General features: G+C 37.8%; 5 protein-coding genes and 1 pseudogene across 10 annotated transcripts; 4 read left to right on the plus strand and 2 right to left on the minus strand.

Annotated features, from left to right (window-relative positions):
- Positions 1-17235: 17235 nt before the first annotated feature.
- Positions 17236-29374, minus strand: LOC306877655 (guanine nucleotide-exchange factor SEC12-like). 3 transcript variants are annotated; one of them, XM_079429553.1, is made up of 11 exons: positions 29217-29364; positions 28619-28757; positions 27909-28065; positions 20639-20834; positions 20317-20549; positions 20162-20242; positions 19910-20037; positions 18877-19050; positions 18732-18804; positions 18136-18295; positions 17236-17789 (listed from the first exon to the last, which is right to left on the minus strand). In XM_079429553.1, exons 3-11 carry the CDS (start codon positions 28041-28043, stop codon positions 17695-17697), a joined length of 1275 nt encoding a protein of 424 aa, XP_079285679.1. In that variant the 5' UTR covers positions 28044-28065; positions 28619-28757; positions 29217-29364; the 3' UTR covers positions 17236-17694. The 3 variants fall into 3 exon arrangements, with proteins under 3 accessions (XP_079285679.1, XP_079285678.1, XP_079285677.1); XM_079429552.1 differs by lacking the exon at positions 28619-28757 and having other exon boundaries at positions 29065-29374; XM_079429551.1 differs by lacking the exon at positions 28619-28757 and having other exon boundaries at positions 29217-29367.
- A 4564-nt stretch (positions 29375-33938) lies between these two features.
- On the plus strand, positions 33939-62993 carry LOC306878602 (adenylate cyclase type 3-like; the record flags this gene model as incomplete). 2 transcript variants are annotated; one of them, XM_079431027.1, is made up of 20 exons in its annotated part: positions 33939-34613; positions 37417-37566; positions 39844-39974; positions 40074-40185; positions 41086-41213; positions 41347-41505; positions 41978-42143; positions 42225-42344; positions 47534-47676; positions 49848-50009; positions 50691-50778; positions 51563-51679; positions 52635-52903; positions 53330-53411; positions 54501-54659; positions 54747-54893; positions 54991-55104; positions 57400-57526; positions 57601-57725; positions 60674-62993. In XM_079431027.1, the coding sequence occupies 20 exons, from the start codon at positions 33939-33941 to the stop codon at positions 60854-60856; spliced, it is 3357 nt and encodes a 1118-aa protein (XP_079287153.1). In that variant the 3' UTR covers positions 60857-62993. The 2 variants fall into 2 exon arrangements, with proteins under 2 accessions (XP_079287153.1, XP_079287154.1); XM_079431028.1 differs by having other exon boundaries at positions 41978-42140.
- Positions 62994-69179: 6186 nt separating this feature from the next.
- Positions 69180-89256, plus strand: LOC306878108 (WD repeat-containing protein 26-like). Its single transcript, XM_079430229.1, has 14 exons — positions 69180-69824; positions 73599-73698; positions 75183-75239; positions 75319-75455; positions 76180-76277; positions 77933-78089; positions 82333-82471; positions 83417-83557; positions 83635-83754; positions 84756-84901; positions 84987-85065; positions 85400-85529; positions 85615-85809; positions 87316-89256. The coding sequence occupies exons 1-14, from the start codon at positions 69580-69582 to the stop codon at positions 87336-87338; spliced, it is 1767 nt and encodes a 588-aa protein (XP_079286355.1). The 5' UTR covers positions 69180-69579; the 3' UTR covers positions 87339-89256.
- Positions 89257-93181: 3925 nt separating this feature from the next.
- Positions 93182-99855, minus strand: LOC306878328 (protein cornichon homolog 4). 2 transcript variants are annotated; one of them, XM_079430605.1, is made up of 6 exons: positions 99543-99855; positions 99039-99182; positions 98751-98819; positions 96836-96948; positions 96620-96760; positions 93182-95332 (listed from the first exon to the last, which is right to left on the minus strand). In XM_079430605.1, exons 2-6 carry the CDS (start codon positions 99105-99107, stop codon positions 95305-95307), a joined length of 420 nt encoding a protein of 139 aa, XP_079286731.1. In that variant the 5' UTR covers positions 99108-99182; positions 99543-99855; the 3' UTR covers positions 93182-95304. The 2 variants fall into 2 exon arrangements, with proteins under 2 accessions (XP_079286731.1, XP_079286732.1); XM_079430606.1 differs by having other exon boundaries at positions 99039-99228; positions 99543-99736.
- Positions 99856-100339: 484 nt separating this feature from the next.
- On the plus strand, positions 100340-102221 carry LOC306878040 (fasciculation and elongation protein zeta-2-like; the record flags this gene model as incomplete). Its single annotated transcript, XM_079430134.1, has 3 exons — positions 100340-100348; positions 100435-100593; positions 101766-102221. 3 exons carry the CDS (start codon positions 100340-100342, stop codon positions 102219-102221), a joined length of 624 nt encoding a protein of 207 aa, XP_079286260.1.
- Positions 102222-105062: 2841 nt separating this feature from the next.
- LOC306877755 (tetranectin-like) lies at positions 105063-106896 on the plus strand (annotated as a pseudogene). The gene is made up of 3 exons: positions 105063-105157; positions 105397-105486; positions 106496-106896. The product of its transcript is annotated as a tetranectin-like (transcript).
- Positions 106897-110934: the final 4038 nt, after the last annotated feature.

Genomic DNA, 110934 nt, shown 5'->3' on the forward strand with positions numbered 1-110934 from the left:
CATTTTTTTTTTTTTTCTAATAAGAGGTTTAAATGTTGTTTGGTTTTGTCCTGTTAAGTGGCTGAAGAACTGGTCGGTTTTGATCCATTAGGAGATGTAAAAGTTGGTTGGATTTGTTCAAGAGAAAGCAAGCAATTCTCAAAAAGTATTCATTAAAAATGTGATTGGATGTAACAAGTGAAAAAGTAAAAAGAAATTTTCACTTAGGGGTGTACTCACTTTTGTGGCCAGCGGTTTAGACATTAATGGCTGTGTGTTGAGTTATTTTGAGGGGACAGCAAATTTACACTGTTATACAAGCTGTACACTCACTACTTTACATTGTAGCAAAGTGTCATTTCTTCAGTGTTGTCACATGAAAATATATAATAAAATATTTACAAAAATGTGAGGGGTGTACTCACTTCTGTGAGATACTGTATGTGTATGTGTGTATATATATATATATATTAGGCACAGGTGAGTTTCTCTTTACTATACGTTAGGTTTTTCTATAGACGTGAGCCACTCAACCGGAGGTAATCCTGTCAGATCGTCCATCCTTTGAGTGCAGGTCAGCCAATCTGGTTTCGTCCGTTAAAGTTAACTTGTATAACAATCACAGTCCTGCACAATGAGTGATCTTACATATGCAGGTAAAATCGGATTTTCTCCACTAATTGATAAAAAAAACAAGCTAACAATCTTCGTATCTAGCGTTAGTGAAGCTGTCAGTGGAATTGTGTGAAAATAGTGTTTACTAACAGAAAAAGGGTCTATTAGCAGCAACAATGTTGAGAAATATAGGGTATGGCTTTAATTTCAGTTAGTATCGTCACTGAGTTCAGGCAGAATTACTGTAATGTTATTGCATTCTTTAGAGTGGTTGAAAATGACTTATACTGTTGTAAAGATTTTGGTTGAAAATGATTTATATTGTGTTAAATATTTTGGTTAAAAAATGCTTATTTCATGCTAATGATTCTGGTCATATCACCTACCTCTAAATAATTTAAACAGAGCTGCTAGAAAGTCATCAGATAATGATTTAATCACTTACACCTTTTATGCTTGAATGAAATAATTGAAACTGTCCAATCCATCTGATCCCTGATAGAAGGGGTCACACACACGTATCCCACTACCCTTGAAATAAAAGGTCTGTCAAGAAAAACTCTTGTGCATAACTCAAAAACATTGTCCAGTTTTTTTTTGTTGTTGTTGTTTTTTCACTTCCAAAAAACTATTTCCAGACAAAATACTTGCTTTATAAAAGAACAACTCAAAATGTATGACCCCTTTACAGACATGGATTATATTTTTACCACTGCTCAGTCTTGAGCATAAAGTCTTGTGTACAAAAATGCACCGAAAAAGATGTAAAATGACTAGCAAAGTATTAGGTATTAATATATGTGAATGTTAACTTGATGGAAGTTAATCAACCTGATCTCATAGGAAAACAACTAATGGCGAGGTGGCAGTTTTGTATAAATTTGCACATTGATATGGAATTGTAAATAGGAAGATCCCCCCTCAGCATAACCGCCAATGGGACATAAGCAAATTATACAAAAAGCAGTTAGGAATTTTTTTGAGATTATTTTAGCATAACTGTGGATCTTGTTTATGCAGCAAAACTTCAAATCACCAATATCACAACTTATCACATAATGAAATAAAACTCCCGCCTGACAGATATGTATGTACTGTATTAGATGCATACAATATCTGCAACAAATTAAAAGTGATACAAATAGTGTAAAGTCCCAATGTTGCTCAGCATATAGCAGCATCTGTCAATGCAAATTATTAATGACACTGGCCTTGATAGGGTTTATATTTTTCATATGGTTGAGAAAAATACATTTTAAAACTTTGTTATGCTTCTACTTAACATAGGACTACAAACAAAAGAAAATCTGAAAATTAGCATTTTTGGTTTTACACAGCATTTTCTTGTAAAACTTACTCCAGTAATCTATTTAAGTCTTTCTACTCAAAAAAAAATCATGTTAATTCAGTGTGTTACTTGCCTTTTCTTTGCAAATATTTCTAAAATTTACTAACTTTCTGAGTGGAAATTGTTTTTATACCAATTATTTATTTATTTTGTATTGGAGTGTATTTTGTATTGTCTTGGATTTGGGGGTTTGATTGCCATTGGACTTCTTGTCTTCATGTCAAACTCCTGTCTGTTGAGAGCTTTCAATATAGTGTCAAGAAATTGACAGTATTTAGATTTTTTTTTTTTTTAAGCCTTGTGTTTTACAAAATGCCTCAAACTGATACTTAATATAATTAGCGGTTTTCTACTGAGTATAGATCCCTGTAAACTATGACTGAAATATTCTAATATGTGGAGTTGTAAACGCTGAAGTTCAGCAAGGGGTCAAAGGAATCTGTATATTTTTGGTAATCTTGCATTAATCATGTTTACACTGCCTTGTCTACTTTCAGCTTCATGCTGCAGCTTTTTCTTTTTGGCTGCGTGGTGACTGGTGGATTGACGTCAGATCTCCACAAACCCTTGCAATGTACTGTAAATAGGATTGGGTTGTCTCCCTGCAACACCCAGCTTACTCACTGCCTCCCTTCCTCGTCTATGTGTGGAGCCACAGGACCCAAAAACACAAAACCTTTTACAATTTACCAAAAAAAAATCATTATGCATTGCAATCATTACAGGGCAAGACAACTTTTTAAAAACATTCTGAAAACAAAAAGGTTATGTATAGCTACTGTAATAATTCTGTTTGTGGACTCCTATGTTGTGTTTTGTTTGTTTCCAGTGTTTTATTTCTATGTTTAGTTCCTGTTCCCTTTGTTCTGCTTGCTAACTTGTTTTGTCTGTGGTTACTCATTGGTTAACTGATTACATTCACATGTGTCTTGTTGTGTTCCTCATAAACCCTCAGTTTGGTTCTTCTCTTTTTCCTATATTGTCTTTACATGTGTGAAGCTGTTATGTAGAATCTTTCCTTCTGGATTGCCTTTGTTTTAGTAAATAAAGTAAATCTGCTGCATTTGAGATCCTGTGCTCCTCGTCCTTTGCCCACACAATGACAGAATACAGTTTGTATTAATGATACCAAGTTCAGTTCCAAAATGCAACACTGAGAAAAGGTACATTTTAATCTTAAAGGCACAATATGTAAGTCTAGCGCAAGTTTAAGCACTCTCAAAAACGTTTCTTATAATCAGTAAAGCTGTCTATACACTGTTTGATGAATGAATCTCTTACATCATACATACATCTGCACTTTGTTGTTTACGATGAATTCACGTGAGAGCAAAATTCAGTCAGCGAGCAGGTGCACTGAACAAAAACTCATCTGAACGCCTCTGATTGGCCATTGCATTTATAAGCTCAAGCTCAACAGACTGGTGTGTGTGTGTGTGATTGGTTATGATACGCAACACTACAAAAACGTGTTAAAAAATCATGGCGCAACACTGAGGAGATCTAAATTTAATGCTGCTGTCAACACTTCATTTAATTTTAATTTTATTGGCGACAGCCGTAATGGATTTAGTTTAACTGTACAGCAGCATTTGTGTCCTCGTGTTGCCATATTTTCTATAAGCGGAAACTGAGAATGGTGCGGATATAGAGGCGTTCAGATGAGTTTTTGTTCAGTGCACACGCTCGCTGACTGAATTTAGCTCTCACGTGAATTCATCGTAAACAACAAAGTGCAGATGTATGTGTGATGTAAGAGCTTCTCGTTTGGCTCTCAGCGAAGGCGGTCGCATTTTCTTCCCTCCCTACCCTTACCTGCATGCTCTCTCGTCTTGTCCTTGTCTAACACTGAAGAGACTCTCTCTGCACTATTCTACAAAACCGAAGTTATGGATCTGATCAAATGGTCTCTTAACGCAATTGACACCATCTTCTCGACTAGAAGTTTGGGATCGGGAGAACCCAAGTGTCCTGCTGGTACTTTCGCAGCTGGCTACACGATGGACGCATGGGAGAGGTGGCGGGTCGTGTGTATGGTGGCTCTTTCCGTGGAGGACATTGAAGACATCTACCTATTCGGAACCATGATAACTGGGTTTCTGCTGTTTGGATTAGGAGTTGCCCTGAATTATCGGAGAATTCAGGAGACGGGAACAGCTGTCCAAAACCTCACAAGGCTGCCCGTCATGATTGAAGCAGTTGGCAGAGCGGTCGCCTCTGAGACAGAGACTATTAACCGCAATATGGATTCGATCACGGATATCAAAATTGATGGACAAGGAGATCAGAAATGACAATGAGAATAGCTGTGAAATTAGGCAGCTGTTCGCCCAAAGACACAACAATCTTATCTCTTTTCGGCTTCCCAAAACAACAGAACAGCTTGGCAAGGTTGCTCTGGAATCTAACTCCCCGGATGAATGCTGCAGGGAGACGCTCTTTCTTCCCTCCCCCCATCAACAGACACCTTGTGATTGTCGAGCGTTTGGGTTCCGGCCAAGGTCGTTTCCATGGCAATTGCTGTGTCGCACCACAATCTGCGGACTGAGACAACTTGTTTGGAGTGCCAGCGCGGCGGATCTCTAGGCACACGAACTTACACATACACAAACTCATACGCTCATACATACAGATATTCATTCACCTCCCATTACCCCCATCCAACGCCTTTGCCGCTTCTTCCCGTCAGACTGATAACGGGTCTGTGTTAGCGCTGTAATGGCTGCAGACCGGATGGCTGTTCGTCTGAACTGGATTACTCTCTGCAAGTTGTGTGTTCCTGTATTGACTGTGCTCTATTCTGAGGTTTTTTTGTCTGTTCTCACACTGTACTCCCGTTCAGGAGCATAGTGTGAGGATTATTTTTTCTCCTTCCTTTCCTCATGTTGTGCTGTATTTTTCTTCTCTATTGCATTTCGTTGCCTTGTACCTACATGTGCAATGACAATAAATTGAATCCAATCTAATTCAATCCAATATTATGTCATTGATAGGCGACAACGACCAGGGACGAGCCATTATTTAAAACTGGAATTTCTCTGGATTTATAAATCTTTGGGAACGTTTGGGATAACGTAAGTACACAACTACATGAAATATATCACACTGTGCAAATAGCTTTTGGACATTACGAAAATTGTAAATTTTGTGCCGTAAATTTTCTTAATTTTATACAAACAAATTTTGGATACATTGTGAATTACCAGGTTGACTTTCTTTAGCCTCAAAACCTCAACATAAACATCATTCTGAGGGATAACAAGTCCAAAGCCACTGGAAGGCAAGCCTGTAACCTTTAGCCAAAAAAGCATAAGCTAACACTAACGCTGCTGCTTCGGCTGTATGCAGGGAAGGAGACAAGAGAATTCCTTACACTGGGTTTTGTGAAGAAATAGCATATGATTTAATGAATCAACAGCCTGTTCGCTAATCTTCAACATGTTTTACACTAAAAAATACTTTAGTTGGGAACTATTTTTTACCTTGATTAAAATTTTATTTTTAGCAGTGAATAAAGAGATATCATATCAGTCACAAATACAGTATGGAGTACCACAAGGCTCTTTACTGTAACGAGGGAGGTGTGACAACAGGGTAGGGATCCAAAAGCTAGGCTTTAATAAGAGCATAATCAAACCGGCATGGTCAACAACAGCAAACAATGATGGCAGAGGCAAGGCAAAAGAGTAATCCAGGTAATCAGGCTATGGTCAGGGCAGGCAGCAAAACAATCATTAACAAGAAAACAGTCCAAGGATCAAAACATGTGGGCAAGGAAACTTAGAAACCACGGAAGAGTTATATAACATTCAGTCACCAGCAAAGTGGTGGTGTGTGTGTGCTATTCTTATAGTGGGAGACTGATGAGGTCATGAGAGACAGGTGATTGCAATTGATGATGTGTCCAGGCAAAGGGTTATGGGAAATGGAGTCCAGGGTGAGTGGTAAAGGGTACAGGATGGGGTGCCCTCTAGTGGAGCTGGTGGGCACTCCAGCTAGAGATTGTGACAGGTACTAAGACCGCTGTTTTTCATGCTTTTTCTACCATTGTGAGAAATCATCAGGAAACATGGTGTTGGCTTTCACCGTTATGCTGATGATCTAGATGGTGGCGCGGTCAGACGCAGCGGCTGCTCCAGGTCCCAAAGACGGTGCTTTTATGTCGTTTAATGTCGTCTGTTCGTCTCCAAATAGTGTAAAGTTACCGCTAACTCGCAAGGAAATCAATCCAAAACACATATATGATCGCCAAAGCCTTTTGGATATCTGCAACACGTACAAACAACAACTCTCGCCGGCGGCTACTGAGAAGCTACGAGGCCTTTGTTTACTGCTGGAGCCGGACCTCGAGACCGCGGCCTCACCTACTGACACTACCTGCAAAAGGCAGCGTCGCAAGCGGTGTGAGAGAGGACGGAAGCGCGGTACGCGCGGAGGTATACAAGCTAGGCTAAGGGCTAACCCCACAAGACCGGCTCTCCCAACACTCATGCTCTCAAACGTTCGCTCTCTGGAAAACAAACTGGACTTAATTCAACTCAGTCGGTCTACACAGCATGAGGCAAGGGATTGTTGTGTGTTTGTTTTCACCGAAACATGGCTAAACGACAACATCCATTCAGCAGCACGGGCTAACCAGCTACCGAGCAGATAGTGATTCATCACTATCTAGTAAGACCCGCGGAGGTGGCTTGTGTGTGTATATCAACAAAGACTGGTGTAACAATGCTGCGGTATTATCAAAACACTGTTCATCGCTGGTGGAGTTTATGTTTGTGAAATGTCGACCATTCTATCTGCCAAATCTAACAATTCATAGTGGATATAAAAAGTTACTTAAAGATGACTAGTAATTTCATCTGTCAATTCTTCGTCATCTGTTAGGAACCTAGGTGTGCTATTGTGTGGTTCTTGCAGGTGTATATATATATATATATATATATATATATACATATACATACAGTCATGGCCAGAAATATTGGCACCCTTGGTAAATATGATCAAAGAAGTCTGTGAAAAATTAATCTGCGTTGTTAATCCTTTTTATCTTTTATTGAAAAAATTCACAAAAATCTAACCTTTCATTGGATAATAATTTAAAATGGGGGGGAATACACATTGGCCACAATTAACAGCTCCCTTTTATTTAATACTTTTTGAAACCTCCATTTGCCAGTTCAACAGCTCTAAATTTTCTCCTATAATGCCTGATGAGGTTACAGAACACCTGACAAGAGATCAGAGACCATTCCTTCATCCAGAATCCCTCCAGACCCTTTAGATTCACAGCTCCATGATGGTGCTTCTTCTCTTCAGTTCACCCACGCATTTCCTACAGGGTTCAGGTCAGAGGACTGGAATGGCCAGCAGAAGCTTGGTTTTGTGCTCAGTGACCCATTTTTGTGATGTTTTTGAGGTTTGTGTTTGGATTATTGTACGGTTGTAAGATCCAAACATGACCCATTATAAGATTTCTAACAGAGTCAGTCACTTGTGATTTTTTTATCTGTTGGTATTTGATAGAATCCATGATGCCATGTGTCTAAACAAGATGTCCAGGACCTCCAGCAGAAATATAGGCCCACAACATCAAAAATACAGCAGTATATTTCATTGTACACATGGGGTACTTTTTATCCATGTGTTCACCAAACTCATCTTGAGTGTTTGCTGCTAAAAAGCTAATTTTTTAGAAGTTTGAAGCTCAATTATCTTTTGCTGCACATCAGAAATATATTATTTGGTTTTTCTCATTGTGATGGACGATTAAGGGAATTTGGGCTTTGTTTTCCCTCCTATTTATATTTCTGTGAAACAGGAAGCCATGGCTGGATAATTTCATGTTCATAATCACCCTAGAGTGCTCAAAATTGTGAATATGAATGGGAATATACTTCAGAGATATTTTACTCAAGAATTTCTAGGGGTGCCAATAATTGTGTATAACATGTATTTGAGAACAACATTTATTTCATAATGATATTTCCCCCCATTTTAAATTCGTATTATCCAATGAAAGATTAGATTTTTATGCATTGTTTTATAAGAAATCAAAAGGATTAACAATGCAGATTAACTTTCACAGCGTTCTTTGATCATATTTACCAAGGGTGCCGATATTTTTGGCCATGACTGCATAATATGGCTTCCAGATTTCAGCAAAATAATTTATTGACTAGTATCACTGTTATGTATGCCCAATGAACAGAATAAAACCTAATCTTAAATTGTGGATTTAATTTATATGCACTGAAATGACCAGTAAGTGACCAGAAATTTGTAATTTGTGCTCTCATTTGCAATTCGCTCTCAGCGCAAACCAAAACTTTGATCAATTTATGCTTAATGGAATATAGTGGCATGTCAATATCATCAGGTCTCATTGGTTCTTGCAGGTCATGTGCCTTAATGTCATGTCATCATGACACAAGTATATATTGCCCTGTCCATTTAGTGGTGCTGTATAGAGAAAAATAAATACATTTTATTATGAGGGCTATGTTAAATGTTTTGACAGTATCGAACCAAGATTATTGTAGTTAACTGAAACTTACTTACTTTACTTACTTTACTTTTAGTCAGTTAGCAGACGCTTTTATCCAAAGCGACTTACAAATAAGAAAAAGTAACTAAAACTAAAAGTTAACACTCTGTAAATACTCTATATACACACATTTAAGAAAATAAAGAAATTAAATAAATGAATTAAATTAAATTAAATAAATAAAAAAAATTGACAAATGCATACAACAACATTTCAATAGTAAATATAAAAAGGGGAAAACATTAATAAAATAAAATAAAATAAAAATAAAAAGCGATACTTGTATCCTTTGCCGTTGGAAACTAAAACCATTAAATAATTTTTTTTAGTTGAAATAATAAAATAAAATACACAAAATATATAGCCAATTGCCAAATAAACATTTCTCATTTTCACTTTTAATTTGATGATCTGAAATAACAAAACCCAAAGCTGAAATAAAAATGAATGAAAAACATATTAAAAATAATGAAAATACACAACTAAATAAAATAAACTAATATTAAAATGAAAATACAAAATAGGAGCTAATTCAAAATAGTAATAAATAAATAAATAAATAAAACCCTCAGTGACACTAATATAAGTCTAATCGATCTAAAAATATACAGTAGGACACAGACAAAAAAATATTAATCAAAATTAGTAAAACTGAATAATAAACTTCCCCAGAAATGCTTGGCCAATCCAGAACAAACAGGGTTTACGGTGTGCGACAGAGATGAGCCTCTCGTTCACATTTAAAGACTGAGTCACTGTCTGCCACCCAGACGCGGCTGAATCACGCCAGATTAGGGGCCCCGCAATTAAAGTTCTTGACACACATTTTTGCTATTTTCTTCCATGCCATGCCCTGCAGCCCTCAGTCAAAAACAAACTGGTTTTGGAAGCTCTTCAGGGTTTTGCCCACCACAAAATGAAACATCACATTTTACTGTACACACGACCACCAACAACCTCGTTAGCGGTCGTTCTCTGTTTATCTTGAGTTTCCATGCGCACAGCAGGGCCACACTCGCAACAGATTCAACAAAAATAAATCTACAGTTTTATCTGTGAAATTTAAAGCTAGCCTCTAACCCATCCGGTGTATGCTGCGTATGATAGGAGTCAGTGAAACAGAAATAATGTGTGGCTTCAAACATGCTAAAGCAATAATGCTCTAATGTGTTCCATCTCTCATAAAGCACTGTACCTGGTGCCACTCTGACTATATACGCCTCCATCTCATACCAACACACACACACACACACATGCTTCACAGCACACCTACAGACATATATTCCTAAAACTGTCCAGCTGTGATCTACTGTTAATGTCTTATACAGTGAAGTTTCTCCCACAGTTCACATATGGATATTTTTCCAAAGGAGGACATACACTACTCTTCAAGAGCTTGGGGTCGGTAAACTTTTTAAATATTTTTGAAAGAAGTATCTTATGCTCATCAAAGCTACATTTCTTTTATCAAAAATACAGTAAAAACAGAAATATTGTGAAATATTCTTACAATTTAAAATGCAACCCGAATTCCGGAAATGTTGGGACGTTTCCAAAATGAGCTAATTTTTCATTTGATGCCTGCTACAGGTCTCAAAATAGTTGGGACGGGGGCATGTTTACAATGGTGTAGCATCTCCTCTTTCAGCACCTGGACTCTTCTACTACAAAGCTGTGCTGTTGTAATAGCTGCAGTATGTGGTTTTGCATTGTCCTGCTGAAATACACAAGGTCTTCCCTGAAATAGACGTTGTCTGGAGGGGAGCATATGTTGCTCTAAAACCTTTATATACCTTTCAGCATTCATAGTGCCTTCCAAAACATGCAACCTGCCCATACCGTATGCACTTATGCACCCCCATACCATCAGAGATGCTGGCTTTTGAACTGAACGCTGATAACACGCTGGAAGGTCTCCCTCCTCTTTAGCCCGGAGGACACGGCGTCCATGATTTCCAACAAGAATGTCAAATTTGGACTCGTCTGACCATAGAACATTTTCTACTTTGAAACAGTCCATTTTAAATGAGCCTTGGCCCACAGGACAAGACAGAGCTTCTCGTCCATGTTCACATATGGCTTCCTTTTTGCATGATAGAGCTTTAATTGGCATCTGCAGATGGCACGGCGGATTGTGTTTACCGACAGTGGTTTCTGGAAGTATTCCTGGGCCCATTTAGTAATGTCAATGACCGAATCATGCCGATGAGTGATGCAGTGTCTGAGGCCCCAAAGACCACGGGCATCCAACAAAGGTCTTGTCCCTTACGCACAGAGATTTCTCCAGTTTCTCTGAATATTTTGATGATGGTATGCACTGTAGATGATGAGATTTGCAAAGCCTTTGCAATTTGACGTTGAGGAACTTTGTTTTTAAAGTATTCCACAATCTTTTTATGCACTCTTTCACAGATTGGAGAGCCTCTGCCCATCTTTACTTCTGAGAGACTCTGTCTCTCTAAGACATCCCTTTTATAGCTAATCATGTTATAGACCTGATGTCAATTAACTTAATTAGTTCCCAGCTGAATCTGGGATGTCTTGCTTCCTCAGCCCTTTGTTGCACCTGTTTCAACTTTTTTTGAGACCTGTAGCAGGCATCAAATTTGAAATGAGCTCATTTAGTGGATAAAAGTGGGTTGTAGCTATGTGAGTATATATTAAATTGTAATTTATTTCTGTGATCAAAGCTGAATTTTCAGCATCATTACTCCAGTCTTCAGTGTCACATGACCCTTCATAAATCATTCTAATATGCTGATTTGCTGCTCAAGAAACATTTCTGATAATTATCAATGCTGAAAATAGTTGTGCTGCTGAATATTTTTGTGGAAACTTTGATCATTTATTTTTTGCTTCCCTACATAAACATTTTTTCAGCTGATTAGACATTTCTCTCAACTGAGTTCAATGCAGTTTATTTTTATTAATGTTTTTTAATTAACATGTACTGTTTGTATTTTAATTTAGTTTTTATTTTATTGGTAGTATTAATTTAAATGTAAATTTAAATTTAAATGTAAAATTGACAATATATTGTTTTTTATACAAGCTGTGTGTTAATAAATCACAAAAATCAAAAGAAAGAAAGAAAGAAAGAAAGAAAGAAACTGCAAAAATATACACATCTAAGCACTTGACATTTGGAGCAGAATTGTCAGATATTTCAGTGCAGCAGCTGTAATAACTGAACTTCAGATGTGCATTACGTGATCTGTGTGACTGAATGTTGATATCAGACATGCCGAAGATGTTCACGGTGTGTGTGTGTGTGTGTGTTTGTGTGTGTGTGTGTGTTGTTTGTGTTGCTGACACCAGCAGAAGCGAGTTAAGTTGGTCTGCTCTGTCTGTTTTATATTAGCTTTCATGGTTACTTGACTGTTCTACATTTAAGAGGATTTTTTTATGTGAAATTGACCCCAGGAAACCTTTTTCATCTAGCAGAATGCATTTTTCTCTCCTTAATTTGAAATGCTTGATCTTCCTGTGCGTGTTACGGGCGGCATCAGAGAGGCCAGTATTTATGGGGCAAATGTGCATGTTTCCCATATTTTAAATCACACCTTTGAAATCCCATCATAAGGGCCGCTCACTTAACCCATAACTCTCTCCAACTCTGATTTATGATTTTACAGTACTGAGGGCCAGCCACGAACCAATCATTCTTTTAGAAAAGCAAGATGGTACATGTAACTCATTATATATATATGGGTCATTGCCATTTGAACCCAAAAATGTTAATTTGAAAAAGTTACTGCTTCCACCTCAGGCCAAACTACCACCACACATCCAGTCCAGTATTCAGATTAGTTATATATTTCAATGGTTGTTTTGCTCACTTTTGATTTGATGATTTGATATTGGAAACAATGACAAAATGTGTGTGTGTGTGTGTGTGTGTGTGTGTGTGTGTGTGTGTGTGTGTGTGTGAATATATATATATAAATATATATATACACACACTTTTCAAAAAAATCTTTAAAATAAATATACATTTTATATTTGAATTACATTTATTACATTTTAAATATTTCATTATTAAAATATTATACCGCATACCATGAATGAGCCAAAATTAATAATAATAAAAAAAAAGCTGGCAGCTGTCTTTGCCTCAGCAAGGTAAACAGTGTGAGTGAATCATTCAGGTTAATTCAGTCTGTAGAAAAACTAATAATAAATTATATCATATGTAAATAAATACATAAATGAAAGAAAAAGTCAATTATTTAAATCATTTTAAAATAAAAACAATCAAAATAAATACTTTCTAAATAGTAAGTGTTATACATTTTTAACATTTTTCTAAAAAAAATATGATTTTTACATTTTAATTTTATTTTATTACATTGAAAATATTTCAAGGTTGAAAGCTACAGAGTTGAAGATCATTTTAAAAATTGCTTGTAAAAGTCTTTAATGAAATCTTTAACTTAAACTAAACTAAATATTATACCACAATACACCATAATATAATCACATAACATTTCATATTTTGTTAGCATTTAATTGTACAGTCCTGTTCTGCATGCACGTAATTACTATGTACTTACTATAGTAATAACTGTGTAATAACTATGTACTAATCCTGAACCTTTATGTTAGTACACTTTGGGGTAAGTACACTATAAGTGCACATACTGTAAAACAAACTACAAACATTATTTTTGTATTGCTATAAAATCAAAATAAATTAATAACAGATTTGAAATATAGAGCTTGATGAAATACTGATAAAAGATGTAAGAGGATCAAAGCTAACACTTTAAAGTATCCTTGTTACATATGCTACATGTACTTCCTATGATAATAATAAATTATGCATAATTACATACAAGTAACACTAATCCAAACCCTAATCCTATAGTAAGTGCATGTAGTTAATGAATATTACACAGTACTTAAATATATAATTACACTGTAACAAGGACACCTTAAAATGAAGTGTAACTAATCAAAATTCTATTTGAATCGCATGGTCCAAAAGACTTTAATGATGTCAGTCCCTCAATATGTTAGAGAGATCAAGGCATTATTTAACGGGTGAATGTCAGCAGGCTTGGACAGCACTACAGCTGTTCATCTCGTGGCATAAACTGACATTAAGCAAAGAGATAAAAATAGTGGATGAATTAGACACTCCAATCTTTGGGATTTCATGATGTTGGAAATAAACCCAGACTCCCTGAACAGGCTGAGAGAGGGAAAGAGGAATGCTGTTTGTTCCTGCAGCGTCTGTCTGGCCCTTCATTTCCTGCCGGCTCGGGCGTAGGTGCGAGGCGGGTGTTGTGTTTCCTGCCCACCACTGAGGGCGTGTTTATAGAGCGTCTCAATCCCTCAGTGTGGCCTGCAGGATGACATTTCCAAAAGCCTAAACAAACATGAGTCACCAACCTTCTACCACATCGTGTTGTCCGTTTGACGGATGCCTCGGCGCTTCTGCACACACTGGCTTCTGGTTTTGCTCCTTCCCGTGGGATCGGACAACAGTGTTTTCACATCCCGCTGAGGTGAGTGACTGGTGATGAGCTTCAGCGCTGCTCTAGTGTGTGGGAAGATTGTTGTGCTGCTCTTGGGAAATATAGGTTAGGTCAACAATACAGCACCATCTGGCGGACGGATCTGGAGGTTCTACTCTATATACCCAAGCAGGTTTATCATTAACTACAACTATTCAAAATAGTTTTTGTTAATGAAACATTAAGCAGAAATAAAATCAGATATAAATATTAGATGAAAAAGCTTAAACTTAAAAAAAAAAAAAATTCTAAATGTTGTCTTGGTGGAACTGAAATAAATTAAAAATAAATGTAATAAAAATATATTTTTTATATAAAATTACAAAAGCACATAAAATTGCAAAAAAGAAAAATTAAGATAAAAACTAAAAATATGAAAATAAAAGATACCTCAAAAAATGTTAATAATAGTACATAAAATAATAGTATATATGCTCAAAGTAAATATTTGAGAGGTATGACTAACAAAAAAAAACGTTTCTGAATCCCTGCTGTACCTAAAATGCTGCCTGTGTTGGCAGGACACTCGGTTTTGGAACACAGTTAGTGTCAGGTTGAGAAATATTGTTGTGGATCAGCTAGTGGTTAAATGGAGCACAGTCAAGTTTTACGTGACGGTAAAAAGGGAAAACTAATGTAAGCCGCTCACTTAAATGTTAAGCTACAACTATAAATTTAGACAAAGAGCTTAAAATAATTAGATGTATTTACCCCAAGATTTTTAAGGCACTGCTGTAAAACATATCAACAGCGTTCAAAGGGTCCGAGGCTCTCAGTGTCATGGTGTCCAGGTTTAAACGGTGGCGTATTCAGTTTTAAAGGATTCTGGATTAACTCCAGCTTTCTTCTGATGGCCGCTACTCAACCAGCTACTGAAATCTCCCTCTCCCTTTTTTCCCTCGTTGGCACTAAACAGGGAATGTGGACAACTGTTTGAGTCCTCACGAATACCTAAAGGACTGAGAATGACAAACACTGACCGTTATCATGCGTCAATCTCAACACAATGACTCTCTGAACGACCCGGACTAGTCTGGAAATCATAAGCATGCAAACATTTAAAATAGTCTTCATTCCACAATGATGAGAGAGAAAAAGAGCTGGGTTTGTTGTTTTACTTGAACAGAAGAGTTATTGGATAAAAACTCTGTAGTTGCTGATTTATAATTACCGTTGTTCAAAAGAATAGTTCAACAAAAATTCTAATTTGCTGAAAATGTACTCACCCTCAGGCCATCCAATAAGTATCAGATGTGAAGAAATGTAGCATTCCATCTCTTGCTCAGCAATGGATCCAGTGAATGGGTGCCGTCGGAATAAGAGTCCAAACTGCTGATATAAACACAATAATCCAGAAGTAATCCACACCTCTCCAGTCCATCAGTTAACATCTTGTGAAGTGAAAAGCTGTGTTTGTAAAAAACAAATCCATCAAGACGTTGTTATGCTTCCTCCAGTGAAAAAGTGCATCAAAATCAAGCCACATATTTGTTTGGAGCTGATTTGGACTGTTTTGACTTGAAAACAATGCTTGATCTGTGTAGATTCAGACTCCTTTTTCACTGGAGGAAGCGTTATGATGGATTATTTTGCTTAAAAGCATCTTAATGATGGATTTATTTCTATTTTCCTTCTCCAGATGTTAGCTGATGGACTGGAGTGGTGTGGATTATTGTGATGTTTTTATCAGCTGTTTGGACTCTCATTCTGACGGCACCCATTCACTGCAGAGCATCCATTGCTGAGACACTGATGCAATGCTACATTTCTACAAACCTGATGAAGAAACAAACTCATCTACATCTTGGGAGACCCGAGGGTGAGTACACTTTCAGCAAATTTTCATTTTTGGGTGAACTATTCCTTTAAGATGCAGAAGACCTGCCAGTGCAAATAGGTAACATTATCCATTTTATGATTAATTGTTGAACTTGTTCTTGTGTCTATTTACTGTAACACTTCTGCCCTGCTCACCAAATTGCTTTGAAAGTTGCAACAGATCCAGAACTCTGCGGCCTGGGTCAAAACATCACAAACACATCATTCTCATACTCCACTGACACAAGGTTGATTATCACAAATACAAAGCTGTAATGAGTTTTTGAAGCCCTGATGTTTATTTGCTGTGATTCATTTTGACTCCTCCAGCACATTTCTCACTGCTTCTCAAGCTCATCCTGGAATCCAGTCTCTCAACATCACTGAAATTTCATCTCTTCCCAACTTCAAAACTCCAAGACGCATCTGTTTACTCCGTGTTATTGAAATGTTTATGTGGGCTGACTCGCTTTCTTGTGATTGCAATCAATTTGTCCCTTATTTTGTTGTCCTTGTTTCTCCCGTCTCTTTTACCTAGCTTTTGTTTTCTTTCTTTTTATTTCAGTTCCAGATGTTTTACATTCGATATTAAGTATCTGTGTTTGTGAAAGGCTGGTGCTACAGGATCAAAATTTCTGTCAAAGAAACAAAGTCTTAACCCTATCAAATCCCCCGAACAGCAGCCTGGTCTTGTTCTGGACCACACGGATGCAGATCCAGGAACACCTCATACTAGCAAAACCCTATACTATTAAACCTAAACTACGTTTTTCAAGTCCTAAAGCTATAAGCATTACCCTTGTGAAAATGTACTTAAGATTACGTGTGTGTGTGTGTGTGTGTGTGTGTGTGTGTGTGTGTCTGTGTCTGTGTCTGTGTCTGTGTGTCTCTGTGTTTTTGTACAATAATCAATTATGATGTTGGCTCACTGCTCAATGTCGAATGTGGATCTGAAAACAGCTGCTCAAATAAATGCAATGGCGTCCCCTAGTGTGGTGCATGAAAACACCACTCACTTCAAATTTGACTCTTTACCCAATACATCTTCCTCGTCTTCTTGGGTGATTCATTATTGCATGTTCTTCCAAAAAGATAAATGTTTGGCTCTGTAGTCTTTTGCACTGTTTCTGTAAGTACTTTCCATTTTGCATGACGGCACAAATCCACTAAGCATGACATAACACCCATGTTTCACAATCCAAACAATTTCCAATGGATTAAATTCAATCCCATCCTACTGCATTTCCCCCTAAATATCAGATTTTACTCTGAAATATCTTGGATTATGCAAGTAAAATGGGATGTGCCTTACATATGAGGACTGTTAGTTTGTAGAAAACTCAATGAATGAGGTGTTCATTGGGATATTGATGGTCATAACATAAATAACTGGACAGACGTGGCAACAGCATATGTTGTTCAGATGTATATTTATATTTTTACATGGTTTTAAATATTTAAAATAATTCAATGTTCAAATTCGCTGCATATATATTTCTCCATTAAAAGGCATTTCATGCAGCTGGTGGAGCAGTTGACGTCCATACGAGGAAATCCGGTCCTGTTTCCAACCAGCTTTTCAATCATCCTGAAACATTTCGTTCACCGATGAGGAGAAAGAGCGGTTCAGGATCTTCAGGTCATGCCCAAATTCTTCATCTGATCTGATTCATAAGAATTCAGAGCTCAAAGTCACACTCCAGAGATGATACTTCAGTTAAAAACATGATGCTAAACACAGTCATTCCCATTTCCATTATTATTTCCAATTGATTCAAACAATTTCATCGATCCAGGTTTGTTTTCAAGTCATTTTTTTAAGTATATAAAATGTTACGCCTAGGTGAGGGTGAGAATGGATACGCTATACACTAAATGAATCCTGGGAAGAGAGACTGCAGGAGCAGAATCACTCCAACCACCATCAGACCACAGAAGAACAGCACCAGCCACAGCGGGAAGGACCCTGAAATAGAAAATATAACAGCACTACTGACGCATCAGCATTGATTTACTTTATGTAGACACACGTACATATATCCAACTTTATATATGATAATATAATAAACAATCAGGCAGCTGAGATTTGATATATAGTATATATTGCTTTACGTGACAATACTGTGGTTTGTTGGTTATGTGATGTTTTAGTTGATATAAATAACCTTTGTGAGAGTTTGAAATTATTTCAATGATCTGATCCCAGTGATTAGTGAAAATACAGATGTGAATTTTATCCACGTTAGGGTTCATTTTATACAGTTTGAAGTTGGACATGTATGAATACATATACCTGATCACATCATACTTACTCCGGTTGGACACAGCATGCATCTGACAGCGGCTGTCGACGGCTACGCTCAACATGACCACTTCATTATTGCCCTGCACGGCTTTACTTTTAGGAGCGTCAGGTAGGAACGTCAGGTCTGTGACGACAATGCCGTGAGATTCCTGGATGTAGTACAATTTCTGGAGGGTTGATCAGAAGAGACGGTCAGTAGGTTTCAACACCTAGTGAGCTGCCTTTTCTTACTGACTACATAAGCAGCTACCTTTTAAGTCAGCATCCTAACAGATGTGGAACATTGATAATGTTTCTTGAGCAGCAAATCAGTATATTAGAATGATTTCTGAAAGATCATGTGACACTGAAGACTGCAGTAATGATGCTGAAAATTCAGCTTTGATCACAGAAATAAATTACATTTCACAGTGTCTTCACATAGAAAACTGTTATTTTGAATTGTAACATTTCACGATACTACTGTATTTTTCATCAGTCAATGCTGTCTTGGACACAAAAGAAAGCACCTTATTATTTTGCAGCCTTGAAATGCTAAGCCTACAAAAGCAGCTGAATAGGTTTTGGCTGTAATTAACTGATTAGTAATTATGCTGTTTGTACCTGCAGGGAAAACGCTATATAGATGGCCACGGATCCAGTCACCGTTCCAAGACCAAGAAATGTCCCAGAGTCACTGAGGAATAACACACAACCATCAAACACATGATAATTCACCAGAACAATGAATAAGACATATTCCCTCTACCTCACTGCAAGACAAGATATAACTTCATTCCCACAAGGCTTCGTGAGCAGCGGCAGGAAAGCCTGTCCGTCCCATTTGGTGATGTAGCACGGAGGGGGTCTGCGGTCCCGTTTGTGGGGGATTTGGACTGTATAGAGTCTTAAAGCATCTTTCTGGTCCTCTACCTTTGCAAACCTGGTATTGAGCAAGAAAATAATGACAAAACATTAGCGAATCTGACAGCTCCTGATGCGTTACAGCTGGCTCCTTCCACGAACAGTAGATTTTGGTGCCTCATTATTTTTGTACAGCTATAGTGATGCAAATCACATGTTTTTTAACTATTAGATATGTTAGATAATAACGTCAGAATGAGAGTCCAAACAGCTGATAAAAACATCACAATGATCCACACCACTCCAGTCCATCAGTTAACATCCTGAGAAGCCAAAAGCTGCATGTTTGTAAGAAACAAATCCACCATTAAGACATTTTAACTTTATCCCTTCCGTCAAATCCAAAATCCATAACACTTCCTCCAGTGAAAAGTCCATCTCCTGTTGTCCTCAAACATCGAAAACTATTATTTGTTTAGAGCCGTTTTAAACAGTGCTTGATACGTGCAGATTTCTCTCCTGATTCAGACAAGATGACTCTTTCACTGGAATAAGCATTATTATGGATTATGGACTTGTATTTAGCCAGAAGCGACAGTTTGAAGTTACAACGCTGTAATGACAAATTTGCTACTTGAAAACACACAGCATTTTTCTCACGAGGCATTAATAGATGGACTGAAATCAAAATATTACTATTTCAAATAAAATGCTGTTCTTTTGTACGTTCTATTCATCAAAGAATGCTGAAAAATTAAATATATCATGGTTTCCACAAAAATACCAAGCAGCACAACTGTTTTCAACACTGATAACATTAAGACATGTTTCTTGAGCAGCTATTCCTATTAGAATGATTTCTGAAGGAAATGTGACTTATAACCTATCTTTTAGCCTATTTATGAAAAGTGGCAGCTGTCAGGAAGTTCACAACTTGCCTGCATGACTTGTAGCGGTACATCTTCTCTGTGATCTGAGGCATGTTTTCATGCCAACACAAACCCACGGCCAGCTGATCGCCGCTCCACACGCTGCACTCGAAATCACGGCCAACTGTTACAATGTGCTACATCAAGAAAGAGAACACTACTTGGATGAACCAGCATAAAATGCACAATAGAGAAGCAGTTCTTAATTGCTTGGTTGCTTTTTGTCAGTTCTTAACTATAACAAATCTTCACAGAACACACCTTGTTATCAGGACTGATGTCTATATCCTCCAGCTCATCCTTGTGAGCTTTGAAGCTGAACTTCTCTTTCAAAGAGGGGAACTGGAGAGAGACGAAACGAGTTGAGACAAGGACAGTACTGATAAAAACTACACAGACTCATGGGAGACGCTCACCTCCCACACTCTGACGAAACCATCGGTCCCGCCGCTCAGCAGAAGCGTGAGGTCGGTGCTGAAGCGCACACACTTCACGCAGGGGTCCTGCTGGCTGAAGTCGGCCTGCACCGCTCCAACATCCTCTACCACGATCTGAGGAGAATCCTCCTTCATCTGGGCCACGTCTCCTCCTCCATCTCCTTTCTGGCCTTTCCCGCCTCTCTTCCTGGCTGCACCTTTATCTCCAGCCCCTATTAACAGGTGTCACAGGAAAAGATGACATGAAAATGAGTATGCATGACCATTAATTCATCAATGTCTTCATTTAGCCTCTACTGACCATCTTTGGCTGCAGGTTTCTTCGCCTGTTTGGCCGCACGGTGACTGAACCTCATCAGACTGCAGTTGGCGTCCTGTCCTGCGGCGATCACATCCCCCCCCAGAGACATGCACATGGTGGCTTGTGTGTCCGTTTCATGAGTGTGCAGCAAGGTGGAGCTGTGCACACCGCCAACCAGATCCAGACTCAGGAAATGCTGCAACAAAAATGTAACAATAAACACGCCCTCACCAGTGTAGGGGAAAGTTACTTTTAAAAGTAATGCATTACAATATTGCGTTACTCCCTAAAAAATAACTAATTAAGTTACTTTATTAAGTTATATCTGGGCAGGGCTTGCTTGTTTGTTTGTTTTTAATATAAAAAAAGTTCTTCTTTTACAAATGTAAAAGCCCTTTCACACCAAAAGTTAAAATAAATACGCCTCAGACTGAAGGAAATGTAAATTCACGTCTGAACAGTAGAGGGTGCAGCTCAAACCAATTGCATAAAGAATATTAAAGCTGCAAGAAGCGTTGAAAGGGCCCTCGCACCCAGGCTCACTGCCACCCGGTGGCTTTAGGAAAACAGTGAATGGTCAGCAATATGCATTTAAAGTGGTAAATATAGGAGGAATGTGTCAAAGTAATTTATATGTGCCAAACTTCCTGCTGCCAGCTGGTGGCGCTATGATTATAAATTAATATTGGCATAGAGATATCTTCAAACCAGGACATATGAAGTTTGGTGCAGATTGAACATGGCATGTTTGAGTTAGTGTAAAACATTATATATCCTGATGCCAACAGGTGGCGCTATGATTACAACTGTATAGTGGCCTTTAGATGTCTTCAGGCCAGGACTCTTACCAAACATGTGAAGTCTAGTGCAGATCAGACATTGCATGTTTAAGTTAGTGTAAAACAAGTCACTACCTGTTGCCAGCAGGTGGCGCTATGATTATAACAGAATATGGGCATGTGTTCAGGACAGGACTCTTATAAAACATGTGAAGTTTGGGGCAGATCGGACATTGTCTGCCTGAATTATAATAACTTCCTTTTCCATGGTGAAACATGGAAGTTTGTCAGCCCGCCACGGACACTCCCTTCAACGAAAACTCAAGATCTTTACAATTTAACATTTCAAAGGGCTTTAGATTAGACTGACCAAATTTGATGTTGATCTAAATAAATCTCTAGGAGGAGTTTAAATACAACGCCTGAAAATGGAAAAAACGGCACAAAACTTACAGAGAAAATTCAAAATAGCAGACTTCCTGTTGGGTTTTGGACTTCGTACCACAGGACTTTTTGTAGGTATTGGTGTACAGTGTTGGGGATAACTCATTACAAGTAAATACAATTTTGAATTTGATACGCATGCGCTGATTTGTGACTGCGTGTTTTGAGTTTGAGCTCCATCAAGTTGATTCTTTATCGTCTATTTTCTATCTTACAAACAATTTTATACACTATAATTTTCGTTTCTATAACGTGTGAATATATCCCCTATAGCATTCTAAAACAAAACCAATCAGAGCGCCTTGTTATCACTAGTTTTATTTTGATTTCTCGAGTCTGCTATTAGCTTATAGCCTGTTAGCATCGGCAGCATGGCTGCCGCTAATCTCGCTTATATTGCTAATACTCTATTCACACACATTACCATTGTTTCACTGTTAATTGCTTAAATGGCGGATTTGTGTCTACCTATGAGTGTAGATGAGGACACATTCGAGCTGCATTCGGTGCAGCTGGAGCTGGAGGCCGTGGAGAAGCAGATCCGCGACCTGGTGGAGAACCAGGCCCATCTGAGAGAGCGGAGAGCCACGCTGGAAACATCCCGGACTGACGCTCACAAGTCCGGGGTAAGTATACAGCACGCTGCTAACACTCCCACCACCTCTACTCCGTGTTTCTCTGCACAGACCCTGTGCACCCAGGACGCGATCTTCCCAGATGTCCTTCACTCCGGCGCCGGGACGTCACGGACCCTGGGTGCACCAGCAGCGGAAGACGCGAGCCAGGCCCCGGGCGACGACCTCTCCCCCTCCACCGCCTCCGGTCTTCGAGATCTCCACCCGGAACCACTTCGCTCCCCTCCGCGAGACGGAACGCTACGCTGTGATCGCCGGAGACTCCATCGTCCGGCACGTCCGTGCTACGTTAGCTGAAGGTAAAGTGCACACTCACTGTTTCCCCGGTGCTCGTTTTCTCGATGTTTCTGCGCAGATACCCGCGATCGTGATGGGTGATGAGAGCATCGGTGCTATCGTACTGCATGCGGGGGTTAACGACACCAAGCTGCGGCAGACGGAGATACTGAAGAGGGGCTTCAGGAGCCTGATAGAGACGGTACGCAGCACATCACCCGCGACGACGATCATCGTATCAGAACCGCTTCCCATGTATCGACGAGGACACGAAAGGTTCAGTACACTTTTTGCTTTAAACGAATGGTTATTGTCATGGTGTAAAGAACAGAAACTGCTCTTTGTTAATAATTGGAATCTTTTCTGGGAGCGTCCACTCCACCAAGCTACTGTTATAAACATGAGCCCCGTCAGACTGGTCGTGGCGGCGGTGTGGCAACAATATATAGTGATATTCTCAATGTTACTCAGAAAACAGGATACAGGAGGTTTAACGCATTTGAAATACTTCTGCTTAATGTTACACTGTTAGATATGCAAAAGAAATCTCTCCTATCTCTTGCTCTGGCTACTGTGTATAGACCGCTAGGGCCATATACAGATTTCCTAAAAGAATTTGCAGATTTCCTCTCAGATCTATTGGTTAATGTTGAAAAACTGCTAATTGTCGGAGATTTTAACATTCACGTTGATAATACAAATGATGTGTTAGGACTTGCGTTTACTGACCTAATAAACTCTTTTGGAGTCAAGCAAAATGTCACCGGGCCCACTCATCATTTTAATCATACGCTAGATTTAATTATATCGCATGGACTTGATCTTACCGATATAGATATCGTACCTCAAAGTGATGATGTTACTGATCATTTCCTTCTATCGTGCATGCTGCGTATTAATGATATTAATTATATGGCTCTGCGTTATCGTCCGGGCAGAACTATTGTTCCAGCCACCAAAGACAGATTCACAAATAACCTGCCTGATTTATCTCAACTGCTCTGTGTACCCATAAATACACATGAACTAGACGAAATGACTAGCAATATGGGCACTATCTTCTCTAACACATTAGAAGCTGTTGCCCCCCTCAAATTGAAAAAGGTTAGAGAAAAACGTACTGCGCCATGGTACAACAGTTATACCCATTCTCTCAAGAAAGAAACTCGTATTCTTGAGCGCAAATGGAGAAAAACTAACTTGGAAGTTTTTAGAATTGCGTGGAAAAACAGTATGTCCAGCTATAGACAGGCTCTAAAAGCTGCCAGGGCAGAGCATATCCGCAAAATCATAGATAATAACCAAAACAATTCAAGGTTCTTATTTAGCACAGTGGCTAGATTAACAAATAAACAGATGCCACCCGATCTAAATATTCCCTCACAGTTTAATAGTAATAACTTTATGAATTTCTTTACTGATAAAATAGATAACATCAGAAATAAAATATCAAATGTAGATTCTACTGCGTCTAGTATTTCAGCTTCATTCATCGCACCCAAAGAAAAACTGCAGTACTTTACAACTATAAGACAGGAAGAGCTAAATAAACTTATCAGTGCATCTAAACCAACAACGTGTTTATTAGATCCTGTACCCACTAAACTACTGAAAGAGTTGTTACCTGTAGCAGAAGAACCGCTTCTCAATATTATTAACTCATCGTTATCTTTAGGTCACGTCCCAAAACACTTCAAGCTGGCGGTTATTAAGCCTCTTATTAAGAAAGCACAACTAGATTCTAATGAACTGGCAAATTACAGACCCATTTCAAATCTTCCGTTTATGTCTAAAATTTTAGAAAAAGTTGTGTCTGCTCAATTGTGCTCCTTCTTGCAAAAAAATTATCTCTATGAAGATTTCAGTCAGGTTTCAGGCCTCACCATAGTACAGAAACTGCACTTGTTAAAATTACAAATGACTTGCTTCTTGCTTCAGACCAAGGCTGCATCTCATTGCTAGTATTACTTGATCTTAGTGCTGCGTTCGACACTATAGACCATGACACACTCATAGATCGATTACAAAACTATACTGGTATTCAAGGGCAGGCTTTAAGATGGTTTAGATCCTACCTGTCCGATCGCTACCACTTTGTTCATTTAAATGGGGAGTCATCTCAATTATCACCAGTAAAGTATGGAGTACCACAAGGATCTGTCCTAGGTCCTCTGCTATTTTCAATATACATGTTGCCCCTTGCTAATATTATTAAAAAATACGGGATTAGTTTTCATTGTTATGCTGATGATACTCAACTATATATCTCAACAAGACCAGATGAAACTTCTCAACTATCTAAGCTAATAGATTGTGTAAAAAATGTAAAAGAATGGATGACCAATAATTTCCTCCTATTAAATTCAGATAAGACAGAGATATTACTTATTGGACCAAAAAACATTACACAGAATCTCTTGGATTATAATTTGCAACTAGACGGATGCACTGTTACGTCCTCTAAAGTCAAAAATCTGGGTGTTATATTAGACAGCAACTTGTCCTTTGAAAATCATATTTCCCATGTTACAAAAACAGCATTCTTCCATCTTAGAAACATAGCCAAGCTTCGAAACATGCTACCTGTTTCTGATGCAGAAAAGCTAGTTCATGCATTCATGACCTCTAGACTGGACTATTGTAATGCACTGCTAGCTGGTTGTCCTGCATCTTCAATAAACAAGCTACAGATAGTCCAAAATGCAGCGGCTAAACATGGTGTTACTGTAGTTCTAGACTAAATGTCAACATGCATGCATTAATTCATTTCACTCACAAAAAAACAGATTTAGTATTCCTCTAAATGAATTAAAACAGTGTAATACAAACTCAGAATATGACTCAAACCTGCAATAATTAAATGGTAAATAACACAATTGTATCTAATCCCATTTTATCAACCAATGTCTTTGCTGCTGACCTTTGATGATCCAGTTCAACCATACTAATTTGAATTTAGATAAACTAATAATTGTGCTTCATTATTATTTTTTTATTGCTGAAGAGTGTTGAACCTTCTTCTCCTGCGTTCTACTGTATAGACATGAATTTACTTTTTCTTCAACCTGAGGTTTATTCATTACACCTTCTGGTGTGAAAGGGCTTTTACGTTTGCTTTAAATAGAACTTCTTATATTAAAAACAAACAATCAAGCCCTGCACATATTTAAAAAGTAACGTGAAAGTAACACAAAAGTAACATAACGCATTACTTTCCATAAAAAGTAACGTAATTAGTTACTTTTTTAGGGAGTAACGCAATATCAGCTCGTAAGTGTATTTACTTGTCTCAGTGTTTAGCGCATTTGCCGTTGCTAGGAAACGCTTATTTTGTTTACTAGGATGAGAGTTGCTGAAATCGCGTTTGGTCTCGTACTGTATCGTGTATCTTGTCAGTGTGTGCACTTGCTTGGCCATTTGTAGTTGATAAACAGGAAAGTGGGTCCAGCTGAATTGAAATGATCATTTGTTGGTTTGGTATAATAAAGGTTATTATATCGCGGCAGCGGTCGCGGCAGTCGTCGTGTGAAGCCCTCTTAGTGTGAAGACCAAAGAGTGTAAAGACCATCGACTCTACCGTGCGACTCCACCGGGCAGGGACACCGGCAAGGGATAGTAGTAGCTTTTTATTTAATTTTTTCATTGATATGTTTATTATTGAAATGTTGTTGTTATATGCATGTGTTAATTTTATTTAATTTCTTTATTTTCTTAAATATGTGGGTAGATAGTATTTATAGAGTTGTAACTTTTTAGTTTTAGTTACTTTTTCTTATTTGTAAGTCGCTTTGGACAAAAGCGTCTGCTAAATGACAAAAGTAAAGTAAAAAAAGTAATATGGTAATGCATTACTTTTAAAAGTAACTTTCCCCAACACTGTTGGTGTTTCATGTGTCTACCGAATTTCGTACATGTATGTGAAACATAGCTCGAGGGGCAAATTTTATAGGTGGCGCTATTGAGCCATTTTGCCACACCTACTTCTGAAACCCATATCAAGATGTAAATTTTCACCACTTCTGATGTGTGCATAGTTTCATGAGTTACCGAGCATGTCTAGGCCCTCAAAAATGTGATTCATTTCGGAGGAGAAGAAGAAACTGAGCATTTCCAATAGGGTCCTCGCACCACTGGTGCTCTGGCCCTAATGACGCAGGAGAAGAAAGTTCAACAATATTCAGCAAATAACAAAAAATGAAACACAAATGTGTCATTTTTGCTTAGTATGGTTGAATTGGATCATCGAAGGTGAGTAGCAAAGACATTGATTAATAAAATGGGATTAAATACATAAATTATATTTGTCTTATTTCACATATTTAATTATTGCAGGATTGTATATAATATTCTGTTTACTTGCATTTGACTGTTTTTATTAATTTTGAGGAATACTGAATCTGTTTATGTGCAGGTGATGAGTAAATACATGTTGATATTTAGTCTAGAACTACAGTAAGATCACACAACGCCTCTGCACTTACTCCCGATTTCTCTCAACATGGCAACACCAGAGCTGTCAGTCAAGACATGGGAAACAAAGAAACCGGCATTACTTTTTTGAAAAACTCTGATATTTCCTTCCAAATTAAAAAGAAATGGATTACTTTAATAGTTAATTTAAAAAAAAGTCATCTGATTACGTAACTGGCATTACTTGTAATGTGTTACCCCCAACACTGCCCGTCTCTTTCACTTCACTTTAGTCACTTTCAACAGCTAAATGGTACATAACTAGGGCCCTGTGAAATCCATTTAATTTTTTCCCAAATTTTGGTGTTTCTGTTTGAATTTTTCTGGATTCCATTTTAATTGTTAAATTAGAATTAAGTAATCTAACAAAGTCTAACTAAATAAAAGATTTGTTTATTATTCTTAACAATTATAATTTTTCTATAAAACAACAATCATTGAATTAATTTATTTGAAGGCTATTAAGAGGATTCAAGAATATAAAGCACATGATTCTATGTTGTACCCTTATAATAATACCTTATATATCCTATGTAAAGAACATAAATTACAAATATGCAATTACATTGACTGATTAATTACGAGTATATAACCAAGCTGCTTTGCACAAGTGGAGGGCCATGTAAGTCATTTCTGAATGGCAGCGGATCTTTGTTAGAGAAGTACCATTCCATTCTTGATCCCGGTCTTGGACGCGCCGCCTCCTCCAGCTGTGATGATCAGGCCGGTCTGGGGGTCGATTTTCACAGTATAGAGAGGGAAGGGGGCTCTGTACAGCTCAGGCGCTCTTCGTTTACCCATGCTGTGATCTCTGGACTATGGTCTGAAAGTAAATTACTGATTGTTACAGACAATTCAACAAAAAACAATACACAACTCCATATCATGGTCCATACAACTTTTGGTATTTCTGTAGTAGTATATATAATGTGCATAGTGTACAAATTTTCTGTGAATTTGGTTCAAAGAAGAAAACTGGTTTTCAAGTATCAAAACAATAAAAGTTTAATGCAGCTTTACATTTTATTTCCGTACATTAGAATGTGTCCTGTTTAGTTTTTTTGACTCTTTTATATTTTTTACTAAGTACAGGTCAGAATAAGTATGTTGTTTCATCAGTGTCTCAGCAATGGATGCTCTGCAGTGAATGGGTGCCGTCAGAATGAGAGTCCAAACAGCTGATAAAAACATCACAATAATCCACAAGCTGCATGTTTGCAATAAACCAATCCATCATACATAATGTATTTTCAAACCTTTGCTCCCGGATAAAATACAAGTCAATCCATAAGACATATGCACAGATCAAGCACTGTTTACAAGCCAAAAATGTTTTAAAGTTAAAATGTCTTGAAAATGAGGGATATGTTTCTTACAAACACACAGCTTTTGTCTTCTCCAGATGGTAACTGATGGGCTGGAGTGGTGTGGATTATTGTGATGTGTTTATCAGCTGTTTGGACTCTCATTCTGACGGCACCCATTCACTGCAGAGCATGCTATATTTCCCCAAACCTGATGAAGAAACAAACTCATCTCCATCTGAGGTGTTCTGGGGCTTTGATTAAACAGTAATATAACTGAAAGAAACTTGCACTGACATATCTTAAATATATCTTAACGATTTGTCTCAAGATGCACACCAATAATGTGTTTTTCTAAGGCACGTTTATTAAAGCCACTTAAATTATCTAATTGAACTATGGCTTAATCCTAAACCCTGTCAGGCACCATGTTAAGACTAGGTTGACCATCTACTGTTACTGTAGCACTTCCCAAGGGGTAATCAGTCTTGGGTTCTCTGGGTTTTCATTCACTGCACCTTTATCACTTCAGCTCTTCAGTTTCCAGACACATGGTAACATTATATCCTACTCTAGAGAGACTCCGTCACTGCACTGATACATTCGCTTCCGCTTGTGTCTTTGATCTCTCTCTCTCTCTCTCTGAGGCTCGAGATGTGAGTCACTGCACCTGTGTCTGCGGACGCGCTCCAGTCTCTTACTCCAGTTAGTCCAGTGTTTAGTGGACATGCCACTGTCTTTTCCCACTGGATCTCTCACAACATTAGACACAGAACCGCCATCTACTTCCTGTTTCCCTAGATACACGTCAGCAGAGCGTCACATCCTGCGCGCCTGCGTGCGCGTAACCGTAATAAACGCAGTAATAAAGCAGCTGGAAATCTGAATGGAGCAAACTGAAGTGATTTGTGCATTAAACCAGGTTGTTAAAGGCTAAATAAACGGACCTACACAGATTTAATCAAGCGCTTAAGGTGGGGTGCAATTTTGAAATGCTTAAATACGGAAATTCATAAATATATATTTTAGCAATTAAACAAAATGTAATCAATCATATGAATTCAATTAGCATTGCATACTTAATAACTAAAATATAAAAATAAAGTTATAAATGGAGCTATATTATATTTATGTTATAATTATTATTTATTTATTGGTCTAAATTCATATTTTGAATCAATATTTCTTAAAATTATTTGGAATTTATTTTGCTATTTGCATAGTAATATTAGCTCTAATTCAAATACTTTTCTATTTTTAAATATTGATTCCAAATATGAATTTAGACCAAAATATTCAGCTAATAATCATTTCTTTATACAGTCGGTGGCAACCCTTGCCATTTTCAGAAATGTGGTGCAATTATGAAATGGTTAAATAAAAAATACATAGTACAGTTTAAACAAAATTAAATAAATTATTAATTAAATTTCATACTTTACATAGATAATAAATATAATTCAAATACAATATCAAATTTAAAAAGTAAACAAATTAAATAACTTATATGTGACTGGAATTATATGAATATTGTATAAAACTGAATTTCATTAATTAATATTACTTTAGAATACTAGTGTATGAGACTCTAAATTGTCAAAGCTGTAATTAAGCAGAAAAGCAGCTGCCAGGGAAATGTCTACATTCGGATTATATGCATAAAATACATGCTTGTAGCACAAAATGGTGTTATGGACAGTACATAATAAGCATCAGGTGACATGCATTTGGCACTATATGAGTTACTCTTGTTTACTACAGCCTTTAAAGAACGACCATATAGAGACAGACGGTTGTTTCTTTTGCAATATTTTGCTATTACATTGTTTTGCAATGATAGAGACTAATATATTAACCCCCTGTTCGCCCTCCAAGGATCCTTTGTGCAGTTTCATACTGCAGTATTTAAATAAAACGTGAATTTTGCTTGTACTAGGAGTGGAGCAGAAGAGAAAATGACTAAACGACGTGCTAAAAGGTCAGTTTCTTCACTCTTCCCTGAAGCTTTAAAGTCCCAAACTTCCTCATGTATAATGAAGCACAAGTTAATTGTTCCCCTGTGTACCTCTGAGGCAGAGAGAATTGAATAATTACCATGCTCCTGGTCTCCCTCAGGTTCTCTTTGTGTACTTAGCAACTAGAGCCTGGGAATAGATATTAATTACGGTAAACAGCGTCAGGCCTCTTTCATAACAGACAGGTTTGCAGGGTGATAATGTGATGTCACATGTGATGTGAGTTGATGTGATGTGTTTGTCAGGCATGATGGGATGCTGCTGTATAAAGGTCAGCTGTCTGATTATTGATTACTTGTTCAGGGTTTCAGTGGAATAATCAATATGGCCCTGTGGTGATGTCAGACAGTCGTGTCAGTTTTAACAGTAGTGAAAACATGTCATTTTATGTGATGTTATTATGATAAAAATGAAGCCAACCCTTTTTAAACATGCCTAGAGCTAGATATTGGTCCTCAGCTTTCCAGTCAGCCGTACAGCCCTTCTCTTCGTGTGTGTGAGGGAGAGATATTAGACATTTACAGACTTAACTGTGTGACTTCTCACTCCTTGTTTTAGACCTAAAACCTGCATTTATGCTTTACATTTGAATTCTTTTGCAAGTAAATTCATAATTTTGTTTACACTGAGAGTGTTGACAGTTTTGTTGAGAATACATTGAAAAAAGCCCAATATTTTTCACATAGTGTTGCATTATATATCCATAAAAACTCCCTATCGGTTTTGTAATAAGATGAGCTGCATATTTTTAGCTGTTGACACACAGACTGGCCTGTGTCCTTGCTCCACTGAAGGGGTGTGAAGCTGAGGGGGTGACATCGAGGCGAGTTTACCCATCCTACTATAAAGAAGGTCAAGCTCATGAATATTAAACAGGGCGCGTGATTGGACGCTTCCAAACATACGTCAGCACAATCGCATTAATATTCATGTAAGCGAGCCGTCGCTATAGTACGATTGGTAATTTTCGTTTGTAGCGTTGAGAAGTCTGATTCATTTAAGAGAATCGGTTCGCTCGAAGTGGTCGGTTTAGAGAGTCGGTTCAAACGAGTCAACGCTGAAAAGCGCTCTTAGAAAGAGGCATTTAACGTCCTGTATTTATTTATTTTTTTGTAGAAACAAATAGTTTGCCTGTATAACTACGCATTACTGAGAGCTTTCGACATGAAAGCAACGTCTCTCTTACAATCAAATTGATGAAGCAAAAATGACAATTTCCTAAATAGGCTACTAATTATATCGTTTGGTGTTATACTTACGCTACATATGTAACCTATATGTCAGCTTCACTCAAACATTACTTTCTCCATTCAAACCGAATGATTCACGAAAGCTTTAAGAATCGCTTCGTACGAATCATTAGGAAGAAGCGACTCAATACAACTATTCCTCCGCGAATCGGACATCGCGTTCGTTTGCATCTAGACAGTGATCTCTCCGGTATCGTTCCGTATTAACACACAGACTGCCTGAAAAGCCAGGTTTATCAGGACAGCGAAACTGAAGCTGTGCCAGTATCCTGATTATTAATGACTTCTGGTGGAAAACGCCTTCGGGTCGAGCATACGGTGGATTTTCATGTGTTTCACGGGTGAGAGATTGATCTTTGGCACACTTTACATCCTCGAAGGAGCCACAGATCGGAGCGTGCTATGGATGCGTTACGGATAAACGCAGCTGCATTTCCATGAGATACGGACCGTCTGAAGAGAGATCCTCGTTTCCATCACTGAACCTCTGCGAAAATCTTCATTTGCACGTCTTGTGGTCATTTCAATAGTGAAAATGTGAGGATATGTGCCATTTATAAGTATAACAGAAGGCAGCAGCGCTGTATTGTAAATGCATTTCTGTATTTCTCACAGCACCGGAGCGCAACATGTATTTCCTGCGTGAATCCTGTAATGCATTTTAACAGACTGTATCAGGCCAAGATACGCTCTCCGATCACGATCGCGTCAGTTTTCTCGATTTAAGCTGCCGTTCGGGTTTTATTTTGCTTATCACGGGGTGTGATGCTGATCTGGAGCGAAACATCTCGTTCATCGGTCGCCTCGCTTCCTTCCTGAGTCCTGATGTTCTTCATCCATGCGAGGATTCACCATGGAGACCCACAGTGAGCGCTGGTGGACACCGAGACTGGATCCTGGGCAGGAAACAGAGAGGCTGACGGATGTGTAAACAGCTCTTTTTGTCGCCTTCATGTCAACTTGCTGAGACTTGTCTTTGCAGATCTCAGAAAAACAAATGCGTATAGCCTAGCTGGGGGCATTTGTTCGAGAAGCACATCTCAAGTGCTCTAGGCCCTGGCGGGGGCCGATGCCACAAACATGCATGCAAGATCTGGTGCCCTGTCTAAACATGCCAGGCATGACAAGCAGGTGGCCGCTTCGGATCTGATCTCAAGTTTGGACATTAGCGAACATATTTCCAGGCAATGCTTTTCCAGCATCTGATGCATTAAAACCCACACAGAGTGTTAGTGTGTATTCACACCTGGAAAGTCTGCTAGTTCACTTGCTTTGGTCCGGACCAAATAGAATGTAGATTTTGTTTTTGTTTAATGCAGTTCGCTATCACACTGCCCTTTTTGCAAGTGAACCAGACATTGTAAACAAAACCACACGTGTGCTAAGGTCATCCATTCAGCCGTACCAGAGTTCGTTTGGAAGCAGACCACCTCTTCAGCTGGGTCTCGGTACAGATGTTTGGTCCTCACATGAGTGCGATTGCTGTATTCACACCTGCCCAAAAGATCTGCACCAAGGGGGGAAACGAACTTGAAGCTTTGAGCAAAGCCACTAGAAGGCAAGCCTGCAATCTTTAGCCAAAAAAGCATAACGACTAATGCTAAGGCAGTACGTGGAAAAGGAGACCAGAGGCCATTTTTTAATGCATGTCAATGGAGCAGAGGCTCCACTACGCTGAATAAACAGCTTTTTAGAGGAAACGGCTTATCATTTAATGAATCAACAGCCTATCAGCTAATCTTCAACATGTTTTACACTAAACAATACTTTTGGATTGAACTATTTCTAGAGTTCACCCTGAAAAAAAATGCTGTTTAATAAGAGAAGCCACTGACTTTTTGCGACAGATGGGATACAGCTTACAGCACTTCTCATTCATTCCTATGGTATCCGTAAACGGCAATTCAGTGTCGCACAACTCTGACTGAAATTCAATGACGTCAAGGCTGTAATGTGATTGGTTATTAAGGCCCACGTGATACAAGTTACGCTTTCTCCAATAGTAAGTGATACAGACCCTCTCATCTCCCTATAGTAAGACTTGAGTTCGATTCAATCGAACCAAACAAGACAGGTGTGAATACACCCTTAGTTTTTATAGCATCTTGTACAATCCAGCATCCCAGAATGCCTCGGAACCGGGCGTTTTCGGAGCCCGAGTATTCTGCGGAGTATTCAGCGGACTGTTCGGTCACCCTGCCCTCGGACCCCGGGCATGCGGTGGGACGCACCCATGAGGTGACGGTGCGCAGCTCCGGCTGCTGCCTGTGTCTGCCGCGGTTCATGCGTCTGACCTTCGCACCAGACTCTCTGGAGAACCTCTACCAGACCTACTTCCGCCGGCAGAGGCACGAGACCCTGCTGGTGCTGGTGGTGTTCGCGGCCCTCTTCGACTGCTATGTCATCGTGATGTGCACTGTGCTCTACACCGGCGATAAGCTGGCGTCTGTGGCCGTGGCGTCGGTGGGGCTGGCGGCGGACATCTTGCTGTACTTGCTGTGCCGGTTCGGTTTGCTCCCGGACCGCGTGACGCGCCGCCTGGTGCCCTACGCCTTGTGGGTGCTCATAGCGGCCCAGATCTTCTGTTACCTAGGACTGAACTTTGCCCGCTTCCATCAGCCCAGCGACACGGTGGGCTGGCAGGCGTTTTTTAGCTTTTCCTTCTTTTTGACACTGCCGCTGCGGCTGACCCCTATAGTGCTGATCACGGCCGTGTCCTGCGGCGTGCACACACTCGTCCTGGGCGTCACGATTGCCCAGCAGCAGCAGGAGGACATTCAGGGGGAGGCTCTGGGAAGACAGGTGAGAAAAATGTTGCCAGCAGTTTGGAGGAGTAAAGATGGGTCTTGAGAGATTCGAACGGTCATAAGGTTCTTTATTGGCATCTACTGTTCCATGAAGAAGGTTTAAAATCTCTATGGAACCTTTCCAATCCACAAAAAGTCCAAAAGAACCATTATTGGTTCCCCAAAGAACCTTTCAGTGATCACACTCTTAAAAATAAAGGCTCCAAAGGTGGGGTTTCACAGCGATGCCATAGAAGAACCCTTTTTGGTTCCCCAAAGAACCTTTCTGTAGTCAGTTCTTGTGTGAAGAAAATTTTTACGTGATTTAAAAAAAGAAAAAAATTATGCCAACAGTTTGGAGGAGTAAAAATGGTCCATAAGGTTCTTTATTGGCATCTATGGTTCCATGAAGACCCTTTAAAATCTTTATGGAACCTTTCCAATACACAAAAGGTCCAAAAGAATCATTTTTGGTTCCCCAGAGAACCTTTCAGTGATCACACGCTTAAAAATAAAGGCTCCAAAGGTGGGGTTTCACAGCGATGCCATAGAAGAACCCGTTTTGGTTCCCCAAAGAACCCTTAAGTGAACAGTTCTTAAAATAACCGTTTTTTCTTAATGTGAAGAACATTTTAATAATCTAAAGAACCTTTTTCCACTTTTGTGGAATGAAAAGATTCCATGGATGGTTGTGGAACCATTGATGCCAATAAAGAACCTTTATTTTTAAGAGTGCAGTTTTTAAAAGAACCATGTTTTGCTAAGTGTGAAGAACATTTGAATAATCTAAAGAACATTTTTCCACTAAAAAGAAGCTTTTGTGGAATGAAACAATTCCACGGATGTTAAAGGTTCTTGATGGAACCATCGATCCCAATAAAGAGCCTTTATTTTTAGAGCTGTATTGGAGAACATTTCTTTAGATTCTTTAAATGTTTTTCACACTTAGCAAAACATGGTTCTTCTAAGAACCAACCACCGAAAGGTGCTTTGAGGAACCAAAAATGATTTCTCTTGCATCACTGAGGAAAAAAACGACTTTTTAAAGCTTTGTTTTGTAATGATGTTCACATCTTCTCACAGTTCCTCCTGAGGTTTCTGATCAAAGTCCGATTCAACTGGTGTTAAAACCTGAGAATGTGAAAGACTCAATCACAACAATTTTTGGCATCAAACAAGCACATGCTTTGTAGTTTAACGGCCGCATGAAGATTTGACTCTCTTTAATATATATCTCAGTCATTTAAATCTTAAATTGTTAAGATACGCATCATTAAATTTGTTATTTTGATGGGAATACATCTTAAAAAGCCTTGTAGATTCAAGCCTCGTGGACTTGGGACAATTTTACACACACACATAGATACCTATATATCTATATAAATATAATAGCTAACAAAAATATACATGCACCTGCCAATGTTGGTACTATTAAAATATTGATATCAAGGTAACACTGTATAATAAGCTCCCATTAGTTTATGCATTAACCAGCATTAACTAACAATGAGCAATACATGTATTTATTAATCTTTATTAATCTTTGTTGATGTTGGTTAATAGAAATACAACTGTTCATTGTTAGCTCATGTGTATTAAATAATATTATTAATGCTAACTAATGCAGTTAAATAATGTTAAAATATGAAACCTTATTGTAAAGTGTCACTATATTACAACAGATTTGATCAAATATTTTTAATGCATAATAATGTATGAAACTAATTAATATAGCTAGTTAGAATAGTTCATATTTATATGTATATTCAACAAAAAGTTTAAATGTTAACTTATAGATTGAACTTCAGATTTAGTAATACAATTATTTTATGGATACAGTTGCGTCTGATCTCACATGCTACAATGGTTTTAAGTCCGTTATAAAATATAAATAATGTTACAATGCAGAAAATCTGGTCTTCTTGATATAATATAATATCTCTTGTTTTTGGGATGAAATATGACTGTGCATGAGTTAATCAGATTCATCTAATACAGCATAAATAGTAAGCTGATATTTGCTTCAGGGGCGTTTGTGTCGCAGCAGTCATAAGATGGTGACGGGGCCAGAAGGGCCGGCAGGTGGGTGTCCAGCCGAGGTGCTTCGCTCTTCTTACTCAGCAAGACTGTTTTTGGTACAAACTGCAGCCCCGAGAGGCGTAACACAGAAAGCAGTTTATTCAAACACATTACAGAGCAAGAACCCGGAGATCAATGAATCTCGTGAAACCTGTGACGAACAAGTTCAGGCTGTTTCACCCCAAAATCCACGAACCTTCACCATTTATTTATTCATTGCCTTTTTTGTGCTGATTAAAAAAAAAAAAAAAAATTTCATATCTAATTACAGCATTTTTACAGTATCACATTAAATAATTTCAGTATTTCATGATGACTAATCGTGTTTTCAAAATTATATATATATATATATACACAAATAAAACCTTATTTATACGTGATGGCAGTATTTTAGTAGTGCCTTTTTGTGCTAATTTAAAACATTACAGTAATATTTACTTAGTTTTGCAGATATTACAGTATTTTCAATGATGATTAATCTTGTATTCTAAATTATATCTACTGATTAATATAGTATTTATACATAATGGCGGTATTTGTTGTACTGCCTTTTTTGTTGATTTAAAAATATGAAAGTATTTTATCATTTACTTAGTTATTCCATTATTACCATATTTTCATGATGATTAACCGTGTTTTTCTAAATGATGTCTACAAATATATATGGTAGTCTAAAGAAACAGACTCTTGGTCAGGAAGGCTTGTTTGTCATGTCATGATGGTGCTGTTGTGTTTTGCAGTTGCTGGCCAACATTGTGATCTACTTCTGTGCCATCACAGTGGGCGTCATGTCGTATTACATGGCCGACCGCAAACACCGCAAGGCCTTTCTGGAGGCCCGGCAGTCGCTGGAGGTGAAGCTCAACATGGAGGAGCAAAGTCAGCAGCAGGTGAGAGAAAAAAACAGACCAAACCAACATGAGCGTGTGGAATTTAATGCTGGCCAATCGGTTCCTTCACACGAGACACGTTTTTTAAAAGCAGAACTTTTAACTTGAGCGTAGCATTCTTAGAACTCCGTGTCGTGCGAAAGACTCAAGAGCAGCGCTCACAGATGTCACAGCATTTACTGTGAGATGCTGCAGTCACGAGCTGCTCGTGTGTAACTGAACACAGTGCTGCGCTTCACTCAGAAGCACGCAGACCATTTCTCGATTTAGTTGAATCACAGCCTTTGTGGTTTGCCCTAAAATCCCACCCGACAAAACTGTCAATCAAACATCGGACATGACTTGATTAACTGAGAATGTGTGATACTGCATTGAGGACAGAAAACGCTTCTGGAGTTGATTTGTGTCTGTGTGTAGAGATTTAGCAGTCAGTGCGACACTTACAGAGCGAACGGCTCCTATTAGCTGCAAGTTGAGAAGAGAAATAGGTGTGTGTGTGTGTGTGTGAGAGAGAGAGAGAGCGAGAGAGAAAAACAGGCCGATAAGAGGCATATGAGGAGAAACTCCCTGAATACTAATGGAGGAGCAGGGGCTGCTGGGAGACGGGGTCCGCCAGCCAATCAAAGAGCATCCGGCTACGCAGGTTACCATGGCAACCAACCTCCTGAGACGATGTCAGCTGTAATCACACTAGCGACTCCCTCCTCTTGATCCTTCTCAACCTTTATCTTCTTTTATTGTCAGACTCTCGGGTGAATACACTGACCTGGTGTTCACGCTTTAGTGTGTGTGTGTGTGTGTGTGTGTGCTTGTCGTGTCAGAGTGGCATCACGTCGATGGCGCACCGGTCAAAGCGGAGCGGCTTGATGTGTTCACGTGTGAAATGTGTTTGGGCCTGAAAGGGCCTGCTGTGTTAACAGGTCGCCATCTGGAGCATCAGTTAATGATTAGTGCCGTCGATGCGTCAAGGAACATATTTGACCAATAAATTTGCATATATTTGTGCATTTTTTCCCCCAAGAGGTTCATTTGCTTTGCTTTTTCTTTGAGTAAGTGAATGCTAGTCAGTGTCTGTTAGCTGAGAGGTCATACCTAAAGCTGACTAAACTTTTAGCACAGATAGAAATCAAAGTTTGTTAAGATTTCTCATATTCTCACCAAGGCTCCATTTATTTGATCAAAAATACCGGAAAAACACTAAAAATGTGAAATATTATTGCACTTTAAAATAGCTGTTTTCTGTGTGAATATATTTGTTAAAATGTAATTTATTCCTGTGATTAAAGCTGTATTTTCAGCATCATTACTCCAGTCTTCAGTGTCACATGATCCTTCAGGAATTCTAATATACTGATTTACTGCTCAAGTATCATTTCTGATGATTATCAATGTTGATCAATAGTTGTGCTGTTTCATATTTTGTGGAAATCGTGATTCAGTATGATATTTTTCAGGATTCTCTGATGAATATAAAGTTCAGAAAGAACAGCATTTATTTTAAATAGAAATCTTTTTGTGACATTTTAAGTGTCTTTACTGTCACTTATGATCAATTTAATGCGTGCATGTTGAATGTTTAAAGGTTTTTTCTTTTTTGAAAGTCTTTTTTAAAAATAGTTTGTTAGTTGTCTTTACAGGATTTGTAAAAATAATTTTTGTCCAGGTTTTTTTTTTCTTTTTAGAACTTTCAAAAAATATTTTCAGATTTGTTTTATTTATTTATTTTTTTCTTTATAAAATTTTTGGAAATTATAATTTTTTTATTTTTTAGAATTGTTAAAAATTACTGACTGTTGCATTTATTTCCTTGTTTTATAGAATTTACAAATATTTTCTTTATTTTATTGTTTGTTCTTTTTAGAATTTATAAAAAACTTTTCTGTTCAGTTTTTTTTATTTAGTTTATATATATATATATAAATGATATACATATAAAAATAATTTTTACAAATCCTGTTTGGGTATGTTGTGTCCTATTTTCTTTGTGTATTAATTTCTTGTATCCTTAATTTCTTGGAATTAAACACGATTAAAAACATTTAATTAAATGCAATGCATTATTTTCTTGGAATTAATGATTAAAAATGGAATTAAACACAGTAAAAATTGGTTTAAAATTGTGTTTTGGTATTAATAACCGAAACTTAAAAAATGAGGTTTTAGTAAGCAAACAAGCAAGAGGTGGTTTATGTGCAGAATTGTGTGAATATATCCCTGAATTCTGCAGATGCAGATAGTATATGGGTGTATAATCAGCGTTTGTTCTTCTGCGTACAGGAGCGTCTCCTGCTGTCCATCTTACCCAAGCACATCGCAGACGAGATGCTTCAGGACATGAAGAAAGAAGCCAGTCAGAAAGAGATGCAGCAGTTCAACACCATGTACATGTATCGGCACGAGAACGTCAGGTCAGTGTGTTACGATTACAGCAGTGTATCAGTAAACGAGGGCAAAGCTTGATGTCGTCATTTGCTGATTGTCTGAAGTTGACCGTGTTTGTGTTGCAGTATTCTGTTCGCAGACATCGTGGGCTTCACTCAGCTGTCCTCGTCCTGTAGCGCACATGAACTGGTGAAGCTGCTGAACGAATTGTTCGCCCGTTTCGACAAGCTAGCAGCTGTGAGTTACTGATATCTGTATGCAAGCTTTATTCAACACACGTTTGATCATTTTTACAAGATGAAAATATTTTGGGTGACTAATGATCTTAAGTTATTCATATAGAGTGCAACAGTGGTATTTAAAGTAAAAATCACATTCATTTTCTCCATAGAGAATCTACGGTACTGGGATGCGGTGGATTGTGGGGGGTATTGGGGGGGGGGGGGGGGGATAGAAAATAGAATAAGATATTTTATTCTGATGCCGGCTCAACATCGTGATGTCTATCAATGGCATCGTCGATGGCATCGTCTATCAGTCCAACCCTAATTAGAGTATTAGTAGACTGTCTGCTTAATATCTTCTAACACTTTATTCTGATGGGTCCACAACATACCGACTATGAGAAACTTTGCAAGTATGTGTCAGATTATTCTACTAACCCTAAACCTAACCTCACAGTCTACTCTGAGAGCTAGTAGACATGTAGTTGCAAATGAATGAGAATTAGTTGACATGTAGTTACTTATAGTTAGTAGAATGTCTAAAGTGGACTATCAAAATAAAGTGTAATCAGTAAGTAATGTATTCACACCCGTGCGCATCTATATGATAATCTTCCACGTGAGACACGCGGACATATAAACAAGCACATCACCTCTGTCGTAATGATGACAGTAGCGCACACAAAATAGTAGCTGTTTGCTCGGCACGGTTCAGATCACCTGACTACACCCTTACTGCCTCATACACTGGAAAAAACATATTTTTTGAAGTTGTAAATAAAACCGAGATTATGGAAGAAAACTAAGTATTCCCGGAATCAAGGCAGCTGAAAAAGTGGATGCATATTGTTGCTCTCAGTTGATGCTCATTTAATTACTGGTGAAGTCTGAAGCTAAGATGCTTTACTTTCAGAAATACCATCAGTTGAGGATCAAGATTCTGGGCGACTGCTATTACTGTATTTGTGGCCTTCCAGATTACCGCGATGACCATGCGGCCTGCTCCATCATGATGGGTTTGGCCATGGTCGAGGCCATTTCGTGAGTGATGCATGCTGAACTGTTCAGGAGTGTTCATGAGAATTAGCGACTGCTTCATGACAAGGATTTTTAAATAGCTCGAGTCGGGAGTGCGTGAGTATGATGAGGTCTGACACATTCATCTGGATTTCAGATACGTTCGAGAGAAGACGCAGACGGACGTGGACATGCGTGTCGGATTGCATTCTGGGACGGTTCTGGGTGGCGTGCTCGGACAGAAGCGCTGGCAGTATGACGTGTGGTCGACTGACGTGACGGTGGCCAACAAGATGGAGGCAGGAGGAATACCAGGGTAAAAACCTGCACATTCACCAGTGATAAAGGGTTTAGTTTGGTTCTGAATGCTAGGGGAAATTCACTAGACGTTCACTAGCTATCCATTTATGAAAATAGTAAGTGTGAATGCCTTCTTAGACACAGTCAAGACGGACAGGAATTCAGAAGTGACTCAGATGAGTGTGTCTGGTTGTTCAGGTCACATATATAAACTCCACTCCTCCCTAAATGAACTATGCCTGAATACAGGAGCGCTGCAGTCATGGATGAGACTCAGGGATGGAAACATCTGGATATACTTTATGTTTGATTATTAGACTCTTATCTGTCATAATCATCAGTAAGACTCAATTAGAATGAGACCCACCCTTAATTGCTTAATTGTACAGAATGTCCACTTGTAGTGAACTTTGAGTGAAGCAGCTGGTTTAGTTTGCCAGTAACACACTCAGGCTGTGTTTGAACTCACTCACATGTGTGTCTGGTAGGCGAGTGCACATCTCCCAGAATACCCTGGAGTGTCTGCATGGAGAGTTTGATGTGGAGCCGGGGAACGGAGGAGACCGCTGCGAGTACCTGAAGGAAAGGGGCATTGAGACGTACTTGGTGGTGGTGCCCAAGGGACCCGTGGGTAAAAACGGCATCAACGGGGTAGTGAGTGTCATTTCTGTTACTGTCGTTTCTGTTTCTCTGTGTCTCTCTCATTCTCATGCTCTCGCCGGTGGTTTCCTCCAGAAGCTTTCAGTGACGTCGTCTAATGGGAATTCTCCATTGCTGATCAACACTACGGAGTGCAACGGGAGCGTCCACACGGCCTGCACCACACCGGAGGAGCCAGAGGAGCTGGACACGCGGGTAATGACATGATCATCTCACACACTCATGTGCAACTGTTGCCAATGGAATCTGTTAACTTTAGAAGTTCTTTACTTAATTACAGCTTAAAATGGCAAAGGTTTTCAATTCAGTCCCTGAAAAAATGCATAAATGAACAAAAGTTCTGTTAGTAATAATAATGCTAGGTGCAAATTGTATATGGCACTTATATTTTACACTTAGACTTTACACTATTTATATACACGTTATAATATTGGCACCCTTGGTAAATATGATCAAATATGAAATATGAGCAAAGGCGGCTGTGAAAAAAAATCTGCATTGTTTATCCTTTTGATCTTTCGTTCAAAAGAATTCACAAAATTCTAACCTATCATTGAAGTACAGTTGTGGTCAGAATTATTGGCACCCTTGGTAAATATGACCAAAGAAGGCTGTGAAAATTAATCTGCATTGTTAATCCTTTTTATCTTTTATTAGAAAAATTCACAAAAATCTAACCTTTCATTGGATAATAAGAATTTAAAAGGGGGGGAAATATTATGAAAAACATTATGAAATAAATGTTTTCCTCTAATACATGTTGGCCACAATTAACGGCACCCTTTTATTTAATCCTTTTTGAAACCTCCATTTGTCAGTTTAACAGCTCTAAATATTCTCCTATAATGCCTGATGAGGTTAGAGACCACCTGACAAGAGATCAGAGACCATTCCTTCATCCAGAATCACTCCAGATCCTTTAGACTCACAGCTCCATGACGGTGCTTCTTCTCTTCAGTTCACCTCACTCATTTTCTACAGGGTTCAGGTCAGAGGACTGGAATGGCCAGCAGAAGCTTGGTTTTGTGCTCAGTGACCCATTTTTGTGCTGTTTTTGAGGTTTGTGTTTGGATTATTGTACGGTTGTAAGATCCAAGTATGGCCCAGAGTCAGTCACTTATTGATTTTTTTATCTGTTGGTATTTGATAGAATCCATGATGCCATGTGTCTAAACAAGATGTCCTGGATCTCCAGCAGAAATATAGGCCCACAACATAAAAAATACAGCAGTATATTTCATTGTACACATGGGGTACTTTTTATCCCTGTGTTCACCAAACCCATCTTGAGTGTTTGCTGCTAAAAAGCTCATTTTTTTAGTTTCATCTGACCATAGAAGCCAGTCCCATTTGAAGTTCCAGTCCTGTCTGATAACTGAATATGCTGGAGATTGTTTTTGGATGAGCTAGGAGAATTTTTCTTGAAACCCTCCCAAACAACATGTGGTGATGTAGAGGATGTTTTACCATTTGTTTTTAAGGTTTTCTGACCCCGAGACTCAACTATTTTCTGCAATTCTCCAGCTGTGGTCCTTGGAGAGTCTTTAGCCACTCAAACTCTCCTCCTCACCGTGCATTAGGACGATATAGACACACGTCCTCTTCCAGGGAGTTTCGTAACATTTTATGTTGATTGTAAATTCTTAATTATTGCCCTGATGGTGGAAATTGGAATTTTCACTGCTTTAATAAAGCCACTTCACTAATTTGTGAAGCTTAATTATCTTTTGCTGCACACCAGAAATATATTCTTTGGTTTTTCTCATTGTGATGGATGATTAAGGGAATTTGGGCTTTGTTTTCCCTCCAATTTATATTTCTGTGAAACAGGAAGCCATGGCTGGATAATTTCATGTTCATAATCATCCTGGAGTGCTTAAAATTTGTGAATATGAATGGGAATATGCTTCAGAGATATTTTTCTCACAAGAATTTCTAGGGGTGCCAATAATTGTGTCCAACGTGTATTTGAGAAAAACATTTATTTCATAATGATATTTCCCCCCATTTTCAATTGTTTTAGTTCAATGAAAGGTTAGATTTTTGTGATTTTTAATTTTTTTTTAATAAAAGATCAAAAGGATGCAGGTTTATTTTCAGAGCCTTCTTTGATCATATTTACCAAGGGTGCCAATAATTCTGACCACGATTGTGTAGGTTGGGGGGGGGTCTCATTGTGAAATAAATGCTTTCTCTAGTTAATGTTGGCCACAATTATTGGCACCCAATTATTACAACGTTCTTTTCCCAAGATTACAGCTCTGAGTTTTCTCCTATATTGCCTGAAGAGTTTGGAGAACACCTGATTGGAGATCAGAGATCAGAAATAGCTATAATGAACAAGTTACAACCCATTTTACTTCTGAAATGTAGAGCATTTATTAGCGAATCAGAGGGAAAAACTTTTGTTTTATTTTATTCCTGTATTTCCTTATAATTAACTAGTTGCTGACTCACCTGAACAAGTAGTTGACTTATTGGTCTTAAGGAAGCCCTGGATTATTACAGCACTGGTGTCAAAATGGCCCTTCAAACGGTATATTTCAGTATGTTTATATAATAGCATGATAGTACCAGACAAAAAAAAAGTTTCATTCTTATTGATCAGAAAGTTTTCACAGATAAGGTCATTGCATACGTTCATTGCATTCATATGAAATTTTTGCACGTTAAAAAATAAGTACGACCTCACGTTATGTCAATCACGTTTACACACTGCCTCCAAAATTTTTGTCCGTCATAAAAAAAAATTGCATCGGGTTCGTTTTTTTCAGTTTTTTCGCATTCATAGCAAGCATTTTGAGAGGTATTTTATCGGTTCAGAGGCACCTGTAGTGCCTAGTAGACCAGGACACACACACAAAATAATTTCAAGACAGCACATTCCTTAGCAGGAGTTAAGACTTCCACTCCCAGCATCTGCATTTGACTGGCTGGCCGATTTTCTGCCCTAAATCTCTTTATCTCAGGAGACCTCTAAAAACCAAGATAAATTTGAGGGAGCATCTGGACGTCTTCCAGAACAGGACTTTACTGTGGCTTTCTTATCACTTAAACATAATTCAACCAGAAACAGGACAAAGACCTCTGGATCTGGACACGACCTCCTGACTGCTTAACATGTAATTCAATGATTGTATCAACCAGGAGAGACGGTTTTACAACTGACGTCCGAGCTAAGAAAAACACCAGATCTCCACGAGAATGACATTCCCACGACCTCCTGTTTCTCCCCAGCAGAGAAGCACGCCTTTTCTTCTTATTGGCAAAACAAAGAAGATCGGACCTTTATGGGTGTTCCGAAAGACATAATAATTGTTGCTGCTACCGAATAGACAATATATATTGTGGTTGTGTGTTTATTTTATGTCTTTCATATGCTTGGTGTGATTATTTAGAAGGTAGCATGTTAATCGATGCATTAACCCATGTAGTATATAAAATTAAGGTATGTACTTTGTGTATACTAAATACCTGTTGCGTCAGCAATAATTTGGTGTGGATGAAAGTTGACTTTTCTCATCGTAATGTATGATTAAAACACTTATAGGAATCTGCTCGGATATGTTCTTCATTTTATGAAATAACTCAGCAAAGGATTTACGCACGGAAAACTGAGCTGTGTGGGGCGGGGCTCCACCTACAGAAACACTTGTGATTGGATCAAACAGCAAAAGCCCGTTAAAGACAGACGCCCAGCTTTGCTTAGTTGCTTGCTACTTGCTCGCGCGCTGTTTGAAGCTTCGGCTCCTCATCTGATCACGCTGTTAAGCGCTCTCAGCCATCTGGCAAGGATCCACACATGCCTTCAAAGTTCTGACCAAGGAAACTTTAACACCTGAAGCCGAAAGAACTCTAAACAGACTTCCTAAGCCCGTCATCACGTCACAGAGAAACCAACCAATTGCAAGAGAGCATCCCCAGTGACATCACGCAACAGCGATTTCAGCAGCCAATCCGCACCCGGGGTTCCCTCAACCAGGAAAGGAACGAAACAACTCAGAGCAAGTAATCAAATAATTCTTGATAATTCTGCTGGAAACTGGTTGCATTCATCTTTAAGAGTAAAGATAGTAAAGTTCCTTGCTTGTGACTCCCTCAGGTTGAAGTTAGAGCATTCTTGGAAACGAGCATTAGAAACTTAAACTCTCTTTAAATCAAAACAATTACATTTACACATTTAGCTGACGCTTTTATCCAAAGCGACTTACAATTGCTATATATGTCAGAGGTCGCACGCCTCTGGAGCAACTAGGGGTTAAGTGTCTTGCTCAGGGACACATTGGTGTCTCACAGTGGATTCGAACCCGGGTCTCTCACACCAAAGGCATGTGTCTTATCCACTGCGCCATCACCACCCCTTAATTAATTGCCTGCAGCGTGTATGTGTGTTTGTGTGTGTACGTATTCTGTTTTGTTATTTTAGCTTAGTAGTGTTGTAGAGTAGCAAATAAACTTTGTCTGGTGTTATGTGATTTTGAAGTCTTAAACTATTTGCCAAAGATCGCGTTACCTATGCTAAAATTTACCTATGCTAAAATTACCTAATCAATTCGGTATTACTGTGGCCACGGGAATAATCTGAATTGTTAAAACATACTTGTTTTAATGCTTGCTAGACAAGTCGTTAATGAGGTATCGTTAATAAGGTATAAGTTGGACGTATTGATTAATATCCATTAATCATACGAATATGAAATCGGTACGACTCGATTTCCAGAAACTAAAATTAAATTAATAGTTCTAAAAGTACTACACACCGTACAAGCAAAAGCCAAAATCCAGAATGGCGACTGTCAAATTCATCCACTTCGTCTCGCAGCACAAAACACCGTAAAGATCCTTGCACACTAAGTTCACAGAAATTGGTGGTCTTCTTTTTAATATGTGGCTTTAGTATCACTAGCAAAGCTGAGCCACTGACTGAGCCACTGACATCCTGAAGTAAACTTTGAATCACCCGGGGTATTCCTACTGCTCCTTAATAAGGAGGGGGAACTCTCCGTCCTCTCTATACCTCAGGATTGGATGGACCCAGTATTTCCTTTCTTTTTCTTTTTTTAAGAAGCGAGAGGACAACAAAATCATCCTCAATGCTTGAAGACTCTATTTAATAGGCTACTGTTTTGCAAATTTGCAAAACGGACTAATTAAAACACATCGGACTCAGTTTGCAAGGTTTCTGTACATGATGAATTTTTAGGATAATGAATACGAAAAAACTGCAGAGACCATCATTGCATTGAATCATCGTTAAATTTGTTGAAAATTTGTGCCAAATATTTCAACTTTGATGTGTTTCGGATGATAATGTTTTTTGGATATATAAGCTTGCTGATCACAGAGAACAGACAGCAGGTAATTGTGTGTGTTTTTGGTCGTAGGTGGTGAACCCCTCGTTTCCAAACCCTCGGCGTCGTTTGCGTCTGCGTGATCTGGCTGAGAGAGTGATCGACGCTCAGGAGAACGAACAGGAGCTCAACAAACTCCTCAATGAAGCGCTGCTGGAGAGAGAGACAGTACAGGCGTACGTTATTATCAAAATAATATACTTCAAAAGCATGAGCTGAATGTATAGATTTCAGACACATTTGTTAGTCAACACATCAAAATAAGTGTACTTCTTTAAAACACGGCAAATGACTATTAAAACATCATGATTTCAAATGTACTTTAAATGAAACTTTTAATATGACAATGTTATAAAGTGCACTCTTTAAAGGTGTACTTACAGTAAGTGTGTTAAGAAACACAGCCATCAAAGTGTCTCGCTTTAAGTATACTTTAGTGGCCTTTTATTTCATTAATGTTATATTGGCCTGGTTTCACAGACGGCTTAGACTTTACTTTACTTACTTTACTTTGTTTATTTTTACAGGGACAATGCACAATTAAAAGTAATTGCACCAGAGTTAGCTAATAGCTAATTTACATCTGCTGTATTAAATAACATACAATATTACATATGCACCACATAGAACATCACAATACATATATCCACAAAAGTAAAAAACAATATATAAAAAAAAAAAAAACACAAGACTTACAACACAGTCATGAGTGGTTGCAAATTTGTTCTGACAGTATCCAGTGCTTAAGATTAGTTTTAAAAACTGTGTATCTGTCAGTGCTTCGAATGTTTGTAGGTAAAGAATTCCATAACCTCACTACTCTAACCGAGAACGCTGTTTGACCAAAGGCAGTTTTTAAAATACATGCAAACTGTCTTGCTTACATTAAGGGACAAACAAGACTTATTTAACCAATTCAAGACTTCCACCATTGCAGATGTCAGTTTGCTTGCATGAACAAAAAGCACAGTATCATCTGCATACATTAGAACGTTAACACCTGGACATACTTGAGGGAGATCATTAATATAAATACTAAATAAAATGGGTCCTAAAATAGACCCTTGAGGAACCCCTATAGGACAGCTAGCAAAAGAAGAACACTTATCAACCACTCTTGCACATTGTTTCCTCTTAGTCAAATATGATCTCATCCAGGTCAAGGGAGTAGCAGATAAATTAAAATTCTGAAGTTTGTAAATTAAACAGTTATGATTAACGGTGTCAAATGCTTTTGCAAGATCTAAAAACACAGCACCAACAACACCACCTTTGTCAAGTTGACTTCTAATTTGTTCGACAAAAAAATAATTAGAAAAAACAAATTATTATTTAATTTCTCCTCAAGTTGACCGACTAGTGATTTTGGTATAATATTAAAAAAGCCTTTGCCCTCTAATTTATATAAAAATCGTTGTTTTGTCAACTTTCTTACAATTAAGGTCAAATTGTGGTCTGACATACCAGTTACCAAATTATAACATTTTGTAATTCTTTCAGGTTTATTACTAAAAATTCAATCTATCTGAGTTTGTGTTGATTGAGTAACTCTAGTTGGGCCAAGGATACTGATCTGATATACTTTTGAGTTGCTGTCTCTTAACTTTTTCCATCCAATTTATATTAAAATCACCTAAAACAATTAATTCAGTTTTCGAACCGATTTCCTTTAATACGGATTTCAATTTGTCATAACATATTTTTGTAGAATCAGGAGGTCGGTATAATCCATCCACAGTAAAAGACATTTGGGGAGATAAAACAATAGAAACAATAACACTTTCTAAGTCTTGCGCGGAATTAAGATGAACACATTTAAAATGATTGCGAACGTACAAAAGAACTCCTCCTCCTCTACCTAATTTTCTATCTTTTCTAAAAACATGATACCCAGGTACAGAAAAAGCAGTCCTTGGTGATAACTCAGTTAGCCATGATCCCGAGAGAAAAAGAAAGTCCAAATCCGAATCCATCAACAAACCTTCGATTTGCTCAGTCTTTGATACAATACTTCTAATATTCAAATGTCCGCCGAGCAGTCCTTTGGGTTTTAACTAGACTAAGCCAGGACTAAGTAATTTTTATAAACATGCCTAGAATAAAACAGTACTGGTGTGCATCTTGAGACAAAACAAAGGCACTGATATATTTTAAGATCAGTCAGTGCAAGTTTATTTCAGTTGAAACAGCTCAGACTTATATTTTAGTCTAGGACTAGGCTTAAGCCTTGTCTGTGAAACCGGGGCTATATCTGCTAGTATAGGTTTTTAAAAAGTAGATTTGTAGTGCACTACTAGTCAGCGCACTTCTTTTTCCACAATGTTTGTGTATGTGTGTGTGTTTTCAGGCTGAAAGGGAAGTACACGAATCGTCTGTCTCTGCGCTTTACTGATCCGGAGCTGGAGACGCGCTTCTCGGTGGAGAAGGAGAAGCAGAGCGGAGCGGCGTTCAGCTGCTCATGTGTGGTGCTGCTCTTCACCGCTGTCATGGAGGCTCTCATTGACCCCTGGTCAGTTAACTATTAACACATCACCACACAAACACCATCAGCCTCGGCCCAGCCTCCTATTTTAGCAGCCAAAGGTCAACAGAGGCCAGTCATGATCTGTTTACAGTTATTATAGCATCTGTTTGTTGGTCTAAAAATAAGGTCCTGTTGCTATTTGGCGTTTGCCTTTGTCTCGGGCTTTGCTCAAACTGCACTTATCGATCAAATGAAAGTGATCAGAGACTGGGGCTGTCAGGCTCCAAAAATAAGCAAAAAATTACCATTAAGTTGACAAAACTGATTCATATGACTCATGACTTTTGAATTCATTGAATAGTTTTGCCACTTTATTTTGCAAAAGATTGCTGATATGATCTAATATCATATTATCTGCACTTCAAAAAGCGATAACTAGCAATTGTTATGTTTCTGCCTTATTTAAATCATATGAAGTTTTGTATTTGGGTTGATTGAGCGGTATTAAATTATATTTTTGATTTGAATAAATGCAGTTAATTTAGATGTTGCCATTTTTTGTGTGCAAGTACAGTTTTATACTTTTATGATTTGAAGTTGAATATAAATGCAGATTTAATACAAATTAACCACACTTCTTTTGCACACAGTATGTGTTTGAAAAGCATTAGGGTAGGAATGGCCCATGTTCATTTTCCCCTGTCTATGTATTTTTGCTCCGCACAGGTTGGTTGCAAACTATGTGACTCTGGCCGTCGGTGAAGTCTTGCTGCTCGTTCTTACTCTCTGTTCACTGGCAGCCATTTTCCCACGGGTGAGTTTCTGTTCTTACACCTTCCTCAGCCAATCACACAGAACATGTGTCCACTTGTTTGGATGCCGTTTCACTCAAAAATACGGTAGTAAAGTTGGTTCCAGCTTCTGTGTGATGTCAACTTTAACATGAAATTCAATGCATCTCGTCTCTAAGTATTTGGCGCTCATTTGCTGTATTTAGATTTCTTTGCTATGAGATTTCCTGAACATGCACGCTTCTGCTTTCTATTATTTGCCGGGATCATGATGACAAATGTTTCCATTTCCAATGCATCTATGTCGACGACTTATGTAATATTAATATAAGCAGTCACATGAATGAAATGTAGTTCCCGAGGCTCTTCCATTTACTGTTGGAACATGCAGCGGTATATTTGACTCATCCTCATTAGTTAGGTCAACACATTCCCAACTGACCAATAAAGTTCCCGGCATTGATTCCCTCTCAAGCACACACACAGATTGAGGCGAGCACAGAGATAATGTGTTTCTGGAAGGGGAGACGGACACACACAACAGATGAAGGACGTATGAGTCCATATGGCTTAACTGAAGAATTTATTGATTTTAAAAAGCATGAATTAAATCAATTGTTTCCACAATCACTGTACATGCAGCCGCCGCGGGGCTGAGCTGAACACATGCACACTGTGATTAGATCACAGGCCTTTCAATTGACCTCTCTGCTCACGTACTGTCAGAACAGGTCATGTGCATACAAGGTTAACAGCTTCTGCTGTGATTGGATGTTTATGTAGCTATTTTTGTCTTGTTTTCAAAAGGTATTTCCAAAGAGATTGGTGTCGTTCTCCACTTGGATTGATCACACGCGCTGGGCTCGCAACACTTGGGCCATGGCAGCCATCTTCATAGTCACAATGGCCGACATAGTAGATATGGTAAAAAACAAGTGAATTAAGTAAACAAAATAAAAAAAAAATGTGTAATGAGGTGCTTAATCTTCAAAAAAAAAAAAAATGATCATCAACCTCAGGTAGTCAGTTTTTTTATAATAGCTCTTTTATTTTATTGTATGTATTTTTCATTCTAATAAATAGCTAAATAAATAGGGAATATAGGGATGCAAGTAACAGTGTTGCAAATTCAGACTAATTGTAATTTGGGGCCCATGTATATATTTATTTATTGTGATTTGGTTGACTTACAATTCTCTTTAAATTATATAAATATATTTTGTCCTGTATTTTATGATTAATAATAATATTATTAATAATTAATGCATATCTTTTATGAATCTACTATGTATAATTTTAAAATATCTACCAAAAAATGGGATTACATTAAAGGTAAATCATAATACTACTTTTTTTTTTCTCACATAGATTATATATACTACGCTCATAAGTTTGTGAGTAGGATTTAATACTTAATAAGATTCACTGCTTTTATTTAGCAAGGATGCATTAAATTGACCAAAAGTGACAGTACAGGCATTTATAAAGACTTCTATTGAGCAGAAAATCATCATATTATTATGGTTTCTGAAGGATCATGTGACACTGAAGACTGGAGTAATGATGCTGAAAATTCAGCTTTGATCGCAGGAATAAATTACATTTTAAAATATATTCACATAGAGTATTGTTATTTTAAATTGTAATAATATTTCACAATTTTTACTGCATTTTTGATCAAATAAATGCAGCCTCGTTGAGCCGAAGAGTTTCTTTCAAAAACAACCCAAACTTTTGAATGGTCGTTTAACTCCAACAATTTATTACACCAGTGAGATTAAATAAATGGGCAAATTTTAACATCTAAAACAGAGAAAAAAAACAATACACATGAAGATGATGTTTTTGAAAGCTGTACTTTTTCTGATGTCTTCTGTAGTTGAGCTGTCGTCCACCAGAGTCCTCCACCAATGAGGCGACTGCGGTCACTCCAGTCACTCTGGCCGCCAGCGGCTGTTCGGAGAATCCTAAATACTACAGCTACATCGCAGTACTGGCTCTCATCGCCACCACCATGCTGGTGCAGGTCAGCCACATGGTCAAACTCACCCTCATGCTGCTGATCACCGGAGCTACAGGTGTGGTCAACATCTACAGCTGGAGGGACACTTTTGACCAGTACGATCTGACGCGCTTTAAAGAATACAGGTGCTCTATTATTATGTGAATAACATCTCAAATCAAGCAGGTGTGTTGTTACTTATTTAAAGGCATAGTTCACCCAAAAGTGAAAATTCACCCTTGTGTTGATCCAAACTTTCTTCAGTTGAACACATTTTGAATAATATTGTTAACCCAACAGCTGGCGGTAGCCATTGACTATAGAAGACAATCAACTACCGTCAACAGTTGGGTTACCAATATTACTCAAAATGTGTTCAACTGAAGAAAGAAACTTCAGGGTGAGTAAATGACAGAATTTTAATTTTTGGGTGAACTGTCCCTTTAATTGATCATACTGGTGGATTATAAAACTATGAAACATCTCTACATTGATTAAGCCTGTTATCTCTAGGTATTATAATATCATAGAGAAATTGTGTGGTACTTTTCAAGTAATATTTTTCTTTACAGAGTTCATCTTGTGCCCTCCAAATACACCATGAGTGTGATGATCTTCATCATGATGGTCAGCTTCTACTACTTCTCCCGACATGTGAGATTTACTTCTCTCTCTCTGTGTGATCAAGTGTGAGGACTGGGACTGTCAAGCTTCAAAATGACATAAAAGCAATACAACTCATGTGTTCTATTCCAAGTCTTCTGAAGCTGAAATTGATGTTGTTATTTATTGTCAAAACTGTCAAAAAATGCCATATTAGATGTGCTCTGTCAGGTTTGACATCAATGACATTTGATTAGAAGATGCATGAAGTAATGTTTGTTGCATCAGATGACATGAATGCACTATTTGTGTCCGAACGGCTTGTGTAGTCTGTTTTTGAACTTCGGCAGAGGGGGCGTTTTCAACAAATAATGACTTCAATTTTAGCCTATTCCTCACCTATCGTATGGCTTTAAAGGACTTGGGATGCAGTGCACTAGTAAAACAATCTACTACCGGTATTATAATACTTTTAGATGATTGTTTTGACATTTTAGAGCTTGACTTGCCTAGTTTCCATTTACAGGCATTATATGGTAAAGAGCATCCAGGATATTTAAAAAAAAAAACTCACTTTTTGTTTTCCATAGAAGAAAAAAGGTCATGTGGGTTTAGAATAACATGAAGTCAAGGAAATAATGACAGAATTTCATTTTGTTCTTTGGGTTCAATTTATTTATTTTTAAACTACACTACATTTCAGTAGTTTGGGGTTGGTAAGATTTGCATTTATTTGATCAAAAATTACAGTAAAAACAATATTATGAAACTTTTTGACTATATTTTAAAATGTCATTTATTTCTGTGATGCGCAGCTGAATTTTCAGCATCATTACTCCAGTCTTCAGTGTCACATGATCTTCAGAAATCATAATAATATGCTGATTTGCTGCTTAACAAACCCATTTCTGATTATTATCAATGTTGAAAACAGTTGTGCTGGGCAGTTTTTTTGTGGAAACTGAAACATTTTATTTTTCAGGATTCTTTGATTCTTTGTCGCTTTTGATCAATTTAATGCATCCTTACTGGAAAAAAAAAAAAAGTATGATTTTTTTTTTTTTTTTTTTTTTTTTTTTTACAAAAAACCTTTGAGCGGTCGTGTACATTCTCACCTTTCTCTCTGTTGGCGTCGCTCAGGTGGAGAAGCTGGCACGCACGCTGTTCCTGTGGAAGATTGAAGTGCATGAGCAGAAGGAGAAGGTGTACGAGATGCGGCGCTGGAACGAGGCTCTGGTCACTAATATGCTTCCGGAGCACGTCGCCCGGCATTTCCTGGGCTCCAAGAAGAGGGATGAGGTGAGAAATCCTGCCTATCAGTCTCAGATTCCATGTTTGACACAAATTCTGTCAAACTCAATTAATTTTCCCTTGCACACGTCCCAGGAGCTCTACAGCCAGTCCTACGATGAGATTGGGGTCATGTTCGCCTCCATCCCAAACTTCTCTGATTTCTATACGGAGGAAAGCATCAACAATGGCGGGATTGAGTGTCTGAGGTTCCTCAATGAAATCATTTCTGATTTTGATAGCGTAAGTACTAGTAGTAGGAGTATTTCTCCCAGTTGTTGCATATAAAAGTACAAGTTGAGACTTTATACTGTTATTTGTTTGGTTTTGTGCTCTTTAGCTTTTAGACGAGCCTCAGTTTCGCTGTATAACCAAGATCAAGACTATTGGCAGCACCTACATGGCAGCATCAGGAATCACAGACAATAACACTAACGGTTATGCTTGTATGAAGGTAAAGGAGGTACATGTCCAGTATATCCATATAGTTCCACAACCCCAATTTCAGAGAAGTTGGAATGTTTTGTGAAATGCCATAAATGTTATCTGTTCATTCTCTTTAACTTTTATTTAATTGACTAAAGCACAAAAAAAATTCATTGTTTTCACTGACCAATTTTATTTTGTAAATATAGACAAATTTAGATTTTGATGGCTGCAACACACTCCAAAAAAGTTGGGAAAGAGGCATGTTTAACACTGTGTCACATCAACCTTCCTTTTAATTACAATGTTTCGTTGTTTGGGAATTGAGGATACTAAGTTTTGCAAGCAAAATTTTTGTCCAGTCTCGCTTGAATACAAGACTTCAGAAGCTCAGCAGTCTGTGGTCGTCATTCTCCTTTTATTGACTGGTCATTCATTTTCAACAGGAGACAGATCTGCTGGCCAGTCTAACTCATTCACGCTGTCTCTACGAAACCATGCTGTTGTAGCACATGCAGAATGATGGGACGTTCGTACTTACGAGTTGACAAGTCGTTATCTTGGTATAGTCGCAAGTCACTTTGGTCAGAAAAAGATGGCAATTTAACTTTTCTACATAAAATTCTACGATTTTTTTAACTCTACATCTACAAAATATTGAATGAAGAATGTGCATCATGTGTTTTTTCTTTTTTCCATTTTTATTTAATTTATGAAGGTGATGTAAACTGAATAATCATATATTCTAATTATACAATAATATAATATTTTGTATATGTAACTTATATCATTTTATTGTACATTACAAAAAAATAACCATTTTATTAATTTTAACAACTTGACCGACGCTGCATATCTTTAGTTTTTTGCTGCGTCCATTGCATCCGACACGTTTTTCACTGACACGCCCCCAACTCGGAAACTCGGGGCTTAAAGAAAATTTTGAGTTTCTCACTCGTAATAACGACTTTGTGGTGGCGTTCATGTGCGTTCAACTCGTAAATACGATGTATCCGACATGACTTGAACGCACCATGAGAGCTGGCATTGTCTTGATTATAATAACCATGGACTTCCCATGAAAGACATCATCTCGATGGCATTATATATCCCTGTACAATCCCAATATATGCCTCTGTAACCCCCCCGGGTCCGCACCGCCATCGTTCTTGTTCCGAGTGGGTCTCGAACCCGGCGTGGGAGGGGGGTGTGCTCTAACAAGGAGACTAAAGGCTACGGCCTCTAGCGTCAATCGCTAGGGCGCCTGTTTTTGAGATCAGGAGAGTGAGGTTTATACGCAACCGCTCTTACTGGCCTACGTCGGTTACACCTCCATGTCAATGATACCTTCAGGCATATGCAAGTCACCCATGCTGTTTGCTCTGCTGCACTCCCATACTATGACAGACGTTTGCTTTTGCAGCTAATGAAAGTCTGGATGGTCTCTTTGGTCTTTGGGACTGAGAACATCATTTTTCTCAGAAACACATTGAAATGTGGACTCATCTGAGTACAGCACACATTTCCACTGTCTTCTTGACTATCTGAGATGAGCTCTGGCCCAGAGAACCCGGCAGCATCGCTGCATAGAATTGATGTACAGATTTCTCCTAGGGTAACAGATATTCAAGATGCATTTCTTGATGCAGCAGCAGATTGTGATGAATGACAGTGGTTTTCTGAAGTACTCCTGAGCCCATGTGGCTATATTTAACACCGCAGCATGACGGTTTCTTATGCAAAGCCATCTGAGGGCTCAAAGGTCAAGCACATTCCACTGAAGTTTGTACAGTGCTGTGGTTTCTCTGGATTCCCTGAATCTTCTCACATTATTATTATATATGGTAGTTGGTGAATTACCTAAATTCTTAGCTATTTTGCATTGTGTTAATGTGATTTTTGATTTGTTTGACACTTATCTCGCGAAATTTGGCACAAAGTGATGAGCCATGATCCAAGACTGAGATGCTCCTTTTTTACCCAAACATGATACCTTGACCTGTTACCAATTCACCTGCTTACTGAGCTCTTTCAAAACAGTTTAACATGGTTATTCTATAAACTATTCACTTTTATTTTGCCACTGTCCCAACTTTTTTCGAGTGTGTTGCAGCCATCAAAACCAAAATTTGTTCATATTTACAAAATGCATTTACGTTGGTCAGTGAAAACTTTGGAAATCTTTTCCTTGTACATTTTTCAAAGTTAAAGAGAATGAACAAATCACAGATTCTTGATTTTATTGCATTTTATTGCAACTTTTCTGGAATTGGGGTTGTAATAAAACTGAGGTAAAGAGGATTTTTTTTGTCCTTCCCAACAGAAACAAGAGATTTCAGACCGGGAAAGGTGGCAGCACTTGGCAGATCTTGCTGATTTTGCTCTGGCCATGAAAGTCACATTAATGAACATCAACTACCAGTCCTTCAATAACTTCATGCTCCGCATCGGTTAGTGGCATGACCTTCCAGCTGTGTGTAAACGACACAATGATTACGCCTCATGCTGTGTGTTTTCTCCATAGGGTTGAATAAAGGGGGCGTTTTGGCTGGTGTGATCGGGGCCCGTAAACCTCATTTTGACATCTGGGGAAACACTGTGAATGTCGCCAGTCGCATGGAGTCCACAGGGGTGATGGGAAACATCCAGGTGATGGCTTTCACATTGTTTTAATGATTCCTTCTGGAAACACCTTTCCTAAATTTAGTTCAGCATCAGGGACTCTATTACTAAAAGTAGCAATATTACAGGCTGTCATATTTCATCTGGTTATTAAAAAGGATTCTAGTTAGCTTGACTTTAGGTGAGCTTCTTTCAAAGTAGCTTCCCCAACACTAGAAATAGAGCGCTGTACTGATGATGTGTTTTTGTTGGCCAACCCAAAGTTAGCATCACTGTGATTCACCCGTCAAAAGGACAGTAGGATTTTTCCATCGGCTTTTGGATTATTGCATAAAATAAGAATTGTATTGAATGTGCATTTATAGTGTACTTCAAATCTTTAAAGTACATTTACAAAAAATAAAAACTTGCATATATAATATGAAGTAAAATGGCAATTAAATGTACTTAAAAAGAGACACTATCTTGATTATGTTTCTTATACACACTTTGCACTTTGTAATAATGTCAAATCAAAAGTTTTACTTTAAGGTACATTTTAAATCGTTATATTTTATTGATCTTTTGTACTCTTATTTTAATGTGTTGAATAACATACTTATTTAAAGCTAATATATTTTAAATGTAATTGCAACTTAACCATCATTACAAATTTTAAAGGGATACTCCACCCCAAAATGCAAATTTTGTCATTAATCATTTACCCCCATGTGGTTCCAAACCCTTAAAAGCTTTGTTCGTCCTCAAAACACAATTTAAGATATTTTGGAGGAAAACTGGGAGGCTTGTGACTGTCCCATTGACTGCCAAGTAAATCACACTGTCAAGGCACAGGAAAGTATAAAAAACATTGTCAAATTAGTCCATCTGCCATAATTTATTGAACAATTCATCTCCCCTCTGTCTCTCTGTGTCAGCGTAGCGCTGTTCTCTGTAATCAGTAGCACATGGATACGTATTGTACGTTTATTTACGCTGATTTGAACAGAAACAGCATATCCATGCGTTACTGATGTCAGAGAATAGCATACACACTTTGTGTCCATCAGATGCTTTCCAAAATGGTGCTACGCTGAACACAGAGAGACAGAGAGGGGACAAATTGTTGAATAAATGTCGTTAATTTTATTTTCTTTGCTTACAAAAAGTATTCTCGTCGCTTCATAAAATTCAGATTGAACCACTGATGGCAGATGGACTATTTTGATTATGTTTTTTATACTTTTCTGGGCCTTGACAGTGTAATTTACTTGGCAGTCAATGGGACAGACACAAACCTCCCGTTTTTCATCCAAAATATCTTAAATTGTGTTCCGAGGATGAACAAAGCTTTTACTGGTTTGGAACCACATGGGGGTAAGTGATTAATGACAAAATATGCATTTTGAGGTGGAGTATCCCTTTAAAATTTGTAATGATGGTTAAGTTGCAATTACATTTTGGGGTGGAATATCCCTTTAAATACATGACAGAAAAGTTTCAATAGTAGTTTCAAATGCCGTTAAAGTATATTTTAGTTTACCATAAATGCTTGTCAGTGCATTCAGCAGTAACACTTTAGCCATATTTCAAAGACAATGAGGTAATTATGAAATTACATATAGCTTTAGCTGTCAGATCGACTTCAGTGTGTTAGAGTACAAAATCACCAATCAACTGATATAGGTACTTCTACTGGTGTTCCTCAAGGATCTATTTTGGGTCCACTGTTCTTTGCTCTATATATAAATGATCTTCATTTGGCATGTCCTGGCATTAATATACAAATGTATGCGGATGATACTGTAATCTATTTACATGGTAATAGTTTCACACAAGTTGCAAATGATCTTACAATTTCCATGGTTAATGTGTCTGCATGGCTAAAAGAGAATTGCTTGCAACTAAATGTTTCTAAAACAGTATGTATGTTTTTTTCTAAGTCAAATAGTTTTCCTAAAGAGCTGGATGTTTATGTGTCAGGGCTGAGGCTGCAGGTAGTGTCCCAATATAAATACCTTGGAATACCGATTGATTCTAAACTTACATTTAAAGCTCAGGTTAAAAAGGTTTGTAAGCAGGTTAAGTTCAACCTCTATAATTTTAGGTTTATATAAGATTATATGACATTTGAGGCAGCTAAAATGCATTCTATGGTTATTCCTCACATGACTTACTGTTTAACGACTTGGTCTCAAGCGAGTTTAATGACTCTAAAACCATTAGAGTCCTTATATAAACGTACACTTAAAGGTCTTGACAAGAAACCAGTACATTTTCATCATCGTTCAATACTGAAAAAGTATAATCTGCTGAGTTGGGAAAACATGATTAAGTATGCAAATGCATGCTTGATGTATAAGATCATTCATGGTTTAACTTCTCCCACTCTTAATCAGTTAGTACAACTGTTTATCGTTCTACAAGAGGGGCATTTTAGGGTGACTTGTAACATCTGTCCAGGGACTACAGATGAAAAATAGCCTTTGGCTAATTCTGGTACATTTACAGAATTGTTTTATTAATGTACGTCCCTGTTACCTAAAAAAAATTAAAGAAATCAAAAAACAAGATACTCAGTTCACACTTAGTATTATTTCTGTAATATGTAGTCTTTTTAAAAGTATATTATAGTGTACTTCACAAGGGAAAATCTGAAGTTAGGCTATAAACAAACAATACTATGGCCATGTGATTTCAGCATCATCACAAAGCATTCTTTATTTAAAATCTACAACCTGTAAAGTGCGAGTTAGAATAGTTAGCAAGAGCATGGTTATAAACACAAAAAAGCATCTAAAACCTCTGTAGCCACATCTAGCGATTTGTTAGCAACTGCCTTTTTCAAGACATGTACACAAATCACAAAGGGGTTTTATTGATGCCTTAGAATAAACCTGAGAATGTTTAAAAAAAAACAGGACGATGCAACCGCAAGTTGAAAAGTGGGTTTTAGACCTCATTACTGCAGCTAAACAAACTCTCTGCTTCCCCAGGTGGTGGAGGACTGCTACTGCATCCTGAAGGACTACGGCTTCCGCTTCGTCAGGAGAGGACCCATATTCGTCAAGGGGAAAGGAGAGCTGCTCACCTATTTCCTAAAGGGACGTGAAAAACAAGGCTCCTTCATTAACGGCTCTTTTGTCACCCTGCCGCACCAAGTGGTGGACAGCTCTTGACCGACACGCACACACACTGTCCTACACCAAACTCTTGCTCGCGCACACCTCACCTCATACCTCTTCTGCCGAGTACATGTGCTCCAGTAATTAGTACTTTCAAACGTGTTTTCTCTATTTATTAGGCCGAGGGAAGAAATGTTGCCAGGAAGCGAGAGAGACTTTCTGTTTATATGAGAGAAATACTATATAATATAAATTTTGGAAGTGTGCACAGAGATGAATGAATGAAATCAAACAAGCTGAATGATTTTATTAGGTTGCTAAAGAGATGAACAGGTTTTAAACTTAAACCGCACCTAATACAATGAACTCTACTGTATTGTACGCACTGCGCTGCTGAAAGGAACCGATGAATTACCTATTTTTATTCTTCTTTCATTTGAAATCCTTTCATTATTTAATCCTTTATTTAAAGATTGCCCTGAAAGTCCCTGATATATCTGAATGTTGTTTGCCATTGAAAAGCTACTCCAAATGCCTGTGTAGGAAAGCATCCTGACTGCCTTTGCCTCTTATGAATGTGTGTGTGTGTGTGTGTGTATTCATGCATTTCTAAAATCTATAGTTACCTTTTCTTTATTATTATTGTTTTTACGTTCAACCATTAATAATGGACATACATGAGGTTTTGAAAATCTGAGACCACATTACATCATGGGTTTTAACCCTGGAAATAACCGTACAGCTCTAGGTTAAAAAAATACGAATATTTACAGTTTAGGTCAAAAGTTTACACCCCCCTTTCAGAATCTGCAAAATGTTCATTATTTTACCAAAATGATCATGCAAAATGCATGTTATTGTTTATTTAATACTAACCAGAATAAGATATTTCACATAAAAGATGTTTACATATAGTCCACAAGAGAAAATAGTTGAATTTATAAAAATGACCCCGTTCAAAAATTTACATACACTTGATTCTTAATACTTTGATGTTTCCTGAACGATCCAAAGCTGTTTTTTGTTTAGTGATAGTTGTTCATGAGTCCCTTGTTTGTCCTGAACAGTTAAACTGCCTGCTGTTCTTCAGAAGAATCCTTCAGGTCCCACAAATTCTTTGGTTTTCCAGTATTTTTGTGTATTTGAACCCTTTCCTACAATGACTGTATGATTTTGAGATTCATCTTTCCACACTGAGGACAACTGAGGGACTCGTATGCAACTATTACAGAAGATTCAAACACACACTGATGCTCCAGAAGGAAAAACCATGCATTAAGAGCCAGAATGGAGATGTGTACATTTTTCTTATTTTGTCTAAATAATAATATATTATTTAATTTAGTACTGCCCTTCAGAGGCTACAAAAGATAGTTGCATGTTTCAGAAGACAAAAATAAGTCAAATTTACCCTGATCTTCAAATTCAAAAATTCAGATTCTGAAAGGGGGATGTAAACTTTTGAAACTGTAAAACTCCAAAAAATTTAGTTTTACTAAAATTATTATGCTGTCAGTGTAAGTAGTAATAAAAAATATTGTACTAAATTCTAAAAATAAAACCCAAAGCACTTTCACTGGTGGTCTCAGACGTTTGGACCTCATCATACGTTCTAGTGTTCCACGTGTGCCAAATACAAGCCACTATGTGCGTCAGTTTGTGGTACTCTGAGGATGCAAGTATAGCAGAGGTGTCTGAGTATCACTGTGAACGGGTTCATTGTGCGTGTCATTCATGGGCAGTATTGCAGGGATCAACATTTCTTAGTTCAGAATATATTCCCCATGGTGTCTTTCCTCAAGGATTAGATGAATGTGCAATAGTTTATTCTTTTACGGCATTCTGCTCTCCAGTACAGTTTTCAAAAGAGCCCTCCTCTCCCAGCAACTCATATTTTTATATTACGATGTAAAGTTGTAGTTAAAGAGTATTGTACAAAGAGACAGGATGCTAGGCTGGATTGGTGTGTCTTATAAACTGGCCAGACAGTTCATTTATTACCAGTGTCAGGGTCCTTCTCTGTCGGTAAGCAGAAATGCATTTGATTTTGACTTTCAGATGTTGAAATGGTTTATGAAGGCATGACATTGTGGCCAATCTCTGTGGTTTGATGCAGGATTTTGCTAAAATTTGATATTTTTGAATTATCCTTAGATATGGAATAAAATGGCACTTTGAATGATCTGTTACCAAATGTTGTCTGAGTTTGATTATTTTAAATGTTTGATTTAAAAACTTTTCTGAATTTATTCAACGTAATGGTTCACCAATTACCATACTGCTACTCCAATTATTGCTATTACATTAAAAGTTTGGTAATGGGGTATTACAACACTGTCATCAATAAAATAAAGACATATATAAAGTTCTGCTGTTTTGAGGAAAACTGATATTTATAATTGTTTGGGCAAATAGTTCATTAAGAATGTTTGCATTACTCCCTTGATGTACACTCACCTAAAGGATTATTAGGAACACCTGTTCAATTTCTCATTAATGCAATTATCTAATCAACCAATCACATGGCAGTTGCTTCAATGCATTTAGGGGTGTGGTCCTGGTCAAGACAATCTCCTGAACTCCAAACTGAATGTCAGAATGGGAAAGAAAGGTGATTTAAGCTATTTTGAGCGTGGCATGGTTGTTGGTGCCAGACGGGCCGGTCTGAGTATTTCACAATCTGCTCAGTTACTGGGATTTTCACGCACAACCATTTCTAGGGTTTACAAAGAATGGTGTGAAAAGGGAAAAACATCCAGTATGCGGCAGTCCTGTGGGCGAAAATGCCTTGATGCTAGAGGTCAGAGGAGAATGGGCCGACTGATTCAAGCTGATAGAAGAGCAACTTTGACTGAAATAACCACTCGTTACAACCGAGGTATGCAGCAAAGCATTTGTGAAGCCACAACACGCACAACCTTGACGCGGATGGGCTACAACAGCAGAAGACCCCACCGGGTACCACTCATCTCCACTACAAATAGGAAAAAGAGGCTACAATTTGCACGAGCTCACCAAAATTGGACGGTTGAAGACTGGAAAAATGTTGCCTGGTCTGATGAGCCTCGATTTCTGTTGAGACATTCAGATGGTAGAGTCAGAATTTGGCGTAAACAGAATGAGAACATGGATCCATCATGCCTTGTTACCACTGTGCAGGCTGGTGGTGATGGTGTAATGGTGTGGGGAATGTTTTCTTGGCACACTTTAGGCCCCTTAGTGCCAATCGGGCATTGTTTAAATGCCACGGCCTACCTGAGCATTGTTTCTGACCATGTCCATCCCTTTATGACCACCATGTACCCATCCTCTGATGGCTACTTCCAGCAGGATAATGCACCATGTCACAAAGCTCAAATCATTTCAAATTGGTTTCTTGAACATGACAATGAGTTCACTGTACTAGAATGGCCCCCACAGTCACCAGATCTCAACCCAATAGAGCATCTTTGGGATGTGGTGGAACGGGAGCTTCGTGCCTGGATGTGCATCCCACAAATCTCCATCTACTGCAAGATGCTATCCTATCAATATGGGCCAACATTTCTAAAGAATGCTTTCAGCACCTTGTTGAATCAATGCCACGTAGAATTAAGGCAGTTCTGAAGGCGAAAGGGGGTCAAACACAGTATTAGTATGGTGTTCCTAATAATCCTTTAGGTGAGTGTAATTGTAGGTTCTCTTTCATAGGTTCACTCAACGCTGCGTAGCTTACGCAATGGGAATTGCGTAAGCTACGCAGCGTCTCGTTCCCTACTCAGAGAACATGGGTTACGCAAGTAACCCGAGACGTTTTTCAGCAGAATCATAAATGAAGAAACTTTTCAAGTCCTGGCTTTTGCTCTCCTGTCCCCAGAAACATCCATGTTTTACAGTATGTTCGCAACACCTCGCAAACACTAAAATATAGACCGACATAGCCTTCAAAAGCACAAAAAAATTAAAATATTAGGGTAACACTTTATTTTAAGGACCAGTTCTCACTATTAACTAGAATGCATATTATTAGCATATTGACTGTTGATTAAAGCACATATTAATGCCTTATTCTGCATGACCATATATTCGATCTCTTAATCCTACACCAACTTAACATCTACCTTACTAACTATTAATAAGCAGCAAATTAGGAGTTTATTGAGGCAAATGTCAAAGTTATTATACAGCAGAGAGAATTAGACCTTAAAATATGTGACAATAGTCACATAGCCCTGATTTTGTTAGAATATAATACTGTTTTGATGTCTTTGCTATTTGCAATGGTTACTATTTACATTTTTCCCCCATATTGTGATTTTTGGTGAAATGTTAAACTGTTCATACAACCATATAAAAGCATGGAACGAGTGTAAAAACTGTAACGAGTCCCTGGTTTCCATTTAAGAAATCAGGGCCCGTATAAAACTTCTCAGAAATGCTCTTAAGAATATAGTCTTAAGCTTTGACTTAAGTGTCAAAAAATTCTTAGTAAAAAGTAGCACTTTTCTAAGAGTAGGAGACTTTTATAAAGAAGCTAAAGGCAACTTTCAGTAAAGTCTAAGACTGATTCCTAAGTGTTGACTGAGGTGACACTTAAGTGTTGTGACCTAAGGACTACAATGGTGTCAACTCAAAACGGTGAACCTCGACGTCTGAATCAGCCAATAATGAGCCCGGTCATGTAAAGAACACCACTCATTTAATGTAACTACAATAAAATCATTTAATTAAGACACTGACATATTTCAATATTTAAATGTATTTTTTAAATGCTTTGCATTGTGCAAAATGATCACAAATTATTACTGATGCTTTGTTTTCTATTGGTAGTTCTCCTCGTTTACAGCTGGAGCAATGAACATGAACGGCTCCAACAACTCAAGCCCACAATCCTCATAAAAATGGCTTGTTTTTGCAATATGGTTTGGCGGTCAATTGGAAAGTCAATAAACTGCCATATAGTAGTGGCCAAGGTGATGTCCGGCCTAGGAAATTTAACATTTTCACCCTTAATTTAAAAAAATGTGCAAGATTTTGTAAGCATATTGCATAGTTGCTTAGAGTCAGTTGTTTTATTTGTGATAATAATGCAATGAAACATGCCAAATTGTGCGGTCATAATTTTTGGCCATGCTATCATACAAAGAAATGATGAACACATGCAAAAACAAGAGGACCAATGAAAAGTTAATAACTTACGTTGAAGTCAATGTGCCAGTGTTGCCAATTTAGTGATTTTGTCACTAGATTTAGTGACTTCCTCGTCAAAAGCCTAGAAACAAGATTAATTTCTTGGACAAACCTTATCTACATTCCGAGACTCTTCCATGATGTCATAAAGGTGAGTTCACGGAGCTATAGAAATATAGCCTCTTAAGACCCTGCAGCCTCAAATGAGGACATTATGTATTTCTCTGGGACTATACATGCCACAGTTTTAAGTCTTGATGTCCTGTACAGAGCACATTCGGGGCTTTTCAGAGATACCAAATGATTGGATGTTTCACCATCACCACACCCTCTCCTTGGTCTTCAAAACTGTCTGAAATTAATTTAGTGACACTCTTATGGAAATATATTTAAATAATATTTTGTAATTATCATTTAAATCTGTCTTATTTTTAAATTGTGTGTCTTAAATCAACATCTCAGGAAAATGTTATGGGTTTCAAATCAAAATATGACTTTCTGTTATGAAACAGGACGTTGATTTCATCCTCATATGAGGACTAAAAGCAAGTTTATTACGCATTTTGGGAGACATAACAAATGAATAGGGGAATAAATAATATTTCAGTATTCTATGAAATATTATATATTATTATGAAAATCTTGTCAATTATTACTCCCATTATTACACTTCTTTTTTCATTACATGTTGCCCCAAAAACACATTAATATGCAAATATAGTTTATAGATACATTGCATATAATGAGAAAACTCATTTATGGCCATTTTACACACAATTGAATCATTCTGTTATAACATAGTTGAGAATCATCTTTATACAAAGTTTGGTAAAAAAAAATAATAATAATAAAATCTTGAAAACTAAAACTGTATTGGTGATTTCAAAAATCTATAGTTTTTGCCTATGCGTGTTCATTCATGTATTATTATTTTTTTTTTAAGAATTTGAGTCCCGATGTCATCTACCGAGGACATAGCATAACTTATGAATGAAATATTTTTTTTCTATTTTTGTTTTTTACATTATTTTTAATGCTCTAAACAATGTAAATACATGGAAAAAACTTTCTTTTTTTTTTTTTCCCAAAAAACTTTTTCTCGGGTCTTAAGAGGCTAAATCAGTGAACTCACCTTTGGGAGGTCATCTAGCAATATTAAGTGACCTACTTTCAATTAGCAATATTAGCTACTTTCAATTGACAGCAGTTGGCAACCCTGGTCAGTTGTTTTCTGTCCTTTGTATTTTAATGGTTTAAGTGAAATGTGGGGTCATAAAAACAATAACAGAACTCCACACATTACATTTGGCCACTGTTGTGTTTGGTGGGGTTAGTGCCACAATATGTAAGACCCTGCTTACAGTGACATCATCGGTGCATTGCTGCATTTTTACAATTTTCCAGCCAAACAAAATGTAATTATTACTTTCATTTCTGCAGTTAGAGCATTGACTTGTTGAGTGGAAGAGGTTATTAAATTTCTAACTTTATCAGTTACAAAAAAATTATTTTGATCTCAACAATCAAGTGTCATTTTATTAACTCAATATCATCATATAACTCCAATATGTCACATTTTTGCTGGAAAGTGTTTGTCTCCTCCTCTTTGCTGCTATCTTGTTACTCCTAACTAGGTTAGGAGACCTCTTCAGCTCTCTTAAATGATTTAGGAGCTAAGACCTAGTCTTAACACTTAGGAACCTTTATGGATCATATTCTTAAGTATATAGGTATCATTTATTAAGTATCATTTTTAGAATTTTGACACACTTAAAGTTTACTCTGAGGCGTTATACATATAGGGCCCGTATTCACAAAACATATTTTTTTAAAGTAGCTCATAACTTGCAGGTTTAAGAGTAAATCTTAAAAATAATGGGCGTCAGTCCTAAATTTTTGCTCTAAGAGTATATCACAAAGCGTTTTAGCGCTAAAACTAGCTTCTAAATCTGTGAAACGTTAGGAGTAGTGAAGAGGAGTCACTAAAACTAAGCCACAAACTATCCTAAAATGACTGTTGCCAGCAATCTGCCTCGGAACATAAACATTTTAGAAACATTTGATGGTAATGACCTTTTAAAAAGGTCTCACCTTTGGTTTTGGAGGTTACTCCCTTTGATTATATCCTTGTTTTCATTAACCAGTTGGACAAGAAGTAACAGCTGTTCTTGCGTCCAGTTTTTGTTTTGTTATTTTACATTTGCATGTATTACTATCAGCCATGATTATTCTAAAAGGCTGTTATGCATATCCGCTAATTGTTTTTGAGAAGCATATGTAAGAGGCTGACAATCAGATGAACATCCTTGTTTAATTGGTGACACTTATCCTGCATTTTAAAATCTTTATTTGAATGTGGCAATTCACATTTTTTATTTTTAAACCTTTATTTGAATAAGATAATGTAATATTGTGCTCTACAATATTTCTATGAATAAATATCTGACAGAGACTATCAGCCAGTGACTGTGTGCATATTTAATAAGCATGCTGACATCATCCATAGCAACCACCGCCCCTTACTCTTAGATTAAGACTTCCCTCTATTCCTCAGGAAACGTTTCAGCAGCTTTGTGAACAGGTTTTAAGAGAAAACTCTTTTTAGGAGAATAGATAAGATAAGATAATGTTTTGTGAACACGGGCCCAGGTCATGAAGTCTTTCTTTAAAATCCCTTCTCCTCAGGGCAAAGGTCATGTCAGGTATAGCACATCTATACCACTTATGAAAACATCACCATGGCATCACTATAGCTTTGCAGACACAGCTTAATTATTATATATTTCTGACGATGTGCTATATATAAATATTGGTAGTTACCATGTAAATACAGTTATACCCACATTATCGGTAACGCTATTATTGGATACAAAACTTTTCTGTAAGTCAACTGGAGAAGTACCACGTCCCTGCTGGAAACAAACTGATAAAACCAGCCTAAACTGGTTGGCTGGTCTTAGCTGGTTTAAGCCTGACCAACTAAGACCAGCCAAGACCAGCAATTTCCAGCTTAAACCAGCTAAGACCAGTCAACCAGCTTTTAGCTGGGTTTTTTTCAATAGTTAGTTATTAACAATCTTGTTGTTATACCGCTTTAGCATTAAGTAAAGTTTAAAGTATTACTGTCTGACAGCATCAGTACTTTCTGTTACAGACTGTACAGCACTTTTCTTGAGTGTGGCTTTACGATTCTAGAGGTTGTTGCGGCGCTTCCGGTGACGTCATCGCGCACCGACCGACGTCCATAATGGACTTGCAGCTGTTCTCTGACAAACAATAACAGAGCAGCGAGCGGCGGCGGTAGCTTCCGTGTCTCTAATCGCGCTGATATCGAGCCTGTGAGGCGTCTCGACTCTGACATCGCCGGCGAGGAAACTCTGGCCTCCGCTGCCTCCTCCTCCGACTCGGAAACCGGCGGAGCTTCGCCGCCCCCGCGGAAGAAAAGCCGAGGCTCGGCGGCGGAGGGAGCAGGAGAGAGCGGGGCGTCTGCTGCCGGGATCACGGGCCTCTCTGCGGCGTCTCTCCCAACCCCCCACCAGCGCTCGGCCATCCGTCTCGATAACAGCTCGCAGTCGCGCAGATCCGCCGCTGTAAACGCGTTTTATAACATGCAGGCCAACGGGACCGGAGGACAGGAGCCGGAGCCGGAGCTGTCCTGCAGGAACGGAGAGTCCTCGTCCTCCGCCGCGGTAGCGGTGCACTCCAACGGGCTGCTGTCCTCCGCGAATAACGGGCTGCCGTCCACCGAGAGCCCGGCGTCAGACACCAGCACGAAGAAGAAGAAACGACTGTCCCAGAGCGACGAGGACGTGATCCGGCTGATGGGGCAACATCTCCACGGGCTAGGACTCAAGTAAGTATCGCTCAGCCCCGGTCATCGGGTTATTATCAGGCGAGATGCAGCCATGATGCTGGCAGTGCGGCTCTCCTGATCGTATCAGTGTTTTCATCACGCTGGCAGTTGTGTTTTTGTTTTGTGTCATTGATGTTTTAATGTTTTGAAGATCGTGGCACTGGTGTTTTGTTTCTTGTAACGTGTCAGTGGTGTTATTGTTTTTTAATAACCGTGTCAGTGCTGTTATTGTTTTCACAACAGTGTCAGTGTTGTTATTGTTTTTTAATAACCGTGTCAGTGCTGTTATTGTTTTCACAACAGTGTCAGTGTTGTTATTGTTTTCACAACAGTGTCAGTGCTGTTATTGTTTTTTAATAACCGTGTCAGTGCTGTTATTGTTTTTTAATAACAGTGTCAGTGCTGTTATTGTTTTTTAATAACAGTGTCAGTGCTGTTATTGTTTTCACAACAGTGTCAGTGCTGTTATTGTTTTCACAACAGTGTCAGTGCTGTTATTGTTTTTTAATAACCGTGTCAGTGCTGTTATTGTTTTTTTAATAACAGTGTCAGTGCTGTTATTGTTTTCACAACAGTGTCAGTGCTGTTATTGTATTTTAATAACAGTGTCAGTGCTGTTATTGTTTTCACAACAGTGTCAGTGCTGTTATTGTATTTTAATAACAGTGTCAGTGCTGTTATTGTTTTTTAATAACCGTGTCAGTGGTGTTATTGTTTTCACAACAGTGTCAGTGCTGTTATTGTTTTTTAATAACCGTGTCAGTGCTGTTATTGTTTTTTAATAACCGTGTCAGTGCTGTTATTGTTTTTTAATAACAGTGTCAGTGCTGTTATTGTTTTTTAATAACAGTGTCAGTGGTGTTATTGTTTTTTAATAACCGTGTCAGTGCTGTTATTGTTTTCACAACAGTGTCAGTGCTGTTATTGTTTTTTAATAACCGTGTCAGTGCTGTTATTGTTTTCACAACAGTGTCAGTGCTGTTATTGTTTTTTAATAACCGTGTCAGTGCTGTTATTGTTTTTTAATAACCGTGTCAGTGCTGTTATTGTTTTCACAACAGTGTCAGTGCTGTTATTGTTTTTTAATAACCGTGTCAGTGCTGTTATTGTTTTTTAATAACCGTGTCAGTGGTGTTATTGTTTTTTTAATAACCGTGTCAGTGGTGTTATTGTTTTCACAACAGTGTCAGTGCTCTTATTGTTTTTTAATAACCGTGTCAGTGGTGTTATTGTTTTTTAATAACAGTGTCAGTGCTGTTATTGTTTTTTAATAACCGTGTCAGTGCTGTTATTGTTTTTTAATAACCGTGTCAGTGCTGTTATTGTTTTTTAATAACAGTGTCAGTGCTGTTATTGTTTTTTAATAACCGTGTCAGTGCTGTTATTGTTTTCACAACAGTGTCAGTGCTTTTATTGTTTTTTAATAACAGTGTCAGTGCTCTTATTGTTTTTAAATAACCGTGTCAGTGCTGTTATTGTTTTTTAATAACCGTGTCAGTGCTGTTATTGTTTTTTAATAACCGTGTCAGTGGTGTTATTGTTTTCACAACAGTGTCAGTGCTGTTATTGTATTTTAATAACAGTGTCAGTGCTGTTATTGTTTTTTAATAACAGTGTCAGTGCTGTTATTGTTTTTTAATAACAGTGTCAGTGCTGGTATTGTGTTGTCATGATGTTGTCAGTGCTGTTATTTTTTAATAACCGTGTCAGTGGTGGTATTGTTTTTTAATAACAGTGTCAGTGCTGTTATTGTTTTTTAATAACCGTGTCAGTGCTGTTATTGTTTTTTAATAACAGTGTCAGTGCTGTTATTGTTTTTTAATAACCGTGTCAGTGGTGTTATTGTTTTTTAATAACCGTGTCAGTGGTGTTATTGTTTTTTAATAACCGTGTCAGTGGTGTTATTGTTTTTTAATAACCGTGTCAGTGCTGTTATTGTGTTGCCATGATGGTGTCGGTAGTGTTTTTGTAGCAAGTCAGTGGTTTTATTGTTTTTTAATAACAGTGTCAGTAGTGATCGTGATATTTGATATTTGTGATCGTGATATTTGTAATATGTCAGTGATTTTTTTTTTTTTTTTAATTAGTGGTGTTTTTGTCATTTCACGATGGTGTCAGTAGTGATCTTGTACTGTGTAAGTGATGTTGTTGTTTTCACACCAGTGTCAGTGGTGTTCTTGTGCTTTTGTGATGGTGTCAGTGGATATTTGTAAGATTTAAGTTGTACGATTTTTTTTTTAGATGTCAGTGCTGTTATTGTCTTCATGATCGTGTCAGTGGTGTTATTGTTTTTTAATAACAGTGTCAGTGGTGTTATTGTTTTTTAATAACAGTGTCAGTGCTGTTATTGTTTTTTAATAACAGTGTCAGTGCTGGTATTGTGTTGTCATGATGTTGTCAGTGCTGTTATTTTTTAATAACCGTGTCAGTGGTGGTATTGTTTTTTAATAACAGTGTCAGTGCTGTTATTGTTTTTTAATAACAGTTTCAGTGCTGTTATTGTTTTTTAATAACAGTGTCAGTGCTGTTATTGTTTTTTAATAACAGTGTCAGTGCTGTTATTGTTTTTTAATAACAGTGTCAGTGCTGTTATTGTTTTTTAATAACAGTGTCAGTGCTGTTATTGTTTTTTAATAACAGTGTCAGTGCTGTTATTGTTTTTAATAACAGTGTCAGTGCTGTTATTGTTTTTTAATAACCGTGTCAGTGCTGTTATTGTTTTTTTAATAACCGTGTCAGTGCTGTTATTGTGTTGTCATGATGTTGTCAGTGTTATTGTTTTTTAATAACAGTGTCAGTGGTGTTATTGTTTTTTAATAACAGTGTCAGTGCTGTTATTGTTTTTTAATAACAGTTTCAGTGCTGTTATTGTTTTTTAATAACAGTGTCAGTGCTGTTATTGTGTTGTCATGAGTAGTGTTTGTTGGTGTTGATTTTTTTTAAGGTATTAGTGTTTTTTTTTATTTCATGATGTCAGCAGTGTTTTCATAACAGTGGCAGTGGTGTTATTGTTCTTTCATGATCGTGTTTTTGGGTTGTTGTCATGACGGTGTCAGTGGTGTTTTCTGCTTTAATAATAGTGTAATAATAGTGACTGTTAAGATGTTGCAGTGGTATTTTTGTATTTTCATGCTATTGTTTCTCTAAATTACCAGACACTCTATAATATTGTTTTAGCCAATACAGTGTAATTTAATGTTGCTACAGAACTCAACGAGCCAGGAATGTACAGAGTACTCAAGTACTGTAAGACCATCATGTAACAAAAAGAACAAAACAAAATTAATAACAAGAACTGGTTTTTAATAAAATCTGAATTTGAAAAGTTAAATAAATCCACATATGTGTATATATATATATCTACTTTATTAATTTACTAGTTAAGGTTGTTATTGTTGACAAGGTAAAAGCAAGGTAAAATAGCTTTATTGCAGTATGTCTTGCCTAGTATAAACTGTCCTGTTCTCTTTTGGTGTAGAAAAGCAGGTGAATTGGTGCGCCACACATTTTATAGTGAGTTGAGTAGGAGTAGTGTTCCTTTCTAGGAAATGACACGTTCAGGATTTTATATGTTAATTATTGTGTTCATGAATCAAACACTGACTTCTTGTTGCTAGGAGATTGGAACTCTCTCTGTGTGTGTGTGTGTGTGTGTGTGTGTGTGCAGAAGTATAAAATTCTGAATCAGTTCTGTAATCCTGGGGCTATCATGTGAAAGGAGTATGAATTCACCTCACAATATTCATTAACATCTTTCTTTTTGTCATGTTTCAGTCAAACTGTGGACCTGTTGATGCAGGAATCAGGCTGTAGACTTGAGCATCCTGCTGCTACCAAGTTCAGGAATCATGTGATGGAGGGGGAGTGGGAAAAGGTGAGGCTTCATGTGGCCAGTCTAGGAAATGTCTTAACATTGTGGCATGCAGATGAGAGACCACTGGAATGTTTTGTTTACTTTCGACATGTCAGAATGAAAAGAGTTATTAAAATGCTGTAACATTGATGGCCTCAGATTTTAATACCATGTTACTGAGTGACTGACATATGTTTACCATAGTACTTACATAGAACTAAAGTAGTTTAAAGAATTGCATGGTGTTACTCTGATACAGATCTGAATGACAAGCCCGATAGCCATTGTCATGATGACAACCTTCATTCGTCTTGTTTTCTGTCTTTCGTGTGCATGCATCATCCTTCTTTATAATCACTGAATCTTAAGCAAGTTGTTCTAACAGTCACATCTTTTTATAGTATGCATGCTGTATCTCATACATGATGCACAATTTTTGGATTTTGATTTATTACATTTTTTAATCTGCAACTGTCTATATAAATATAATTTAACAACAGGTTTTAGTGGATAGTGAATGCAATAAGAATGGGTTTCCAGCAACAACTAAATTATTAAAGCAATAGTTCACCCAAAAATGACAATTTACCGAAAATATCCTCACCCTCAGGCCATCCAAGATGTAATGGATGCTCTGCAGTGAATGGGTGCCGTCAGAATGAGAGTCCAAACAGCTGATAAACACATCACAATAATCCACACCACTCCAGTCCATCAGTTAACATCTGGAGAAGCCAAAAGCTGCATGTTTGTAAGAAACAAATACATCATTAAGACGTTTTTAACTGTAAACTGTTGCTTTTGGCTAAAATATGAGACCATAATCCATAATAACGCTTCCTCCAGTGAATTAGGCGAGACACCTGCACAGGTCACGCTCTGTTTACAAGCCAAAACAGCTCTAAACAAATATGTGAGTGGATTTTAATGTTTGAGGATGACAGGAGATGCACTTTTCACTGGAGGAAGCATTATTATGGATTATGGACTATGGCCAGAAGTGATTGTTTAAAGTTAAAACATGTTAATGATATATTTGTTCCTGACAAACACGCAGCTTTTGTCTTGACAAGATGTTAACTGATGGACTGGAGTGGTGTGGATTATTGTGATGTTTTTATCAGCTGTTTGGACTCTCATTCTGACGGCACCCGTTCACTTCAGAGCATCCATTGCTGAGACACTGATGCAATGCTACATTTCTCCAAATCTGATGAAGAAACAAACTCATCTACATCTTAGATTGTCTGAGGGTGAGTACATTTCCAGCAAATTTAAATTTTTGGGTTAAATATCCCATTAAAACAATTATGCAGTGGAATCAGAGCTGGAACCAGAATCATTAAACTGCTTCTAATTCCCATAAATAGCTAGTAGGATTGCACCTTATGGGTGTTTCTAAACTTTGCCCTTTTTGTGTATGTAATGGTCATAAAGGTCACAACAAGCCAAACAAGCAACAGAACTTGTGAAAACTCAGTTAATCTGTCTGTGGTTTCTAACAGGCTGAGAGTGACCTCAACGAGCTGAAAGCACTGATGCATTCACCCAGTGCTGTGGTGGTAAGAGTCCAAAGTCCTCTGAACATCTCCACCATCCGCTGTATGAAAGTCCTGACTGATTTTCTCCTGTGTTGCTCAGCGGATGAAGTTCCTGCTGCTGCAGCAGAAGTATCTGGAGTATCTGGAGGACGGGAAGGTTCTAGAAGCGCTGCAGGTGCTCCGAGCCGAACTCACTCCGCTGAAGTACAACACTGAACGCATCCACGTCCTCAGCGGGTATCACACTTCACTCCTGTTTTAGGGGCATTAGAACAACAATGTCATTTCTTCATTTTTTTTCTTTGAATGTAGTATTCATAGGTGTCCTCTCTGTCATAAGAAAGCAAGTTTACTCTGACCTTTGAAAGAAATAATTTTTTTTAATTCTATTAATTTTACTATTATTTCTTACTATTACTAGTTTTGAACAGTAAGATTTTTTTAAAGAAGTCTCTTCTGCTCACCAAGCCTGCATTTATTTGATCCAAAAATACAGCCAAAGCAGTAAAATTGTGAAATATATTTTGCTATTTAAAATAACTGCTTTCTGTTTGAATGTATAATGTCTAATTCGAAATATAAACAAAAACTATCAATTATACCAAGATAACACTTTTTCACTGAGAATAGTAAACAGATTATTCATATGATTTATAGAATATTATTCCAGATTCAGAATTTCAACTTCCTGTGTATTTAATATATATATATATATATATATATATATATATATATATATATATATATATATATATATATATATATATATATATATAAAAATTATTATTTTTTGTCTTCTAATCTAATGCACACTTTAATTTGTACTTCAGAGCGACTAACAAATGAGGCATAAATGGCACAAATGAGTTCCAGTCTAACAGCTCTGTGGCTCCAGGCTCATTTGATCAGTGTGTAGAGAGTTTATGCGCTGTGCTGCTGTTCATCATGATGTCTGCTGTAGGTACCTGATGTGCAGTCATCCCGATGACCTGCAAGCTAAAGCTGAGTGGGAAGGCAAAGGGACGGCCTCACGATCCAAACTCCTCGACAAGCTGCAGAGTGAGTTCACTTAAACACATACGGCTCATCCTGTCCTTTGACTCCTGTAACTAAATATGCTTGTGTGGAAATGTAGGGGAAATATGAGTAAATGGTCAAACTGACTTTTAGAAATATTCTCTGAGCAAGCTTGGACACTTCACCATATTGCTTTATTTATGAATTAATTATTATAACTTGATTATTACACAGTGGAAAGAACATCAACATGATTGTTAAAGGGATAGTTCACCCAAAAATGAAAATTGTCATCATTTACTCATCCTCTGCTGAACACAAAGGAAGATATTCTGATTTTTTTTCCTACTATGGAAGTCAATGGTGCCCCAGAACTGCTCTGTTTCCCGCATTCTTCAGAATATCTTCCTTTGTGTTCATCAGAGGGATGAGTAAATGATGACCGAATTTTCATTTTTGGGTGAACTATCCCTTTAACAGGACTGAGAGAAAGAGCTGAAGTGGGATGTTGAGGTTAATTTTAGTGTTATTTGAATGGTATATGAATACTAATTTATGTAATTTGAGCAAACAGGATATTTTAACAACAAATTCAACAAAACGCCACTACTGATGTTTGTGCTGTTGATGTCACTTCCTGGAGGATGATGTCCTTCTGGAACTAACTTGTTAGTTGAAGGGTTATTATAAAAGACTAACAGTAATGGATGTGATATTAGGGAGAGGAGTAACCTGTTGCTGGTCAAAGAAGGCTGGCCTTTTAAAAAAGTGCTTGTAAATTGTTTTCTTTCAGTTAGCACAGGTTTTGTTTTGATGACATCAGAGGTCGTAGGCCTCATTTATCTGAGCAATTTTTGATTGAAAAAGAGTCATTTATGGATAGTTTTGGCAGTGTTCACTCAAACTAAGGTGGATCATTTCAGATCAGTGAGGCCTACGATAAATCAGTTGAAAAAGAACTACAAAACCTGTGCTTCTTGAAAGAAAATGAGTCGATAAATAGTCTAAATCCAATATTTGGTAATAAAATAGCATAATGAGAGATTTTCAGGCAATTTTCTTTGTAACCTCGAGTGTAACAAGATGAAAAAGTACAAACAAAGTCAGTAGGTTTTAGTCCAATGCGATAACATTACATAACTAGCATTTTTTGCAAAAAGAAATCCTCTCTGGGTCACACAACATGAGGGTTAAGGTATGAGAGGCTGTGCTGTATTGTGACTATAGTAACAAGTTGATAGACACACACACACACACACACACACACAAAACATCGTTTATTTAGCAAATTCATTAAGCTGCATCCTTCTGCCAGAAGATCTTGACAAAACAAAAACATGATTGCAACATGAATATGCACTGCTCAGAAATGATTTTCTATCTGAGAATTATTATTATTATAATTTGTTTAAACATTATTATTCACTTTTTCATTCATCCTGTTCACTTCTTCCTCTCTTCATCCGCTCTTTTTTCCCCCTTTTGTACAGTTTCGTGTAATTCTTTTTTTCAGCTAGGGTTCGGGTCAGTTTTATTTCAGTTCAGCCAATCCAGGAGATGAATTGAATTGGGGTGGAGGGTGCTGCGTAGTCTTTCACTTGATGTCCTGCGTTGGCTGAATTCAGATGAAACTGAGTCTAACCCTCCGCGGGCTGTCTGCTCCATCTCTGTGTCTGTCTCTCGTATCTCTCACACAGCGTACCTGCCCCCGTCTGTGATGCTGCCGCCCCGCCGTCTGCAGACGCTCCTGCGGCAGGCTGTGGAGCTGCAGAGAGATCGCTGTCTCTACCACAACACCAAACTGGACAGCGGACTGGACAATGTGTCTCTGCTCATAGACCACGTGTGCAGCAGGTACCGTTTGACCGATTTATATTGTCAGATGAATTGGCCGTAGCCTTAAAAATTGTCATGTGGTGCAACCATGATTTATATTAAAATTAAATAATTTCCTTTAAATACTTAACATTTTTTTAAAATGTTCTCCGTAATTAAAGTGTTTAGAAAGAAAGTATTTGAGTTTTTGTAAATAACGATCTCTTATTTTTGTTCTATAATTTCAGAGTTGCCTTCTTAAATGTAGTTAACAGACTTATTTTTCCTGCAAACTGCATAAAACTGATAAACATGTTTTAAAATACCATTCACTTAAGCATACTGTAGCAGTGATTCACCACAGAAATTTGATATTTTATTTTAATTTTAATACAGTTATTGCTATTATTGGTCACACCATATGATGAGTAGTCGCTCAAAATGACAAAAATACCTTATATCATTAAAAATGTGAAAAAGTTTAACATATGGCATTAACTGCAGTCATTTTTTTGGACCCAGTTATTTCTAAACTTTGCTCAATATTGGCAGCTCAATTGACCCTTTCGCCAGGAGTTTGATTGACAGGCAGTCTGACATATAATGCCGAAAAACAAACCAGACAGGAGAGTAAATTAACGTCGGTGGACTTGAACTTGAAAAATGAAACAAGATACCTTCTGATGTTAATTCATGATTATTTCGTGCTATGACTAGTAAAGATGAAGAGATGATCGGTTCATGTGCCGCTTGAACTCAGGCGCTACAGCTGTAAGGTAATATGTAATTTAAAGGGAAACAGTTTAATTAGCTCAAAAGTAATCATTTATGATTTTATAGGGAATTTGAACAGACTCACTGTTTCACGGCGGATCACTGAGTCGGCAGCGATTTCACTGAACAAGCCGTATAACATCAACTCTGCACTGGATATTAAAATACAAAATATAGTGAAAACACTATTAAACAGCACAGTAACAAGATCGGCAGATTAAGACATTAACTTGTGAGCAGAAAACACAAGATACATCTCTTTTCAATATAAATCAGATTTGATTTATATAAACCTAAGATATAAACTAATCTAACACATGAACACAAGCATTCACACGTTGCAGGAAGAAAGTAAGGAAAGGATGAGTTTAAGAGAATGAAAAGTTTACAGCCATATGTGCTATTGCATCGACCTGAACAACCTTCAATCACTTAATTAACCCTCGCTTTGAGTTTCTCAATGAGGCTAAGATTTATATTAAATGCACCAGCTCAGCAAAAATCTGCAAGTTACTTGCTTGGTTGCCTTTGTGTTAAGGGATTCCCTTTTGTCATGGTTGTTGCAGAAAGGGGGTTTCCCGAGGTTGCTGATTGGCTGACAGTTCAGTGGTCGTTTGTAGTGATGTCTTGGGAAGCCAATCGTTGGGCGTTGGCTGGAGATGGTTCCAGAGTCAGTTGCTAGTTGAAGTTTGAAGCGGGTGCAGTCGAACTGGACTTTGCGGCACACTTAACTTTTGAACACGAAACTCAGCGGAAAGAAAAGAAACTAAAGTAAAAGAATAAAGTGATGTAACGAGACTAGGTGGTTCTTCTTCTCATCGTGGTAGCAGCTGGCGTGCAGGCCGAAGCATGCTGGAATGGCGCTCAACTTCTATGTGAGGGAAAAGTCAATCTAAGGAAGCTCGTGGTTTCTATTGTGGAACATCTCTTTGACCATCAGTCTTGATTACTTGCCCCAAATTTGACAGTCTCCTTCCTGAGTTGGATTTATCAATAAGTGTTCCTTTTGTTTTAATGTTGCAAGCTGCTCACTGACAGAGTTGGTTGGTTCTCTTGCTTCAGATGAGCTGAAGCTAGGAATCTGATTTATGACGTCGTGTTACAGCCTCGGGGCCCCTCTGGAATTTCAGCTCCTCATGTTTCGATGTTCTGATCGAACCTTAAATTTGTCTGATTCGGTCTCTGATATCCTACAAGCGATCTGTCACGACATGTTAAAGAGCCACAAAACAGTATTTGTTTGAATTTCTTTTAAAAAATGACAAAATTTGAGACTTTGTTTCATAGTAAAAGTAACCAGCTCGGTCTTGTCTGTCAGTGTCCTCTTTGCTCCGTGATGTATTTTTCAATGCGTGAGAACATGATGTGTGGCATAAAAGTGCCATGGTTTGTCGGACGTAGCAACAGTAACTAAGGGGGATGGGTCTTTGCGAAAGGCAGTTTAGAGTAAGGGGAGGTTGCTGGCTCAGGTTCTGAGAAGACAACATGAATCTTTCTTATAGTAGAAAATGACCTCTGGAGTTTATGCTAGACTGCAGGGTCAGAATTAACATGCTGCCTATGGTGAGCGTTTATTTTACTTTGCTTGGAAGTATAATCTGGTAGAATAGATTAAAATAGTTATTAATAAATAAATAAAAAGTTACTAATAAATGCATAATTACCAAACTAAAATGACATGCTCTGAATTATTATTATTTTAAAATTATTTATTTAGCATTTTATCTCATATTGTACAAAGATTAAACATAAACAGTCTGAAATAAACCAAATTGCATAAAAATATATTCCAAATTATACTAAAATAAAGTATTTTATGTATATAAACCATCAATTGAATATAAAAGCAATGCCAATCTGGGACATATATCTATAATGGAAAACACTATGAAGTGGTCGCACCACATGATATTTTCAAATTCAATCAAAATTTATAAGCACAGAATTGGTCCCCTAAACAAAACAAGCTAGCTTCCCACAAAAGATCACTATGAAGTTTATAATGAAAATAAATAATTGCAGAAATAACTTATTATTCATAGTTTTTTTGAGGTTATACCACATGATATCCAAATGTGGTAACTACATACCAGCCGTTTAAAAAGATAATTTTTTCCCAAATTTGAAAGAGAGTTACAAACCTGCCTGATGCTTCCATGGGTCCTTGGCAAATTGATGCAACGTCTTATCTTTGAATGGATTTCAACATAAAAGTCCCAAAATGGTCGTTTCTTGATGGTCGCACCGCATGATATTTCATAAAATTGAAATCATCGGACAAAGTTTGTTTGTATATTATGACAGAAATATAAATACAAATGCTTTGCAATTTTATACAGTATTGCAAAACACTTTGGAAATTATGCCAGATTTTTTTATTTTAGTACTTGATGTTAAACTAAACAATAATAAGTAGTGGTTTGGCAACTTAAATAATTGAACATGCATGCAATGTGGCGTCTTGATCTGCTTCATCTCTGCATGCGCTGTGAGAAAGGGTTGCTTAGAGCGTGTATTTGGGATCGTTTAGCAATATATTTTATGAGAACCTTTTATGAACCAGTTGCCAACGAAGGAGAAGCTTTATGGGCAGATAAAGCTTGATTTTTTTTTTTTTTTTACCTTTTTAGTAAGAAATCAAGATGTAAGTATTGGTATTGTATTTTTACAGTTAAAATACTATAAAATAATTATTATTTTATAGATTTTTTATTAAATACTTAAATCCATTTTTCACCAAAAAAAAAATCATAAATGTTTTAGTCATATTGAATGCATTAAAACATTTTGGCCTCGAGTGGAAAGAGTTTTTTTGACTCTTTAAATACAGTTTCGAGTTACTAAAAGAGGTTTCAGGTGGTTCTTGTAAGAGTACACCCAAAGTCTTTGTCAGATTGTTCAGGGCTAAAAGGACGAAGTTTTCAGAGTAGTCATATTCAGCTTTTTTATTGTTATTTCCTATGCGCCCCTACAAAATAACCTCAAATCAATATAGAATGATTCATTCATTCCCAATTGTAATGTAAATTAGTGTATTTTTTCATATTGCAATATATATTGCAGAAAACTTTAGTCCAATAGTGCAGCCCTAATGCGCAAATTCTCGTTCAAAATGCCTGTCTTGCTGAAATATTCATATAAACATCGTTATTTTGTCTTATTATGGGATCTGTGCTGTGTAAATAGGCCTGCCACTCTATTATTTTGCCAATAAGAATCAAACAACACAAATCTGAAAAATCGCTCACTGCTCTGAATTAGTCTTTGTTACTGTTTAATCGAATACTTGAAGTCATGTTTACTTCTTTGAGAAGGCTACATGCTATTATTTTAATTAACTTAGCAACAGAGAATATGTTTGTCCTCTGATACCAAAATGAGTGTGAAATTTCACTGGTCCTGAAACGGCTCGCTTTGTGTTGGAACAGAGCATATGTATGAGTTTGTGTCATTTTTGTCAGTGTAGTCTGATGTAGGCTCTCTGAAACACGTTGACTGTGATCTCCAGGAAACAGTTCCCCTGCTACACCCAGCAGATCTTGACAGAGCACTGCAATGAAGTCTGGTTCTGCAAATTCTCCAACGACGGCACCAAACTGGCCTCGGGGTCCAAAGACACCACAGTCATCATATGGCAGGTTGACCCTGTGAGTGACCTTTCCCTCATCACCATGACATAACCAGTGCTGGATAGATGACTTACTAATTGCAGTCGCTTACTGATTCCAAATTACATGACAAAAACTGTAGTTGGTAACGTAATCCATTACACATTTGAGTTAATAGAATCAGATTACTTTTGACTCGTTTATCACATAGATTTAAAAAGGATAATCTTGTACCGTATTTATATAAAATTACACAAAGAAATAAAATATATTACATTTTCTGTTATTCAACCGCACCGTTATGAAGCGGCGAGAATACTTTTTGCACGGAAATAAAACTAAATTAATGACTTTATTCAACAATTCGGCACCGTAGTGCCATTTTGGAGAGTATCGCTGCACGCAAAATGCATACGCTCTTCCGTGTCAGTCAATTACTGATTCATTTTAATTATAATAATTAAATAATACTAATTATTATTAGTGTCGGAGTTAATTACTTGGCAGTCAGTGGGACAGTAACAAGCCTCCCGGTTTTCATCTAACTTTGCGTTCCGAAGACCAACGAAGCTTTTACGGGTTTGGAACAACATGGGGGTGATTTAACGACTAAATTTAGTAGAGTAACCCTGTAATATAATATAATTGTTATCGTGTGAATAATATGTAATCAGTCAAAAAGTAACGAATAGTTCCGGTCCTTGGTTCTGATTGGTTGAGCCGCATTCGAAGCTGTTGTAAATGACTCTCTAAATGCATTTTTCTCTAAATTGCTCCGCGCCATGCCTAACAACGCCCCTTAGCTGTTATAAATTCACTGTAAACCACAGCGTCTTGGGGTTTATTGCTTTATTAACAAGTACTTAATTTTGGAATCCGATTACGTAATCCAGATTACATGTAATCAGTTACCACCCAGCACTGGAAATACTGGAGTCTTCTGCTGAGGGTCCTAGAGTCTGATGGTCTGAGGTGTTTTGACAGGACACTCACCAACTCAAGCAGCTGAAGACGTTGGAGGGTCATGCCTATGGGGTTTCCTACCTGGCCTGGAGCCCCGATGACACGCATCTGATAGCGTGCGGCCCAGACGACTGCTCTGAGCTCTGGCTGTGGAACGTGCAGGTGAGGGTCTCGCCCGCTCAGATTCCTTTCAGCGGCTCGTCTCGTCTCGCGTTTAATCTGCCGCTCTGCTCCTCCAGACAGGGGAACTGAGAACCAAAATGAGCCAGTCCCATGAGGACAGCCTGACCAGCGTGGCCTGGAATCCAGACGGCAAGCGTTTCATTACCGGAGGTCAGAGAGGCCAGTTCTACCAGTGTGTAAGTGCCGCTGTACGGTTACAGTGCTCTCGCATAATAATTGAGAATCTCGTTAGCAAATGTCCAGGTCATATTTCAGCCTGACATCAAAAGGAAAAAAGTAAGAAATCATATTGAATGAAAATTGACATTTGCCTTTGGTAGTATCTGGATATACTTTTTTTAATGCACTATTCTGCACAATTAACTTTTTTTTAAAAACAATTAAAAAAAATTATTTCTAATTATTGATCACACAAACACTATAATTTTTTTATTATTAAAACCAGCTTAGATTAAATTCAGTGAAACCAATGCAAACATGATTAAAAAATGATATTTTTTCACATTAAAGTAAAGAGAATTTCTGCTTAATTTTCATGAAAATAATTTTAAAAATAAATATAAATATACATGAATATACATATAAATCAAAATATACAAACAATGCACTGCTGTTCAGAAGTTTGGGGTCATGCGATTTGTTTTATGCTCACCAAGGCTGCATTTAATGAATCAGCAGTAATATTGTGAAATATTATTACAAATTAAAATAACTGGTTTCAATGTGAATATACTGTAAAATGTAATTTATTTCTGTGATCAAAGCTGTATTTTCAGCATCATTACTCCAGTGTCACATGATCCTTCAGAAATCATTCTAATATACTGATTTACTCGAGAAACATTATTATCAGTGTTGAAAACAGTTGTGCTGCTTCATAATTTTCTGGGAACCATTATATGTTGTTTTTTAAGGATTATTTGATGAATTTTATAAATATTAAAAAAACAGCATTATTTGAAATAGATTATCAGTGTCTTTACTGTCACTTTTGATCAATTGAATGCATCCTTGCTGAATAAAAGTATTAATTTATTTAATTTACACATACCAAAGCTTGTATGTGTGTCTATTGTTGCAGTGAAATATGAGATTCACCCATTGAGAATTCTGGTGCATGGTAAGGCCCACATTGCTAAGTGATGGTAAATGGTGACGTGTTGATGTTATTGATCAGGATATGGAAGGAAACCTGCTGGACTCCTGGGAGGGTGTTCGTGTTCAGTGTCTGTGGTGTCTGAATGACGGTAGGACAATGCTGGCCTCTGATACACACCAGCGCATCCGGGGATACAACTTTGATGATCTGACCGACAGGAACATGTATGTTGACTGCGTTTATCACTCGTAGATCCTGCTATGGCTTTTGTTGGTATGAGTTATGAGGATGTGTTGATGTCTCTCACAGAGTTCAAGAGGACCATCCGATAATGTCCTTCACCGTGTCAAAGAACGGGAGATTAGCTCTGTTAAATGTCGCAACTCAGGTGAGTATGAAAACACGGCTGTGTTTCGTAATGTGAAGCTTTTTTTGTACTTATGCCTCACTTATGATTAATTTATGAACAGTCTGAGATTATGGTGTGATTATAAAGTTCTATAAATAAAAGTGCGTTCAGGGAATCACCGTAATTAAAACGACAGCTTCAGCAGTAAAATGTCATTTTTAAATATGCCGTTAAATAAAAGGCCCTTTTTGTAAACTGATACCAGATTATCTGTACTATTACATAAGAGTTTGGTGACACCGCTCATCCCTAGGAATGTTTGATTACTCACAGAGTCAACAAGGCAGCGTGTAATTTAGTCTGGTGTCTGCAGGGAGTTCATCTGTGGGACCTGCAGGACCGGGTTTTAGTCAGGAAGTACCAGGGTGTGACTCAGGGCTTCTACACCATCCACTCCTGTTTTGGCGGCTACAACGAAGACTTTATCGCCAGTGGCAGTGAAGGTAAGATCGTCTGCGTCTCAGTATAATGGACTGAATGCATCCAGCAGAGAGCTGATGGGGTTTGTGATCTGCGTGTTCTCTCTAGACCACAAAGTTTACATCTGGCACAAGCGCAGCGAGCTGCCCATAGCCGAGCTGACGGGTCACACGCGCACGGTCAACTGCGTGAGCTGGAACCCCGCGCTGCCGGGCCTGATGGCCAGCGCCTCGGATGACGGCACCTTGAGGGTCTGGGGTCCCGCACCCTTCCTGGACTCCCAGGAGCCCGAGGGGCTTACCGGTACGAACCTCCTCATCAGTCAAAATGCTGCTCGTTTGTTGTAACATCAAATTGCTAAACTCCATCTGAAAAATATTCAGCTGGTAAACTATTAAATGTAAACAGCATTTTGTTAATAATTTTTTAACTATTATACATGCCGATTTTATGAGCTCAGATGAGTAAGAGATTTATATTTGAACTACTTTTAAGTCACAACTGTGGCATTTAAAATGAACTAGCAAAGGCAAAACAATGTTTTAATGAAATATGTGCTGAAAAACCTAAATGAAATAGTAATTAATGATTCAAACTTAAATATGCACTTTTCCTTACACATTCAAATAAAACCAAAAATAGTCTTGATTTTAATTAAAAAATAAATAAATGGACAAGCAACATGTCCACTACCCAGTTGAGGTTATTATAGTTAACTATAAAAATAACTTGTTACTTGAAATCAAATCAAATTTAATAAAAAAGTGAACTTATTTAATTTCAGCTAGTTGCCTAGTCAGCAACATTTCTCATCGTTTCGCTCATTTTTGTTTAGTGTAACTGAAATAAAAATAACTAAATAAATTCAAAATTAATTAAAATAAAAAATAAATATAAAAAAATGTTTATTATAATTAAGAATGTGGCTGTTGTTAAATATTAGGTAGGATTGTCATGCTACTATAATTTTAGGAGTTTACACCAGTACCAGTGAAAATATAAAGTTAAATACGTTTTAGTATGCACCTGGTTGTTTTCATTACTAACTGAAATGCAGTGAAATTAAAATTAGCTTCGAGGCAAACATCTGTATGCTAGTGTACTCATAATTCAACTTTATCAGATATATATAGTGTAAATTTACAGTTCTGATCTTCGACTAAAAAAAAAAAATTTCCCCTGATTTTTAATAGCTTTAATAACTAAGCTACCAAGTTGTAAGCTGATGGTATATATGCTTTTTGATGCCATCTGTTCGCATTTTCATAAATGATTTCAAAGGCATTCATGCTCAACAGCGGAATAAATGATAAAATTACCCTTGATTCTGCCAAGAAATCTTCACTAATCGGAGAATTACGACTAGAAAATCACATTAAAAAGACTAAGAGCACTGCGATCTCTCTGCATTCTCAAACTACTTAATATTTAGAATATATGCATATTTTGAATGGGAATTAGCAAGTTGCAAATTATTGTTTTGTTGGGCTTTGACAAACTAAAGACGATGACATACACCTTCCTAAACTGTTTCAGTAGAAAATGATACAGGAACGAAAATTACATTTGTCTTGTAGACTTCCTTTAGAAATTTTCTACATAAAACTAAAACAAATATGGAATATCAATAAGGAATATAAAAAAAAACTAGCTTATTTGCAAAGAAAAAAAAAGGTGTTGAATCTGGACTTTCACCTATACAAGCTTAACAACTCTTAACTATAGCTTTTAAATATGCTTCTGGAATTCAAACGGATTTAATTCAGATTCAGGAACTGGTTAAACATCTCTGCTTCTGTTCTCCTGTAGAGTGCTATAGCATGGACAGTTGATGTTGACTCCGGAGCAGATGTCCACTTTGGAAAATATACAGTGAGACACTCTATAGACTTTGTGAATGAAGAACGAGAAATGAAGTAAATCTAACGGCAGACAGATGTTTCCTGGCGGTTTCACATCCCCACCCGCAGCGCAGCGGACACATGAAGCCGGCGGCTGCCCTTCACCATCTGACTTCACATCTGTGTGTGTGGCGGCACCAAACGCACACGCTACACGCCTCGCAGAGGACACACCCCTCCTCGGCTCAAGCCCCTCCCCTCTTCCCTACTCTGCATCCTGAGTGGACGACTGCCTCCTGAAGCCACACCCACTCAAACAAACACATGGACAAACATCATTCAGATCGTTATTTATTACGGCTTTAATTTATTATTGTGAATGAATCAAGGCCTCAGGCTTGCTTTGTGTTCTGTACAATATTCACTCAGCGAGGGGACAAAAAAACTCACGTAACTCTCGCACGTGTCGGAGAGAGAACAAATCATATCTTTATTTTTCAGCATGAACTTCGTTTAGCCACCTCGTATGCTTGAAAGTAAGTGTCTTCACCAGCAGATATAAGATATTGTTTTCGTTTCCCTCACAACAATTTTAAATGACTGAACTTACAGGCATTTTTTTAACTGATTGATATTTGTTTCGATTCGAAAAGTCCAATCATGACCCCACTATTTTCATTGCTTATGGTACTTTATTCTGAGAGCGGGAAGTGATGGATTGTTATTCTTTAGTCTTGAGATGCAAGATTTAGGAAGAAAGACAGGGCAGGACAAAACAGGTTGTTTTTTGGTAACGGGGTTGAAGACAAACTAAGCTAGGCTCGCTAAGACTCAGCATGCTAATGAGCCGACGTCACGTTCCACATGTAAATACGGGCCTTCAGCGTGCGTACTTTGCCTTCGTTAGGTGTTCGTGACGTGCTTGAGGTCATTATTGCAGTGAATGTTCAGGCTGTCGGTGAGAGACGAGTGATTTTATCACGGTAAGTAAGTTACGAATCACCAAATGATTCTGAGTTCAGTTTCCATGATGTTCGTCCGGTTTTTTTTTTCTCCTCTTTGGTCTCGTTTCCTCTCGTATTATCACATCTTGACTTTTTATGTTTTTTTTGAGGCGGGGTTTTAAATGCTTTTTCGGACATGTATATGATTACTCATCAACTTTTCTTCGTTTTATTGGCTTTTATTTTGGGTTGATTTATTTGTTTTGCTTTATTGCTTTTTCCTTGTATTATCGTATAACAGATGTCTTGGCAAGTGGCCTCTTAAATGCTTTTTTCTATTGGTGAATTTCTTATACTTTCGTACCATATGACGCATTAGTACACGCAGGTGTACCTACTATGATTTATTCTGTAATTATGAGCTCTTCATATACATATATATGAAGAATCAATAGATATATAAATATATATATGTGTGTGTGTGTTTCTTGCCATGTATCCTCCCTTACAAATGTTAACCGTTTCTCACCTGCATCAGGTAAACTCCTTGTACAGGTTATTTGCTCCCTGACCAGCCGAACCTGTTCCGTTAGCGAGGAGTGATGCGCACAAACGAAAAGACAAAACAGGTGCATGCAGAAACACCCTCACACATATGCGAGATCTCACCGAATCGTGGTGTTGTACGTTCTGGTTTTTGCAGCTGAACTTTCCTTTCCTTCTGAATATTTGTGTTTAATTTCAGTCTTAGTTTGACTTTCTTGTGCTCTGAGGCGGGGTGACGGTAACTGTAGCGCCCTGGTGGAGTTCTGGGCTACGACTAAGTTTATTGCAGTCAGGTTCTGAGGATCTGTTTTGCATTTCAGTGTGTTATTATTCTAAGTGATTGTACTATTATGTAATGTTCTGTAGGAGAGGTGTTATGTATACATACTTTAAATAAAGCATTCAGGGTTTTAAACTATCCAGAGTAAGCCGTCACTTTTGTTGGATGAGTGGTTTCTGGCATAATTTGGAATCAGTCCTGAAGACTATAAGAACCTGTTAGATCAGGGGTGGGGAACATTGATCCTGGAGGGAACATTGATCTCCTGCAGAGTTTAGCTCCAACCCTGAAATAAAAATACCTAACTGCATCCTGAAGACTTTGATTAGCTGGTTCAGGTGTGTTTGATTAGGGTTGGAGTTAAACTCTGCAGGACACCGGCCCTCCAGGATCAACCCTGTGTTAGATGAACTGGAATGTTTACAGATTTGGTATTTTTGCAATTACAGACCTGGAAATAATAATTTTATTTACTTTTTTAGTTCTTACTTTTTAATGTGAACGCTAAAACCATTAAGAAATTGTCTCGATTACTAACATAACCTCAATTCCCTAAGATAACAGGAACAAGCACTGTCACTGTGTTTAGCTGACACTTTGGGAAAACTCCTTTTCTTTGTAAAAGCCTTATTGAATCACGTTTGTGCAGCTGCATGAACGAATGGCATTTCAGCCCGCCAAAACCGGTGGAGCCAACTGCCTATTAAAGGGTGGCACTGAATGCATTTCATCAGAATCTTTCTCCACTGCTTGGTTCAGTCTGCCCGGCATGTGCACTTTCTTCAGTGAACGAAAGTTGTTTTGTGCACAGGCTGCCTCACCAGCCTGTACAGAGGCTGCGACCCCTTGGTGGTTTATGTAGGCTACCACTCTCATGTTGCACAGAGCTCCCTAACCTGTGTTGGAGGTGTCTGTCGTGACTACCCTCCTCCTGGAGACCAGCCTCAAATCCATTCCTGTCCGGTACAGATGAGGGGTTTTCCAAGGGGCCAGGGCCTTGACATAGCTATGGGTTCTTGAGGCGTCCCACGTGTGGGACAGGACCTGGGATTTCAGCATGTGAAGCAGGCACACTCCCTTCTGTCTCAGGGGGCAGAGGGCCACATCGATTTCGTAAAGGTGTGTGTACCTGAAACTGAATCAGGATACTGGCAAGCCACCAATTCGAACACTAACAAAAATAGTCTGCGATGAGGGGCTAACTTGATATGAAAGTATGCATCTGTCAGATCCACCGACAAAAAACAATTCCCTGTGAAAATTTGTGAGAGGATTTGTTTTAAGATTAACATCCTGAACTGCTGCTTTATCCTTGCTTAGAGCAAGGATGGGCCTGAGGCCACCACTCTTTGGAACTAGGAAGTAGCAGCTGTAAAACCCTGACTCGCTGTGAGCTGCCAGAACCATTTCTATGCCACTCTTTGCCAGCAGACTCTTTACTTTGGATTGGAGAATGCAAGCTCCGCTGCCCCGGACCAAAGTTTGAACCACACCGCTGAAACAAGGTCTGCGAGTGAATTTGAGTGAGCGGCGTCATTTGATTTTTTTTTTTTACAAGACCCACTTTGACACACCTGGAATGGCTTGCCAAGCCTAGCTTTGGGTGGTGAGGAGTCAGGCTCGTACTTAAGTCACTTACACTGTTGCGAAGAGAAGAATTCATTCATGCTGGCATGGCAGGCTTCTGAGTGGACGAGGCCCCCTGGAGACTTGAAGCAGCAGCTGAGCTGAATCGTTTTGGCAGGAAGTGGTGCATGGCTTGAGACAACTTCTGAGCCATGTCCATGGGGTCAAAGAAAGCTGTCTTGTCAGTGTCCTCGATCCCCATTAAATTCAGCCAGAGGTGGCACTCAAGAACCACCAGGTTGGCCACTGTCTTAGAGCAGGGGTGTCAAACTCAATTCCTCAGCCCTTCAGAGTTTAGCTCCATCCCTAATTAAACACACCTGATCCAGCTAATCACGTCCTTCAGAAAAATACAGGGTTTGTGTGTTGGAGCAGGGTTGGAACTAAACTCTGCAGGGTTGCAGCCCTCCAGGAACTGAGTTTGACACCCCTGCCTTAGAGGCACGCAGCTTCTCATACCTCTTATCCTCAGCACCACCAACGGAGGTGAGTGTAACCGATGCTGAAGAGTTGACGCAGGCCGAGTAGGGGGCACGGCACAACCTAGTACATTCATTGTGAAATTCAGGAAAGAACGGGGCAGGTTTCTTCCAACTTGCTGCAGAAACCATTCATCAAGTAGGCTGCAGGCAAGCTAATACAGAGACGACCACTCCAACACTGTAAAAAATTTACAGACCTCCCAACTCAATTTTCTAGTGGCTGATTACATCTAAATTTTTCCATTGGCCCAATTGCAATTTCTGCTATCAATTGTGGCAACAGTCTGTTAACATTGGTTCAATGAGAAATGTATGTTGAGCCAATGGAAAAATTTAGATGTAATCATTCACTAGAAAATTTTGATTTGGGAGGTCTGAAATGTTTTACAGTGTAGCCGAACTCCTCAATGGCCGTGGTGAGGATGCGTATGAGTTTGGTGTCCAGACCGGGTCTGGCATCACCTGGCTTACTCTGCGGCAGGGGGCAGAATCCTCTGTGGAGTTCGTCCAATCCTCTACACGAGGAGCTGGCAATGACACAGTGTCCTCCTCTGAACTCCTAAAGAGACCAAAGCGCTTGCGAGGGGTGCTGGTCTTTGCGGGAAAAGAGCACTGGGGAATCCTCTCGCTGTGGGGAGATTGAGACTTATGGGATCTGAGCTGACATGAGGTCACTTAGACCCATCTGTTTTTTCCTCCAAGGCTCCTGAGAGGAAGAAAAAGGGGAGCATAGGGGAAGGGGTCGCTGTCTTTACAGAAAGGGATCCGTGAGACTCATGCATGGGCTTTGCACAAACAGGCAACGCACATCTGAGGAGTGCTCTGCATGTGACACATACGTGGTGTGGCATTTTGTAACAAACGGCACAAGAAATATGTGACCCTGGACCACAAAACCTGTCTTAAGTAGCACGGTTATATTTGTAGCAATAGCCAAAACTACATTGTACGGGTAAAAATTATACATTTTTCTTATATGCCAAAAATCATTAGGAAGTAAAGACCATGTTCCAAGAAGATATGTTGTAAACTTCCTACCGAAAATATATCAAAACTTCATTTTTGATTAGTAATATGCATTGCTAAGAACTTCATTTGGACAACTTTAAAGGCGATTTTTCTCAGTGTTTTGAGTAGTTGTGTATTGGCCACATATTGTCCTGTCCTAACAAACTCTACATTCATAGAAAACTTATTTATTCAGCTTTCAGATGATGTATAAATCTCAATTAAAAAAAATGTACCCTTATGACTGGTTTTGTGGTCCAGGGTCACATATGTTCTCTTACGTGAAATATGCTCTAATAGGTTCGCCGGATAGCTGCGGAGAAGCACCGTTCTCACCCACAAGAGCTGTCAGCATCATGATCGGCTGCTGGGGCTCTTCTACGGCGAGCAGAAGAAGAGCCCAGCAGCTTTATCTTCTTGGGAGTTAGTGAGGAGATTATCTCCATGCTGAGCTGCTGACGGAGAAAAATTCTGATGAAATCTTATTTGGGCCGATGCCTCCCCCGTTTTGGGAGGCTGAAAGGTCATCTGAACGTGATTCAATCAGGCTTCAGTATTTCCACAAAGCATCATCAGCTAAACTGACACAATGCAAATGAACCGTCCTGATAAGGGAAATTACTAACTTTGAAAACAGAATATATTAAAATAAAAACTATTTGAAACAAACTTGAATAAAAATTAATACCTATACATGAAAAAATATATATAAAATTGATCTCAATATTAATGATTGTAATTCATAAAACCTGTAATCTCAATAATACTGAAATAACACTATCAGATGTATTACAACAGTAAACATTTCAGGCATTCTACAGTTTTGAGAAAATATCCAATATCATTTAGGTTTTTCCATTTTCTCTGAAGAAATCAATTTAGTTTTGGAACAAAACTGGATTGTGAATCATGTGCACTGAACCAAATATGAATGAATTGTAAAAACGTGCTATTCATGATCATCTTTTTATTTAATAAACCCCACAGACGCAAATATTCAAAAGAACTAAACAAAACCGACGAGACAGATCTCACATGCTTACAAACCAAACCCTCTCAAACGATGAGGCACGAACACTGACTGATAAAACTCTAGTGTTTGAACAAAACCACAGCCCTGCTTACCCAGCATTCATTAACCTCAACAACGGTGAATCCACAATTCAAAATCAGAGGAAGGTATTTTGTGTAAAGAAAATAACACCTGTTTTTAGGGACCATTTAGATTTTTTGTGTAGTATTTCCTTGACAAGTACGTTTTGATTTTAAATTAAGAGGCAGCACAGCAAATACTGATGCATGGATACAAAAAATGTTTTGATGAATCTTGACAACTGAATATTTATTACTGTAATTAAAGCACCACTGAAAAAACAATCCCCAGGAGTAAAACATAGACGCACTAATGAAAATTCTGTAAGAAACGTGCTTAATTTTCATTAAAATAAGATTTAAAAATATCTTAATGGTTCTAAACATTCCCTTCAGTTTCTTTAAACAAAATATAATTGATTTCTTGTGATTTTGGGGTTCAGGTTGTCTGATCTGATCAAATTCTGACACGTTCTTGAACATAAAAAGCAGGAGACACAAAATCAATGATATCTGCTCAAAACAAGCCATTGAAATGTTGGTGAAGCGGCTCAGATGTGATTCAGACTGGATCTGAATCAGAGAAGCTGTGAAGAACACATTAGTGCTTGTTCTGGTTATTCTAGAGCTCCTTTGAGTCACGCGCCGTTCATCTGTAAACAAGTTCACATACACAGACAACGCTTCCAATATCAGACAGTTTACAAAAGCATGCAAGTGGATGAGGAAGAAAAAAACCATGAAACTTAAGAACATGTCCAGCTCATCAAAACAAATGATGCATATATTTTTAACCATTAAGACTTCTTGCATCAACATTTAGATGACAGTTGAGCACATTTTGATTCCAATTTGTCATTATTATTGAAATGCAATAAAAAAAAAACTGTCATTGCTGTAAAAAAAGACAATATTTAAATCATAATGTAAATGGTAATATTTGTGCATCACAGTAATAGGTGTACCGATAAAACAAAACAAGCATGGAGTGTAATAGGAATTATGATTAAAAAAAGAACTTACATTGACACAGTGCAGGTTAAAATGTGCTTAATTGTCATAAAAACGATCATAAATACCAGAAGTCTTGGTCCAAAACAGGCTTCGTTATATTTATGTAAAACTTTTTTCCTTTTGGTTTTGGTGTGTGAATGTTTGGAGGCTTGTTTCTGCCACGGGATGAAAAACTTTTTTTTCCCCTCGAGTTTTGAGTTTATACCTCATAATTCAGACTTTGTATCTTGCAATTCTGAGGGGAAAAAAAAGCCAGAATTGTTAGATATGAACTAGATTTTTTCCTCGCAATTCCAAGTTTATTTTTTATTGTTTATGAGTTTGTTTTGCATAATCTGAATATATCTTTCAATTCAGACTTTTTTAGCTTTTTTCTCGCAATGCAGTACGTGAGAAACAATGTTCAAAATGTACAATATGAACTCAGAATTGTTCGGTATAATCTTATAATTCTGAGGGGGAAAAAGTCATAATTATGAAATATAAAAAAATATATATAGTCAGTTTCTCACAATTCTGAGAATCCTGGCTTTTTTTGCAATTCCAATTTGTCAAGTTCAGAATCTCGCAATTCTGAAACAAAATCCTAATATATCTCAGAATTCAAAGTTTACATCGCCATTCAGACTTCTTTCTTAGAAAGCCACAATTACCTTATTTGATTTTTCTATCCAGTGGTGGAAACGGTGTTTGTTTTGTGTGCAGTTGCTGGTCAGACTGACGTTGAGTGATTCAGTGCGATTGTCTTGATGCTTCAGCCCTGAGAAGCAGTGCAAGATTCAGAGAAACCAAAGTGAGATACAGAGATGCGGCGGCGGGTTTGTGGTCTGCAGACGAGCCGTTTCTGAGGGTCATTAATGAGGATGTGCTGAGCTGATCTTCTGATTGGGATGCATGGAATTTGTTCACAATATGTAAAGGCCAGTTCATGATTTGGCAGTTTGTGTAGTGAAGACGGATGCGGGTCAGTCGTTGATAAGAGCCAGGATCATGCTGCAAAACACAGAAGAGAAAATAACAAATCATTTACACACACGACATTAACACCAAGTTTTTTTTGTTAAAGTGCCCCTATGATGGATTTTTGAAAATGAGCTTTCATGCAGTGTGTAACACAGCTCTAAGTGAATGAAAACATCCTGCAAAGCTTTAAATCTGAAAATGCACTGTGTATAAAGTTACTGTCTCTCGACTCTGAATCACTGATTCGAGTCGTTTTTCAAACGAATCCCAAGTCGTTTCATGTTAACATCAACATGAAACATTAGCATATTGCTGCCCACTTGTCTTTCTTTTCGCTTTGGTCTGAAAGAAAATGCCAATTCCTTCTTTGCCACTAGATGCCGCTTTTGGAGCAGTAAAAATATCTGTTTCCTCAGTAACGCTGTACACAGAGCAGCACTGCGCTCACAAACACTGCTTTATCGCAGATTAGTGTCACACAAAGGAGGGGTTTGGAAAACTTCATTGTTGAGCGAATCGTTTGGGAGTCGTTGAGCTTGCATGCAGGTCATCCTGTTGTTAGGGACTCCCAAAACCAAAATATGAACCTTTCATAACCCATAATAGGGGCACTTTAATGTATGCAGGCATATGATCAGCTGAGGACCAAAAAATTAAAATAAAAAAATCCCCCACACAGCAATCGATATGGCTATATAATAATAATAAAATTGGGTATTTATTAAGCACAATAATAGTTTAAACATAATAGTATTATCTTTATTATTGTCAATAACGATGAAAATTAAATAATAATAATTATTACTTTAGTAATTATAAATATTGCAATAATACAGAATGTAATAAAAATATTACATTAAATATATTTATATAGTTTAATGTAAATTAATGGCATATTCATATTAATAGTATCATTAATTATAATAAAATAATAGTTGTTAATAATAAAAAATTATGTTTAATAAAATATAATGATACATATTAATAGTAATAATTACTACAAATACGTTTTACTACTGCAATACTATTTTGCTGTAAAATAAAATTATTAATATTATTTAATAGTATTATCGTTTTATTTTACAGAACAACAGTACAATTAGTAATACTTATCTTAATTACTTTGCTTTTTAAATGTTCAAGAATAGAGCAGTGAGCCCTTAAAGCTTCTCGTTTGTTGACAACGAATTTATGAAAACTGTGATTGGTGTGCACTGCATTTTCAGATATACAAGCAACACAAACTTGGGATTGATCACAGGCTCTTCCTGTCTGAGCAGACGGTTCTTAGAAGAAGCAGCAGAGTGTGTTTTTTACCTGTACAGGTAGATGAAGAAGCAGAGAAGGTGGAAGCCCAGTTTGATCATGGCTTCCTTCATGTGGGACTTGAGCTGGCCTCTGTTGTGAATCTCTGTGGGATCGTACACTCCCATGTTCCCCATAGGAACCTTCACATTTCTGTTCACACACATCAATGACAGTTAGCTGGAGGTTTATATCTGCGGTGTGTGAGGTGTGATTGGGCTGAATCACCTGTAAACGTTCCATGATGCCACAGGTAAGTTGAGCAGGAACACAAACCAGTGCATGGAGACCAGCATTAGGACCGTGGCCAGAGCCTGAGCGATCATCTCAGGAATGACCCACTGAACACAAACCACAGCGATATTAATCACCGCCAGAGCCACAAAACATCAGGACCCGTATTCCTAAAGATTCTAAGAATCCTTTTAGAGAGCTCCTAATTTAGCTTAAACATTTCTAACTAGGAGTCTTAGCTTAAAAGTGATTCAGGACCAATCTGAGAGCAACTCTGAGCGAGGAAAAGACAAAAACTTTTATCTTAGTGAGGAGGCGGGTCTGATCCCATTGCTAGCTATGACACAGTCTTTTGAAGACTGTGATTGGTCGGTTGTCCAAGAAGGAAATAAAAGAGCGCTTTTAAGAGTAGGGTTTATTTTAAACCTTCACTTTGAAATTACAGGCATAATTTTTCCTGTTTTCCCGAACACACTCTCTCTCTCTCTCACACACACACACACATATGTATAAATATATTCTTTATTTTTTATTTACCATGCTGTCATACTTAACGAATTTTACAGGAAATGAACAGCGACACAATAAGGTTCTGAAAGTGCTGTCAGGTACAGACCCAAATCATCGCTGCTGCATAGTTGCATTTTTCCAATTGCTAAATATGTTAATGTAGTGTTTACATCCATTTCTGGCGCTATGGCATTTCAGCGTGGTGTCTGAGATGTTAGTGTCTTTAATAAGATCGGTCACAAACATGATCTAATGTGTAGTGTCTTATTAACTCACTGTCATGCATTGTGTGCAACACATTTCTTCTCCCTCTTCATGTTTCGTCCATTTTCTCCGCTGCTAAAGAAACTCTTAAGCCTCTTAAAAGCCCTCGTCCGCACTCCTAACAAATTTGGACCTTAAGACCTCTTTTAAGGGTTAAGATGCTTTCTGAATTACTTTTTTCTTTACTAGGATCTTTTCTTTAATTTCAAGGGGAAACACCCACATTTCTAAGAAATTTGTTACTAGGAGCAACTCTCAGCACTAAGATTCTTCATGAATACGGGCCCAGCTCATTTACATTATTGAGCATTTCCAACAGTATTAGAAATCTGGATTTCTTCAAAGTACGTCTTACTGTTGTGCAAATGTTCAAATAATGGCAATGCTGCTGTCAGATCATCAATTCAAAATCACGTTCATTTCAATTTCAATCACATTCCTGCTGCTTTTCACTGTCACTTATGAATGCAAAATGGACTAAAAATCTCTTAAATCTTTAATCTGAGAGAGATATATATATATTTTTTTCAAAAGTCTCTTATTACAGAAAAGGTTATACATTAGTGTTTACAATTACTACTGTGCATTAAATTCTAATTAAATGCAAATCATGTAATAAGCAACATTAGTATTCATAATTTACCCTTTTGAGTCCTTATGGAATAGAAAAGTTAATCTGAAGAATCACACACACATTCAATCACTGCGTAATACAATAAAGTCGGTTACATGTTATTAAGGAAATTAAACATTACAATTCAAATAAACCGGTTGTGCATCTATTAAAATCGAGACATACAGTTGGAATGAATTTGATCATTTCTAGTTGCTCCTTTGCTTTAATGACAGAAACCCTCGAGCTGAGCCAAACCTGACGATCATGTCCTTCAGCATGACAGGAGAAAAACACATTGTGCTTCATTTACAGCAAGAACTGTGCAAGGAGTCAGAGGACTGGCATGATCAGTGAAACAGGACTGGTGCTGAACCCTCATTTCTACATTCACTCACTGCTGCATTTCATTTGTTCAGTGTTTAAGGAAAATAGAGAAACAACTCAGATTGTGCACCCCATTGTTCATATCTGTTACTCCAATAAATGATCTGTAAAGAAAGCCTCACCATCCAGACTTACTTTGTTTAGCTTGGAGCAGCAGGATCGAGCATTGATGTAGTCACACTCCAGATCAGACAGAGTAATAATCTGAGCATTAGTTAAGGAAATATACAGAGCATTAATAACAGTGTCTTCCTCCACTCATAACAGCAGGAATCAACGCCATTTCACGCTTCGGCTTCAGTCAAACACACGATATAAAGATAAATCCTCATCAATGACAAACAGAACCTAAACCAGCAGCATCTGGTCGCAGTCACAGACACACGGACATCTTCATTCAGCTCAAGAGTTTCTGAAGGATACGAAATACACGGAGAGGAATATTAAAGCACAGCAGTCGACGAGGGATAGAATGAACACGGCTGCCTCCATGTTTGCGCTTCTGCTTTCCCCGCTTCCGCTTCCGGCTGGTTCTTCTCGCGCTGCTGAAGCGTCGGTGTCGAGTCACTAGAGCGACACCGTCCGGAGGAACCGAGTACATGTAATAAATTAACTAATTAAATAAATTATATACGAAACATTTCTGCTACAAAACATACAACTGTAACATCATAAAAACAGTTCAGTTCCTGTGTGTTTGTTTGTCTGGAATATATCTGTGAGTTTGGTAAGTTTGTCTGTTCCCTCAGCATCAGGCTTATCTTTATTAAAACACAATAACATTTAAAATAAGTCAACAGCCTAAAACCACATACATTTACTTGAAACAGACAATCAATAGAAAAAAAACTAAACTGAATCAAAAAAGTCAGTTTGGATAAAATGGCCAAATGCTAACTGTAAATATTGCTAGTCACTGTAAGTTACCTTCAGTCGCCAGTTCACGTTTGTCTTCTTGAAAACATATTTGTCGGTTTGTCCGCGTCGCCCTCCAATGCCTTTCTTTTAGTTTTAACCTGTCTTTTTTAGCTCCTCCGGGCATCTTCTCTTTATTCCTCCCGCGATCAGCGCGCTCTCGCTAACTCACAGCACTCGTGGTCTCGGCTTGTCTCCATGGCAACGACCGTGTAGAGGAAGAGAGACAACAGAAAACGTCACATTTTCATGTTAAATTCAAATATAGTGTTATTAGCTTAGTTATTAGTCACACAGTAACTTAAGCACATATTTGTTATTCTGTGTATGTAAAAAAAAAAAAAAAGAAATTATAAAAAAAGCAGGCGAGTCTGCGGCCCGGGCACAGCGGCCCGCCGGGAATTCTCCCGCTCCTCCTGATGGCCGCTCCGGGCCTGGGAAGTAGTTACATTTAACTAAATTACGGAATTAATTAAATCAGTTACAGTTACTGAGAAAAATGTGTAATTAAATTACAGTTACTTATGAAAATGTTAATGATAACAAAGGGGGTTACATCTGATTTTTTTCACATTCACTCACACACACACACACACAATGTAGACAATGTTTTTGTGAATCAATTCATTGAAAAGATTCGACTCAAAAGAACCGTTCATTCATGAATCGGACATCGCTATCCCTAGAAACTTGAACTTCTGTCTAAAGCACGAAACTGGTATTTCCAAACAGAAAATACAAGGTTTACTTTAACCACTGATCTATAATAGATGTGGGTTTAACAGTTTTTTTGTTTGTTATTCAGTGTCATGCCGGTGGTCTGGAGTCAGTCTAAAGCTCGCTTCACCTCTCTGCGCTGAGCATTGAGGACAGACCGGTGAGTCTCGAGCCTGTGCTCTGCCAGGGACAGCATTCAGACCGCAGTAACTCTTCCTCTGTCTCGGTCCTTCAGCGGACGGAGAGCGTGAACCTGGACCTGTCTGATGATGAGCACCTGAGCGAGCAGATGGACTCCATCATCGTGTCCTGCATCAGTGAGGAACCGCTGCTCACTGCTGAACAGGTGAGGACAGAACCTCACTCCTCACAAACAGTTCGGTTCATTCAAGAACCAGCCGGGAAATGAACATCAATTGAATATTACTAACAAACATTAGAATAATACAGACATGAATACTTTTAATACTTAGAAATGAATACTTTAATTTAGCAAGGATGCAAAGTGACAATAAAAACATTAATGATGTTTCAAAAGATTTCAAATAATTGTTCTTTTGAATCACTATACTCCTTAAATCCTGATTTATAGTCGCAACATCGTCTGATAAAATCAATATACATCTAACTTGTACTAAAAAGCGACTATATGCAGTGGTTTTGGCTATATTACTGTTTTGCGTCTGAGTAATAAACTGTGCATATTAACAGACAAATTATGTTCATATTTAAAAGTCCAAACAGTCAGTCAGCGACAGATGCTTGTAAACTCTGTTTTGTAAATGATTTATGTTATGGGAAAAAAAAGCCGCCAAAAGGGTCTGAAAGTTACTATATATTGTTGTAAAGTCGTGCTCGTGTGTGTGAGACGCGGGAGCTGACGGCAGCGGGCGGTGGATATTGTTGCGTCCGCCCAGGTAAAGTCTATGTGTGGGAAACACTGACCGTATCCAGACACAATATTTTAAACTAATCATTCGGAGACGTCCTGCTGTAGAGTTGCAACTTCTTCATCCGGTGCTTCTCCATCCGGATCAGATTCTGGGTCAAACTGAAAAGCTTGAAGGACTGCGTGTCTACGAGCCATTGCGATACATCCACTGTCAACATTAGCGCATGGTACCTGCAGGACACACCCACCCTCCACCTTGCCCCGCCTCTCTCCTCCTCATTAGCATTTAAAGCTACAGACACAGAAATGACTCGTCCTAAGGAAAGCTCATTGTGGGACTGGCTAGTAGTAGCTGAAATTCCCAGGCTGAATTTTGGGAACGAGACTTCAGATACAGTACTAGGGACCACTTAGGCCTATATAAAAGCATCCAAAAAACAGCATGTCATGGGACCTTTAAACTTATTTAGACCTGAGTAATGGATACTGAAAATTCTGCTTTGCTATCCCAGGAGTAAATTGCATTTTAAATTATATTCATATACAGTTATTTTAAATTGGAATAATATTTCACAATTTTACTTTTTTTTTAATGTATTTTTGATGAAGTCTGAATGCATGTTTAGGTGATTGAGGAGCTAGAGGAGCTCCTGCAGAACTCCCCAGACACTGCACGCTCAGAGCTCTCCATCATCTCTCAGAAGAGCCAGAGATGTCACAGCAGCCAGATCCACGAGGAGCGTGAGTACGTCCCTCTGGAGGTCAGGTGTAGGGCTGTGGAAGCGTGTCTGAGGTGCTCTGTCTGTGCAGGAGTGAGGCTGATGTCTGCGCTGGAGCTGAACGGCGAGCTGGAGGACATGGAGACGGCCATACGCGGCTATTCAGAGGAGCTGATCCAGCACCTGGCCATCAGGGACGAGCTGGAGTTTGAGAAGGAGGTGAAGAACAGCTTCATCTCGGTTCTCATAGACGTACAGAACCAGCAGAAGGTCCACAGAGAGATGCTGAAAAAGAAGAGGAAAGTGAAGAACACGTCTGGATCAGAGAGGCCGCCGTCTTCTGTGAGTAGCACGAGTAGCTAGATTGAGACGTTTAGTGGAAATATTTGTGTTTTTTTGTCTTGAGCTTGGTCAAAATTTACCGTTTGTTTTCTCAAGGCAAAACTATTGCTTTTTCATGCGCTGTATGAATTTCCTTCTTTTGTTGAACATTAAACATATTTTGAAGAATGTTGGTAACCAAACAGTTTCTTGTTCCTGATGACTTCCATAATATTTTTTTTCCAAATTATGGAAGTGAATGGGGACCATTATGAAGGTAAATCTGTAGCTAAACTCGAGAGCTCGCTGATTTGAATGTGAGATCTTGTCATGTTAATATTCGTATTTGTAAGTTGAAATTTACACTCACAGCTCTGATGTGAAATGCTGAATCTCTTGATTTGCACAAACGCACCCGTGTTTTGAATTCGAGGCTGCAAATTAATAGTTACAAATGTGTAAAATGGCATTCACATAAACAAAATGACAGACGCAAATGTGTACGACATATTTACTTTTGCACTTTACCTCAGTTTTGCTGTAAAACCATAAGTCAGTACTCACAACCTCTCAGATCCGGCAGTACAACTTCAAATCCTGGTGCTTTGACTTTTGCTACTCATTTCGCAGTATTCCTGTATAAAACTCACTTTACACAACCGTGCCAGTGTTTGAAGGTAAGATCTGCTTGTGTGTCTGTTAAATGAATCTTTCACTCATTTACTCATCCTCAGGCTATCCAAGAGCTTACCTATTAAGCTCACCAAAATCTACATTGAGACATTTTTAGTGCACAAGATATTGGTTTCAGTACAAAAACTTTTGGTGAAAGTTTTTAGACAGCTTTCAAAATGGCCGGCAGACAGAGTGAACACATGGAGACTCATATCTCAGCGTGACTTGAAATTACAGGAGGTGTATAGTAACAAACATATTGAATGGTTAAGACATCAAGTAGGATAATAAATAATTTTTACTTTTTATAAACTGATCTCAAAAATGGAAGTGTGCTTAATGGGTACGTTTACCCTAGATGAGTTTGTTTCTTCATCAGATTTGGAGAAATGTGTCACTGCATCGCTGTCTCACCAGTGGATGCTCTGCAGTGAATGGGTGCCGTCAGAATGAGTAATCCACTCCACTCCAGTCCATCAGTTAATGTCAGTAAAAAGCTGCATGTTTGTAAGAAACAAAACTATCGTCAAGCCATTTTAACTTCCAACTGTTGCTACTGGCCAAAATCCTCTATTATATCCATAATACTGCTTTCTTCAGTGAACAAGTCTATTCTGACGGCACCCATTCACTGAGGATCCATTGGTGAGCAAGTGATGAAATACTACATTTCTCCAAATCTGTTCCCATCTTGGATCTCCTGAGTAAATTCTCAGCCAGTTTTCATTTTTGGGTGAGCTATTCCTTTAAATTGTTCTCATAACAAGACAGTAATCAGCTGTCAGTTATTTCAGAGGTTTAGTTTGTTCTTTGATAACAATGAACTGTTACTAATATTGTGTCTTAACAGTTTTGTATATGTATAAATTACAGCAATTTATGTTTCTTACTTTTATACTTTTCAAAGCAAAAATTTAAATATATTTAAGAAATATTGCTCCGTTTCTCATTCTTTTTTTTGCTTTAATAAAAAATCTATATTTGCTAGGACAATAGGAAAGGATAGCCATCAAACGTTAGGCTATCAAATACTGATAACCAAACATTTCTGACATTAGTGACTTCCATAGTATATTTGTTTCCATATTATGGGGGACGAACAGTTGTTTAAAATACCTTCAGTGTTCAACAGAAGAAAGAAACTCATACAGGTTTGCAACAACTTGAGTAAATGATGACATCATTTTCATTTTTGGGTGAACTATGCCTTCAAGTCGATATAAAGTCAGTCTGTAAGCGCACGCATTAGAAAAGTTCATTATTTCCAGGAAGAAATACTCCGAGCGATGCAGGGGATGTTGTCACTCATCAAAACATCCTTTTATAGGCTTTTCAGCTAAATTTAAAGAGTTAAACAATTATAAAACCCAATCAAATTGTTTTTAAGATGGAAAAAAATACATACCAAGTCTTTCTGCTCACCAAGGCTGCACATATTTGACCACAAACACAATAAAACAGTAATATTGTACAATATGATTACAATTTAAAATACCTGTTTTCTATTTGAATATGTAATTTACTATATCTTTTCTGACAACATTTGAAACCTGGAGTAATAATTCAGAAAATTCAGCTTTGATTACAGCAATAAAATATATTCGAGTTATTTTAAATTTCAGTAATATTTCACAGTATTGCGGTTTCTACTGTATTACTGCCTTGATTCTTAATTAGACTTTGACTGGTAGTGCAAATGTAACTATTTACCTCAAACTGACATTTATGAAAAATACTTATGAAGAGAGAACAAAGTTCATAACTGCTGCATGTGCTTCTAGTTAACCCATGTTTTTCACTTATTATTCTACACTTGCCAAGCATCTGTGAGTGTAGAGAACGGACAGATGCACACACTCCACCCAGTTAATACAAAATTATTTAAAAAAACCTGCACAACCGTGCAAAGAATAAAACGATAACAATAATACATGTTACATTACTGGTAATTAATAACTGTAATCAGAAGCCACTGATACATTGATTTGTAATTATGCAATGCAAAACAAGGTTAATACTACTTAATAACTAGTAATAATAAATAACAATAATACTGTAAAATAATGTCCAGAAAAAGGCTAGTTGCTCTGTTGAAGACGCTGGTAAATGAGAATCCTCTGTTGATCATGCTGTTACGCAGCTCATGATGGGCAGGCTCAACACGTCAGAGTGCTTCGGGTCTCAAACGCTTCACGTTCAGTGAGGAAGATGGATTTCAGAGCTGTGAAGCTTCTTTTGTGTGATTTGTCTGGTGCGCTGCAGCCCGGAGCAGAGCTCCACAAAGAAAAAGAATGGCAAAAAAGGTAAACCGAAAATCATTTAAGATTCAACTTTACTGTCTATCTACAACATTTCTCCCACATTTTTATTTGTTTTTATGCAATTGGTAGTTTGCATTTATTAGATTTTACAAAATAAATATTTGACTAAATTAACACCTTCTACTGTTTTGGAGTTTTTAAATCATTCTAAATTATAAATATATGGCATATTGCGAATTTTAAATGATGTGTAATTGTGTGCTTGTTTGCTGGTAATGAAGAGTCGAACAGTGCTGCCATCGAGGAGCTGAAGAAGCAGATTGAGCAGATTGTGCAGGATCTGAATCTGCTCAAGGAACAACAAGCTACTGGATAAAGCTACATCTGTCAAGACACTGAAATATAGTTACACATACTAAATTTATTATTATTGTTTTTTTAATAACAAACCCATCAAAGTTGTGGAAGTCAAGTGTATCCTTGAACTTTAAATCAAGTCATTTAACTTACTAGTGAAACATCAACTCCAACTAAATATTTGTGGTATATTGTAAACGATTTCATGGTGTATGACGACATTTACCAGCAGCGTGTTTTCAGTTTTACTTCTGTTAAATGATTGACGCCCAGATACACAACAAGAAGAAGCATACTTCAAGTTTACTTTAAGTTAAGTACTATTAAGTAAAGCTCTATTCTCCAAGTATAATTTCGGTAGTAATATACTAAAATCAGTGTAATATTAATAGCTCTTGGGACTAAATTGGCCCACTTGTTTACATCTCAAGTTTTCCTTTTTATTGCATCTATACTGAAAACTATACGACAAGAGAACTTACAGGTTTGGGTTACTGTTAGTTTTCTAGCAAACTTTGAATTATACTCTCAGTAAACTACTAGTTTTATACTGCAAGTATAGATTTCTTTAAGCAAGCTTAATATCAAACTTGCAGTTTAATATTTATATTAGTTTTGCCCTTTAAGTAAATAAATTCATTTTTGTACTTGAAATCTGTTCATTTTCATTTTAAAAATGTACATGAGTGTTAAGAAAGTCATTAAAGCGTCACTTAAGTGGCCTTTTATTTCATTAATATTACATTATATCTGCAAGTACAGTTTTTTTAAATATACTGTTAAGATTACAAGTGCACATTCAATACTCTTAAGTGCACTTCTTTTTCACACTCTGCACAAGATTTTGTGGATGTACTTGTTCCTGGAAAACATTGTCTCTTCTCTGTGAGATATGAGGTGTGTGGAAATCAGCGTCTGTTGTGTGTTAGTCACAGCTCATAACATACAGAGCGTGTCCATCTGAGCTGTAATGACCAGGAAGCACACATCCTAAACTTCTTACTCTCCTTCCCTCTTCTTCAGTTTGCTTAAAAGGCATTAAGATCCCAGGCAAGTGTTTTCTCGCGGACACGACGAAGAAGAGCTTTCACACCGCAAACGATGACTGCATTGCTAAAGGAGGAACGCTCAGCAGCCCTCTTTCTGGCGACGAGAACGACCAGCTGTACGATTATGTGCGGCAGACCGTCAGGCCAGAAGGGCACATCTGGTTGGGTGTGAATGACATGCTAAAGGAGGGCGAGTGGACCGACCAGATGGGCTCACCGATACGCTTCAAGAACTGGGAATCAGAGATCACCCATCAGCCCGATGGAGGCCGTGGCCAGAACTGTGCCATCCTGTCCAGCACGGCCAACGGGAAGTGGTTCGACGAGGACTGCCGTGGAGAAAAGGCCTCTGTCTGCCAGTTCAACATCGTCTAAGCCACTCGTAAAGTAACATGCTATAAAATGATGGATTAGACAGGCATTTTCAGTAGAATGTTTAGCAAAAAGTTCAGTTAAAGGTACAATATGTAATATTTTTGCATTCAAATATCTAAAAACCACTAGAACAATGTTATATATTTTGTTGACTTCTGTACTTACATCACAAATATTTCCAACATTTAAATCCAGAGAAATGTGCAATTTCAGCCAGTGAATTGGTCCGTGTCATTGCGTCGCATGTCAGTGGTGCACATATCCATGTTACCCTCGTTGACGGTGGTGAACACAACATCTCCCATGATTCCACGCTCCGCTACGGCATCATCAAGCTATGATGATGATGCCCCTCTAAATTTGGAATCAAATTACAGCAAACAATTTTGGTTGAGTTCGCTGGCTGGCACAGAGCCAGAGACACGTTTTTTTTTTAAAGCACTGCGCATTACGATTCTGTTGAGCTTATGAATGCAAGGACCAATCAGAGGCGTTCAGATGAGTTCTGACTAATTCTCTCATCAGAAACAGCAAAGTGAAGACGTACGAATGTAAGTAAGATCTTAATTTCACAGTGTAAACAGCTTTAGAGATTATTATGGCAGTTTTTGAGTGCTTGAACTCGCTGGACTGAAGTGAAAATGTTCTTTGATAATGTAAACGTTTTTTGCTCTCTTTTTTGTGAATGTGTCATAGGCGAATTAGTAACTTACAATGTTTTTATTAAATTCACATTAAATACAAAGTCAGTCGTATTAAAAGTATTTTATGGTATGACACCCATATCTGGTACAGAAGTAAAAAGATGGGCTTTTATGCATAGTTAATAGATTACAGTATTAGGCTACTTTGCATCGCCCATTATAGATCAACTAACAATCTATAAGGGTGCAAAATGCATTTACTTACACATATTTGAGAATCGGGATATTTCATGATATATTTCGGGGATATATCGAATAAAAAAAAATTATAATAATAAAACACCTGCTGAAGAAAACAATAGACACCATTGCAAAATGTTACTGGTTATAATGGGACTTGTATTGGTTTTACTGGAAACTGTAATGGACCCTGTTGGTCTCTACTGGTAATTGGTTGCTTTCTATTGGTATAACCAATAAAACCTAATGGAATATGTCCCAAAACACACTACAGAAAATCATTTTATAATGGTTAAAAGTTGATGGTTTGTAATGGCATTTGTAGTGGAAACCATTAACATTTTCTGGGATGGCCCAGTTCCTGATTGGAAACAAACCAATGTAGAAAGATTCGAGACTGAATATGAATAATTCTAAAAATATTTGAACTTTTACTGTAACTTCACGCCAAAATGTTTGTAGTGGGTATGGCCACTTTTCCTAAAATGGCTATAACTCTTGAATGGATATTTTCACCAAATTTTGCTCACGTGCATGAGCTCAATATGAGGTTACATGAAAAGTGCTTGGGCACTTGGTGACACTATAACAGGGGGAAAAAAATAATGAAATTAGCTCTAACTACGCAACTGTTGGTCTGATTGTCTTGAAAAATGGCATGCAGTGTCTTTTTCCAAGGTGCTATCATTGCCTATGAGGACACTGAGATAACTTTAAAAACATGCCTGCCATCAGTCAATCGACATTCAGCAGCTACTAGACAGCTATTAACAGAGGCCAATTGGAATGAAACTCAGTGTGCCTGTTTGACTCGTGGCCCCAAAAGTCTGTGAGAAATTTAAAAGAAATCAGCCACCAGGGCGGGCGCTATCACATTTTACGTGTGTAAATGATTATGAAATATTTTACAAATACTTTACACAGTTTATTCAACTCATGTCAATCTCCTCATTCTGAACAATTTTGCCTCAAAATCCACTGCTGTCAATCAGCAAACTCTTTGTTGAATATTTGAGATTTGAAAACTAGTCCTGAGTGTTTAGCTCCAACTGAAACCAAGTGGAGTTTAAATCTCTGTAAACCTAGATAAATAAGCAAAAAAAAAAAGTTTAATATTTGGTTGCCTATAGCAGGGTCATATTTTATAGTACACACAGAAGCCTATAATTCCAAAACGAAACCTCAGACCTTCATAGTAGGCACGACTAGACATAAGATCATAAACAAATGCTTATGAGAATCAGGCAATAGTTGGTGCTATAGCAGTTGTACAGCTGAAAAATTGTGTGTTTATATGGAAAATTACCTGAAAAAAGATTTCGGCAGTTACAGGCTTATTAAATAGCATACAATATTTATGCATGCACCTAAAGGCCTTAAAGTGCTTGAACCCCTGTCCAGTAATTGTTGCTTGCAGCTCTATTTAAAACATGTTTATGCAAAACTCTCACCTGAGAAAAACACAGATCCCCACGGCTGTTACGATCACCAACACAACTCCCACAATACTCAGGATGATGCCCAAAAGCTTGTCTGAAAACATGACAAATTTCATATCATTCAAGTTTTTTGTATGTTATATGGAAATTCTAGTGGACAGAAGAAAGTAAGCCTTAAGCCAGTTAAGGCTGTCTCACTTGTGCTGTTTTCCAGTGTGATCTCCATCATCGCCCGCAAGGCTCCTGTCGGTGACTTGCAGTTAGTCATGTTCAGGTAAAAACTTTCTGGAACCAGGAGATCCTTAATCTTCACATCTTTTTTAGTGCTGTACAGCGTCGTTTGAGAGCGAATGGTCTGCACTGCAATGTTTGTGTGCACCTCCTTGCACTTGGGCTGGCTGACATTTCTGAACTTCAGATAGCTCTTAATCTGAGGCTCCAGGTTAACAATCCAGGACACAGTGCTAGATGCTTTCATGCCAGACGGCAAGGCTGGGGTCGCCAACATGGTAGGATTATCCATTTTTGGTGCAACAGTGAATATATAGTGCTCTGTATGAGGAACAGCAAAGACTTAAACAAATGGAATAGGTAATTTTTAGACCCTCCCCAATCAGTGTGCCAAATTTCACAACTTTCCTTTAAACAACAGAAGAAGAAAACGAATGAATATAACCGGGTTAAGGCCCATTCAAACCAGGACAATAACTGTACAACTAAGTTTTAGTAATCATTCTAATTCTATGAGAATAGGGAAGAATAATGATAACAACAAAGGGGAATAATATTGTTGGAATCTCTTTTGATATTAATTTTCTAGCTGATAAAACATTATATGAAACATTAGCTGTCCATCCACTTAATAAAGAGGCTAAATAATTACACAGATGAGACCAATGTCAGTGTGACCAAGACTGGTTGTTGACCAATGAGGGTTTTCAGTGGCCAATGGCTGATACCTAGAAGGCAGGGTGGCTGATTGGTGATTTAATGCTGATATATAGAGAATGGCCAAATTTAATGATAGAAAAAAGCACAATAAAACCTGCAGAAAAGAAACAATTTTTACAAAACATTTTCTTAAAATTAACCTAAAGAATTGGAAGGAAAAAGACATGGTTTGCTATCCATTGGCAAAGCTGTCAAATTTGAAGCTTTTGAAAAGTTTCCAAAAAATAATGTCCAATTTATTTGTCTAAAAATGATTTTATGAGCTTACTGTAGAGCCTGCAGACGATGTTTCCATGCACAAGAAAGCGGTTTATTCTAGGGTTTTCACAGAATATAGTATTCTGAATCATTATGTAAACAGCGCTTTCATTACGCCATTTAAGAGATTAAGAGTAAGCAGTTTAACACACCTGGATTTAGAACTGGCTTCTATGGACATGTAAACGCATAAGCAGTGTTCTTACAGATTTTTGAAGAGTTTTGTTCATGTGCATTAAACGTTACGGCACCGCATCTATACTTGGGTTATAAAGAATATGTTGTCAACTCAGCATGTAAAACACCGCTTCTGTGTGGTAAAAAGCGTAACAAAGTCATGTGTGTTTTGCAAACTGATTACTTTTTGGAATTTGAACCACAATTCCAGAGTTAATTTTTCAAATTAGTTTCAAATGATCTTTTAATTAATACAATTTTTTGACAATCAACACATTTGAAAAACTTTCATCTGGAGGAATTTTACCCAAATTATGTCCAACAAGTTG

This window comes from Barbus barbus (assembly GCF_936440315.1).
Source record: "Barbus barbus genome assembly, chromosome: 12".
NCBI lineage: Eukaryota > Metazoa > Chordata > Actinopteri > Cypriniformes > Cyprinidae > Barbus > Barbus barbus.

Coding starts and splice junctions, on each gene's coding strand:
- LOC306877655 (XM_079429552.1), bottom strand. CDS start 28,043: ATGGGTAAACGAAGAGCGCCTGAGCTGTACAGAGCCCCCTTCCCTCTC. Junction 20,550..20,638: donor GAAACCTGCAGCCAAAGATG/GTCAGTAGAGGC, acceptor ACCTGTTAATAG/GGGCTGGAGATAAAGGTGCA. Junction 18,805..18,876: donor ATATCTTGTCTTGCAGTGAG/GTAGAGGGAATA, acceptor GTTATTCCTCAG/TGACTCTGGGACATTTCTTG.
- LOC306878108 (XM_079430229.1), top strand. CDS start 69,580: ATGCAGGCCAACGGGACCGGAGGACAGGAGCCGGAGCCGGAGCTGTCC. Junction 73,699..75,182: donor TGGAGGGGGAGTGGGAAAAG/GTGAGGCTTCAT, acceptor GGTTTCTAACAG/GCTGAGAGTGACCTCAACGA. Junction 85,810..87,315: donor GGAGCCCGAGGGGCTTACCG/GTACGAACCTCC, acceptor GTTCTCCTGTAG/AGTGCTATAGCATGGACAGT.
- LOC306878328 (XM_079430605.1), bottom strand. CDS start 99,107: ATGGAGGCAGCCGTGTTCATTCTATCCCTCGTCGACTGCTGTGCTTTA. Junction 98,820..99,038: donor TATTCCTCTCCGTGTATTTC/GTATCCTTCAGA, acceptor ACTAATGCTCAG/ATTATTACTCTGTCTGATCT. Junction 95,333..96,619: donor TTCTTCATCTACCTGTACAG/GTAAAAAACACA, acceptor TGTGTTTTGCAG/CATGATCCTGGCTCTTATCA.